This window comes from Plectropomus leopardus, chromosome 6 (genome assembly GCF_008729295.1).
Source record: "Plectropomus leopardus isolate mb chromosome 6, YSFRI_Pleo_2.0, whole genome shotgun sequence".
Lineage (NCBI taxonomy): Eukaryota > Metazoa > Chordata > Actinopteri > Perciformes > Serranidae > Plectropomus > Plectropomus leopardus.
The window spans coordinates 14014671-14134314 of NC_056468.1; the positions used below are offsets into that span (position 1 = coordinate 14014671).

At 39.5% G+C, this 119644-nt stretch overlaps 8 protein-coding genes across 11 annotated transcripts; 3 read left to right on the forward strand and 5 right to left on the reverse strand.

Annotated features, from left to right (window-relative positions):
* Positions 1–2134: 2134 nt before the first annotated feature.
* nkx3-1 (NK3 homeobox 1) lies at positions 2135–3079 on the forward strand. Of its 2 annotated transcripts, none has more exons than XM_042489050.1 (2): positions 2135–2380; positions 2639–3079. In XM_042489050.1, exons 1-2 carry the CDS (start codon positions 2188–2190, stop codon positions 3022–3024), a joined length of 579 nt encoding a protein of 192 aa, XP_042344984.1. In that variant the 5' UTR covers positions 2135–2187; the 3' UTR covers positions 3025–3079. The 2 variants fall into 2 exon arrangements, with proteins under 2 accessions (XP_042344984.1, XP_042344985.1); XM_042489051.1 differs by having other exon boundaries at positions 2135–2272.
* An 8890-nt stretch (positions 3080–11969) lies between these two features.
* Positions 11970–21949, reverse strand: slc25a37 (solute carrier family 25 member 37). Of its 2 annotated transcripts, none has more exons than XM_042489002.1 (4): positions 21694–21949; positions 16490–16718; positions 16086–16142; positions 11970–15008 (listed from the first exon to the last, which is right to left on the reverse strand). In XM_042489002.1, the coding sequence occupies exons 1-4, from the start codon at positions 21886–21888 to the stop codon at positions 14479–14481; spliced, it is 1011 nt and encodes a 336-aa protein (XP_042344936.1). In that variant the 5' UTR covers positions 21889–21949; the 3' UTR covers positions 11970–14478. The 2 variants fall into 2 exon arrangements, with proteins under 2 accessions (XP_042344936.1, XP_042344937.1); XM_042489003.1 differs by lacking the exon at positions 21694–21949 and adding an exon at positions 18927–19001.
* Positions 21950–25604: 3655 nt separating this feature from the next.
* Positions 25605–33323, reverse strand: entpd4 (ectonucleoside triphosphate diphosphohydrolase 4). Of its 2 annotated transcripts, none has more exons than XM_042488648.1 (13): positions 33206–33323; positions 32684–32813; positions 32052–32249; positions 31760–31965; positions 31400–31550; positions 31126–31229; positions 30759–30818; positions 30506–30636; positions 29673–29839; positions 29246–29570; positions 28996–29081; positions 28706–28867; positions 25605–26809 (listed from the first exon to the last, which is right to left on the reverse strand). In XM_042488648.1, exons 2-13 carry the CDS (start codon positions 32689–32691, stop codon positions 26575–26577), a joined length of 1833 nt encoding a protein of 610 aa, XP_042344582.1. In that variant the 5' UTR covers positions 32692–32813; positions 33206–33323; the 3' UTR covers positions 25605–26574. The 2 variants fall into 2 exon arrangements, with proteins under 2 accessions (XP_042344582.1, XP_042344581.1); XM_042488647.1 differs by having other exon boundaries at positions 30482–30636.
* Positions 33324–34894: 1571 nt separating this feature from the next.
* si:ch211-214j8.12 (uncharacterized protein LOC100000539 homolog) lies at positions 34895–41680 on the reverse strand. The gene is made up of 5 exons (XM_042488551.1): positions 41555–41680; positions 40009–40320; positions 38598–38764; positions 36578–37794; positions 34895–35723 (listed from the first exon to the last, which is right to left on the reverse strand). The coding sequence occupies exons 2-5, from the start codon at positions 40250–40252 to the stop codon at positions 35327–35329; spliced, it is 2025 nt and encodes a 674-aa protein (XP_042344485.1). The 5' UTR covers positions 40253–40320; positions 41555–41680; the 3' UTR covers positions 34895–35326.
* Positions 41681–44266: 2586 nt separating this feature from the next.
* Positions 44267–53311, reverse strand: gda (guanine deaminase). Its single transcript, XM_042488411.1, has 14 exons — positions 53109–53311; positions 52326–52414; positions 52052–52223; positions 51639–51726; positions 47861–47966; positions 47263–47290; positions 47047–47154; positions 46702–46809; positions 46463–46560; positions 46196–46263; positions 45095–45241; positions 44754–44872; positions 44620–44647; positions 44267–44523 (listed from the first exon to the last, which is right to left on the reverse strand). Exons 1-14 carry the CDS (start codon positions 53235–53237, stop codon positions 44447–44449), a joined length of 1365 nt encoding a protein of 454 aa, XP_042344345.1. The 5' UTR covers positions 53238–53311; the 3' UTR covers positions 44267–44446.
* A 2751-nt stretch (positions 53312–56062) lies between these two features.
* c6h9orf85 (chromosome 6 C9orf85 homolog) lies at positions 56063–58879 on the reverse strand. Its single transcript, XM_042488494.1, has 4 exons — positions 58711–58879; positions 58295–58401; positions 57188–57301; positions 56063–56618 (listed from the first exon to the last, which is right to left on the reverse strand). The coding sequence occupies exons 1-4, from the start codon at positions 58810–58812 to the stop codon at positions 56384–56386; spliced, it is 558 nt and encodes a 185-aa protein (XP_042344428.1). The 5' UTR covers positions 58813–58879; the 3' UTR covers positions 56063–56383.
* Positions 58880–59310: 431 nt separating this feature from the next.
* Positions 59311–78257, forward strand: abhd17b (abhydrolase domain containing 17B, depalmitoylase). Its single transcript, XM_042488371.1, has 4 exons — positions 59311–59822; positions 61955–62431; positions 74143–74322; positions 74770–78257. The coding sequence occupies exons 2-4, from the start codon at positions 61965–61967 to the stop codon at positions 74987–74989; spliced, it is 867 nt and encodes a 288-aa protein (XP_042344305.1). The 5' UTR covers positions 59311–59822; positions 61955–61964; the 3' UTR covers positions 74990–78257.
* A 3368-nt stretch (positions 78258–81625) lies between these two features.
* On the forward strand, positions 81626–112513 carry cemip2 (cell migration inducing hyaluronidase 2). Its single transcript, XM_042488029.1, has 24 exons — positions 81626–81847; positions 87095–87446; positions 87601–87741; positions 87902–88469; positions 91772–91941; positions 92921–93112; positions 94993–95162; positions 96565–96777; positions 97749–97954; positions 100254–100323; positions 100954–101082; positions 102562–102650; positions 104115–104246; positions 104371–104406; positions 104743–104898; positions 106591–106768; positions 108520–108735; positions 108827–109038; positions 109355–109537; positions 109771–109990; positions 110062–110163; positions 110283–110428; positions 111064–111170; positions 111283–112513. The coding sequence occupies exons 2-24, from the start codon at positions 87113–87115 to the stop codon at positions 111480–111482; spliced, it is 4170 nt and encodes a 1389-aa protein (XP_042343963.1). The 5' UTR covers positions 81626–81847; positions 87095–87112; the 3' UTR covers positions 111483–112513.
* Positions 112514–119644: the final 7131 nt, after the last annotated feature.

The window sequence follows — 119644 nt, forward strand, 5'->3', positions numbered from 1 at the left end:
AATTAAATTAATAATTTCCTTTTCCAATTTTTTACAAATATACAATAATGATTGCTGGATATGTGTGTTGATGTTGTCCAATGTCAAGTCTCTATGTGATCATGTAATAAGACGATATGGTATATGGTAGCTAGTTTAAAGTGTGTGTGTGTGTGTGTGTGTGCGCAACTTATCCTCATACATTATTTTGTATGATATAAAACATAACGGCATCACATTACGTACTTACTTAATGTTAGTTAACTATCTTAGGTGAGGTTTAGGAAAAGAAACACGGTGACGATGTACCTTAAATTTACTCAAAGTTCATTTGGTTTCAAATGTGACACTTTCACCAGTCTCTTGGGGGAATATTCAGTGTTTATTTGACCCAACAACTACCCCAAACTGCCTCATTACACGGATTTAAGCTACTACTTCCTTATTTACTCCCATTAGGACATTGGTCACATGAATGCAGCTCTCCTCAAGGTTATATATGAATTTTGGTGCATTATTCTACTGAGGTGTAACTGAAGATGGTAACGTTCGTTTTATATTTTATTCCATATTTAGGACTGTATGATCAAAAACTGCACATGGGGCTTTGTTGAAATTGAAAGAAAAGCTGTGCCTAGACAGGAGGATGAACGTTTTCTGTGCTTACAGTTCGACATAGTTTCACAGACAGACGGTTGCAGACAAAGAATTCAAGGTGAAACATATCTGATGATCTTAATACTGTGTTGACAAGACAGCAGCTAATGCTTAAGAGGAACCTCAGTATACTTAAAACAGATGGCTTCTATAAATGATGATTCACAGAACAGGTCAGGCTCAACTTTACATCAGGTGGTGTGCATGATGTATTTATTCATGATGCATAAGAATGAAATATAACTATAGAAGGTGTAATTGTTGCATTGTCAGTAAATTGAAGTGGCGATAAGCACTCATCAATGTGACACTGTGGTGTTGGTGACTGCTTGGTGTGTGGCTGGTGCCAAAGAAGCTGGAGGAGTCAGCGGGGCCAGGGGCCACGTAGAGGATCATGTTTATCATACCAACATTCATGCATTTCCAAATGAAGCATGAACTCCCAGAGGAACACAGACACTGTGTGTAAACGTCTCAATCTCGTGGAGAAAGTCATTCTGGACCACGGAGAACAACAGATAAACAGCCACCGAGGAATGACTGTGTCTGTTTCAGGAGCCGGCCTAAATGTGCCAAAGTCATTAGTGCTGCAGTAGGTACGACCACCCACTCTGACCCCCCTCTACCTCCAGAGACACTACAGCTGCACACTAGGTGCATGGAGCTCAAGACATAAACCCATTTATCTATGACATAAGTAAGAAGTACAATTATTTTCTATAGGATCGCTATAGTTTATTAGATCATATTGTATGTTATAAAGATAATTCAGCCTTGGTATTGTCTAAGAAGATCATACAGTGTACAAAAATAGACCTAAACTACAATATACATATACTTGTGATTTTTCATTATACAGATAGAAATTTCTCATATTTGATCTATTTATCTCATTTATGTAAAGGATAGACTAAATATGAGAGATACCACTCTGTATAATGCAGTATAATGAGTCCATTTATATGTTTTGTCAGTATAACAAAACCACAAACTACAGCCTCTGTTATGACCCTGAATTTGAGTTAATTCCAGAGCTGTGTGATCAGACTTTATTGGTTTTGGTGCACTTATTCAACTAAAAACTAAGTGTATAGTATCGGATGTAATCTGTATGAAAATAGTCTATATCACATATAATAAATAATATAAATGCCTATAAGTTATGGGTAATAAGTACATAAACTCTGCCTTTTACAACAAATGTGAGTGTTTTTGTTTTCATGAGCATGTCATATACAAGAGATATTAAAATGATTTAAACATATCACATGAAAAAGCATGCTTGTTTTTGATTAGATATTATCAGTGTTTGACCTCAGAAATTCCTATAAAGATGATTTGAGGAGGCAAACAAATGAAAGTCACTGAAGGTAGAGGTAGAGTTGGCTCTACTTGACCCGCCTCCTTCACTTGCCGGGGCAGTCGGAGTAAACACGCCCCTGCTCTTGTATAAATTCACACTGTGTGAGTGTGTGAAGGCACACTGCTTCAACCACATTCCCCTGCTGTAGCTTTCTGCCACTGAGAGGCCTCTGACTTGTGGATTACTGGATGGAAATGTCCGAGTCAGTCAAACCTCTGACCTCCTTCCTCATAGAGGACATCCTCTCCATTACGGACGGCACAAGATTTAAAGGCAAGTGCTCTTCACAGAAGATGGAAAGATGTTCACAGTGGATAGAAGGAACTGAAAAGTTGTCAGAGAAACTCTGCCCTCAGGAAACAGCATTCGGAGTGCAGACAGGTGAGCTCCTGCAAGCTCTCAATAGCAAGGATGTAAAGGATAGATGCACGTATTTAACTTTGCAAGAATAATGTTTTAGAAAATAGAACAACATTTTCTAAGTATTTTTTATTCATAGTGGTGGTTATTGACCTTATGATAATGATGAACCTCTTTCTAAACCACCATGTCACAGACTGTCATGCAGACTACACCATACTAACTGTTACAGGTCATAGTTTTTCCATTTATTGACTTGATCACATCTGTACTTTACAGAGTCTCTGGACCCATCCTGTCCAAGCACCTCAGAGTCCAGCAGGTTTTCCTCCACAGGGAAGCAGAAGCGCTCTAGAGCTGCATTTACACACCTCCAGGTGCTCGAACTGGAGAAGAAATTTAACCACCAGAAATACCTGACGGCCCCAGAGAGGGCTCACCTGGCCAGCACCTTAAGACTAACCGAGACCCAAGTGAAAATCTGGTTTCAGAACCGGAGGTACAAGACGAAACGGAAACAGCAAACATCAGAATACAAAGCAGAGGGACTGGGCCTGAGAGACGAGCTGGTCCAGTCATCACTGATCACCTCCTTCTGCAAAGCTTACCAATGCAGACCCTACCTGTGGGACTATAGTGGCCCCTGGGGGCCAACGTTATGGTGAAAATGAAATGATGTATGAAGCTATGATTTTTAATTATAAAACTATGTTTTACATCCCTGGTATTTAGGCTCTTTATTCATTATTAAAGTTTTTTCTGTTTGTTTTGTTGGCATTGATTTTGAACACGTCTTACATTTACCAGTGTGGCATCTAAGATCATTTTTAACATTCTGTAATTTTGTATGTTTTAAGGAAAAAGATGTTACACAAAATCATTCATATCTGCACAATGAAACATTTGATCAATGATGTCAGCATGGCTGTTAAATTCATTATTAAATTAACATTGATACATTTTACTTTAAATTTCTGTTTAAAACAAACACATTCCCTGATGTTTTTGGGAACATGGTGCCTTAAGCGTTGAACTTTAGTCATACTTTCAGCTTATTTTCAGCAAACTTTCAGCAAATTTTTACATGAAGCTCAGTTTGACTCAAATTGTGAAATGATAATGTCAATGATCTTTTGGATATAGAACAACCTATGTATGTACAATTATTTGCAGTTAATTGTGAAGCAGCTAGTTGGGCATAAACTACACCATATGACTAACACTACAATTTGAATGTTTTATTGTGCAGACATTTAAACTATCTGCATAGAGTTCAACTCTGATAATACAGTAAAACTACAGGAGAAGATAAGACCAGACAGAGATGACTTTGATACAGTAAATGAGGGCCAAAGAATGAGATCTGATTTCTTTAAAGAGCCCCTGACCTGATTACATGGAGATAAACTTCTCTTCTCAGCTTTCTGGAGGTGACTTCATGATGAAAGCTACTGTATGAAACCAGGAAACGGTTTATCAGACATTTTTGGAGACTGTGGCTTATAAAACTCAGTGTGGCAATCAAACAAAAATTACAAAAAATTTTTTTTAAAAAAAGGACAAAACCTGATCCTAATGGAAACGCTGGGAAAGCGGTAAAAAGTAACAGAGAAAAACAATCTGATATACATGACATACAGTATAAAGGAGTATACTGTATACAGAAAGTAAGCAGTACTCTTATTAGAGTAAACCCACTTCAGCATTTACATGGTCATACATCTTGACATTAAATGTATGTTTCATGTCTCTAAAAGTGCTTTTAAATCAAACTCAGTCTGTGTTGGCTCACGCATCGAGTTCAATCAGAGGATGTCAGTTTTGTTTGTGCCACTGTGGCATGAAGCAGTGAAGCTGATTGTTCAGTGATTATTGTTGTAACAAAACCTGTTTGTTAACATTATTATCACTGCGGGACACAGAAAGGGTAAAAGGAGATGATTGGAATACTAAACCAGAATGCCACCTGACACCGTAGTAAAAGGCTCAGAGCTCTGTGTTGGTTAGTTGTGAAAATAACATTGTAATAAAATTTGTGGATTATAAAAAATACATATGTTCACCAAATATATTTTACAACACAAATTTAACACTTTGACCATTATTTCAGTGGTTACATGTCAATGATTACATTGTTTAAAAAAAAAAAACATTTTACTGTGACTGTCTTAATACATACTCAAATGTCTGCCACTTAATGTGTGCTGCAAGATATCTGCTAAAACCACCAAAATGACGAGCTAATGTGATTAAATTCCAAACAATGAAACTGAACTACACTTATTTATCCAGATTGACAGTTTTTCACATATAATTCTGAACACAAGATGTAAAGAAGTCACCAGTTTTAAATAATATAGAGACAATATGCAGAGGATCTAAGCTAAAATCCCCACAACAAACATGTTGTGTCCATCACCAGCATCCTGCCAATTAATTGATGTAAACTGATTTAGGTAAACATGTCAGTTTTTTGCATTAACCCTTTGAAACCTAAGCAAATTGGCCTGATTTCTTTCAAGAACAAAAGAAAAAGGCATTGAGCAGCTTGATAAGAAATTAATAAAAGTTACAAGATAATTTCCTGATAACTAGAACACAAAAAAGTATATATATGAATAAAAAAGTAAACACGGTAAGGACCTGAAAAAAGCTAAAAATGAATAACTAAATGAATATATAATTACAATATTTAGTTTTCTGTACATTCTTCCTATTTTTTCTCTTTTTTTGTTATTTTTCTAGTAATACTAGTAATACTAGTAATACAGTCTTGTTCCAGTTATTTTTCTTGTCACCCTTTTTATCTCTTTTGCAATTTGCAGGACATTTTTTGTCAGTTGCTCATTGCTTTTTTCCAGGTTTTCAAAAGAAATCCAACCAATTTGATCAGGTGCCAAAGATCTTAAATGCTTGTGAAAGGCATCTGAACGCAGCACAAGAAAGAGGTTTCAAAGGGTTAATTTAAATTCTGATTCAGCTTGTTATACAGTTTGTTGACTTGGGCTTTTTAATATTGTTTCATTGAACACATTTTTTAAAAAAAAGCAAACTCATGGTGTCAGAGTTGCAATATATATAGTTTACCAAAGTGTTGGTGTACGTAGCTTTAAAGGCATGTGCATGTATGACAGGGTATGACCTTGAGCTGCCCTGCCACACACAGGTAGATACTCATGCTCAGATAGATACACTGTTATCTGTGAGTATACTGATATTATCCATGCCCAGACTGTTGTGTCCTTTTGTTATCGCATGGCCCCCTGTAAGTATGTTGCCCTTCACAGCTGAGGTCCTGACATCCTACATCACGTAGCTGAACCTTCCATCTAAATGGAGTTTGGTTGTGTCTGGGCTGTAAGTGTGTGTATCTGTTACGTGAGTTATATTCCTCATAAACCCCGTTTGTCTGAATAATAGTAATAACTACGCTGCAGTTAGTGGTAGCTTGGATACTTGTAAGGGCTGGGCCTGTCCCGTTACATCTGTTGATTGGCGGTCTAAAATCATGAGCTCCAGCCTTTGTTTGGACCCCATAGAAGATACATTTTTCACATTTGAAGCATTGCAGGTCGTGGGACATTTTTAACGAGACACTTCACCTCTTCGCAGTATATCCAATAAATGGAGTGAATCATTGAATCATTGACTTCACAACTGTCAAGTGTGTGAAGAATTTCCTTAAAGAGATACTTCACTCCCGAAAGAAAATGATGACGATTATATGTATTAGTTACTTAGTGCATTGTGAATAAAACACAATTGTTTTTTTTTTTTTGCTGGATTGAAAAAAAATGGGGGGTGACTTGGCAACAGCAAAACTTTATCAAAACAACTGTTTACAAACTCTGACACTTGTGCAATATAATCCAAACACAACATTAAACATTTCTGCATAAACATTGTCACGCACACAAGTAGTCAGCTGAGCAACATGTGCATTTGAACTCTGCTTGTGCATTTCATGGAAATCCCGCCTCTCAGCTCGTTCATTGGCCAGGAGTTCTGCTGTCATCTGTCACTTATCCACACCTGTGACTTCCTGGCCAATGAGAAAGCAGAGAATGCACAAGCAAAGTTCAAATGCATGTGTTTCTTGTGCTGGTGCGCTACTCAGCGGTGCATGAGACTGTTTGTGCAAAAGTGTTTGAAATCGGAAAGTTTGAGTGAAAATGCACGTGTTTGCAAAGTACTGAGAATACGACTGGACAAATGAGACTTTAATTAAACTGCACAAGTTGTGTGAGTGTTTGTAAATGGATTAACTCGGCTGAAACTTACTTCAATTCATCCAGCATTTTCTCCGTTTTTTTACTGCATGGGAGAAAAACCTTTTCACAAATTTAAAGTTATGGGGTGAGGATTTGTATACAAATGGTCATTTTGGGGTTTTAGAAATTTTTTTTCTAATTTCTAAAATTTCCTCAAATGAGAAAAGGAGAGCTCTCTTCTCTCATTTATGAGTTGTCTAGAACCATCAAAATAAAAAAATGTATCCTAAGAGGTGAGCATAGCTTCATGCAGGTTGCTGACTCAGCACAGTACCTTACAGTGCTGATAAGATGGCATGCAGGATTTAGGGCTTTTTGTATTTAAGGAGGGTAAGTTTGTAGTAAAACGAGTGAAGTGTGAGCAGAGGACTGATGGAACTGATAGCGGGAGACATGAGAGCTCTCACGCCAGGAATCTGTCTGACTTTGTGAAGTAGCTGCCCTCATGGGGATTTGTTTAACAGCTATGGCAACAAGTGTCAGTAGATTATCATGATCTTATTTTTCTTCTTCCTTAAAGTGTGTCTCTACTCCACATTCTTTTATTTTTAACCTCCATAAAAGAAGAAACATCCGCTGGACATAGTTTTGTATTTTTATGAATTCTAAGCTTATTCTCTCAGTCAGAATCAAGTGTTGTACATCATATGATGCAGAGGAACCTTCCCTTTTTTCTGGTGCAGTGTAAAGTCTGCTTTATGCATTATGTGGGTAGACCATTTTGACATGAAAAAAAGAAACACCAGGTGAAAAAAAAACTTGCATAGAGAACATTTTGCTATGAGCACTCCAGCTGCAATACAGCGGTCTGCAACTGAACACAACTGTGGGCCAGGTAAGGTAGAAAGATGGCCAATGGCCCTTTACCTATGTCCTAACCTTAGCATCATGAATCCGCTCGGATTCCTGTAAGGGCACCATTCAAATTGTCTGGGAAACCTGGGAATCTCACGCATCAGTCACAATTTTAACCTTCTGACACCTGCATAGACATCAGTTTCTTGTGTTACATTCAGACGCCTTTCACAAGCATTTAAACCTTTGACCTTTGAGCAAATTGATTTGATTTTTTCTGAAAACATGGCTAAAAAGGCAACAAGCACCTTGGCAAGAGACGTCTCGCAAATCGCAAGAAATTAGGAACTGAAAATTAGTACAAAAAAAGAAAAAACAAAGAGAAAGATGCAGAGGGTAAAACATTAGAAAATAATTATTTAATTATGTTTTTATATTTAAAGTTAATAACATACACAATTTTAGCACTTTTTTTCAAGCCATTTCCTCGTTTTTGTTGTATCTTTTTCTTGTGTGCTAATTTTCAGGTATTTTCTTGTAACTTTTTCTAATTACTTGCTGATTTTGGGTAGTTTCTTTTGAAGTTGCTCATTACTTTATCCTGTTTGCTCAGCTGTCAAGGGGTCAACGTTAGTCTCAAGTTATTTAATGTTTAATGTTTTTTTTTGTGCTAATAGTCTCCAGCGGCCTATATGCTCCTGTGGGGACATTTCATCAACTCAGATTGTCGTATCTAGAGATTTATATGAGCCATCCTATTCAGAAGACATACTTTAGAATGTAAAAGCTAGAAAAAAATGAATCAAATATGAATCTTAAATCTTACCGATTTCCTTAAACTAAAGTGAGCTCTTATCAACAGCACCATTTATCCTAGGCCCTTGGAGTAAACAGGTAATTAGACATGAAGAGGGCAGATAGCATCTGTTTTGACGGCATTTGAAATCTGACAGTATCTCTCAGCGTCTCAGGTCACACACGAGCACGCTCATCAGATAAAGGAGCTTGTTGAAGGGTGAAGTTGAAGGTTAGGAGAACTATTATTTTTGCACTTGCCATTGTAATACCTGCACTTCCGCAGGCTCAAAGAGACACGGTTCGTTGATTCAAAAGACTTAAAAACATCCTCTTGTGTGTTTACCTCTCTGGCTCTTGGGGAGTGTCTCTAAATCTGTCTCCGCACCACCTGGATTAACTGGATTTGGTGAGTAAATGATGGAAAGCAGTGATGAGGAGTCTATAGAATTACTGCCTTATCTCCTCTATACTTGGATCATGGATTTTGTCTATGGCTACATAAAGATTTGTTGGGATATAAAAATGAAGCTGGCAAATGCAGAGAAACGCTGTGCTAAGTCTCTATCTTCTTTGTCTATATACTTAGGGATCTGATTTTGAGACGCAGTGTGGTCGTGGAGCCGTCGTCGTGCTCCTCAAGGTGGCCAATGATGCTTTGAAAAACAAGATCTTCATAACAGATGAGGAGAAAAACCAAACCCCAACCACAAAGACAGCCTTTGTCGGTGCTCCAATATGCCGTGACTGTCTGACAAATTTGTTGGGAGTCGATAAGGAAGTTTAAAACAGCCCTGATCTTTTCACATGGGAACACTCGTAAACTTCCTTGGACAGTGTAACTGGATCCCTCATGTTACGGTACCAGTAGAGCAGCTGCCTTTCTTCTCCCATCAGCAGATACACTGCTGCTTATCCGATGGTTAACATTGATTCTGTGGCTGCAAACTCTAGCTGCACACACACACACAAACACACACACACACACACACACACACACTGTGTGTGTGTGTGTGTAAGGGAGAGGAACAGGCAGACAGAGAGAGAAGAGTAATTTTCCAGTTTTCTTATCTGTGGGATAAAGATATAAAGTAGTGGGACAGTTTACTTCAGATGAAAATGATTAGAGAACAGCATGACAAGGACATGGGCCAAGGGAGCCGCTCATTGTGCGTTTCAGATAAACAACCTGCTCAAGGACAAGGGCGAAAACTAAACACATCAGGGACAACAGCCTTACAGCACAAGTGTACGTGTCCTGAGGCATGCTGGTTTGGAATAAAGCTCTGCGCTGTCTGCATCTCAATAAAAAATCTGAGTGATCTTATTTTTCTGTCGTTACAAACTGTATTATGTGGGAGATACAGATTTGAAGAACAGTATTCAACTTCATATAACCAGTAAAATAAATACAACTCAGGAACAAACGTTTGGAATTATCATATGGATCACTGTAACCAATATAAAGTCAATGAGGTCATGCAAAAACGTTTTTACAAAAAAGTAAAAAAAAACAAAACTTTTGGTAGACGTGTTTATCTAATCTTGTTCTTTTAATTAAATCTTGAAGTGATATTCACATGAGTATTGTCTGACCACAAGTAATAATACTACGGGGCATATTGTTCCATAGTGCATATAATCAATTATCCAATTTGCAGCTAAACTATATGTACATATTCAACTAAAATATTATATATTTTTCTGTATTTTTTTGATTTTTTTCACTTTTTTCCCCCTATAATTCAATATCAAAGTTCAAGACTTAAAGGTGGCTCTTCATTGTTCATGGACTTGAACTGAGACAACAGAGCCAGCAGTGCTGGACTGATGATGATGTCATCAGCATGTGGATCCAAACAGTGACATTACATTTTAACATCTCCGCTGCCTTTTGGGATTGATCCTTATGTATGCATGGACAACCTTCAAGGACTGACACCACACCACCCTCTACTGGAGCTGTATAACTCCTACAGGAGTTACACTGTCAACGCTTGAATCACACAAATATCAAATAAACCCAAACATATTTCCTCACTCAGGCCTACTATTGGTATTTAGCTATGTAGATAGTCTTGGTTGAAGAGGCAATGATCTAATGTGATGTCTGTGTCCACTGGAAGAATATTAAGGTGAATGGATTTTGGTTTGTGGTGCTCACAGCACTGAAAATTACATTAAACTTCTCTTTCCCATAGACTATATATGTGTAAGACTAGGTAAAATACATATCTTCGTGACGTGAAAGGAAAAGACCATATGGAATCTGTTAAAGGAACAACTTGCCCCTTTTTAAAAATGCATGTTTTTCTTCTTACCTGATAGTTATAGATCTAGATTGTTGTGTTGTGAGTTGCTAAGTGTTGGAGATATTGGCCGTAGAGATGTCTGCCTTCTCTCAAATGTAATGGAACTAGATGTCACTTGGCTCGTGGTGTTTAAAGCACCAAAAAAAAAAGAAAAACTCAACAGCAATGTCTTTTTCCAGAAATAATGACCTGGTTACTCATGATAATCCACAAACCTTGTTGTGAGCAGTTTCATGTAGGAGCTATTTTCTTTCAACTGAATTACACCTCACCAACCATATCACTGCCCAAAAGGAAACAATGAGCCAGCTAACATTACACCTCAGCTGAGGAGGATGTCATTAATGTTAATATCTTGCAGTGTCACAGTGTGAGTCTCTCGTTCATGAGTAGATGCACCCGTCCTTCTGTGCAGTGGTACATTTGGCGTGTGTAGTTTGATAGAAGAAAATAGTTCCTGCATGAGACAGCACACAGCAAGGTTTGTCAGTTGAGCAATTTGGTCATGATTTCTGGAAAGAGACAGCGTTGTTGAGTATTTTTTATTTATTTTTTTTTTTTTGGCACTTTGAGCACCACAAGCTGAGTGTCATCTAGGTGCATAATATTCAAGAGAAGGCAGACATCTCTACGGCCGATATCTGCAACACTCTGCAACTCACACCAGAATAATCTAGATTAATAAAAAGCACTACAAGTAAGAAGAAATATATGTGTTTTTTAATTTGGGGCTGAACTGTGCCTTTATTGGTTCTATGGAGTAACAGAGAAAGTGATTTTGGAAAAACCGGTCATTCAAGTTTTCGGACACTTAATCCTGTAAAACAGTCAGTCGGCCATTTTGCCTGCGAGGTAAATTAGCTTGAAATATTCCTGATTTTCTTTACAAGTGCAATAAATATGAACCTCAACTAATTTGTCACAAATTGATGTGACATGGAAGAGTGACAGGCAAAATGAAAGTACCAAATTAGTGTTTTATTAGAGATAAACGAGAATTACTAGATGAAAACAGTGTGCAAAGAGTGATTGCATAAGTTGCGGGTGGAATGTATGAATGAGTGACGCACTTGTGTGTGTATTGTGTTGGTGAAGGCCTGAACAGGTGCTACGAGTTGATGGGTGTAGACAGAAAAGGAGCGGTCATTACTACATTCACATTAAAGGCCTTCACTCTTTGTAAATAAATAGCACTTATCCCAGCTGAAATAATAAAGACTTATTTTAGGTTTATCTTGTTCTGGCAGAATTGTTAAAGTTGCACTGGAAAGATGGGAATTTCAAATTAAAGCCCTATTAATTGTGAAAATCTCAGTGGTTGTATTTTAATGCTGAACGATAAAAAACAACCAACATCTTTCCCAACATCTTAAAGACAGACTGCAAGCAAATACTGCTTTCGCTCAGAGACAAAACACACAAAAACACCACTCCTCACTTGCATGTTTATTTCAGCTCCAGTGTTACATACTGTAGCAGCATTATCACAATCATTTCATATTTGCATGGTCATACTTCCAAGCTTTCCTGTTCTGGAGATGGCACTCTCTCAAAAATCCTCCCATCTCCCTATTCATTCATTTGTGCGTATTTAGCATTGAACTATTTACAGTGTGGAGGTCCCCACATAAAATAAATCAGCTCTCCTTGTAAGCATCTATTAGAAACACGACTTTGACATGTTGAAGTACTTGGACACAGATGGTGCAACACAGTTTGGGAACTATGATTCACTAATATGAATCAACAGCTCAAAGGAATGATGTGGTACCGTAGGACTGCAAGTATATTGACATTTTAAAAAAAGGTTATCTGCTTGGCTTCATTTTACTTTTGTTTATAATAAGTGGAGAGGTGTTTTGTCATTGGATCCAACTGAAAAAAAACTTACATAATGTGGCAACAGACTGACCTAACTGTGATTATACTCAGATTAGAATAAAACATCATCAATCAGATAATTGCACCATTTATTCATATTCATGTGAGATCTTTATCACATGTTCAACTATATTCAACACGTTTATATAGTCTAAAAAGCCTGACTACTTCATAAAAATTAGGTCATCGTGTAATTTTCCAAATATATTGAACATTTTCCATAATATTTTATTTTTATAACATACAATTTTCACTTTTTACTACTTTTTATCAAGTACTTAATGAAACTTATTGGAGTGGAAAATATGAATGCTGCGTCAGAAAATACTTCTCAGACGCCCATACAGACAAATAAGCCTCTAGCAAAGATTGAGCAATTTAACACTACTCTGGGTGGAAACTATGGGGCAAAAACACGGCATGGCAATTAACAGCAGGCAGGCAAATAGCATCATAACTACAGGTTAAAAGTAAGATGCAAAGAATGCGATGTGTGTCTTTGGTATATTAATCACTCCACTGTACAAGTAAAATGAATCTGTTGCTGCAGGGTTTGTAAGACAGCTGGAATCTGATGAACTCACTGAACTTTACCAAAGAGGGGAAAAAAAACCCTTCATAATTAAAAACAAATAAATCTGGCTGCTTGTTGGATTACATCAATATGAGGAGGAATGTCTCGACTACTGAATGGAAAATAGTCCAGAGGTTGGATCGAGCAGTGAGCACACAGGAAATGTGAAACTACAACAGGATGAGTGAAAATAAATGAAATTGCATTGCCTGCTCACCAGCTGATTTTGGTCAGGCTTTTAGTGGTCTCTTAGTAACAGAGTGCCCCCACTTTCAAGGTAAAATAAAGGTTATGATGTTACATTTTGGATCACAGAACGTTTGCACTTAAAGTTTCAACTCAAACTAAATAACAATCTACAACCCTCAGGGTCAAGGTCAAGGTCAATATGACACACACACATACACACACACACACACAACTCAAAAGCTAAACATCACACCAGGACAAATGCATGTGAAGGTGAGGTGTTACATGGCCACCTCCCATGTAACAGCCTTATTTGATCCACATTTGGATCTGCATAATGACATTTCTCAGAAATAGTCACCCTCAACAAATATATTCATGTATTAGAATACACATAAACAAGCTGCCTTCTTTCTGCAGGACGATTCTTTATATCAGACTATTATTGTGCGTGATTTAGTAGCACTGTTTACTTTAATATCTGAAACATTAGAGCCTATACATCTTGATACTGAGAGAGAAAGAAAGTCTCTCACAAGGAAATGCTATTTTGCAAAAAATATATATATATTGCTCCATACTGGCATTTGACCATTTGGTGCAGAAAAAAAAAAAAAGAAAAAAAAAAAAAATCAGCAAAGCATTCAGTTACACTAGTTAAGCTTGACCATTTCTGACACAGAGCCACTATAAGATTGAATCTTATAACAGGGTAATATGCGAGAACTTGAACTAAAGAAGAAAAAGGGTTTAATATTTATGAGGCACTTGAAAAGCGCGGCTGTTCCGTTCGCTGTGGAAAGAAGATGAGGAATGTGTTGTAATGTTTTTTTCTTATAAATACACAATGAAATAAAACAAACAGCACTGTGTGTCTTCCACATCCGTAAAATACAAGCCTCTGAAAGCTAACAAAATAAATAAAAAAAAGTTCCAATATCAAGAACTATAAACATCATTCAAGAAAACGTAATTATTCGGTCTACACGTGTAGAAAAGAGTGTTTGGAGGGTTGCGGAGTGGAGGAGGAAGAAGATGATGATGTCATCATGTGTCTGTCCTTTTATAAATAGTTATCTCTGTTGCATATCCTGGTTGTGCAACATTTTCTTAAAGTAAAAAACACACGCAGATTTCGGTAAGTGAGCCACACGGGGAGCCGTTCTCTGGCACTCCTTCACCATGACGACTTCCCTGTGAGACAATAACCGGTGTTAATTCCTCGAACAGCAAACCAACTCGCACTCAGGTTGGAGTCGTCTTTCATCAGTTCAAGATGCGGTTTGCTCCAACACGTTTCCATTAAATTGGTCCAGGTCCAGCCTCCTGTTTCAGCTGCTGCTTCGTCAGGAAGTACTTGAAGAACTCGTACACTGACCAGGCAATGGCAGTGGAGGGCATCTGGTATATAATCCGAGCTTGGGCCCCTTTAAAGAAGGCCGCCAGACCACCGAGCCGGTACACTGTCCTGAAGGCGTTAGCCATTCCCGATAAGTGGCCGCTGATGTTCACCGAGCTAAGCGCTACATTCTCTTGTGTGTTGAGTAGAGTTTTACAAACGTCAAGTGGAGTAGTTATTGCTGCGGAAACGGCGCCTGCTGCTGCTCCTGACACTATGTGGGTGCCAGGGTGGTAATGTCTCTGAGGGTTCAACTGTTCTTGCATCAGCTCGTAGGTGATGAAGTGAACAGCCTGGAAAGGGATGTTCATGGTCAGCTGTGTGCTGTAGCTGCGGTAGAACGCTCTCACGCCCTCAGTGCGCGTTACTGTTTGAAGACAGTCCCAAAGTCCTCGATACGGCGAGTTGTACATTTGCATCCTCTGCTTTATCACTGAGTCATGGAAAGACACAAGTAATCGTGTTGGCATGTTTATCATATATATTCTATATGCATTGCTTCTATATGCTTTGCACTTGAGATAAAAATGTCTTAAATAGCATGGAAAGGACAGGCGTTTGAAAGACAATTAGGTGATTTATCTAGCTAAAAAATAATTTTTATGCTTCAAATGGGTTTTGAATATGAACATGCAAGCCAGAAAGTTATCATCACAACAAAGTTGTGTGTTAAAAAAAAAAAATAATAAGGTCATATGTCCACATTTTGTGAGCCCTGGCATCTTTTCACAAACGTTCTCAATAAACGTGCAATCAGCGTATTTTCAGGGTACGGCTTCTTTGTGCGGCCACTCCGAGCACTTCTACATAAAAACTTTTCAGAAAGACACGGCTGTCATCACTGTCACTCCGTGTCTGTCTGCCTCCAATTGTATAATGATATATGTCAGAAACAATCATGACAAAGACAGAATAGCCCATTTGTGGTGGTGCTGGTAAATGTTTTTATCACCATGCCATTGTAAGCTTATTGTAATCTCTATAGTCAGCCTGCTGTAGACGCAGCTTCATGTTAGCTATGTAGCTGACATTAATGTCAAAATATTGTCGTCACAGAAAAAAAAACAAAAACAAATGTGCAGTGCATCATGAATAAGGCACTAGGAGTGCTTTTTTATTTTTAAAAAATTAAGCACTGGGATGAAGCACCCTGCCACCACTTTCACTGCATGTAGGTACTGCAGTTTGTTTGTTTGTTTGTTTTAAACCAAATTTACTCAAACAGGACCAAATATTGAACGTGCAATAGAAAATTTTCAGCTGCAGATGAATGCACATTTGGTACACGAGTAAGTATTTACTGCAGCAGGACGGTGTATTAAGCTACCATTCCCATGTTTATTGTAATGTGGGAACGTTTCACTGTGTGCAATGGTATGGTTAATTGACTGGTTTCTTTTTTTAAGGCACAGAGGAATAAAGTCTATTTTTATTATTGCAAAAGGGATATCATAAAATATCAATGCCATCCTTTAAAGGACAGGAATAATCTCAGGGTTTTTTTTCTTACCTTCAGCTGGGTTCATGACTGCATCATGGAGAACAGTGGCCACGCTACCTGCAATACCTGTCACAACATCAACAGATCTTGTCAAGTTGAAATAAATGTTGAAATAAATGACTGTTTACAGAATTTTAACATCAAATTAATCTGTTACAGGAATCGGCCTTATTTTTGCAGTGGTTTGGGGTGAACTACCAGTTTTTCCTGCTGAAAAAACTGGTTTGTTCCGACACATCTCAGATAGCATGTTTGGATTTTTCATGTTTGGAATATGGCTTCATCTTTTCCATTGTAAACAGGATATGGCATTAAAATGACTTATCCTAACTACACTGCTCCAGGCCTTGTTGCTCAGGCCAGTGTGAAAGCCGTGAGTCAAGTGAACTGCGTTGAGACGTGGGAACTCGTACCATTGGCTAAATGGCTGTTTCCTCCACTCTGAATGACGTCACTCAGTGAGCGTTTGACCCGCTCATAGCAGGCGAAGTAGAGCGCATGTGCAGGTCCAGCTCCCATCATGGTGATGTTGAGGCCCCTCAGCGGTCTGAAGATCCCCTCTGTCTGGATGATCCTTTTCAGAGCCTGATACACACTCCTGTACTGTGCATTTGGGTCTGGCTGCAGGCTCTGCATCCTTGTCTATAAAAATAAAGACAGATATTTAAACCACTGTCTATTATTTATTTGTGAATGATTTTATTTTATTTTTATTCTATATATTTTTTGTATTGTTTTTAAACCATTTGCTTAAGTGCTAAAGCTAAATGTATGTGACTCTGAGTGGCTTCAAAGGGGGCACCTGTTTTATGCCAAATCATGATTTCTAGCTGCATTGTTCCCTGTAACGCTGTCACATTGTTCTGACAGTAAGAGTACTTGGCAGCAGCGAGGTCCTGACTGAGTGATGTGTGTCTCTCTCAAGGCTGGTGTGGGCGGCTGTGGCAGCTCTTTGTTTTACATAACCATGCCAAGTTATCTGGACACCACAAAGCATGTTTTTATTTGCAAAGAGATCTGGGGCTGGCTCAGGAGATAGGCCGAGTCTATCTTCCTCAGCATGTTCCCATGTGTTTCCTTCCTTTGGCTTAACAATAAAATATCAATTACATTTCCGTTTGATACAGATTTGGGAACTTGGGGGCACACAGTTTACGTTTTAAGTTTGCGTGACTGAGTTTATGCATTACAAATCACATTGTTCTGTTGAAGACTGAGACAAATGTGTGATTTATTTTTATATTTCTGCTAATGGACAGATAAAAATGAGTCAGCTCTATAAAATAGGCAAGTCTTCAGTAATCAAAAGCCTAATATTCACACCAGTTTATAGCAATGAACAGATGGTTAAGATATAGGAAATGTTGCACCTCTGAAATTTGGTCAAGGTTGGGAAGAGAGTGTGGTTATGGTTTTAAAAAAGCCAACACACACACACGCACACACAACACACTCACTGCATAACTGGCATGTTGCTTCTCACACTGACACTGAATACTAGAGAGTAGTGACAAATTAATTTTTCAACCATACAACAACTACTGGCCCAATAGTTATCAAACTTGAACTCTTAAATACTGATAACAAAATACTGATACTGATAACAATATCAGCCTTATCAGTTGGGCTTTATTAACAATGCCCAAAGACTAGTGTGTCAAATGCAGCAGGTATCTATGTGTGTGTACAATATATAACATATTTTTGTCAATTTATGATTGTGGGAAAGAAAACAAAAGAAACGTAGAATAAAAAGGTTGAATGACACAAAATGCCTCTGGGATTATTAAGGCATAAAATGATGACTGCAGAACAAGCTTGCAGATTAGATCATCATTAGGTTCTTACAGAAACTGTTTATGTATTATTGTTTATTGTATTTATTATTAATATGCAAAGAAACATTTCAGGTAGTTTTCTACAGGATTCATGATGTTAAATTGCTTGAACTTGAATATATTTTACTTTGGACATGAATTTTTAAAAAAGAAAAAATCAAATACTATGTATATGTAAAAAGCAAAACAAAAGGGCTTCAACATTAATTAATTTTTTCACTTCCCCAGTCAGGCAAAATTAAGCAAGTTGCTCCTATGAAATTGCTTTCTATATTAGCAGTTATCAAATACCAACTTTTTAAAAACAGCCTACTTTTGTCTGCCTTGCTTTCAAACTTGCGGCAAACTTTACAATACATAGCTGGAGTTCTGCACACATCTGCTCTGGCGACCCGTAGGCTCTTATATCGGTACATTTTTATATATAAGGCAATTCTTGGTCTGCTCCCGCTCTATCTTTCTGTTTTTATCACGCAGAAAAGTACCGGACAGTAGTCACTGCATTCTCAGGACTTCTTTATGCTCTCGGTCCAAAAAGCTCGGACAGAAATTGGGAAAAGGGCTATTTTTTTGATATTGCCATTTATTATGTCTTGCTTGATAATAAACAGCTACTAACAGACATAAGAGCTGTCTGTATAAAGACGTTATTAAGATCACCATCAAACTGTGGTAAAAAAAAAATCATCAAAGCATACGAAAAAAGGAAAACACCCCTATTGACTATTGCATTACACTGTCTTCAGCAGTCCAGGCTCTGTGGCGGTTTACTAATCAACACTGCAGAAGAGCGACTGCATACACACACCCTTTGCTGCGCAAGGCTGATTCCAAATGTGCATGACAGCGATAAGATCCCCCTCCTTGCATTAGGACAGGCTACTCCCGCAGTCCTAGCTGTGTCTCGCTCTTTACTAGGAGGTTGAAACATACAGGGCGACAGGCTCAGTGGATTGTAATGACTATCCACAAAACCAAGTCTTATTAAAAACACACATTCTGCTAAACTCACCAATTCATCAAACTACATCAAACACATACTGGAAATAAATGCATTGGACTGTGTTTTTGATGTCTTGCGATGCTCTGTTTTATGGTGAATTGTATCTGTCAAAATAAATAAGATAAAATAGGAACCGTGCAAATTTCTTTCATCAGAAATTTCAGAACAGCTTCTTTGTCAACTTCAAACACTCGCTGATCAAACTGAATGAGCATCTAGAGCTGGAGCGTGCTTGTGTAAGCTTTGAAACCTCAAGAGGAAATGGCAGCAGTGGTTTGTGTAATGACGGCACACTGGTTCATTTGGAAAGACTGTGACTCTGAAAAAAAAAAGAGGATATATGTTTTTTCTTGCAGTATGTTACTGAAGTTGTCTGCGCCACATCAAGATTATTGTTAAGGCAGCATGCCAAATTAACAAAACAAGACTGCATTGTTAGAAAACAATAGCTGAGCAGAAGAGGAGGATTGCAGGGGCAAAGTTCACATTCAAAGCAACACTTTGCAATTCGCTCTGCAGAAACAAGCCAATTTTTAACAAGCTTAAAACTAGCCGATAATGTCATTCAGTTACTGAGTATAAACTTCAACATTAAGCTTCAACTTCAAGATGGCACTGAATGAACTCATTTGTTTTTTGATTTGTTGAGCGCTAGTCATACAAAGAGCTGACGTTGAGAGGGATTTGTCTGTTCATGTACTCCCGCAAAGCACTTGGGCTGGTCCTGCTACGGGCAAATCATTTATCTCCATACCCGTGTGAAAGGTGTCACATATAACTCCAGGGCATCACCGCGGTAACTTGAGGCAACCTGTGTAACTGTATGAATTTATCAATTACATCAAAACAGTTTTTAGCTTGTTTCAAGAAGAAGGAGCTCCTCGATAATAAATAAAAAACTCAATTATTTTCATTACTGATTATTCTGCGGACTATTTTGTTCAGTTATTGTATAAGCTCAGAAGTTAAAATACACTCATCTCAATTTTCAAAAGGAGAAGGTGACATCTCCAAATGTCTTGTTTTGTCCTACCAATAGTCCAAATACAAAACACAATTAAAGTTTTAATGCAAACAACCATGTTTAAACTTAATTCATGCACATTTGTTTCTGATCCACGCATAAGTGCCTTAAGTTTGTTTTTTACTCCCACGTGCTGACCGTTCTTCAAGCACGCCTGCATTTTTTTTTTTGAGTTTCATATGATAAAGACAATCCTTGAGCACAACACTGCCTTGCTCTAGCAAATGTCTGTCTCTCACTTTTATTGTGTAATGCATCGGTTGCTTTCAGAGAAGTACTCATTGCCAATATTGTACATTTTCTGAAGTGGCCTTTGTTTATTTTGTGCATGATACAGTTACAAACCTTTTGACAATCACCACCCTATTTGGTTTAGTGGTCATTTTGTTCATTCATTGATTCATATCCACAAGAGTTTACTTATTTTTGATGTGTCTCGTCAGATACTAAACTGCATTTTCTTGTACTGACACCTACCCTGAGCAATGACAAAGAGGTCAATCAAATAAGAACAACAAAAGTTTTGATCATATTAGTGAATAGAAAGAGACAATTTAAATATAGTGCTGATTTAACCCTTTGAAACCTCCAGCGACATCACTCTTCTTGTGCTGCTTTCAGATGCTTTTCACAAGTATTTAAACCTGATCCTGACCAAATTGGTGCAGCTTTTTTCAAAAACATGGGGGAAAGCCAACAAGCAACTTGGTAAGAAATGTTCTACACATTGCAAGAAATTGGTAAATTTAGTACTTTTTTTTAAGATAGGGAAAAATGTCTAGGAAAAAAAGAAAAACAAAATACCCAAATATAATAATTACATGGTTAAAATGATGTTACTGAATTATTTTTGCTTTTTCAGGTAATTTCATTATTCTTTTTTATAATTAAGTTCTCTGTATAAAAACACTAATTATTTATTTTCACGCAATTTTCCTGTACTTTTTATTAATGTCTTACTATTTACTGGCTCACTTCTTTTGTTGCTCATTGCCTTTTTCCAGTGCTTTTGCTAAAAATCAACCAATTTGCTTAGGTTTCAGGGGACATTTCCACAGGTAGGCATTCAACTTTCGTTTATTGTCAAATGCATCTATGAGTGGCCGCAAAAGTAAACTTTGTGACTGCAGTACAGAGTTTAGTAACGCTGTTAGAGGTTACTGTTTACCCTCTCAGATTGAAGGTAAATTTCAGGGCAGTTTGACATATTTTACAGCCAAGCCAGGCACTTGACCTTCACTTACCCTAATAGTCTGTTCAACTCATTCGTTTTGCTATGTTTAAACTCCCCGTGAGTGAGAAAAAACCCTATGATAACGTGTTTAGACACAGCAAAACGAGCTCATGTATAAAAAGACGAGAAGTTTATGCTAACCTTGACAGTAACTTGAGTGAATTAAAGTGACACTGTACGTCCAGTAAGCTTGCTATGTTAGCAAAGTTACCACTTAGACCGAGAGAGAGGCGAAACGCTGTTAAACTGTTACTTCTTAGCTCAGCTTAGCTAACACATGGTAGTTTTATTTTTATTTAATTCGTGCTAGCCTGCTAAACTAGTTTGTTCGGTTGGAGCGGACAGGCTGATAAATTAGCTAACACTGAGGCTAACTCAGGATGGGCAGCTTCTACATTTCATAGCTAACGATCGTTAGCAAGCGATAGCAAGCTGTCTGTGCAGTTAGCAGCGCTTTGTAGCTAGTTAGTGAATGAGCCGTGATGGCAAAACAAGTGCTGCTAAGCTGTGTCTGTTACCTTGACAGAGTCCACGGGGTACATCACGGTGTGCTCCAGTATGCCAGCCACGGCTCCTGCTGTCATGTGGGTCGTCACTGAGACATGAGGTGGCAAGCTCTCGTAGTCTCCGTCAACACCAAAAGGCTCATCGTCTTTGCTTTTGATCTGCGACATCTCCAGTGTTGCCACCACCGAGTCCGAGCTCAACTCCATGCGTGGATAGCTCTCCACGTTGGTCTTCTGCACAGATAACAGTCAGAGAGGTGTCGGCGGCATGGATAACCACAACATCATCACTACTTACTGGAGTTCCAGCGCCCGTGTGACGTCCACAGCTAGGGGCGTGGCTCTGATGAATGTGGACCAATCATTTGCCGGATTCTCAACAGTAGGGCGGGCTCTTGGTTTGGCGCGGCCAATGAAAAGTTTCCGTGGTAGATCCCTCTGACACTTCACTGCGCTGCTGTGCGTCCCCTGCCTGTCTCTGTTTTTGAATGGGTTTGACAAAAGTGTAATCTCTCAGTCCTGCTTGAATAGATAAATAGGTTTGGTCTCCTTATCAGGCCAGCATCTGTTGGTTACTGCTGTAGAGAAATCTTTCTACCCTCCTTTCTCACTATATATATATATGTAAATATATATATATATACAGTAAATATATATGTATATATATATATATACATACACAATATTTTGCATTTAAAAAACAGTTATGAAGTCCATATTGACAAAGTAAAGCGAGTCTTACCAGATTGTCTTGATTAGGAATCAAATGACAGCAAAAAAACTGCATAGGACTAACATAAGGTGAGCATGTCTGTAAAGGGGAGACTCATGGGTACATAAAACCTATTTTCATTGAGATATCTTGAGGTCAGAGGTCAAGGGACAACACAAATTAAAAAAAAAAAAATTACAAATTATTACCTCACATTATATTACCTTAATTGCATCACGATCAACGTATTATTTAATTATTTAATCTAAAATATTGCATTGTATTTTATTCACTGATCATATGTATAGAACATAAAATGTCAAACTAAAGGATGAACGTAGTGCCATAGAAATATATTGTGGCAATAGCTGAAATACGGAAGTAAAGTACAGTTGCTAAAATGTACAGTACATGAGCCCCAAACATGAACAAAAAGGACAATTTAACTTTTGAATAATTCTTTCATGGTTATTTCTCTGTAGAAACACTTTTTCATTTGCAGTTAAAGTAGTTTTTGATGGTTTGCTTATAATCTGCGATAAAAAGGCCCATATCAAGATTCAAATCAATGCAAAAATGTCTAACTGTTACTGTGATAACATGGATGGATTACTTAACAGGCCTACCAAGCACAGGCACAGGGGCCTTAAGTGTCAGGGCCACCCTTAATATGTACTGACCAGGAAGAGACTCAAAATGATCACAAAGAAATGCAAAGGATCTGCAAAAAGACACAAAGTAATTCACCAAAGGTGCAAAACAACCACAAAACAATCAGAAAAGAGACAAAATTTTGCCAGACAGATGCAAAATGACTACAAATACATGCAAAAAAAACCAAAAAAGAGGCAAAAACCATCAGAAGTCTGTCTGTCTTGCTCCAGTGTAGAAGAGGTGTTGGAGCCTTGTGTATATCTGTGCTCAGGGGTCTTTGGTCTAATAGTCCACCCATGTGTGAAAGTACTGGTAAATTGTTGTGACATGTTCTCTTTGGTCTTATGGAGTGAAGAATTATCAAATAATTTACAAGAAAATTCGTCAGAGATAACTTCTTTAACATGGCAAAGTAGGAACCACAGAGGTTCATTAAAGCATTTGGTGTTACAACGAAAGAAGTCCCTAAATGACAAAGGAAGTAGATTTAAGAAGTAAAAAGATTAAATACACAGAGTGGGCAAAAACAATAACCTCACACTGCCCTCGCACCTGTAACCTTGTTGAATTTACTGATCTGCAGACATCATCCCTACTTCAGATCATGTGAACAGTCATATGAAATAGCCCAGAGTGAATACAGAAGCCTCTTAACAATGGGGGTGCACAACATCCGCACTGAAGCTTCAGCTCCTGAATAACAAGCATGACTTTATTACACTTTTAAACTTGTACATTAACTGATGCTACCTGTTCAAAGTAATAACTTATTCAATTAAATTAGTTCAAGAAGCCTCTTAGAGACCAACCATCTTGATGAGTCTAAACTGACGGTGAAACATGTTTCTCATCACAGCTCTTATTCTTAATAATTTATATGTTTGGTTTTTGGCTGTGTCATCCTGTCTCCTGTTGCGGGCCAGAAGTTTGAATTTCACCTTGACATCCAACTTGATGCCAGTTTGTGTTGTTTGTGTTCAGCTGATTCGACTGAATGTACTAAAGACTCGGCTGTTCAATCCACTCTCCTTTTTTTACACAGCAGAGAAAGATCTGAACCTTTGTTTCTTCCAATTTTGTAAGCCATCTTTTGGTCAAAATATTCTATTTGTAAATCATATTATTCTATGAGAGAAAACACAGTATTAATTGCCTTTACAGCAAATGAGGTGGACCTGTGTCACTCGCTATTGGCTAAAACATAAGCTCTGTAAACAAAGCACACTGCAGTGTCACTGTGGGTGTGTCTATTAAGCAGTGTGACAACAATGAGTCAGCATTATAGGAGCCTGGCATCTTAAAGAGCCACTTGTTCCAGCAGCGTTGTTATCATTCACATGTTCAGTAAGGAAATCTACTGTCAACGCTGTAAGACTGAAGATCTGCGATCCCAGGACTCTACAAGGCCTTTAATTGGACTATGTATTAGTCAAAATTATGATTGCATAGCAGTTAACCCAAATTTGTATTATAATTAATGTGAACATCTTCACAATAATAATATCCAATATGCCAACCTGTACGTGCAATAATATACTGACTTATATTGGACCAAAGTTATTTTACTGTGCAAGTTGCAGTGAATTAAGGCTACTAATACCACCTGGCTGAATTATTATATTTTTGTATTTTTCATTATATTTTATTCTTATTTCATTTTTTTTTTTCGTTTTAAATTCAGTTTAGTTTGTTAGTCTCAAGATCGGGTTTACTCATTTTAGTTCAGTTTTTATTAGTTTAAGTATTTTAACATTGATTGTATTATTCAATTTCACTGCAATTGTACCATGTACTATTTCCATGTGACCATTGATTGATTGATTGTCAGGGCGAGATTTGAGATCAGGTTTCTGAGTTCAGAATGGGTTTTATAATACAAACAAAATGCTTTCAAATGGAAATAGACTCACAGTCATGTAGACAGCCCAGGCTCAATAAACATACTGTATGCACTTGTGCCTCGTCCTGCTTGTTTTGTGGACAAATTTAACCAAACTGACAAAGGCTAAAATACATTAACACTGTTTTATTTTAGTTATTTTTGTAAGTACAGCAGTATATTGTTTATTTCCTTTTTTTTCTCTGATGTTTTTATTTTTTTATTTCAGTTAACTAGAATGTTTTTTTCGACTTTGTTTTAGTTTTTCATTTTAGTTTACAAAAATAACCATGCCAGATGGATGGTCAGGAGGGTCTGGTGTGACCCCCATGCAGAGTGCATCAAGTACTAACTCTTTGCTGACGGTCAGGTCTAACTACACTCTTCTCTTCTTAAATGCCTCTGCTGCTCGGCTCTAACACACCATCAAATTTTCTACGGCACATGTGGTGAGCTCATGTGATCATTAGTGACTGCATGCAGATTATTACGATAAACTGATGTTCTCACGCAGCACCTCTAAAAATCTGTTGTCGACCGGGATAAACTTTCCTTTTCAGTCACAGAAACTTTTATGTTTACACTTTACTTCTAGAACAACCAGCAATTTCAGATTCCCTGCAAGGAAACAGACAATTTGTTTAGTCTGATCTGCTCCTCATGAATAAACAGCAAGACAAGTGTACCACAAAACCTTTATTATTACTCAGCTGCAATGTGACAACATTAACTCCGCATTCATCTGTGCAAACATTTCACTATAGACCATTATCATATAAATAATGGGGCATGTGCTCTCATTTGCAATCCCCCTCACAGCAGTGATATGACAGCTTCTGAAAATGAAGCCCAACGTAAATATATGCAATAGTTCCCAACTTCAAAGTCAGACAACCCAACACAAGAATTTCAGCAGGGATTTAAGAGAGACTGATAATCTCGACAAAAGAGAAGAAGTGTTTTGGAGAGTTTCCCCAACAGTGACAAGACATGTATTGCACTAGTATAGCTATTCAAGGCTACTTGTCTTGTTGAGGCAGAACAATGTGGAAAAGACACACACACACACACACACAAAAAGACCATTCTAGCTGGGAGGTGCATCTCAACCGCATTACAAAGTGCTCCTTCCATCAGTTGTAAATCATATTGCATTTGAGGTTCCTGTAGAAATGATGAGTGCTTGTACCATTTAACAACTATAAAAACAAAGAAAAAAAGATGTGATCATACACAGAAGAGGCATAAAGAAAGGCAAAAGTCCAAAATGTCCAACTTTGTGAAACTCAAAGTGGTACAGGAAATTAGCTAGTGAGCAAAGTACCGCTGTGTTTGTATCTATTTATTTATTTTTTAAATAAAATAGAAGACACCTGGAGGCAAAAATGTGATTCTGAAAAAAGACATGTCATAATTAAACAAAATAACTTAAACACAAATATGTTCATGGCTCAGGTAAGCCTGAAGACTCACTTAAGATCTTCCTCATATTCCTCAATTCTCACCACCGCCTCTGTTTCAACTCGCAGAAGGGTTTTCAGGGGAGCAGACTTCAACAGCTCACTGAACAAGCAGATGGCCTCAGAGAGAAAATGAGATCGGCTTCGGAGCGCCAGACATGATGTCAAGACTTTACGCTCTAGAAAGTTTAGAGGTTGATAGGGAGTGTGGGTGAGCCGAGGCCCTCCTCCAACCACGGTACAGAGGAAGGGCTGCAGCGCTGCGCCGTCAGCCGATGGATGCGGCGGAGTCGCAGTAAGTACAGCATAATAGACAACAACACAATGAAAAAACAAGCCAGGAATAAGTAGTGGTTGTTAACAAAGGAGAAGCTGTGCCGCCAGTGAGAGTGCACTCCTTTCAGACTTTCCTGCTGGATGTCCCTGGAAGAAGCAAAAGAAACGCATGTTAGAATCTGCTGCCAGCAAAGAGATACTTATAGACACATACGTTCACTTCAGGGCCCTCGTCATTATTTGTTGTAACCAAAGTGAGTTTGACTTGCTAGATTCTTGGAAGTATGCTTCAAATGCTGAGTAGAGAGGCAGAATTTCTTGTCTGAGCAACATGTGATTAAAGCTGCTAAACTGAAGTCTTCATGTAAGGAAGATCAAAACCAACTAATCCATTTATAGAACACAGAAAATCTACTACAACATAAATGCAAGAGTCAGGATTCCTATTTTATTAAACACCACAGCAACCTCATTTTGATGTTATGGCAAGAAGGGCAGTTTAAGGTACCACTAGATGCTGTGTTGTAGTGTGGCCATATATGTCAATGTTTAGGTTCCCGGTGCAAATTGTAATGCAATATGGCACAACTTTATTATTATCAAAATCTCAAAGAAAAATCTTGCAAATCTCTGAAAATTATCCTTTTTCTTTCACTGTCATTTTTGTGTGAGTGAGTGTTTATTGTTTTTTCTTTAAAATTAACAACTGTTAAATTCTCTTTTTTTGTTGCTGTTTGTTTCTTGTTTTTTTTTTATTATTTGCACCATGGGGGGCTGAGTGGCTGTGGAGGGTAGGGTTTGAGTTGGCATTGAGAAGTTGGTACAGTTGTGTAATGAACTTTCATCTGTCATCTTTGTGAAACTAAATAAAATGCCTACAAAAAAAGATCTTGAGATTGAAACAGGTTTTGTTGGATAATCACTTTAATTGTTTTTGTCATTCATTTTTATTTCTTGATAATTTGTCATTATATAGAGGCTTTGACAGAGTTTCGTTTTATAGTTAGGATATGTTTGAGATCAGTATCTATTTCCTCACCTTCAGTTAACCTTCTGCTGCTAAATGCAGTAAAAAGTCGTTGCTACTGAATGCCTTATTGCTCTGTCCATTGCCAGCCAATCCTCAATACTGATCATTGTTTCAATTCTCTGCTAATGTTCACAATAAGGGTGAGCCGTTATCAAAGATAGTTCTGAAGATTAACCGATCATTCCTCCACTTACACTAAAGACTAGAGTAAAGACGATCATTATCCCTGTCTAACACTGCATAAAAGCAGAATGGTTTTGTCAGGTGTGGTGCCCCTCCTCCCCAGCTCAATAGCTCCCCTTAGATGAGTGCTTATGATCTCCCACCTGAGCCGTGCTCAGCTCCGACAAAACGAATCAAAAGTTTATTTAAACAAAAACAGTGATTTGTCGAACATCCTGTTGTGTTTCACAAGCGCACTTTTTCATTCCGATGGTTTAATCCAATTCAATTCAAAGGGCTTTATAAAAATGGGAAAACATGTTTACATTGGCAAAGCAAAGTGGGAGAAATAAACAAAAAATGTACAATTAATAATAAGTTGAGATGCCCTTGACATTTATTAGTAGGTGATACGTGTTGCAGCTGATTGGGTAACATCTCTCACACACAAATTGAGAGAAACCGTGCCTCACAGCCTGCTGCACACTGTTTCTAGGTGAGATGTTGTTCAATCCAAAAACCGTAGCAAAACGGTGCACACAGTTTTGAGATTGAACGTGCCCCTGATCACTATGTTTTTATAAAGTCCCGGCCTCAAATCCTGACTGTTGTTACTGGCTGGGGTCTACACACCACTGCCCAAAGTTTAATGCCCCAAAATGTGCTCATCGCAGCAAAATAAGGAAATACAGGCAGAGTGCAAAGACTCTGCAGATACAGACACCAGAGTCACACACCTCTAATGGGTCATGAGTGATGAGTAAGAGGGATTACTTCTGTCATTCTGCCTTCAAGGCTTGATCAGTAAAGTGACTAATATCAGGGCACATGGAAGAGAAAATATTACTTACCTCAACGGCAGAAACCGTGTTCTGTAGAGAATCGCTCCAAGAGTCCACTGAACCTCCTTGTCATAGACCAGTAGGGCAGTCTTCAGGTTTTTATAATTGGTTGGGAAAGAGAAGCCTGAGTGCAAAACTTCATACATCCATGCTGATTTAAAACATTGGTACCTGCAGACATAAACATAAAGCCACTGATTAATATTCTTGTCCAAACTGGCAGGCCTCAGTCAGGGTGGAATGTGACCTACTGGTTAGTCGACTTTTAGGAGTGGTTTTTATAAACCTGTGTGACTTACTTCAGTCTGTGAAGATCAGCATGTGAAGCATACAAGCCAGAGTCAAAGCGTTCTCTCAGAGTCTTCCACTGGGTCGAACAGTAACTCTGTAAATATTAAATGACAACATCAGGACAGTTTTTATCGGTGAGACATCAATAAATTGCACGCTATCCTCCATTGCTCCCAATAGTGAACACTAAGTTACAGTTTGAGGCTGTATCTGGCATGCCTAATGAGAGAAGATGTGATCTTTCCATGCAGCTTTTACCTTGGCAGCCTGGGCATATTTGGAGGCGTTATAATCCCCACCCATGCGCAGCACGTCCTCTGTGCAGTAGTAGAATTCAGAGAAGCCGTAGAACTGACTGTTGCTGTAGTCGATGGTGGGCTGGTAGACGCCACTGAGGGAGGTTAGGGTCTCATTGGTGCGGTTGAGAAACGGCAGGAGAATCTGCCTACAAAGGTCAAAGTCTCCTGTGCCTCGCAGATAGAGCTTCTGTGTGGACGGACCGATTTCATCCTGCAGGTCTGCGGGTAGACAAGGGTCCAGGAGAGGAGAGTCTGCCGTCTCACCATTATGCTGACCAAACAGCCTGGAAAAAATCAGCAATACAGTGTAAATACATGCAATAATGTGTAACGAATAGCATAAGAACCATTTACAATAAGAAATGCGATGCGGCTGTGGATCTCACTTGTTTCGAGTGGCAGTATTTCTGATGATGCTCTCCTCATATCTTTGGCGTGCTGCATTTCCTCCAAAACCCAGGAAGGTAGAAACATAAACACGATAAACATGCTCTGTGCGATGTGCGTCACAGCCTAAGTTGAACTCTGCAAGTAGGTTCTTGGCAACTTCCTCCTAAGGAACAAATAAAAATTAGCCTTGGGGTGACGACATCCTAATAATACATCAATGCATATCCATATCTGTTTAACATTTAAAGATGACAGTGGTGCTCACATGCAACACATGAATTGATTATAATAGCAGGTCGCCTGTGTTTGAGGCCACATTTAGTAAAAAAAGAGGATAAATTTAATAAAAAATAACTACTGTTATGTTTAGTTTATTGCATCTAAAAACATGTAAGAACAGAAGCTGAAACTATCTAATGAGACTGCAGTGAAAATTCAATAGAGGATCAAGTGGTGTAAAGGAAAAATGAGAACAAAAAGGAAAAGCAGTGTATGCCAAACTTGTCAATGTGCATAAATCACTACAACACAAACAAAAAATCTTGACATGGACAATTTCCATTACATTCAACAATTTCTACATAAATGACTTAATGTCTACTAATCCTGCTATGAAGTCATGCAGCAGGCTTACAGTATGCCTTCAATAGTGATGAATGGAGAGCAGATCATCTCCAAGGGACAAAAATGGTGCATACAGGGTTTAACCAGGGAATGACAGAGGTAGGAAGGAGGGAGAAGAACAAAGAGTGAGTGACAAAAAACCAAAGACAGCACAAAAACAGAATTGGTCGTGGATAATAACCTGCTGTGGAGAAGCAAAGCTTACAGTTTTGGGCACTTCGTATGCGATCTGTGTGGAGACCCCGCCCATGTCCAGGACACCGGCAGTCCTTTTCCTCACCAGCGCCTCCTGCTGATCGCTGCCGGGGACATTTACCTCCACTACAGCTTCGCCATCTTTCAAGAATGATAGGAAAAAAGTGAGTCAGACAGGGAGGGTAGTTTACTCTGTTACTACATATTTGTTTGGGTGGTAGACAAAAGAAAACTTTTGAGATACGGCTTGCTTGCGTACGTACCATTGTGCACATGGTTAAACCTTCCAAGGACAAAGTTTATCCCAATCCATGCATAGACACCTGAAGCCAATGATGAAAAAAACTGTTAATGTATAAACTTCTACTAGCATCTTCAATCTTGCACAACTTTTAAATTGGTATATACAGAACACTGTAGAATCTCAGAAAAAAAGCTAATTTGTTCCCTATGTTTATTTGTCATGTATGACAAGTGTTGGGAAACTTCAAAACCAATAAAGTGGTGAGTCAGAACTATGGCATTGTATTGCATATAACATGACCAAAATGTAGTGCTGCAACTGAAATAAATTTTAACTGAGCATAGTGATTTACATTCATTTCTACTCTTATTATTCCTGTTATTTACCTTCCTGTTTTCCAGATATCACTTCCACATGGGAATCAGAGAAGAGGAAGTTGAAGTGGACTGGGATGTCTGTTCGTAGATCCTCGAGAAGTGCCTCCTGTTGACTGAAATTTAAAAAAAAAAAAAAGAAAAATTTCAGACACAAACATAATTTCTATTATGTTTTCAGTGTAAATTGGTGTTTGTTTAAACCTGAACATTTCTTGCAGCTATATTTCCATCTGAAGAAGCGCAGGGTGTATTGGAAGATGATGCTCATTAAACCTGAAGGTACCTTTCAGGAAGGATTCTCATTCCAGCTGTGCACAGGATGTACAGGGGTGTTTCTTGGTGCTTATTTTTGGGAATGTGTAGGGCTGCAAAGCTCAGCAGTGGATAGATATAATCACTGGCTTTCTCTGGTGTTTTAGCCAATTCAGAGATACCTACAAGGAAAAATGAAGACGTAAAATGGATTTTATAGCGGGTTAAAAACAAGCCAACATATAGTGGTTTATCTTAAATCTTTATTATGTGAGTTTAATAATTGAGTGTAGTCAAACACATTGTGCTAATTGGTGAATATCTCATTCTTACATAATCTTGTTTAAATACTGTTTTGATTAACAAGAAGTATAATATTGATATATCTTACCCGGTTTGATCTTCATAACCACTGGCTTGCGGTGTTGATCTCTCATTTGCCGAATATCCAGCAGTTCATGGGGATTACCATTATGCCGGGGCCAGCAATACACAAACACCCTGGAGCCGCTGCTGCCACAGTCCACCACCAGGCCGTAATTCAGGTTGGGGTTGCTTGTATCTGTTGCGTCCACATCAGTCACCCTTGCCAAGTGCCTGTAGGACGACAAAGTATTACTAAGACACTATTGGCTGTGTTCGTCATCATAACACTAACACAAAGCAGCTTTTAAGCAGTTTACCTGTGGAAGTGATTTTCCTCTCTGATCCAGCTGGCATGCCCTTTTCCAGTGACAAGCAGCAGGTAAAGCAGTCCTATGAGGCAGAGCACCAGTCCGATGAAGAGCAGCTGTCTGAGGGAAGGTATCAGGAGCCGGGGAAGAACCTGGGAGGACAGGCTGAAATGCCACGGGGCTGGGAAAAGGCACGAAAAGCTGATCCTGTCAACAAAGAGGAAAGGTATGCCTAAAAATGTCACAGATGTAAGATTTCTTTTTTTATAGACACATTTCCAATTCTTAGCGATTTTGAATGGGTTGCTACATGACAGGTAAATACAACAGGTGAGACATTCCATTGGTGACAATAAAAATAAAATGGCTACAGAAACAAGATAAGATAATCAATTATTAGTCCCACAGTTCCCACAGTGGGGAAATTCACAATGTTATATATATATATATGTACGTATGTATGAAAATATGCATACTAATTGCACATGGAGATAATTGGACTTTTTGTATAAGTCAAAAAAAGGAGATCCACACAAGAGAGGGAACAACAAAAATCATAATCTCCCCCCAAAACAGATTAATAATAGAAAATAAAAATAGACAAATAAAATCAAAATAGCAGGTTGACACAGATGACCGACCTTCCCATGATGCCGATTGTCTCCTACTTGTTGGTGTGCTTGATTTATTATTCAGGAATCAGTCTGCTGAAGATGGCAGCTTTGGCTTGTTCCACGACCCCATCCCGTTTTGTTCACCTGTCATCGTGACCTTTAGGAGGAAATGTTGAAAAAATTAAAATCTGAAAGGCAACTTCTGAGGTTTTGCGTGAAAGGCCTCGCGTTGTGTGAAATGGTACGACTGTAGTGAACATGACAGCATGTCCTCGCCTCGATGGGATGTACCGATGCTGTAATTGGCGATTAAACGTATTAAAATTGTAAACAGAAATCAGACAAAATGCAGAGACACCACTGTTGTTAAAAGTAAAAGACGTAACGTAAGCTAATGTAACGTTTCAGACGTCTGTAGAGAGTGAATATCGTTACATGTCTGTCTATAGGAGCGAGCTAAAAGACCTACGTTTGACATATTTTTACAAACCGTCAGTGTCAACACCGTAAAGTAATATGTCCGCGGTCTTTGGATTATTTCGTACTTACTAATAAAAGTGAGAAAGTCCCCCTTTTTCTGGAAAAACGGACATTTCTGGGCAGCCAGATGCTAACCGCTGGCTAACGCTTAGCGAGTATGTGGCAGGTCCCCGGTGAGTGACGTGTTTCACAACCACGGTGCGTTTGATTTTTCTCTCAGCGCTGCCCGCAGCAAAAACACACCGCCCAACATTTCCCTCTTCGCCTCTATCTTCTTTGCCATTTTATAACAGGGAGTAGCCGGGCGGTTAAGGTGCCTTACCGCCACCTACTTGCTGGAATGTGAAAAAAACATGATATGGAGTTTCAGCCAGGCTATTAGAAACTGCTCCAGGGACTGTTAGTTATGCAATGATCGGGGCGGGGTTGGTACAAAATGGGAGAGGCACTTCAAATAACCTTTAAGCACTGGAGAGGGTTATGTTTTTTGATTTAGCTTGGGGGAGGGACATTCCACTTTAAATGGTCGTTGCTGGAGCTATTTGTAGTATTTAGTTGATTGCTAAATGTAATAATATGTAATATTGTTTTGATTATTTTAGATGTTTGCATTATTTGGATTATATTTTGAAAGTTATTCCCATTTCGCTTGTTATTTGTTAAGTTAGTTAAGTTAGTTGTTGTTATTATTTTGTTTAGCTTTTTTAGTTTTTGCATAATTAGTATTTTTTTTTAGGTAGGTAGGCAGGTAGGATTCAGGTAGGTTTTATTTTTACCAGAGCAAGAGAGGCAGCAGGGGCCATGATTCCTTTGTTCCTTTGTTTGCTTGCTTGTTTTTGGCTAAATAAATAAAAAAGAACCACAATTACTTTGAATGGGCCTTTTTGGTCTGCGTACATTAAATGCCCATGGTGTGTCAGTGGCCCTTTTATTGTTTGATTTAGGTTTAATTTTGATTTTGCTGCAGTCGTATTACATATTTATTTTAAATACCCTAGGAACCCTCAAACTCACTAGCATGTTTTCTCTAAAAATGTCCATCACATCATTTGTCAGAGCCAGGAAAATGTGAAATATATTTATTTAGTCACTCAGTTTTTTTTTCTCACATTTTAGTTTATAATAGTAATCAAACCTTTAGGTTGTTGTTTTTTTTTTTTTTTTTAGCAGCAAACACTTTTCTTGTAATCTGGTGATTGTTTAATGCGCTGACTGTTCATCAGTTTTTGGTGTAAATGTCTTAAATTTTGGTAAAATAAAAGTCATCTGCTTCTTTTGTGTCTTTATTTGTGGGGGGACAAAAGCACATTATAAATATTGATGGGTGACCCCCCACCACCAAATCTCCACCCTTGGTATTGCTGCTGCATAGTGTATAGTGAATAATGTGCATATCATTTCTTGTCTTTTTTCTCTTTAACTCTTTTTTCAATTCATTATTTTCTTTAACTTTACAGATGCTTTACAGATGACTTACATCATAAATCATCAACATGCCAAGAAAGCAGATTTTGATTTGGATGCTTGCCTTTTAGATACAGTTTTATTCCAACTGGTATGCGCCAATGTTAATCATGTTATGATTTGATCCTATTTGGTGTTTCTCCTACTAGTCCCCTCCAACAAAAGGAACAATAACTGTTGAGGAAATAATACAGCATTTCAATAAGTAGCAATGTCTGGGTACCTTCTGTTGATTCTATCTCAAATTTTAAATCAAAACACTGGAAACAAAAAAAAAAGTCAGATGTATCTTCTTAATTTCTTAAGTGATTTATACTGATAGTGCACAGAGAAGATATAATACAACAGTGTTTTCCTCATTCATAAGTTGCATGTTGCCAGTTCATTTCACCATTGCCTTAGGAAAACATTATAGTCAAAAGATTTACTCTAATGTGGTACAGAAGATGCTGTGTATTATCAATTCAAGGCACTATAGGAATAATATGATTTTATATGATACAAGCATGAGGTACATATTGCAACGTGTCAGTAAAAAGCAGTTTGTAAAATCATTCTGTGTCTTTTGGACTTTACTTACAAAAGTGAGTTGTAGTTATACAAGCTAAGATATAGATTTAACGGACACTATAAAAAGTGTGTATTGGATTTTATCTGGATGATTTTAAGCATTATTCATCCACCTTTAACGGCACTGCTCCCGCACTGGAAGCTGTTAATTTTTCCCTACGACCAGACAACTTGGACGTTTCTGAGCGTCTTGCAGTCAAACCACTGGGACTGTGTGATTTGCCAGCAGTACGTCAAATCAATAAACTTCAGTCTCCCGCATTGTTGCTGAATGATTCTCACTGTTGTCACCGTCACATCCGTCCGTGTCAGGTCAATCCGTTGCACCTGAGTGAGCGGCCGGGGTGGTGGTGAGCCTATGCGATATACACCTAAATGCAGGTCAAAATTTACTCTGCACAGTACATCCAGTAAAATGCAGTCCAGAGGGCAGGGCAGGGAGACCAGAGAGAGCTTCTTCAGTAAGGGAGAACCAATCAGGAGACACCTGAGTACCCTCTTCAGGGACATCCAGGACATGACGGGCCTCATTTGGCTGTGCTCGTAGGAGAAACTTCAGAGAAAGAGGAGACACAGAGAAGATGGGTAACAAGAAGAGGTTTACTTTAACAGAAAGTAGTAATAGGTAGTTTTGATCTAAATGCCTTTATTATGTTATGATCAGTGAGGCAGATGCTTGATTTAAGATCTCTCTTATTTTCATTTTACTCAGATCAGTATAATGGATGTGTATGAGGTCTATGAGAAACACCATTAGTTCCCTTGCAAGACACATCATAGCTGAGTTAAAGACTTGATTACATGTGTAGTCTGTATCAAGGAAAATATAGAAGAAAAAAGGTTATGATGTTAGTGACAGTGTTTGTTTGCAGGAGCCAGAGTTTGGTATCAGTTCCATTGGAGTCAAAGGGGCGGGCACGGCAAATGACACTATCACCCATTATGTCTTTGTTGTTTCAACTTTGACAAAACTGGATTATAAAACACACATTGTGTAATGGTCACTGGCATTTTTTAAATTTAAATGTGCATGTTTGTTTTCCAGCTAACCACAGGTAGCATTAGCTATCTTCGATATAAAAGAAGCTATAAAAGGAGACCAATAGCAAGGAATATGAACTCACAGATTTAGATTTAAAAAAATATCAGTAAGCATAACGTAATGTAGGTTTTATTTAATCTGGTGGAAGAATTTTTCAGTCAAAGGTGAAACAACAAAGATATAATGGGCTGCAGTGTAATTTGCCATGCCCGCCCCACTGACCACAACAGAACTGATACAAAGTCTGGCTCCTTGAACACTGTCACTGACGTCATGACCTTTCCCTCTTTTACATTTTTCTTAATCTGTATCAGGAACAAACAAGGGTCAGTAGTTCTTATATTGCACCCCAATAGTAACCTTACTTGAGTGAGAGAGAGCAGAGGTTCGGCAGCTTTGGAAGATCCTGATCATCCTGCTGCTCCTCCTCATTTTGTTCTTCCAGCAGGTAGTTGGGAGGCTCAGCAGATATGAGCAGCTCTCTGAGTCTGGGACAAGCCCTGATGACCTCCAGTAGAGGAGAGTGAGGGCTAGTTTTCACTCCCTCCAGGGTGAGAGAGGCCAAGGAGGAGCCTGCAACTTGTAAGGCAGGCAGGAGATCCACCACAGGGCCTGGGTAGTGTAGTGAGAGGCTCCGCAGCTGGCCCGACCACGCCTGGAGGCCTGTGGCCAACACAGACCCATGGATTCTTCCTCTAGTGTTTTCGTAACCATCAACGTTCACAGATACAGAGTAGATGTTTGGACACGAGCGACTGAAACAGTCCAGAGAGTCACACGATAAGCCTTTGACCTCTTTAAGGCGCAGGATGAAGCATTCATCACCTGACAGAGCTCTCTCTCTGCTTTTTTCCTCTGCTTGGCTCTGGGAGCAGCTTTGCCCTTCATCTCTACTTGCATCTTCCTCACTCTCGCTACCATACCCCTCCCACAACATCTTCTCCTCCTCCTCTTCATCCTCATCGTCACCTGCTGCTGCTGCTGCTTCTTCCCTCCTTTCCCTCCAGCTGTCCCTGCCCTGCCTGTGCCTCCACTCACTCCACACCTCCTTCAGACGGGGAACTCCCTCTCTGTCAGTGAACTCATCTGTCTGACTGAACTGTCTCTGCTGGATGAGACAGCAGGCCTGCACGAGGCCCTCCATGGCCACTGTCTCCAGGCAGGGCAGGGAGAGGAGGAGGTACGCTGCCGCCGCCACTGGGTCTCCCTCTTGTTCCCCAAACCCAATATCCAGAGCCAGCAGACTGCAGAGGGGGAGAGGAGACAGAGGTGCGGAGCAAGAAGAGGAAATAGAGGATTGGGATGTAGAGGAGCAACGTGGGGACGTAGAAGGACAGCAAGAGGATGAAGAGGAGGTTCCGCTTCCAAGGAGAAGCAGTGCAGCAGGGGAGAGCAAATGACAGCGGGATATGTCCAGATGGCGCAGCAAACGACAGCGGTGGGCAATCGTCCTGATGACGCATCTGTCACAAGGTGTACCAGCCAGGGAGAGCGAGCGCAGGGCAGGCAGACTGCAGAGGGTCTCAGACAGGACCTTTGAGGGCAGCTGCTGGGCCCCAGATAGATCCAGACTGCACAGACCCTGAGACAAAAAAGGAGGAAATATTTAAACATTATATACAAATTCTTAAATTGTGTCAACTTCTGTTGACAGTGACTCTGGGTCATGAACCCAGACAGGAAACCGCTTAGTTTTTTATTTTCTGTTCCTGTTTTTGTTTTTTTGTCTACAGATCAAACAGTCTATATGAATACTAGAGTACTTCTGCTTTTCATGAACTTTGCTGATCCAGGCAAATCCAGGCAAATGCCATTATCTCTTAATATTCTCTATATGTATCAGGGCAGGGCTGCACAATATGCAAAAAAGTCATACTGTGATAATTTTTAACAGAAAATATAACAAAAAATACAAAAAAATAGGATGATATGATTTTTGCTGGGACAAGTGTTTTCCCTCATGTCTTGAATACAATTCATCCAAGGCGTCTCTGTAGCACCAAAATGCTTCATTTATAATGGTTTGATGTGACAGATTTAACCTTTATCAAAAAAAATTGCAGCTCCTGCAATTTCCACATTGCACTCTCCCATAATGCCATTTTTGACAATATTTAATTTAATTGTGCAGCCCTATACTATTCCAGAGTGAATTTTAAAGCTTAGATGCACACAGGGGTAGACTCAATCAACATCAGGGAAATGTCCGTAATATATTTGGACATTGACACATACTTTACAAAAGCTAAAGTCTCATATTTAGTATATCCTCAGCTGGAGTAATCTGCCAAACTGTGGGAAACACTTACAAAATTTAGTGAACAATGTAAGCGCTAGACATATTTCTCTCTTAAAATAACTGACCCAGCGTCAGTGCAATCTGACCTGGCAACGCGCAGCAATGTGAGCACAGAGCGCAGAGGTGACCAGACCTGGACACCTTTCCAGAGACAAGTCACGGAGTTGTGGGACCAGCAGGAGGTGGAGGGCCGCCCTGGACATCTGCTTTTTGGAGCACAGCAGCTGTATCAGCTCCTTGACCAGCTCACCTGCTACACAGAGAGAAACAGATAGAGACAGGGAGGCAGTTAGAGGCAGACGTGTGACTTACATCACAGGGATTTTGCTGATACATTGGGGCGAATGCAAGAAACGATATACGAACAAATTATCTCTTATTTTTGCTAGTATCCAGGATTTGTTCTTATTTTGTTAGCACCGATTGTTTTTTTGTGATTCACCAATGTTTTCTTAGTTTTGCTCTTCTCCTTAGTAGGAGAGAATTTTAAATGTGGTCGAGAGCACCCGTACCAGGAAAAGAGAAAAACATCGTTTTCACAGGCTGCGAATTGTTGCTCAATGCAAGGAAAAATAAGTTTTACATTTGAGGAATATTTTTTTTGAAAAATGCATGAATATTATATAATCACATTTAGATTATTTTTTAGAGAAATTAAAATGACTGGATTACATTCTAGAGCTAAGAAATACTATATTTGGTGCACTGATACCAATTATAGCAATTTCAGTTACTGTGAGTCTCTCTGCTGATGTAACTAAGAACAATTACACAAGTACTGTGCTGTTGTAAAAATCGGAGGAACTTTTACGTCACTTGAGTATTTTAATATTTTATATTATATTTTAATATTTAATCTCAAGCCAAACTCAGTTTCAACTACAATTCAGAGGGAAATAAAAAATATATAAATATATAAAATGTCATGGTCCCAGCTTCTCATATATACTGTATGTATAAGGACTTGCTGCTTTTTCTTTGAATTATTTTGGTCTCTTAAATTTATTTAGAGCTTTTTGCATGCATACTTTTACTTTTATTACATTTGCCTGAAATGACAAATACTGTAAGTTTATGTAACAGTAGACCTACGACAATTTCAGTACTTAAGTTCTTCTTCTTAAAGCCTTTTTTAGCACCGCGTCTCCATTCTTGGCCATGCGCCAGAGTCTTTGCACACTGCACAAAATCTGCCTTATATGTCTTTTTAGGGGTGTTACCTATGCTAATAGGTGACTTGTAAGTGGCATTTAGCATTGATCACACCTGGCTAAGAGCAGATTTTTGTTGGTTATAAATGTTTGGTGAATCTGGAGTTGACTTCTCTTATATTTTCTCTTTCTACAGAATTAAGAGAAAATATGAGAGAAATTTAAGATAATGTTGCTGCAAGAAGACCACTGAATCTAATGCAGTATTGCTCAATTCCACATGGTTGAAGGACAAAAGACCTGTAGGAGAGGGACTTCTCTGTTAAATAAGCGCTCACACACTCACGCAGTACGTTGAAAGGCCCCATGATGTATCTGAATGAATATTGATCCAGATAGTTATCAGCATAGTCCTTCACCCACACCTCCTTCATGTTGTCTGCAAGGCTCAGCAGAGACAGCCGTGCCAACGAAAGCACAGAGCCATCTTTATCTGTCTTCTTGCTGCTCGCCCTCCACTTCCTCCCTCTCCTCCGCCCGGGGTGAGCCTTCGCCCCACCACTTTCACCCGAAGCCCGAAACAGAGGCATTGCCAGATGGGAAGTGGATGTTAAATCTGGGTGATGGGGAGGCGTCTCCTTGCTGCTGGAGGGCTGAGCTGATTAACAGGATAGAAAAGATGAAAACATATTTATGATGCCAAAAGTTGTGTTTTGATTTTCAGATTTTCTTCTACAGCTCTCTATTTTGTCTTACAAATTACAGACGTATTCTTATCTCTGATCTCCTTAGGATAAAATAAAGAATGAAAACAGTTCTGCAAACAGTTCTGGGGGATCAAAGGTAGACATTCCTCTATTTTAGAGAGACTAAAGCCCAAAAGTTTGGGAATTACTAGGTTAGCCTATAAAAAATATTCTGTAATTTATATGCTGTTAACAGTTCTGGTTATCGTCTTAAAAAATGTCATACAAAGTAAATTCTCACAAAAAAAAGATGCTCAGTACAAATAGTGTTGCAAGAAGGAAAACAGAGAGGACCCCCCACATAAATCTGCCTCTCATGTGATCACTGTTGACATACAAACAAGTAAATCCTATTTGCTTTTTATTTAAATATTGTCCAATTTAAGAGGAGGCATTGTGATACAGTAGAATGCAATCCTGCGTATGCATGCTGTTTATCAGTGGCGGGAAGTAACTAAGCACATTAACTCAAGTGCTGCACTTAAACACAATGTTAAGGTACTTGTACTTCACTTGAATATTTTCAATTTTTGCTACTTTATACTTTGTCGACACAGCACCTAACTGGGAATTGTTTACTCCACTTCGTTAGTTCTATTATACTGTAGATTTAGATTAATAGTTCAACATTTAATAATGAGCAAATAAATTAAGATTTTATTGTGTCAATAAGTCTTTATAAATCACCAGGGGGAATTAACTCACTATCAACAGTTTAAAGTAGCCTAACTGAAATGAGCTCCTCATTACCAGCTGCAACATTAAAGTGATGAACAGATTAATGCATCACTAATCATAATACAATAATATTGCCTTATACATAGGCTCTTATTCTGAAAGGGGCCATAATGCACGAATGCTGTCACTCTAGGTATCCTATATGTCAATGCCAATACTTTGTTTACTTTTACTTAAGTGACTTTTTAAGGCAGGGCTTTGACTTGTAACAAAGTATTTCTTCACTGTGGTAGACTATTACTACTTCTACTAAAGTTAAATAGGGTAATAGTTAAGTAGGCTTCTTCCTCCTCCCTTACTATTGTATAACTACTCAACTCAGCTAAGAAACCGAAACAGAGAGAGATATATAATGTATAATGTGTACAGTGTCCAATAAATAAGAATTTCTACAGCACTGAAACCTACCTGCCGAATAACTTATGTGTTTTACGTCCAATAGTCTACTATAAAAGAAGCCAGGGACGTAAAACTAAAGTATGTGCAACAACCTTTGATCCGCGACACGATTCACAGCAACACTTCCTGACTGGAATTCTTGCGATATTTTATCCCGAGTTTTGTCTCTCAGGAACAGCTTCCTCTCAGGCTGTGCGGAATATGTTTGTGGGCTGTTGCCAGTTGTTCAAGAGACAGCCTTGAACCTCAACCATAATGCCAATCCTAAATCAACAGCACATGACCAATTTATACATATCGATTGCTGAAGTGGTAATGCACAATCAGATGACTACTGTCTTCCTGAATTACAAAGTCAGGGCATCTAAACCCTCATGCGTAATATGCAGTTTTAAAACCTTTCATATACAGGCTAAACAAGTTGTTTAATTATACATAAGCACTCCTTTTTCATGTAACTTTGCAAACAATGGTTGAATAAATGCCATTCAAAGTAGAGACTAGTAGTGTGAGAGTCTCCTCAGTGCACATATTGTCATGACATGAGGCCTTGTTGTCAGTGGGACATGACAAAAGCTATCTTCATGTCTCACCTTCTCAGCTGTCTGGCACACATGGTGAAGAGCTTCTATTAAAGAAGCCGTAGACAGGTCTGTCAGTGGGCTGAAAGCTTCAATGGGCAATTTGTTGATCCAAACTTTTTACCTACATCCTGGGTCCTTCAGCAGCTGTTTGTTAAATAAGTGCTCACAAAAATCCCAACATGACTTGTTATTCTTTATTTCGCACTTCCATGATATGACATAGCAAAAAGTATAAAGAGTACCTCTAACACATAAACTCTGGTGTCATTCTGTAGAGCGTAGATATGTTATGATAAAATTGACTACAATAAAGTATAAAAGTTAACTCGTCTTAAATACATTCTTATTCATCAGGACAGACATGTATTCAGCAATCCGTTGGTTTGATTTCCCTTAATTTTCGAACATTTATAAGATAGTTTGAAATGATAATATAAAAACATATGCACATTAAAATTAGGCAGCACCTTGAATCAGCAATCTCAGTTGCAAAATTTTGACTGATGAATAAATCAGAGGTTAATATGGCAGACCTATATCAAAATAATTAGGATAATAAGGCACCAGGTTGAGTGTAATATCACTTTACTCTGAGTAAAATGAGGGCGTAGATTTTGAGGTAAAATGTTAGCACTGCTAAATGTTCAAATAAACAATAAAAATAGAGAACAGTCCTCCAACTGGTATGGTAACTTTGTATCATGAGTTTCACCATATTGGCTGAGTCATACAGAAATTAAGGGAAAACTATGAAACACGTCTGTACTTTTGTCATTTTCAGCACCTGAGTGGAGTGTACAGTGTAAAAATTGAATGACTAGTGACTATAACTCAAGTCAGTCCCAGTCTCCTGATCACAAGGCATCTTCCAGCCACACAAGCATGAAAATCAGATCACCAAGCAACTGAAGATAATCAGGTCAGGCACTGCGGCAATACTGAGCACTGCAGTTACACGTCACCAGAGAAAAGTCCTATGTCAGCATAATTAATAATGATAATAATAATTGTCCAGATTAAATTTCTTGAGGGAACACAATGTGATATCAATGCAATGGAAAATATGTTATAGTAAACACACCATCACCGCTGCTTGTATATCTAGTAGTTTAAAGGAGACCTACTATGCCTTTCCTTATTTTCTGTGTTAAATATAATGTTACAGTGTTGGTTGAGCATATTGAAGGTGACCAAAGTTTCAAATGATGAGGTGAAAGTACATCAAAGTATTCCCTGTGTGCAAAACCCTCAGACTTCAAACCGTTCTGAAGACTGTTTCCAACACTTTTTCTCCCTTCGTGACAAGCTGACATCAGCATCTTCATGGTAATCTGTGATGGGCACGCTACTGCAAGTGTTCACATAACAGATAGGCTAAAGTGCCACATGTATTTATAAACTTACCCAAAGTTGGGGAAACATATAATCTTGGTTTCCAATGTTGCAACATTTAAACTTTTTGGACCTAAAACTTAAATAAGGGCTTTTTAAGTGTTAATGGGTCGTTGATGTACCTTGAAAAAAAATAATCCACCAATATATCTCTTTCAGGGTGTTAGTCTATGGGAAAAAGGCTTTCAGGCCCCACAGCATCACGTGACGGACCCCCAGGTTGGTACACTGTGTCAAATTGGCTTCAAAGCCCAGTTGCGTTCGTGGGGGCTTTAGAGATGCCGAAAGCGCAGAGAAATACTGACCAATCAGAGCAGACTTTTTTTTTTTCGGGAAGGGGGCTTAAAGAGACAGGTGCTCAAATGACACTTTTCCGGGTGAATACAGGTATATTCAGGCAGATAGTATGAGGAAAGTGAAGCGTTTTTGGAACACTGGAGAATTCAAAGTATAAAAGTATGAACTAAGTATGAAACTGAAAGTCATCATAATAGGTCCCCTTTAAGTAAGCAGTTTAGGTTAATATAACAAAACATCTACGGCAATGAGCACATGAATATAAAAAATGACTTAATCAGCAAAAGACTGTGAGCAAAAAGTAAAATGTTCACAGCACTCAACAAATCCCTTATTTCCTATTTTAAATCCCAGTAATTGCCCATGAAGGCTTAAAAAACAGACTGAATGTGAGCTCAGTTGATCACAGGCATGCATGACCCTTACTGAACCTCAGAAATCACATGTTGCCTATTCTGTCCTCTGGATTTAACAGTAAATGTTTACAGTGACAATTAATTTTCTACTTATTTGTCCTAGTAGCCCTGGAGAATTGTGCAGCAGTGCAGTTCCTGACACAGTGGGGCGCTTCATGCTGATTATTCCTTGGGCTGCACATAATGTGTCTCAGATGTACGTGTATTTTGGTTTACTCTGTTGTTTGCTCTGTGAATGGTACCACCCTCCTCCCAGCCACAAACACCTCTACTATGTTACGATCATCACCTGTCAAACAAGTAAAAGAGACAAACATAAAGTAAATGATGAGTGGCATACAAGATTCTGGAGAGTTTGGACTAGTCAATGGAAACTGACACTCACCCAAATTCATGAACTTTTCCAGAATAATCTGAAATTGAAGTGATGATAAATTAGTGTTACACTGAAATCAAAGTTTTCTGCTTTTATTTATTTGTTTACAAATGTGTATGAATAGATTAAGATCCAGTACCAACCTTTGGCTCCTCACACTGTATGAGGTCGATAGGTCCACCAGGAGCGGCAACATTCACCCTCAGGGCATCAAAGTCTTTGCCCACCTCAAAGTTCCCTGTCTGGTCATCCAGGGACAAAGCTACAAATAAAACACATAATAAAAGAAAGTATTGTTTTTGGAACCCTCCTGTAAAATTGCAATCAGTCATCATCAAAAATATCTCGTTCCCACAGCCACATGCGTGTTGAATCAGGTATTTCTGGTACAGAGTGACTTGGAGAGGACAGCAAGACCGTTGATGAAAAACATGACTGGCAATTCCATCTTTGTTTTTAAATAGCAGCTGGTTTTATGTCTTACCTTGGCTGCCTCCCAGTGTGGCCAGTCTGAACACTTCCTCAAAGGTGAGTGTGTCGTACTCTGGGTTCTGAATGGTCAACATTTTGGATGTGTCCAGAGCTTTCCTCATAGCATCAAACATAGAGGCCGAGTAGCCCCCTGCCACATCTGACATCACAAACACAGAAGAGACGGGTTGGAGGAATACAAGTATGCATGCAGACACAAGGACTCAAAAACAAGTATTGAAGATATGAAAATGCATTTTCAAATTTCTGCTGTTTCAAAGCCTGAAGTTAAAGGACCAACTCCATATGCTGTTTTTTTAAACATTTAGTTTCTCAGCTTTCAACTGTTAGTTAAAAAAACCCCGAAGTAACCAGTGTAAACCAGCACAATCAAAACAAAGTGATCAGCTGGTGGACAGCTGACCTGCGAGCCAAATCTCTCTGCTATACTCATTAAAGGGATACTTTGCCGATTTTCAACCGGTTTTGTATCATTACAATGTGAACAGTATGTGCAAGTGCTCAGATTTCCCAGCCGATTTCTCATCTCATATCTAATCCACAGATTATATTTCCTTATTTTTGAATGCTTCCTGCTACCACAGATACAAAAAGTATAGAAACGGATAGAGAAAAGTCAGAACAAACTATCATCTCTAACAGAGATTGTTTCACACTATTGTCTATTTTTTTTTTTTTTTTTGCCTAAAATGTTTTCAGAAAAATATTTGAGTGCACTGTTTAGCTTTAATATGAGAGTTTGTGGACAGGAAGTGAACACCATACGGTTTCTTGTATTGTGAATAAGGGAGGCTGAAAAAAAACGAGATCAAACCGTAAAACTAGGCAGCGGCCCTTACGAAGACAAGCGGTTGCAGACAGCCCAGTTTTATGAATTGACCAACTTTTCCAGCAGTGAAATCTTTCTTTAATACACTAAAATGATCGATCACTGTAAAACCTGATATAACAATGTCCTTGTGTATATCTCTCTGCTGAAAGCCAGATCATAGACAACACGATTTCACCACTTATGTGGGTGTAATAAACATGATCAAACGTTGCCTGGCTTTACTAGAGAGTTACAATGTGCACATACTAGCTCTGCACTCACCTGTTCCCAGCCCCAGCTTTACTTTGTGTTTCAGGACATTGCGGACATCCAACAATCCACTGCACAACCTGGGCAAACAATGAGAGAGACAGAGAGCAGGTAAAGTTTCATCTGTTGCATATCTGTTGCATTCAGGCATATACAATGTTATGTTTTACTGTATTGCTTAAGTGCTATTTTATTGTAAAACGTGTCATGCAAATCTTTATGGCACTTTGTTAACGGCATTAGGTCACATAGAGTCTTGAGAAACTTTCAGAGACTTACGAAATGTTGGAGTTGGGACAGTGAGACAAAGAGGCTCCTGTCTCTCTGAACAGAGCCAACTCTTCATCGCTGAGGTAGCAGCCATGGGCCATCACTGTCTGTATATTATCATTGTCATCGTCATCATCATCATCATCATCATCATCATCATCATCATCATGTTTAGTATTTTTTTTTGATCAGCATTTATATTTTTCTACTAAATAGAAAAAAGCATGTGACGGTGACTGTGTCCTCACCTTGTCAGTGAGCAGGTTGTGTTTGTGATAGACATCTGTGTAAGACTCTGAATCAGGAAACAGCTCCTTTACAAGCTTGATTTCCTCAGTGTTTTCACTAATATGGCTCTGGAAGTAAACACATGTCATTAAACAGTTGCTTTGAGATAAACTGAGGTGACAAAAGCTTGACAAAAGCTGAAGCAATGATTTATATATAGCCTTGAATGTGGCAGTGCAATCACAGGATAACTAATGCCAAATCTTATTCTGTTGTTGTTCAAACCCCCAACAGGTCCAATACTAAACAGTCTCTAAGACAACAGTCCCCAGTGGACTTTGCCTGGTTTGGTTGCCACAGCTTACTTGAATGTGCAGGTTGTTATTCTTAGCGATTGCTCCCAGCTGTCCCAGCAAGGCTCCTGAGCAGGACAGAGCGAAGCGGGGAGTCACCACTGGCCTCACTAGAGGGTACTATCAGAAAAACAACAGTGGATTTATATATGTTTCTTATTAAACACAGGCCAACCTTGATTTTTTGTCTTACATCCTTGAGTTATACTGTTTATTGCATTTCCTTACCTTTTTGTTCAAGAGCTCTGCAATGAACCTTGAGGGAACAAAACAATGACTGTAACTCAAAGTCAACAGTTGAGAGTCAAAAGAAAGGAAATGTTATATTACCATTAAAAATGCAGTTGTGGTGACATTTGCCACACTCAGAGAGATATATTGGACTCCTTGTACATGAACGGTTACAAATAGTATACAATAGCAATGTACATCTCAACTATCTTTGACATATCAGTCTCTATCTGTTATATTCTATTAGATTATTGTAGTAGCTTCAAGTGCTAAACTGAAAGCCGCATCTTCTCTAACACTCATTGAAGAAAATCATTGTAACTAAATTTGTAGCCTCGCTCAAATGAATGAATACTTCCACACTCTGTTTATTCTCACCAAAGTAAAATCCTCAGCATTACGCTGTTGAATGAACTATTGTCTGTGTTAAATAATGTTTTAAAAGGGCACCTATTGGCTACTGTAAGACTAATATACATCACTGTTTGACACAGTTTAGAATACCTTTGACCTCTATGTCATTTCACTACGCTGTACAGCTTGAGTCAACACATGCCTGAACTCCTTCGCACTGTATAAAACAGTTGGTACCCACCGACAAGTTTCCTCTTGAGACTCCTGATTTGTCTCTTTGTAATGTTTCACAGAATTGTTCCTGTCCATACACACTTTGCCCACCAACGCACGCTGTCCAAAGTCATCTGTAAAAAACACGTTTGTTGAGTAAGTTTGTTGAGTAATGAGACCATGAGTAAACATTAATCCGTAAAGTGTTGCCTGCAGCATATCATAGCATTCCAGGTCCTTCACATGTTAGAGTCAATCCCTGCTGTCACTCGCTAAGCCCTTGTCTTCTTCTATAGTATGAATGCACAAACTTGCCGCACACATACCATACATACATGCATCACGTACGGATACATACATACACAACCCACAAGTACACATGCACACACATAGGTCATGCACATCAACAGTTACCATCTAAGCTATCGTCCTAGCCCTGTCTTTCATGTCCCATCTTTTTAAAAAGGGACCATGTACAGTTTAAACACAAATGTCACCCTTTGATGCACTGTATCAGTAGTTTGCCAATTTGTACTTTGCAATATCAACTACTTTTTAACATGTTTCTTTTAAGTTCAGATTTGGATCCAATATCAGACCAAGATATTTAAAATCACAGACCAAGTCGATTCTCTCAGCTTAGATAAGAATATATGCATCAGGAGGACTCAGACATGACTGACCCACAGTGCGATCCTTTCACGCCCAGTTGTTAGTTTGGCATCTGCTAACTCAATTGTTTTTGCATGTGTGTATACAACAGTGTCATCTGCATACATGTGCAGTTCTACATCATGACACTGTGGAGGGAGATCATTTATATATAGGATGAATAGCAGGGAGCCTAACACTAAACCTTGTAGAACACCCACTGTGCACTTCATATTACTGGACAGTGCATCACAAACTTTAACACTTTGCATCCTGAGAGGTCAATTCGAAGACATCCATGCCAGTGCTCTTGATGAAAAGTTACGTTTCTATATTAAAACATCATTGGCCTAATTGATTGTATTAAATGTGTTACAGAGATTTTAAAATAATACAGCACCAAACCACTCCTTCTTTGCTGAGCTTTGATTTATTTGCTTTATTTAGTGCAAGGTAGTAGAGTTGGTGAAAGGATTTGCTTTGAAACCAAACTGCATACGATGTAAACCAAAAATGCTTGTGTTGAGAAATGTTGTCAGTTCTTCAATGACAACTTTATCTGCAACTAGTGTAGTCAAATTTTCTTCTGGTCCTGCTTTGAGATTTCAAAATATCTGCTCAGAAAAAGAGGAACATCTCCGCCATCATGTCAAATGACAATGATGTGTTCTTTGTATCAATAAGAAAATGTATGGAGTTCTGCGTGAAAATTATGTCACATGCCTACTGTCTATGCCAACTGAACATGTGACAAAACATTTAACTATAACTATAGTTGTGTCATCTTGTTGCACTTCCTGTCATTTGACTTTTGTTCTGCACACCACAGACTGTATGGGCTGTAGCTTCTGCAGTTGTTGGCCAATCACACATAGCATTAAATCCAAGAATGCTTGCCGTGACTGGCTGCAGACAAAACCTTCTACCATAAAAATAATATATTTTTTCTAGATCTGGGTACAAAAAAGATTGGACTGGTTCCACTGGTTATTTCAGTCAGTACATTAAAAGTATACAGTATCAATACATAACCCTTGTCACAGCACAATTTTTCATCCATGAATTTGGATGTGCCAAACATACGGCCTCTATAGAGATTCTAAAGGACTTGCACACTTATGGTAAACCTCACACAGGTGATTTCATGGAAGATGATAAGAGCTCTTGGGAGTGTGAACTTTGTTTCGTTTGAAACAAATCACACGCATATCATTTTTATTGGTATATTTCCAGAACAGTTCAACCCAACCTTAGCCTGAGGAGATGCGTGATAGACCTGTTTTCAATGCAAACATTTTGGCATGTCATAGCAGGAAATTAATTAAATTAATAAAATGATTGCATAACATTTAGGGGAGCTAGCTTCGGGCACCTGAGATTTGCACGCTGGCTAACTGACACTGGGTGTGCAGTGCCTATACTATAAATTATCTACTAGAACCAGGGAACGTATAAGTGGCCGATGATTTTTGTAACCACACAGCTGCACCACTTGGTTATGGCCAATGGTGGGATGTTAACTAATGATTACGTAGTTGATGTTTGTACTTTTTAATAACAGTTCATAGTGTTGATGAATCATACTTATATTAATGACACACAGTGCGGGTGTTATGTGGTTTGGGAGAGAGGGCATACAAGAGGTGATACCCACTCATGTTAAGTTTAAAGTTTTACTTCAACGAGTTTAGTTTTACAGATACTGTACATAATCATCAGGTCACTCAGGGACTGTGGGAGAGCTTTGTGCTACTGTGACTGAACATTTGCTGTCAAATCAGGCAGAAAATTAGCATATATATCAGATTTCTCTGGGACCATGAACATTGGACCTTACAAGAGTCTTGCCTGAGAAAATATAGCACATTGGATTTTGTATGTGTGTATCATTTTTCTTCCTTACATAACATTTATAAAAAAATTAACTAATAAAGAAGAAATTAAGAATACATTTTAAATATGTGATGGGAATTCTACAAAAAAAGCACATACATTCATATGCATGCTTAGGTTAAAAGAACAACAAAATGAAGCAGCTGCTCTGAACAGGACAAAGTTGAAGGTTCAATGACCCTGATAACACAGAATGACTGTGTAAAGCTGCCAAAGCCAGGGATCAATTCAGTATGGCTGTTTCATTACACATTCAAGTGTGTGTGTGTGTGTGTGTGTGTGTGTGTGTGTGTGTGTGTGTGTGTGTGTGTGTGTGTGTGTGTGCTCAGTATTACATAAGATGACACCATGATGATAAGCACAAGGCGTAAAGGTGAACAAAATAAGTGTGTTTCAGTTGAGGCTACTGAGGTAAACAGGACCATTTTGACTTTGATGAGTTTAGAAAAACAAATCAGCGCTTTGAAGCAGTGTCAGATATACTGTAATGAAAGATATGAATTACAGTTACTGAGCTCAATCTGAAAGCATAAACTGTCGATCTATTCTCGCATAGTAAGCTGCTGCTCTGCTTACACAAATGATACAGCTTGAATATGTCAGACAGTGATTGACCATCTCTTTCTTTATGCACCGCATTACTATGAATATAACCTGGCTGTGTTAACAGACTTGCAATACTTGTGTTTTCCCATTTTTTCCCTTTTTTAGCATCTGCCTCCAAATTTGCCATTAGGGACAGAGCCTATGCATGTATAACCTCCCAACCACCCACAGAGGTGATCAATTTAAACTATAGGGGTTAAATATTTTTGCAGTATTATGGCCAAGACCAGGAGTGCCCAAACTCTTCCCATGGAGGGCCAAAAGTGACACTTTATGGAGAGCTATGGGCCTGATGCAAACACCTACTGTACTGTATTGCATTGCTTTCTGGTGTATTGTTAAGGTGCATAATGGAACAAGGATCCCATTTCCCTGAGTTGTACATATGCCAATGTTTCTGCCTCACCATTTTTTTTTGTTACCTCTCTTGCGCCAAACTGGCTATTATTGCAAAGTGTCACATGTCATGCTCAGATGATAAAAATAATCAATAATAATTAGGAATCCTACATATTTAAAGACCATTTTAAATAAAAAAAAAACAAAAACAACCTGAACAAAAATGTTTGTTATGTTTCTAACTTCCCAGGCCACGATCCATATGAGAGATTGTGTCATATTAGAGTGTGTGTGTGTGTGTGTGTGAGGCATTTTACTTGCAATCTGGCCCAACAAGAGTGAGGCATCTGTATGTATGGTAGCAAAGTAACATGCAGTGGTTGTTCCATTCCTCAGGGTCCTTTTCTGTAAAGTGCAGGGATCATATTACAGGATTAAGAAAACATTCAAATATTTTCCCTCTTTTCTATAAATTGTTAGGCCACTAAACTGTTCACACCCTTCTCAGATGATAAGCTGTGACAAGAGAGGAAACCTCATCGAATGTCTGCACTTTTGTAACTGGCTAATTGCAATGATGTTAAACTTACATGTGGTAAATATATGTGGTAATGTGGTACAAAGCTCAGTTGTGGCTCCCTGCCTGTTTAATTCACATGGCACCCGTGAGTGATGCAAAGCTTATGTACACATTTTAACTGACACTTAATTCATGATGCAGGAAACTCACCACTATTTGGGAGTAGACACTGTGGGCAAACTCCAAATCCTTGAAGCGTGACTCCACAGGAAAGGTGTAGGTATTGAGCCACTGCAGTAAGGGCATGTCCAGAGCTGTGCCAGCATAGCTGTACTGGGATGCATGGATGTGAGTGTCCACCAGTCCTGGCATGAAGAACTCACTGCAGCGCATCAAGCCATGAAAATGTTTTATGACATATTTAGGAACTGAGTTGTTATTGATATACTATTGCAAAATTCAGTAATTAATTTACTCGACTTACTGTTGTTGCAATTGAGTGACTTCACATGGACTGAATCCAAAAGTCTGAGAAAGTCTGTCTAGCTCTGTGCCATTCCCAATGAAAGCAATCTGATGGCAGAATGAAATCGAGTTGATTATTACAAAAATGGGAGAAGACCCTAAGTGCGAGTAGGACTACATATTTACCATTTATCTTGTATATTCATCAGCAGCTTCTATGTCATACAGGTGCTCTGTGAGATATTCTGTAAAAAGCATCCCTTCTGTGTACATGTCTTTTCATTACACAGTTCGCCCATATCTGCGATCCACCTCCTTAATAACTGTATGACCTCCACAATGTCCACATATTGTATTTCCTTGTTGATAACAACAGGGTATGGACGATTTTATGCATACTTCAGGTGGTTTAAGGGTATCCTATGAATTTTAATCCCACTTGTTTTTTAAGATGGTACTTAAGAATGTCATTGAGCCTTTAGTTTCATCAGCTTCGTGTGGACAACATTGTAAAAGTTGCTCAGCAACAACAGCTGACTATGAGAGACAATTAAGGTTTTGTGTAACATTTGCTTTATCCGTTTGTAAAAGGACAATATCAAATGTGCCTAATTGTGCCTCTGCGCACAGAGTAGTATGAGTTTTATATATATATATATATGTATATATGTATATATATAAAATTATAGATGTCAGCCAAACACTCCTGCCATGTTTAAAAAAACAGAAATAGTTTTTGAAAAACTGCTTACTTCAGAAATCAGTCCAAAAGCAGTTTTAGATATTGTAGAGTTCGACAAACCTTTCCATCTGAATCCACTCCCAGGAGCTCATCCTCCAGGATCTGCAGCACTGCTTGCTGCGTTGAGTGAATAAATGTTCCCCTGAAGACCCGAGCAATTTCGGTGGCGGATTTTTTAGAGTTTGCCATCTTTCCTATAGATCAGTCGGAGTGGAGCAGTAAGACACCTGCAGCAGCAACAGCGCACCGGCGTTTTGTCCTCGGAGAGCTCCGATCACCACGACGCACCAAGAGGACGCGCGGCTCCACCTGATTATAAAGACACTCTGCAGCCAATGAGAAGATAGGGTGTGTGTCTGTATATGTGTGCGTGTGTTGGGGTTTGTCTGATCGTCACGTCTTTATGGTACAACTTATCACCGGTCACAGAGTCCCCGAGACTAAGTGATAAGCTAACGCTCCTAGTTTTGCTTTTGTTTTACAGATGTTATTATACAGATGCAGCAACGAAGCGCCTTTGAGCTGTGCGCGTTATTTCAGCACACTTAACAGCCCAAACAATTTATGAGTTACCAGATGCTGCTGTCATACAGGACACGTAGCTCACATGCACCACGTAGGCCAGATGCAGGAAAAAATTACACGACTGCAATACTCTGTTGTGCAAAATATATGTAATCATCATCTTTTTGTGCAAGATGACATAAAATCCTACTCCACTTTTTTTAAACCCAAAGAATGAGTGAAGAGTGTCAGTGCCATTAAAATAAATGAAACAAACAGCTCAGCTGCTCAGTCTCTGCAGAATCACTCCTGTTTAATATTTAGGCAGTCTGACCTTTAAGCCTCATAAATACCTGCATGGTCATCTCTGAGGACAATACTTCAGTCAGGTTGACAATAAAACTCTCATTCACAATGTCTTATCTATGTTCAGAGTAGGTTCAGGTGGACCTGTGAGTTCTCAAGGGTGCACCAAATTATTATTAATACAAGTTTTTAATTTCTGTAAGTCTCCTCAACTGCATTTTGCAGAGCGAGGTGGCTATATATAGACAAATACAAGAGGACATTCTGTACCGTCTGTCTAGTGTTACAGCAACAGGTCTATGACCATATACACAGTATACACACAAAATAATATAATAATATGCAACTCTTACTCCTGAACTTAGTTGAATTTTAAACTAACTTAAATATTGCAGACACTGTAATTATTTTGGGCATGCCCATTGTGTGTAATGTCTTGGGTGGTCTTGTTCTTCTGCCTTTTACCCATGTTTGACAAACAGGTTCTCGTGGTATTTGAAATAACATTTTAGAGTCTTCATAATAACAAGGAAATGATGGTGTGATTATTGCTAATAAAAGGGTAATAATAAGAAGGGTAAAGAGATAATAGCCATGTAATATTTTGCTACTTACAGTGAGAATATGTTGCTAATGATAGGGATTTTTTTTTGTAATGACAGCAGAAACATTTTAAGGTCACAACTGGGCAGAAAGTGTAGCAATAGAGTGGTAATGATGGGCCCATTCGCAGTATAATCGGGTAATAAAAAAAGTGCTTTAGTAATTCTAAAACATTTACATCCACAACTTAAATCCCTTTGCTTGCCAGTCCAAACATTTCTTTATTAAAGCTAACAAATCATCATTTTTATCTTTTAAATACAGAGTAACTTCTGGTTCAGTAAACCTGTTAGTTGGAACAGATCCAGAGTCAACATTAGGTCCAAATGTTGAACTACAGTCATGAGTGTATAAGCAGAAAAGAGCCATGTGAGAAACACATCAGGCGGCATCCATGAACAGCATCCCATGAGGTCACTGATTATCCATCCATCCCTTCACGCCACATTCATAATGAGGAAGCGAGGTTTAACATGTTGCCACATTCTTTTAAATTTATCAACCCCTCATGATGAATGACCACACACTAGCTTAAGATGTGTTTCTACAGGTTATGAAGTCACAGTTAGTGTAAAGGGCAGCTGAAAATAGTAGAAAAAAATGAGAACTTAAGCATAACCATTTCCTGCCAGGAGAGTGAATGAGTGCACTCCATTACAGCGCCCGAAACAGCAGCATCTCAACTGTACTGAAATGAGCAAACACGTCAAGAAAACAATACTTGTGAAGGTTACATTCAGGGTTGCAAGTAACAATTATTTTCATTGCCAGTTGGTCTGTGGTTTATTGTTTGCTCTATAAAATGTCGGAGAATGGCTAAAAATGTTGATCACTTTTTCCAAAAGCCAAAGATGACACCCTCAAATGTCTTGTTTTGTCCACAACCAAAAGACCTTCTGGCTTTTTTTTCAGAATTAAGAAGCTAAAAATATTACTCAAACCAAATTAGTTGGCAAATTGAAAATGACTGGATGATTGGTGAAGTTCTATTACAGATGGTATACATTTTTTATGATGTTTAAAAGTTTGAAAGGCACTGGGTATTGTAGTGCAAACTGCACATGTAAAACTATTTGAGTCACCCTTGGGGAGATCTATTTGATTTTTTTTTTTAATTAAATACTTAATATTCTACAGAGGATTATAGAAAGTCTAGCTGTGGGACAAGCTCAAAACAGCAATATTCATGCACTTTTAACACATTAAAACCCTTAAAACTATAGAATATCTTTTTTGCAATTATACTAAGATGTCTGGAATATTTAGCGTTATAAATGCAGTGTACAAAATATTAGAAACACTTCTCATTATAATACACTGTAATTCAACAGCAACACAAACTACAGCCTCTATTGTTGTGATAGAGTTGAATCAGCACCTCTCTAAAAAGTTTACTGAACATTATAACCTTCATAAGGGTAGGATTTATTGCAGGGCTGCTGTTTTGACTTTTTTCACCTTTTTGTGACTCTTTTTGTGACACGGTCAATATGTCAGAGTCAGTTCCCGATGTTTTCTACTTCTGCTTTTAGTGCTGTGACACTTCAAGGCTTCTATAAGTTCAGTTATTGTGTGAAGAATTGGTAGCTTGGATGCAGAAATTTTAAGTGAATATACACCATGTACAGGTTTTTATTGTATATATTCAAATGTACAGTATATATTTAGCTAACATTGTTTGTAAATGTACAGTACATTGTCTGTTCATCCTAATTTATAGCACTTAATGTTCTTTGTATAAAAAAAATGATGAAACTGTCTGAAATATTCCTGAATCATCTGGTAGATTTTGTGCACCCAACTGCCCCAGATTTGACATTAACTCATCTTCCAGGTTCTGCATCAAGCATTTGTTGATTTGAGTATGAGCATGTCTCAAACCTCATGTGAAAACAAAGAGGTGTCGTTGGTAGACACTGTCTTTAGTCTTTAATATTGACTCTGGATACATCTGGGAGTGCATCAGATTTTGTCTTTGTCTTCTTTGATTCTGAGTCACTATCTAAATCATTATCATCTTCAAGGTCACTTAAGTCATCCTCATCATAATCGTCCTCACTGTCCAAGTCGTCCAAGTCCTTCCTCCTTTGTCCACATCCTTTCTTTCTCTGATCGACAACCTCTTCTTCCTCTTTCTTGTCCCCTTGTGAGTTTATTCTACATAGTGAGAGAAAAACAAATTGAGGTAATGTCCACTGCTTTTATGTTAACTTCTACTGGAGCAAATGCCTTAGTTTTAATGAATTTATGATGAATTTATCACAAAAAAAATATAAAATAAAACATGTGAATAAGCTGATACCAAAATGTTGAATGAAAACTATTTGTGTGAATAGTATTGAATAGAGATGGAGCTAAAATGCTTTCAGTGAGTTAAATTATTCTGAAGAATCAGTTGTAATGTATCTCATTGTTCACAAGGTGGCAGACTTGCAGTAGAATTTCTTTGAGGGGATCCCACAAAGATGAAAAATAGGTTGTCTTTATAAATGTGATTTAATACTGCCTACAGATAAGTAGCAAATGTACAAAATTTAATTCAATCGACATGTGCAACATGAAGAAAGAAAAACCTAAACTTATTGGGGGCATTTTTCCTCAATAGGTAACAGAAACATTGATTATTTTGGTAAATAAACACAAAATGACTTCATAGTACTTAATGCTTTGTCCGTAGGAATCTGCACACATAAATGCACACACTTTAATAATACGGGAGCACTTACGGAACAACGATCTCCTCTTTCTTCCCACACTTGCAGCAAATCTCAAACTGAAGAGAACAGGGCTTACAAATGATGTGATACGCATCCTTAACGGTCTTCTGAGAACACTTAACACTGCAAGAAGAACACATGCATGTTCAAATGTCACACATTTTAACATTGGAACCAACTGCAAGTGAATAACAAATCCAAAACACAACACTTTACTGCACATATACAATAGTGTGACACCTAAAAAGACTGTTTGAGTCTGACTGTAGAATCCCTGAACTCAGCTGACAAAGCAGTGGTTTGCCATGCTAGCAGGAGACAACTGGACATCTGCTGGACATCAGCAGTGTTCCTGAGAGCCAGCTGAATTAAGCACAAGTGTGTTTAGCAACACCAAAACAAAATGTCTTGGGCATTTTTGTAGTCCTACTTTTGAGATTAGGTGAGATTTAGAGTCAAAATCTGCTTTATTGGCCAAGTATGCGCACACATACAAGGAATCTGACCCTGATTCATTATACTTACAATGCACTGCCAAATGGTTTGCCACAAGCATGTGCTTTCATCCTGTCTCCTTTAAATTTCCAGTGGCTCCTTTTAACTTCAATGTTAAGACATCACTTTTGCTCAAAATAATGCCGAAACATTTCTTAAGTTCCCTAACAAGATCCTTCTTCATGTGAGGAAGTGTTTTGGTTCATCAATAAATACACTGATTAACTGATAAGTATAATCAGTGGTGTAGTAGTAGTTGATATGGTTTATGTACTACTAGGAAGATGGGTAAGTTAACAAGGAGGAAGTGGGTAAATGCTTATATATATTCCAATGGTTTTTCGGCGGATTGGTGGATTAAACACTAGCAATAACAAATGCATTATTATTATCATTACACCTACAGTTTTACTGTAAATGTCCAGAAAAAGAGGAAGGCATATCTATGTATACTCTCCCATACACCACCTAGTCTAATCCATATTGTACATGTTTATTTTCTGTAACAGATCTTTCTTTTTTTTTGGTAACCGATCAGTTGAGACGTGTGCAGTCATGAGTGCTTGTAACAGCGCAGATAGTTTTCTATAGTGAATGTCTGCAGTATCAAAGTGTACTTACCATTTTTTGGGTTGTGTCAGTGTCTTGTATTTGTTGAACTTCACTTTCCACTCAAGAACACCCTTACAATGTTGACAGAGCCCATCGTGGATTTTTGAATTTGCCTTCTATAATTGAGATCACATACACACAGACATGGTGAGGAAAATGTTGTAGTATTGATGCTATAACATGTTAGACATGACAGCTTCAATAATGCATTATTCTTGACAGAAATTACAGGAGAAAACGTCCATTGCTAGAAGAATAAAGACAAACAACAGTACCAAAATATCGTTTAAGGATGGCTACAGACAGACAAAAGTTAACTTATAGCATATTTCTCAATCTATACTGAGGCTAATTCAAAACTTTAAGGTGTCTTTAGTTGAGCTCAGTATCTAGCTAGTTTTGGGTTAGCTAAACGCGGCACACACCTTTACTTGTACAGTCGCTCCATACTTGTCGTTTCTGAAGGCTGTGCTGTTTTGGTGCTTCTGGGCTCGTGACCGAGATACGTTACCTTTCTGCGAACTCATCTTATTTTACAATTTTTTTGTTACACATGTCATGTGGATAACAAATACGGAACCCACGCCGAGTAGGAAAAATAACCCGGAAGAAGTATAAGTACGTCATGAAACGTCATGGAGGTCAAAACCTCCACTTTTCTCAAAGGTGGTTGAAATATATAAAACAAAATTCAGTTTTATGTGCACAAAAATAAATGAAAGAAAGAAAATCCTATTTTTTACGTTAGTAATAAAATAGTTAAAAGTCGATGACATCAACTGATTATGCGTTAGAAACACCTCGCTCGGTGCTGATTGGACAGCGCCTGGCAATAGTAATCTCTGGTTGGTTCTTCTAAACGTCAATCAAAACATGAGGTCACTACTCTGCGGCGTTCGAAAGGGACGGCCTATAAATCCATACCGTTATGCCACTGGTCGGCTTGTTTCACCAGCCTCTTTCCTATTGGCCCACTGAGCTGTCAATCACATCCTCTTTCCTTACAAGCCAAGAAAACAAGCAGAGTGATATTCACAACGAAGGCGGTGATGTTTCGGAGGCAAGTGATACTGCTGTGAACTGATTGACCAACCACTGCGGACGTGTGACAAGAATTAAGTTCATTTCAGACCTTTTTGAATTCACCCATGTCGCTGTTGAGCTGTACGGACTTGAACGTTTTGAATGAATCGGCCTCGTTATCATTCAGGACCACATGTATGTGAGAAAACCGAGCGGAGAGAGAGAAAAAAGAAACGACAGTTTCGGAGACTGTCTGAATCCGGAGGACGAAGCTGCTAGCTAATAGTAACTCACAGCTGTGGTGCCAGGAAGGATATACACACTCAAAGTGACATCGCCAACAAATAGGACACGGAGCAGAGGATAATCTGGTCGAGGATAAGATTGTCAATCTGCTGGCGTCGAGAAGAAGATAAGTTAGTTGGTTTGGTGCGAAGGTAACACCTGACTACGGCGACGTTGGCCAATACTGTCGCCTCAAAACTGAAAGAGAAACACCACAGCCGCCGTCCAGGTAATGTTGTCATACTTTCTCCGATCCGTGTTAATAAGAAACACACTTGCATTTTAGCGTTAGTTGCAAATTGGCCCATCACACTCGGCAATAATTGTGTCCAGCCACTGGAAACTAAACGTCCACAAATAGCCTAAAATAATTGTAATGTCTTTTGAACACATTGCTGCCTTCACCACCATTTTACAGTAAATCGCTGCGGGGCTCCATTCTGTCCTCGCGGATGGTAGATTATGGACTATTTTGGGGAATATGGGAAGAAAATAGCCTCCACTATGTATTTTGCTGCTGCGTGCTCCTTTTGAATATCACGGCATCTTGCAGAAGTATCATTCATAGAGCACAAGTGGCTGTGAACAGTATTCACCCTCAATCATCGACAGCCAATCGTTTGTAGAGGTGGCACACAGGTGATTAAGTGGAGCTGAAGTTACCTGTGTGTAATCAAGATGAGACGAGAGATTTTTAACACACGTGTGTCTGAAAGGTCCGAAAGCTTGGTTAGACCACTTTCTTGCTCTTGCAGATCAATAAAATGAGGACAGACGACCATTAAAAACAAATCCATTGCAGTTTTATTGATACACAAGACAATTCTCAAGGCTCTTAAAGGGGACTTACACCAATTTTCAAAATTTCTACGTCATTCTGGTCTAAGACAGTCCAAAGATATTGATAAACATGAACAATTTTCTTCCAAATTAAAAAACTAGTGTGCTAAAACTTAAATTTGTAATCAAGTATGAAATCTGGAGCTGCTCTATAGACAGTGAATGCTATATAATGTTGTGGATGAAACTGAAAGGTGGATGTTCTCAGTATATGGCTACATTTTCTGTTTTGGAATAAAGCTCATTTCAGGAATAAAAAGGAAAACAAAACCTCTGTGGGTTCACAAACTTACTTACACTTGATGACAACCTAAGTTTAAGACTTACTTCTCAGGTTTCTGGCTTTGAGAGAGAGTATCTCGTGGTCACTCGATTGATCTTTCCTCGGCTATGGAAATAACTTATTAGAATTATTCATATAGGTGGCATTCCCCTTTAATATCCCTCAGAGTAAAATACGTACAATTGTAAAATAACAAACACTGTTAATCTGCTGAATGCGGTTCAGAAGATTAAGTATGCAAGAAGATTGGGATGTGTTTCATAATTTATAGTTTTAACAGGAGTACACACAGTTGCATTACTTTATGCTGCCAGGATGCTTCTCTGCAGCAGATCTGCAAAACCCATAGAGGCTACAGTAAAAGAAGTTAGCAACATGCTGGTGTATTCTGGCAAAAAAAGCAGCTGCAGGCTGTTTGAGAATTGCATATTTGCATAGACTCAAGCATATAATTGCTAAGATGTAATAGCAGGGTGTTACCTCTTACTTCAAGCATCATCATTGGAAATTCAATCCACAACACACTGTCATAACCTGACAGTGATGTGTTTCAGGCCTATTCCTAAGGACATGTGTAGTTATGCAGAGTCAAATTTCTTACTTGTACAAGGCATTCCTTGAGGATACTTTGTCAGGTTGGCCAGCTTTGGTGTCACCAAAATGAGCTCTAGTGCTGGCCAGCTGCTGTGATTCAAAAGTATTGTGAATATCTAAAAAGGTAGCCTTAGGTGGGGGTCCAGGTGCAGGTTGAAAAAAAAAAAAGCAAGCCTTTTAAGTCGATACTGTCTGAGTGGTTGTGGAGCCTCGAGGTGGACTGAGACAAACCCTGAAACACAGTCACTATATCTTTTTTTATAATCCTCGATAAAGAGAGCCATGCATTCAGTACAGGGGAATTGATGGTGTATAAAAAGAGAGGGCAGCAGCCTGGCTTTAGCCCCCAGTCCCAAAAACCCCGTGCCTTTCCACTTAATAAAGACAAAGTGTTATTATGTTTTTGGAGAGAGCCCCATTCAAGACTTTTGTGGTGAATTGCTCTTGTGGTGTTTTCCTTGTGATCATTCTGCAGGGGATGCAGAGGCAAATTCAGTTGTTTGAGAGAGCCCAGATGCTCTTGTTTGATGAGATTACATCCTTTTTCTCTCTTATTCTTTGTTGTCAAAGGCAGTTCTTACATTTTAATCAATGGATGACGTGTATCTGTTTCTATTTTAACCATCCTTACTCCACTGTCACAGTGTTTTGAGGATGAACCACTTATCCATCAGCGAGCTATGTTGCCTGTTCTGCTGTCCACCGTGCCCCAGCAAGATTGCCTCAAAGCTGGCCTTCCTGCCTCCAGAGCCCACTTACAGCCTCATGTCCGATGACAGTGGCAGCAGATGGACACTGCATCTCTCTGACCGAGCCGACTGGCAGTACTCGTCCCGCGAGAAGGACGCCATAGAGTGTTTCATGACTCGCACCTCAAGAGGGAACCGCATTGCCTGCATGTTTGTCCGTTGCTCACCCAGCGCCCGATACACTCTATTATTCTCCCATGGAAACGCAGTAGACTTGGGTCAGATGAGCAGCTTCTACATCGGCTTGGGTTCACGGATCAACTGCAACGTCTTCTCCTACGACTACTCAGGTTACGGGGCAAGTTCTGGAAAACCCTCGGAGAAGAACCTGTACGCTGATGTTGATGCTGCCTGGCAGGCGCTCCGGTCACGGTAAGGAGAGATGATGATGGTTGCAATACACAGATGTTTACACAGCTTGTATAGAAAGGATTCAGTGATCGATAAGACGAGTGCATTGATATTAGAGGGATTGAATTGCAGACACAAAGTGTTGCTCCTCTGTCCCTAGCACAAATTCCTACAAGTGAATTAACATTTTAAATACATTGCATCAAATTATGTCACAACCCAGATCTCAGTGGGAGGGGTAGTAGCATAGCACACTGTAAATCATTTCTCTACACATTGCAAGTCTCAAATGAAGCTGACAGCTGTGTAAACTGTGAGGAAAGAGTCATATTAATAGCAGCTTCCTGGTCATGTCCTTCCCATTGACAGCTTTGCATTAGTAGTTAGAGATATTGTTGTGAATTACAACAATGGAAACCTTTCTTGGTGTCCTTATGCTGTGAATGTCTACAACTATGAGGAAGTTTGATAGAGCAAATGGGGACTCACTGAAATAGAAGCTGATGTTAAATAAAATCAGAGGAAACTGGGCTGATGTACATTGATAGGAAGAATTATAAAGGCAAGAAGAAATGTAAGAGTGAGAGCTGAAGTTTATAGAGTCGACAGAAGGAGCTGGGTGGAGGGATGATTAGACTGGACATGATAAAGAAATGGGTGGAGATGATAAGGAATGGTTCAGTTGGGATGACATGATGTTCCTGTAGGAGGTAATAAGGAGCGTGTTTTCTGTGATTATGTTGACCAGCCATATGTAGGTGTGAGTGGGTGCTGTGCTGCATCTTTTTGCTCTGCAGGCTATGAATAGACTGATATTTATTGGCCGATATTCGACTTCTACTGATTTTTCAGTTGATAAAACTTACTTATTGAGTGCCTCTTGTTGATGATGTCCACATTAATCTGTATCATAGCTGTATAATGACCACGAAACAAGAAACTCTTTGGTTTCACATTGCAGATGTCCTGGAGGAATTTGATACTAAGTCATGTAACAAGTAATCTCCTGGAACATTTTTCTCAATTTCATCACGTTTTCTCCACTTTTTACTCTATTTTCACGATTTGCAAAACTTAAACTCTAAATTAAATGACAGCAGAAAATACATTGTATCTGGATAGATACAGCTTAATTAAATTCTGAATAATTGTCCAGAATCCCATCTGATCTGTCACTGCTTACTGTCCGCATTGACGCTTCTCCCCAAATAAGGCTTTTCTACCCGAGCAGTGTTTGTCAGACTGTCTGATTAACCTCATGTCCCTCACTTCCTTCCATCCCTTTTTTTTCCCGTTTTACCCTTCAGTCATCTCCTTCTTTTGCCCTTTTTATGACGTAATCAGCATTGTACTACATGTTTTTGGGGCTGGTTTGCCAAGACAGCCACACAACTTTCAAAACATGAAGGGCATGAATGTAGAGCAGAAACAATTATTTTCATAAATAATTGGTTTAATAAATATATGTATTCAAAAATAAAATGATTATAATGTAATATAAAATATAATAAATAAGTTAAATAAATCATTTGGCAGAAAATTTATCATTAGCTATTTAGGTAATAAAATGTTTGTTTGACTCATTTTTCAAGCAAAAATAGCCAATTGTTTCTGGTTTCATTTGCTTAAATATTTTGCACGATTGCAAACTAAATATCTTTGGAGCAACTTGAAGAGGGCACCTTTAGGTTCTGGGATATTGTGGACATTTTTCACATTTCTCTTGACATTTTAGAGACAATTGATGGGTTTAATCAAGATAATAGTTGGCAGATAAATTGATAATAAAAATCTGTTAATTGCAGCCCTGTACACTTTTACAAGGCATCTTTCTCTGCATAAACAAGAGAGCACACGGCCACTCGCCTGTTCTGACAGAGAACAGGATGTGTTGGAGGAGTGTACAGTGTTTATCCGAGTGAAAGTAATGTGTCCATCATATTTGTGCCTTTTTGTTTACGTGGATGAGGGGGAAATAAAAGTTCACCCAGTTGGCCTGGTTGTTTTTGTATACTTCCTGCTGGAAGACAAACAAATGACTAAGAGAGGAGAGATGGGGAACACTGGCTCAGAGAAACTAAAGGCAGGAAGAGAAGAATCAAAGCAGTATAAATCAAGCACAAAGAGCAAAGCTAGGCCAGTGTGGAGTGCCACTCCTGTGTCAGTGCTTATGTGGGTGTATGTTCTTTCTGTGGTAAATGAAGGTTTTGGCACTGCGGAGATTTTAAAGTGCTGATGGATAGCAGTGGTAGGGTCACTGGCAACAAAGTGCTACTGTTTCTTAGCTACTGACTTTTGCTGTGAAGCTCTCTCATCACTTTTTACGTTTTACACAATCCTGCATTTCACTGAGTGGTCTTTTGTAAATAAGGCCCTTTAAATAAGGAAGCTGGCAAGTTAAACAGGAAACTCTTGATCATAAAGGTTGTGCATACAGGAAATAGGCCACTGCTGTGAAGAAGAACCCGCTTTTCTGGTGGCCAGACACTCTGTGCTATCTTGAGTGTGTGGGAACAAATGCATTCCCTTTGTTTTAAAGTTGAAAACTTTCTGTCACTTGTGTTTTCAATTAAGCATGCTTCACTGAATGCCACACAGACAGTTTTACCAAAGCTTTAATTACGATGCTGAATGTGATGGAAAGGAAGAGAGATGCAGACACAACAAAGGCCCTGTGGACAGTCAGTCTTTCTATGTACAGCACTAGATTACTCAGAAGAAAAGGAGCACTTAATGCTGCTTTGTTGTTCTGCTTTTTCATTTCTCTTCTTTTTTCTAACTTACTTGTTTTTGTTGATACACAGAGGAATCTCCTACTCCCACACATAGTCGTGACCGGTACTGAAATTTGCTTTGAAATTTCATTTAATGTGAGTGAAGCTGAACAGATGCTTCAAATGTGATCAAATCTCGCTTTTTGTTTTTGTGTGTGGGGCAAGAGGTGGTCACAACAAGTCTTCAAATCAATTCAAAACCCGCTGACTAATCTTTTTTTTTCTTTCAAATTTGTATTGTTAAAAAAGAATTACAGTACCAGTACCCTTAAAGTGATACGCTTATCAATAGAGTACTTGATTTTATACATTTTTCCTACTTCATTCTAGGGCTGCAACTTACTATAATTTCTATTGTTGATTATATTCTTGATTAACTGTTGGGTCTATAAAATGTCAGAAAAAGGTGGAAAAGACAAAGATGGCATCCTCAGATGTCTTATTTTGTCCCCAGTCCAAAGATATTCTGGTTATTGTCATAGATGAGGAAATAAACCAGAAAATATTCACATTTAAGCACTTGGAATCAGAGAATTTTTACTTTTTTTGTTAAAAATTGCTTAAATAGATTAATAAATTTATCAAATTAGTTGGAGCTAAATTCAATATATATAATTATTAATCATTGCAGTTCTACTCAATTTGATTCCCATCATGTGAATTAAATCATTAAGTTGCCTAAAATGCTACCAAACGCCACAGGCATTGTAGTATAGGTATAATTCAGTAGCATTGCGTCAGGCTGAACTGCGGCTCCACCACTTCACCACACCACTCCACAGACTGTTTGGGTTGTCGCTGCTGCTGTAGTGGGTCAGCTGAACACTTGTGGTGATTGTCTATAAGCAATACCAAACAAAAAACATTATTTTTTTAGATCTCAGTCTAGAAAAGATCAAATGCGGATTTTGTTTAACTGGAAACATTTTCATACCACTCGTTACTGGCCTGATTCAGCTTTTTAAAGGTATCAAGTATGCTCTATCAGTTATATACTGTAGCTTAGATATAGATTTGCATGGTGTAACTTAGCTTCCCCTGACTGTCTTGTCTACACTCTGTGGCCCAGGCTCTGTCTTCACCGTCTGAAGAAAGGCATGATGTTGAAATGTTTTACCAATAACTGATCATTTCTGTCGTCTTACATTTTATTGTTGTACTAAACATCTGGTTTCCACTGGTGGAGCTATATGCGCAGAGTGATTCATATTGTAACTGTAATGATATGTCGATATCTAAGTATTGCTTTAGCTATTTTTATGTATGATGAACTCGAGTCATAATGTGATTCTCAGTGTGACGTGCATATGATCACATATGACTCAAGTGATAAAAATACTGGCTGATTGTCTGAAGAAGTTAAAGTTGTCCTTGAGTAACAGCACTGCCTTCATATCCAAATCCATATTTGCATGCCTTAATTTGCCTAGACCAACTAAACTGGTAGTCTGCTTATTAGTGTTACTGGTTGTGATAGCTGTAAAAAGTGTGTTTCTGTACGTGAGATGAAACTGTATAAAAAAAAGTTGTTAAAGTGTGCTTAGAAAATGTCCAAAAAGTACTGATGCATACACTGAATTAATTTCACAATTTTTATATGGCAGACCACAATTACAATTAGCAGACTTTGAACTGTTTGCATGGTGTGTTTGCTTTGAATTACTTGCTCAGGTGTTTATGTCGCTGTAGATTAGGACCAGAGACCAGTAGCATCACTGGGTTTGCCTGCTGCACGCCCACTCTGTAAACAAGGGAACAGCAAAACAAACCCACGTTGCATGCTGCACCAGCGCACCTGTGTGTGAGATGGTTGGTGCTGGACTATATTTACTGTGAGTTTTTCGAGGTACTGTAATCAAAAATGATTTTATGATAATTAACTTTTCAAAAGACAATAGTAGCCTTTAGGAGTTACATGGTGCTTTATCATGAAACCAGTAACAGTTTCATCCCTATTCTGTAGTCAGTGGTAATCGGCTGTTTTTAAAAAAAGGGTATAACAGGTATTGACCCAACATAAACCTCAGACATTGTTATCACATGACTTTGTAGGTTAATCAGGAAAAGACGGCTCTTCAAGATCAGATGAGACGCTTTCAGGGACAAGGAAATGACAACAGAATCAGGAAACCTCGACTTGCTTCTTCACTGGAAGGCACTCTTAAAAGTCACTTTGCAAGTCTAAATGCCAGCTTGTTGTGACATTTCTTTTCGGGATGTCCACTACTTGAAATACACCACAGTAAGAGGGCCTTAAACAAAAGATGTTCGTCTGAATAATGGCATACAGAAATCTCATCTGTTTTCATTTGTATAAAATGCAAATGCCACATTTAATCAGGAGATAAAAATAAGGCTTGATGTAAAAGCATAACTTTTAAAGAATCATTTTGGACCTAATTAAGACTAAAAAAATGGGAACTCTGAAGGAATTGGACTGACAGACTGTCAAGGGGTTAAAAAAGGAAAGCATCCTTATGTAATGTGGTATTATTAAGGCACACAGCGGCACTTGTTATGATAGGGTTGGGCATGAAGACATCCGGCTTGTGACATTCTACTCTGTTTCTATTTATAACCAAAAATCAACAGTTACCTACCCAAGTTCATTTTGCATATTTTACTTGGCTTAACCAAATGATGAGCGTCAATGTAAAATGTGTGGTTGGGATACCTGATCACTGGCAGCAATCTCCTCTTCCTTTATTGGCTTGTCAGTGTCACTCTTTCTCTCTGTGAGAGCTCTCCTGCCTCTCCAGTTACAGTATGTTAATGGTCCCACTGTTAGACTGCTGATGCTGCCACGCATCAGACTTTTTCGGACGGTGAAATTCTGCTAAAACCTCCAACCCCCGAGCGTTTCATCAGCTCAACAGGCACTTCAGTTTAACATTAATACTGTACTACATCTTTGCCATTTTCTAACAAGAATGAAGTGATGACAGTTTTTAAGGATTTTTCACAATCACTCCTGAGAGCTAATTTCTAGCTAATAACTAGAATTATTAAATATGGGACTTCATGTCTTACTCGTGGGCACAAATGACACGTTTAGAGGGATTTATTAACAAAAAATAAGATAACTATTTTTGGCCATGTATTTGTTTCTGCTTTTGATTCTGCATAACCTCTTAAGTGTAGAATCTTGAAGGCTTATTGTTAATAAGGCCCCTAGTATCATGTATTATCTGCCTTTTGACTCAGCTGTCTGTGTCTGATGGTTTGAGGGCTGTGCCAGATTCATAATTTACTGCCTGTGTGATAGAAAGACTGTACAGCCCAGCCTTTTGACCCTGCCAAGCATGAATCAACTAGATTGTGTTTATCACATCAAAAGGTCTCTCTGCACGGCCTCACATTGGTTGGCTGCCTACTTCCCTCGTGCACGTCTCTCATGTTTGATCAGACGCGCAGCCCGGAGAAGGGAGCAGCTCTTCTATCTCTCTCACGTTCTTTGCATGTTGCACTGTGGCAGCATCTTTCTTTTCCTGATTATTTTGCATTTTGAACAGAGCCTGTCTCGATCTGCTTCTGTTTTGGCTTTCTGCGTCATCCAATCCTTTTCTCCGTATTATTTAGCAGTCAGCAAATTTGCTCTCTCTTGAGTGTTGACACACTTGTGTAGGCTGCTTTCTCTAAACTCTGCAGTCATATGACAGAGGGCAGCCACCTGTCACTTCGCAACAGTCGAACCACGACTGCTCAGCCAGGCAGACACGACACTCAACTCCTCCTGCGCCCTTTTGTTCAGCTATGCAGGGTGAGGCACTCCCTTCACCTGAGCAGGGAGTGGATCAGATGATTCAGCAATCGTATGAGTCAGTATGTTTACACACTCACACGGCCTCCATTATCATACTAATGATTGCACATAGTAATAGAAGAATGAGTCAGGTGGTGGTGTTCTGCATTAGAAGAAGTTGGGCATGAGAAGAGGAGAGTTTATTGACACAAGAGTTACCAAACTGAAAGCCATCAACCCACTTCCTTTTTTAGACCTTTACTTTGTGTGTGTGTGTTTGTTTTTATGTGTTTGTGTTTGTGTTTGTGTGTGTGTGTGTGTGTGTGTGTGTGTGTGTGTGTGTGTGTGTGTGTGTTATTGTGTGTGTTCCACTACAGAATGGCACTGTATCATTTTCTTTTCCCTCTGAGATGGAGGCGGGCCAGCAGTCAATCCTACTAGTCTAATATTGAGCGGTAGCCTAGCAACCCATTTCCAATGAGCTTTCAGACGTATGTCTTACCGCACTATGGCCAATAAAAACAAACCGGGAAAACTCACTTCCTGGTCAGTCATCATATTGATCCAAATCAAAACTCCATCCGTCTTCTCAGACGTTCAGTAGTCGGGAGAGACTCACAAACATTTACACAGAACAGCAGCCCATCATGTCTAGGCATTGTTTGCTTGAACTATCAGTTAAGCTGATGGTAGACAAAGGCGGCTGTGTCTGTTAAGTCAGCTGGGTGGAGAGCAATCGCTCACCTGACAGGAGCAACAGGACCAGAGCTTAGTGATGATACTTGCTGATTACATAATTATTATGCTCACATCTTGATATTTCATTAACTCTCAGTGACTATGTTTACATGCACATTAATATTCCACTATATTATAGAGTATATATATATATATATATATATGTGTAGAGAGAGTGTTATAGAGCTTGGGAAGAGCTGCATGGCAAATAGAAAAGCCCACATTTCTGGTCTGAAGGAGAAACACACCTACTTTTAAACAAAATGAAATATTTGGGTGTCAGCAGCTTTTTGGTTATGTGCAAATATCACAGCACTGACTTCTTCAAGAAGGTGGTTGAAGGAATGAAAGCGGGATGCTGTGTTCACATGGTCGAACTAGTCCGCCACCGGTGGGAAACTGAAAGCATCCTATTTTGATGCAAAGAAGCAAAATGGCACAAGCAGCTCCATCTGTTCTACTTCTCCTATTCTGACATGATGAACGACATGTTAGGGCATGTTAATCAGAGTATACACCGTTGCATGTAAATGGAAACTTAGTAAAGCATGAAAATGTCGTCAGTTACTTTTCTGTGTGGGCATTGAGCCACAATCAGAGATTTTAATATCTATTTATTTTTGAGAAAAATCTGAATAAGCGATTAAAGAATGGAAGTAAATGGGGAAAAAAGAGGTGCTAAGCATGATAACTGATCATTTGAGTGCCTCAGTGAAGGATCCCCCTGCTATAGTACAGATGGTACATTAATCTGTTAAAAATTCCTGTACATATGCTCAGGATATCCTTAAATATCTACTACTTGTGTTTTTAGTCTTCAGGGAGCAAGAGGTGGGCAGCCAAGAGGGAGCGAGAGACAGAATTGGGGAACGAAGGAGAATGTGATGCATAATAGATTGGATTTGTGTCAGGAGACTAAATTGATGAAGGTTTGGGGGAGGGGCGTCTCCATGGAGCATGGCTGGCAGTGGCTTGGTGAGGTCTATTCAAGCTGAAATGCATTGGAGTAAATTGCAGGCTTGTGTTGGCCGGTCTGGGAGGGGGGGCTGCATCTTGTGTGGAACTGGGCTGGTCAAAGCCTGTCATGGTGTCATCTTAACAAGACTGCAGCTGCAGATCTGCACTGCAATTGTCCTCCTCTTTCCTGAGCGTGTGAGCAGAAGACACAGCAGTCCATCTAATAGTGCCAAGAAAGCAGGGTGGGTTAGTGGTTAGGGTGACCTTGTTGTAAGTGGAAGGTCACAGGTTCAAACCTTGAATTATTCATTGTGTTTAGATGTGTGTCCTCGAGCGAAGCACTCCCACTTGCACAATGTTGGTTCAGTGTAAAGATGTAAACAAAGCATGCCAAGTTAGGTTTGGGGAAAGCTTTGCTGCAGTATCCTTCATCCCTTCACCTGATGACCAGGCTGTCCAACGGTTTCAATTTACCCTCTCTGTATTTGCATTGCACAAGCTTTACATTGTAGTGGCATCCATGTGGTGAGTGTTTGTGTGTGTTAAGATTGGCCAGGCTTTAGTGGCCTGATGTGGCAAAGAACATTGACTAGATAAGCAAAAACACAAGGAGATAAGCATGAGTAAAAGGTAACAGATAAAGTTCTCCATGAGGGCTACACTGATAAAGCTACACAAGGCCGCAAACAAATAAGAGACTGTTGTGACAAGAAAGCCAAATCTTTGGTGAACAGGTCACACCCATAGACTGTATATAAAGATGGACAACATGACAGCTCCCCCAGTGTGTGGCTTTTCAGTCTTGATTGCCTCCTGGTGTCTGTCACAGTATAGGTCATAAAGCCCGCCCCTCCATGTTAGTGAATGGACGTAGGCCAAATTAAAAACTCAAAGTACACACCAGATGATTTTGTCCCAAAAATGGTTTCTGTCACTGAAGGTAGTTCTCATTGCCCTGATATTTGTTCAAGTGTTTGTTTTTAAATAACAAGTTTGTTTTTAATGAGTTATGAAATTATACAAAAGGTGGATTTTCCACCATGATTGACAGCTGTGATAGCCAATCCGTGTGCTCACATTCAATGGAGCAGCTTACGATTGGTCAAGTGGGTGTTTTGGTGGGAACTCCCACACCATGGACATCGCTACTGCGCAGAATCTGGATCTCAATAACATCACCATCGCAAGATGGCAACGCCCGTATCTCGGATATTTTAACCTCACTTAAGCATAGGGGGGGCGTGTTGTCCATCTTTCTATACAGTCTATGATCATACTTATAGGCCGTTCTGTTTACTCTTAAGCATTACATTGGAGTTATGAGGTCAAATTAAATGCAATCATCCAGAATTTCTTATGATCAGATGCTGCTTGTAAACAGTTGTGAGTAAGGAAAATAAATAACCAAATAAGCCCCTTATACCGAGCATTTTACTTAAATTTTTTCAAAGAGGAGCTAATATTGAACATCTATTGCTAAATCACCCAAGTGGCAATAATTTAGCAGATTCTTGACATCTTCTGTTATTTGTCTGTCTTCCTTTTAAGATGGAGGTCACTGCTCCTGACAGAAGAGAGGCTTTGATTGTATTGCCCTCAAGCTCTGTTATTACCAGCCTTACATATTGCTGTCTGTTAGCTCATCTTAAAGAAACAGTTCACAGTTAAGTAAAGTGGGGCTCTAACTTGTATTCTCATCATTGGGACTGAAGGTTATTGTTGGGCCTCCTGCAAAGATTTTCTAAATTATGCTTTCAGTGATGTTTCTTTTCTTTATTTTTATTTTTTTTTAAAGAGATGATCATTATTTAAAAAAAAACAAAAAACAATTTCAAACCCATGAGGCTTTCAAGGATCTGAGAAAAGGTCTCTCCACATCTGAACCGGATCAAAGCGTATTCTCGTTACCAGCGATTAAGCTTTTTTATTTTGATGACAAATCACTACGATTTGCACTGACTGTGGCAGGTTATAAAAGCATGATGGCACTCACTTGCAAATGGTAAAACGAAGCTGTTTGTGGCGTATTTTTCAGAAGCTGTTGCTCTCTAATCCGACACATCAGAGAGGGCAGTGCTGTCTTTGATACAGTTTGTAAAAAGACTTGAGATTTTGGTCTCCTCCTCATTATCCCTCACCTCCTTTAAACAGCCACATTATGTTGTACGATTGAGAAAAGCTTTAATTCAATGAATTGTGTGTATTGTCATCAGCCAACCTTGAGAGTTAATGGTGCTGTTAACACCACAGCACCCAACAGTGTACAGTAACACTTTCACATGCCGTGCCAATATTTTCACCCCTATTTATACTCTGTGAAGGCCAGCTGACACACCAAGGGTAAACTGTTCATAGATTACTGCTAATGACTGTCCGTATATGCACATTTCCATGTCCTGTCTGAAGTGGATGTGCCTGCGCTTTAAGTCTGTTGCGCCTTTGTTGCAGTAGCACTACATCACTGCAGACTGGTGCTTTGCAAAAGGCTGTGTTAGCCTTGTGTTTGTGGAGCTCCTAATTATAATAATCCATCACAACAGTGTGGAGCGGTGTCAGACTTTGGTGTACATGTATTGTTCATCACTGTGTATTATAGGACTGCAGTGGCAGAGGCTTTACTGTTAAGCTTGTAATGTTAGTGTTCCTAATTTTAATAATAGAGTATCGCGGTGATTTTGTCAGCCTGGTTGTGACAGTGTACTATGCACTATCCAGCAGTGCAGCAGTACGGACAGTGATGCAGTGTTCTCAGCCGAGGTTTCAGGTTGTCAGCTGACTGCTCGCTTGCTAGAGTGGGTCACGTTCTCCGTAATCAGCTGTGGAATGTCTTTTCTGTTTTTTCCCTCCCGCTCCCAGTTTCTCCCTCACCCTCAGTCCAGTATCAGTACCCTTTTTTTGCTCCCTTTCTGCATGTTTTGCTCTTTATTCCCCCTCCTTCCATCTGAACCACGAGACTACAGTGGTGGTCCTCTGTGTTCAGCTGCTTCGAAAAGCAGCAGACAGCCACTGAACCATGGCTGTGTCCCATCTTTGTGCGCTTGTTTTAGGAGGTCATGCAATCACTGAGTCACTGTGGCATGACGTTTCAGCCGATAATAGAGTATGAGTAAGTCTCAGTTAGTGCACAGGTGTGTGTTTGCTTATGTAGCAGTATGTGGGGGAAATGAGAGAACAATGGGAGACTAATTGGCAGTGTGAGTATATTTTCTGTGTAATGGGTAAAAAACAAAAAAAAGCAGACCTTATGCAGACAATCTTAATTGCAAAAAGTTTTTACCTTGACAAGCACTTAAAGAAAATCTACTTCATCCCATTGGTTGATTCCAAAATACAGCATTTGCTTTTCTGTTTTTGCCAGCCAAGCTGGTTTCTATAATTAACAAAAGGCCAAACTGGACGTCTGCCAGAGTCTGGTAAAGCACACAAGATTTACTCAAATATGTCTGGCCACTAGTAGTGTAAATATCCTGTTCATGATCAGCGAAAGCGTGATACTCAGATATTCTGTGTCCTTCTCACAGGTATGGCATCCGGCCAGAGAGCGTGATCGTGTACGGCCAGAGCATTGGCACCGTGCCCTCTGTGGACCTGGCCTCTCGCTATGAGAGCGCTGCAGTCATCCTCCACTCCCCACTCACCTCTGGCATGCGAGTGGCCTTCCCTGACACCAAGAAGACCTACTGCTTTGACGCCTTCCCAAAGTGAGATCACTATATAGGACAGATGGCATGCATGAGAGCCAGGCTAAATGCATCGCAAACATGCTCAGACAGGCACACACCCTCCCTGCACAAATAAGCAAATGACATAAGCACACATGCATTTAATAATATAGCAGTGCATGAATGATTTTGCTTCAGGAAAAAATACACACACAAGCGAATTTGGACTTATGAATTTAGATGTTGCAAATAAATCCAGGGAGCCTTCTTAAAAAGTCAGTGCTTAAAAAAATCTTTAGTGCCCTCTGGTGGACAGTTTGAAGACTAACTGCTGATTTGCCTTTTTTGAATTTTCAACATCTATTTGAACTTTTTCTAGGGTTAATGATGACAATAACTCAACCCAGGTCTGTGTTGTCTGATCGTTTTTATGTCTGCATTTCACATCCTCACCTCACTGTGCTTTCTTATCCTCTCACTCCAAAGCATCGACAAGATTTCGAAGGTGACGTCACCAGTGCTGGTGATCCACGGTACGGAGGATGAGGTCATCGATTTCTCCCACGGCTTGGCGCTGTATGAACGCTGTCAGCGCCCCGTGGAGCCGCTCTGGGTGGAAGGGGCAGGACACAATGACGTGGAGCTCTATGGACAATACCTGGAGAGACTCAAACAGTTTGTTGCACACGAGCTGGTCAACTTGTAGAGGAGCTGGAAAAAAAGGGTGAGAGGGAGAGGGAAGAGGAGAAGAAAGCAGTGGTTTTCAGGAGAGGTTGGATGGTGAAGGGATACAACTTTTCCTGTTTTTTGTGAAGTGATGCAGGTGGAAGTGGTGTTTGTCTGTGTAGTACTGAAGTTTTGTTGGCAGTCTTCTCTCATCATCGAGCACCTCTCCCCCCGCGGAGCTCCAGTCAGTACCATCCACTCCACGTGCTGCAGCTGTGAACCTACAAGTACTCATCATTTTGTTTTGCTTTTAGATTTTCTTTTTATTAAGTTAAAAATTGCACATCGTGAAAGTGCGTGAATGAAAAGAGGAAGTTGACATGTGCATAGACAAGATACCATGTGTGCATGCAGTATACAAGAGAGGGGAAGAGAGTGTGTGTGTGTGTGTGTGTGTGTGTGTGTTTGTGTGTGTGTGTGTGAGTGTGAGAGAGAGAGAGAGAGAGAGAGTCACATTTTAATGCCTTTTGAGATGGTCCACTGTTCTTAATGGAGAGATTCTCGAGACTTTTGAGGTTTTGAGAAGCAGCCTTGCTACAGACTGCACTAGAAGTGGACCAGACTCTCTAATCCAACTGAACTCCATCCGACTGTGAGGTCAGGTTCAATCTTACACTCTACAGTCACCATTAATTTTTTTTTTTTTTTGAGTACTGTTTATTATATATTTTTTTATATTAAACATGATATTTGCACGTATCAGCTGTCACTGAAGAACTGTACAAGACAAACTGACGTCATATAGCTGTGCCAGTGTTGCCAAATGTTTAGTATGATATATAGCAGGGGTTAGACACACAAAGAATTTTGTACAAAAACAATCTAGAAACCTCTCCAAAGCTTTGTTTGCTGTATTCAGTCTCTACTTCTTAGTTTAATCTAAAAATGGTACAATTTATTGTTACAATCTACAGGAATATAATGCAAGATGGGGCTCAGTCAGTAGCTCATTTAGCCAGTTAAAAGGCTGGGGCTGTTAAATCACTGACCTATAAAGCGTGGGTTATTTCCTCACGCTCTGGCTTTTGAAAACATCTTACAGTTCTGACTTAAAGGCAAACTCAGAAGCACTGTCGCTGTAAGATCAATACATTGTAGTTAATGAACTGGATGTTTTCAGAAAAATGAAATGCTGGACAGTTTTGTGGACAAAATATCTGACCCGTCCTCTGGGGAAAAAAAAAGTGTTGGCCTTGATATAGTAATTGTTATGAAACCGAGTGTTGACAGTGTTTTTTCTGTCTTTGGGTCTGCAGATATCAAGATGAGGTGCAGTCAGCGATTCTAACACTATACACTTTTTCTAAAATTTAGTGATAACTCCTCACGGTCTGCTAGCTGGAAAAAAAATAATCCGGCATTCATACACAGCCCTGGCTCTGTACGTGGAAAAGAAAGTAGCTTTGACCGAGCCAATCAACAACAGGAGGTGTTCATGCTCACGGATTTATCAAGAGAAAGGGCGTGGTCACACATGAGCGTATGCATGCGAGTTACTATTGACCGCTGAGACGATATTTGTGCTGCATTTGAGCAGTGCCAGATATGATGGACATGGCAAGCTAGCTGGCTAGCCAGCTACTGTTAGCTAGCTTGCTAATAAATACTGAAAAATATGTTATGGGTACATTTTACATTTTTTTTACGTTCCATGCCTGTCCCCTGACTCACTGCCAGCCAGGCAGCATCTCTCATGTGAGCAGTATGTATTTTTCATGGCCATATCATGCAATATTGACTGGTTAAACAGACACCGTCTCCTCCACATGTACCTCTTGCTTTTGGTTGAGTTTGCAAATTTGCCGGTCAAAGTACACCAAAATTGAACTCTACACAGAAATGCGAATTTGTGAATCTGCTTTGCCACCTGAGGCAAATGTTTTATTTGCCCCTTTGCTCGCTCTGAGTAAACATGAATGGGAGGCGAGTGTTCGCCGGTGTTAATGTCGCTCACGGGCAGGAGTAACGAGAGGGATCCTTTTCAAGGAGCACTGGCGGCTGGGGTGTATTCGTTTGGATGTTAAGTTCAAATAACAATCTCCAGAATCGCCGACTCCACCTTTTAAATGTATGTAGTTATTACAGATCTCGCTCATGTACCTGAATCAGATCTTTCTAGATGTGTCTTTTTATATGACAATTTAACTACTGTGACAGCAGCTAACTGTCTGTGCTCTGATCAAGACTTATACCACTAATGCCATTCAGGACTGAATGGTGAGCGTTAATAACACAGCTAGTGTCTTCTTCCTTTTCAGTTCTGAAATTTGTTAAAAATGAAAATGTGTTAAGTTATTCAAAAATTTACATCAGTACATTTGAGCTTAAACGTGAAAGGACAATGGGTCATATCAGCAAAAGTGGCTCAGCATTAAAGGCCTCCATCATGGACAGCATGTTTTGTTTTTGTCTTAACTTTTATCTTTTTGTCTGCATGGTATTTCCAGATCCATTGTTGTCTGCTGCTTTGCCCTTTATTGCTGAGCAAGGCAAAGCAAAGCGTCAGCCAGCTGATGACTCCATTAAGGCACTGATAAATGTCAAAGTGCTCCTGCATGCCATCAGTGGCTCATTTCTCTTATGTTATTGGCCTGTATAACAAACTGCGAATTACATAAGAAATCTCAATGAATAATGTTCTTATGGGTATATTTAATACCTGTATTATGCTTGAGCCTGCGTTCTCAAAAGGGGTCAAATACTGTTGTTATGTGACAATTAACCAATAAGCCAATAGGTGCTACTGTAAACTTTCAGGTCTGATTACTTACAGGTTGAGAAGAAGCAAAGATTAATAACATAATGTTCAGATTGACCAAGATCTAGATCAGGGTTGGTAACTGTTTTTCAGGTGACGGTCTGTTGTTATGAAAACTTTTTTTTTTCCACAGCTCATTTGTCTTATGGACAAGGTTTCTTTCATTTTCACTTTGTAAATAATGTTTGTACTGGACATGTCTTTTTTTTAATTTTTCTTTCACAAGCTTTTTGTCATCATCTCTCAACTATAGTTCTTATTACTTGTCCAAATCTTGATATGACAACAATTAGACCAAGGTAGGCCATCATTTTGGCTTTTCAGAGGACCTTTGTACTGGTCACTTCGACTAATGTCATCTCTGATTTGATTTGATTAATTTTGTATAGCATATTTCAATACAGAAGGAACTTATATGTAATAACAATATTAATAAAGTAATTCTAACATGGATAGAGCAAATAAAATGGTATTTGAGAAGCAACCCAATTTGTGGCTGTTGATTTGGGGGAATACTTTTTATGTTTCATAATGCCAGGTATTTGGGTGTATTGTAGAGGTGATTCTTGTGCTGTGATGCCAAGCAATCTCGGAATCCATCAGCTTTTTGACATTACAGATTGCATACATATGCAAAATCTAGTTTTGGATAAGACGGTAAGTTATCTCATTTATGTCTTGCATGGGGCAACACAGTGCAAGAGTGGCTGCACCACAACAAAGCAGGTGGATATTTACTATCAACAACGCAATGTGCAATCAGTCTTTCAGGATCAGTGTCACCAAGACATTTTCAACAACAAATTTCACAGGGATTACAATGTGTTTGAGGTGTCATGCTTTTGGAAAACTTTGAATTTTCTGGTCATTTGGATATCTTCATATGTAAAAGCTGTTTTAATGTCTTATTTTTAAATAGAGCCTGTGAGGATAATATAGCTACATAACTTTGAATTGTGAGACTCTAGACTATCCAGATATTGCCATTTGTGGGTTGGAGGCAGGTAACATTTAACACGCTGTTGGTGCTCTACCGAGGTCAAATAGGAGAGATGACGTTTCAAAGTGGAGAAAGTATAAACTGGACACTACTTGAGGTCAAGAGGTCAGCTCTGCTACTTGTACTCAGGGACAGCAAGGGTATATGGATGAGGAGATAATTGGTCTAGGGCAGAGATAACTCAATTTGTGGCCCACAGGCCAAATCTGGCCCCTGATAGGATGCCAGCTGGCCTGCAACCATTCTCTAATTCACAATAAGAATAAATTGATTCACACTGGGAATTGTTTTTGTATTTTTAGTATGCATAAGGTGCCAGAGTGCATTAAAAAAGAGCTTATTTATCAAAAAAAGTGCCACCGGAGGATCCCCCGCTCCTTCCAACAGAGGACCTCACTATGCCCTTTGTCTTAAAATCCTAGAAATGTCCTCAAATCCTGGAGATGTCTTTAAATCCTATAAACATGCATGGGGCTACTTTGGCTGGCCCCTGGCCTCCTGTAATTATGCTAAAGTGGCCCCAAAGAAAGGCAAGTTAAGTATCTTTGAACTAGTCAAGGGTTACTGGATAAGGATGTGGCAGAAATCCTGTAGGGTGACCGCAATGAAAATGAGAGATTTAAAGGCTATAAGCTTATGTTGATTTCTCTGACACAGCAAACACTTACTGTATTTGTGTTTTTATCAGTGTTGAATATTGTAGAATTCATCATTTGGAGCATCAGGATAAAGGTTTTGTCCCTGGTCAGTCTTGTCTGACTCCAGCATGGGTTTGAGATTACGGAGTATTTTCTCTTTGATACCAGCAGGCGGCGGTGTGGCTCTGGCTGAAGCCCCTCCCATCACTTCATGCCGCTCAAGTGCCCCTGGTGAGCCGTTCAATGACTCCTTGGAAACCTCCATTGCCTTTCAATATGTCGTAAGAGTAGGACCTATCCCACCTCTAGATACCTTAGGTTGTGTATATACACACAGACCACAAATACAACTTTTATATTTCTTTGTCATATGAGTCAACAATAAAACAGCTATTGGTACTTTAGCTGCAAAATTACAAGTGTGCTTGTGTCGCAATATACTTTCCGCTTTCACAACTGTTGATTTAACAATGTTTTCTAGTTAATGGGTCCTGTAAACAGGGTATTGTTAGCTCACTACAGCAGATATAAATTACTGTCATCTATAAATATAGATAACTTGATAACTTAACCATTTGCTTTGTACTAGCAATTGTCACAGCACATTGGCAACTTAAGCAGTACTATCTGGTGGTGGACTGATTTGTGAAGTACTGAGACTCCATTTCATTATCTTTTGCCAGGATAATATTAATGATTTAGTCATGCTGTTCTTCTTTTATACACATCAATATACTATTCTAGCCATCACTACTAATAAAAATGATAACCATTAGGATAATATTACTGCTGCACAACTTCTACTACAAAAGCTGTAGTTTGTAAGATGTTGAGATCATGTCCTTGGTGTTGTTTTCTCTGAATATGTGTGTTTTAGCAACCAGGAGAAAGTTGCCCCTCATAATTAAAAAGCCCTGAAAACAAGATGATTGCAGTGTTCTTCTTACACTCAATGAAGGCTTATCGGGGTGTCTCACATTCTCACATCTCACATTTCTAAATTTACTTGAAATCACAAGTTAATTTATATTTTTCATTGACTCTGTGACAAAACTATTAATTAATGAAAGGTTACTCATAATTCACCAGGCTACTGTTAGTCCAAATAAAAGACAGCAAATAAAACAGTTTATTAACCTGAATGAAATTATCATGTCAATTATCATGTATTTCATTATCAGAAATACAAATGCTAAATAAAAATAAGCCAGAATTGCATTGTGGAGGATACTTTAAAACAATATCAAAACCCTCATGGAGGTATATTAATATGTACAGAAGATAGAACTGCAATACAAGTGACCAATGTAAAAAAAACCCCAAATAACACAAAATAAGACAACGGGGAAAACTAGGCTCTAACAAAATGAAACAGTAGGTAGTTGACTTCACTGAGTATAAATTAATTAATTAAATAAATAAATAACAAAAGACAAGAAATGGAAAGAAAAAAAAGCAAATAGTTTAATTTTCATTGCAAGATCCAAAAATGAAAAAGATGCAATTTTTAGTTTTTGGGGTCAGAAATGGAATATACAGAATATAAATGCCACTTCATTTTCTATTTCTCCTATAAAAAAAAAAAAAAAAAAAAATGAAAAAACACACCTTTAAAAAAAAAAATGTCTGGAACCTTAAGTTGTTTTGGGTTTAAAAAAAATAAATTAAAAAAAATAATTAGATAAATAAATAAAGAAATTTCTGTAGATGAATATGGTTTCAAGTCAATACAGGTCTAATAATAACCAATACTAACAATAGGTTCAGTCCTCACTCTTTACTTCTCTTGCAAACATTTTGAGGCCTATGCGTTGAACGTTGTTTTTTTGTTTGTTTGTTTTTTAAACCCCAGGACAACTTCTGGATTCTGAAAAATGAAAATGGCTTTTTTTTTAATTCTCCATTTTTTGTTTTCTTTGTATTTTATTTTATTTTTTGATAGGAGAAAAACAAAATGACGTGGCATTTCATTTCTATTCCATGTGTTCCGTTTCGGACTCTATTTTTTGCCTTTAGATTTTAAAAATAAAAATCAAATAAGTATTTAATTTCTTTCTGTTTTCTGAAAGGAAAATGCAGAGACCAAAAACAACAGTGACCTACTGACCCTTTATTATTTGAGCTCTGTAGCGATACATCTCTTGTATCTCCTCGGTTGTTCTTGGTTGTCCGACAGAGATTAAACGCATCATCACTTCCTCTCTCCCAAGCCGCGCCTGCTTTCCTCTCGGTGGGACAGGGGGCTGACCGACGGACGGACGACAGCCCATCAGCAGAAAAAATACCATGTGAAGAAAAAGTATATAAAAAGGGACACGGGCAGCGAACTTGCGAGGGTGAGAGCTAATTCCTCCGTCTCACCAGCAGCAGCACCGGGTCAGCGTCTCTAACGGCTCGGCGGAGAGCGAATGGACAGAGCGGGAGAGGACAGTCTCACCAACGGTACGAGCTCTCCGTCCGTCCGTCCGACCGTTTACATTGTGTCTGTGTGTGTCCGTCAACCGCGGGGGGTGGTGGAGGATTCACCGGGTCAAACTTTGAATTGAGGCTTGTTTTCTAGTGAGAGGGTTAATAAGGTAGTAACACGTGACAGCTGTTTGTGCCTTTTCTGTGTCTGGGCTAAAAAGTTGTAGTGTGTTGCTAACGTTACGTGTCGCATCCGTAAACTACCTTAGCTTAACCTAACCTGTCATAGTGGAGAAACGCCACTGCTATCAAAACTAAAGTCTGTTTAGTTCCCCCCCCCCCCCCCCCCCTACCTCAACTGACACTAAACCGCAACTTCTGCCATGTGTTACAGTATAGCCTCTGCCTTTGTGGTGATACTAACGTTACTCATAAACAGATGGGCTACCCTTTAAAAAAAGAGCCGCCTAGTTTCTTTACCGCAAAGCAAGGTGGCGTGTGGACTGAGTCATAAATCAACAAAAGTCATGAAATCATCCCTTTTAACACCTTATTTAATCTCATTATCAATGCACATACACACTGTGTTGCTGTAAGTGTTGTGGGTAGAAGCAGAAGTTGTGACAGCAACTCTTTGGTTGTTGTGTTGAAGTCTGTATTCCTGTCAATATGTGTTTCTCCCTCCCAAAACCTGACCAAACCCTCTAGGGACTGTACTTTATTTATCAGAGGAGGGGGTGGCTGCGGCGTGACTCTTTATTTTATTTTTGTTTATCTTGACACTCCCTGAAGCTATAAATGTTATTATTTCCTAATCACTCGCCCTCCCTCCACCATAAATGACTTATTTTTTTGTATTCACACAAAAATGTGGGTAGTATTGGAGCCAATGCAACTAGCACACAGCATAGTTATCACCAAAACAATCATCTAGTTCTTAAGTAAAATGTAAATCCTTCTTATATATGATGCGTTAAAAGAGCATCCGGAATTTTGTTTTTCTGTATTTACAGTTCCTGGCTGTGATAAAAGCTGTGATTTTGCAAATTATTAAAGAAAACATAAGGGATGCAGGATATTGGATTTTTTAAAATTTATTTTAAACATTTTTTGCTGATATCCAATATGCCAGTATATATCAACTCATTTGGCAGATAATCAATACTGATATTGACATAGCCACTTTTTTGGAAAATAATGCAACTTTTTTCCCTGAAGAAATACTCAAAAAATTGAATATACCTTTTCATCTATATGCCTGTACTCTGGTTTATCTTTATATTTATATGTAGTTTCATTTATTTACTTATTTACTTAACCATCTGTTTTATTTTTTGTCATTTATTTTCTTCATACATAGTTTCAGATATATTGTTTTGTTGCCTGTGCTGTATCATTTACCTGATGTTTTGTACATATTCACTTTTCAATTAAACAAAAGGGGCGGGGGTCGCATTAGCAGAAATCAGCATGTTGGCCAATTCAAATATTTTATTTTAAAGCCAATATTGGCCGATACCGATAATGTACTAATATTATCATTCATCCCTAACAAACATGCCTTTCAAACCTGCTTTCAGGGTTTGGGGTTCTGAGGTTACTTGAAATAAATACAAAATACTACAATTTAAAGCTGTATGTCCCTCACCTAAACCAAAAGAAAAAAAACACAAGTCCCTCCCCAGTGCTTAATAAAAAAAAAAATAATAATGAACAGTCCCTAACCCTAACCACAGAGGGAGGTGCTTGCATTAACAGGTGGGAAACTCTGTTCTATGAGGGAACACATTTAGACACAACACAGGCTAACAGTTTAGGGTTAATAAAGGTAACACCAGGCTTAATGTTTGTTACACTGCCAGTGCCTATTCCCAAAGTACAAGATGACTTTACAGCCGAGGAATGTGTGATCGTCTGTCCCGCTTCAACTCCAGTGTTTCCCCCACATCTGTTTGATATTCAGTAGCTCTGAAATCAGGAAAATATGAGCATTAGGGAGACAATGAGTGAGTCCCTGGTTATAAAAGAAATACATGACAAGCAGTGCAGCCTTGTGATGAGTGTCTTCTCCAAAAGTTGAACAGCCCCAAGGTGAGAAAGTACGCAACTCTTTCTGCTCTGACAGGTCAGTTAGTGGCAGGGGAGCAGGAGCAACTTGGCCCTTTTTATGGTGAGGAATGTGAATAAAAACATGGCCTGAGAAAGGGTTATAAAGGCTGATGCCTTGGGTAGTGTCCCATCACAGGGCTCCCACTGAGTCAGTCTGATGACACAGACTGTGAGAATATCTAGAAAAAAGTGTAATGGACATGCCTTTCTTGATGACATACCAGTTCAGACAGAGACGTATCAGCGTAAGTCCTCTGAGGAATGAGACAGACACTGTAATGGGATGATTCAAGCTGAAGTGGGTGAAACAGCTGCTGTTGGGCCTAGCTTATATTGCGGCCTACGTAAATGACTGAGCCCTTGTTGAGCAGCCCTTGATTGTACATTGCTTTGTTTATGAGTTGAAGAGGTTTGTTGTGCTCTGGGCTAAATGGTGACTAATTGGCTTGGCAAGACAATGGTTGGTTGTGCGTGTGGGTTGGCACAGGAGTGCGTGTGCTCACGTATTAGTGTGTGTATGTGCGGCACTGATACAGAGTCGGATGACTTAAAGCCTGAAAGTCATCGCTTTCGGGGTGTCCTTGGTAGGGCTGCCCCCTGAGTTGAAGATTCAAATCACCAGTTGGAGACCCCTCGGTCGATTGAGATTGCCAGCAGTTTTGTTTGTTTGTTTTTTTGCTAGTCAGAGTGCTGTGCATTGTACTATTGGGGATATATTGATTTTCAGATTTGCTGAGCAAAAGCAAATAAAAAAGAGTGAGCACTCTTGATTTTAATGCTACTCTTTGGTACAGGGAGCTGCAGACATGCAGGTGACGGCACAGAGAGGGAGAGCTCTGCACTGTAAGGCTCTGACATGACATTATTCTCTCCTCTGCTTAGAAGTGGTAAATTTACAGCTCACAGTAACTTAATATGATACAGCCTCTGGCTTTTGTTTGTTACCCAGGCAAAAAATGGTGTTACTGCAATTAGCTTGTTAAATTAAGTCAAGTCAAGTCAATTTTATTTATAGAGCCCATTATCACAAAACATGGTTTGCCTCAGAGGGCCTTACAGTGTACGACATCCCTCTGCTCTTAGACCCTCACATCACCCACGGAAAAACTCCCGAAAAAGAACCCCTGTAACGGGGGGAAAAAAAAAGGAAGAAACCTCAGGAAGAGCGGCAGAGGATGATGAGGGATCCCTCTTCCAGGACGGACAAACGTGCAATAGATGTCGTAAATAACAAATGAGTTACAACATTAACTACATTTCGTGAGTGGTGCTGTCACACTGAATGTCCTGTTGAGCCCAAACTTTAAAACTTTATATGGAAAAACAAAACAAAACAGAAGAAACCCTGAATCATCGAATATTTGTATTGAACAACAAAATCTGATTCAAATGACATTTGAGCCCAAGACTGTGGTTTAGAAGAGCCTGTTTTGGGCAGATGTTGCAGTTTTACATTTTTAACAACCTCTTAAAAAGACTTTTTAAGGCCAGAATCCGACATGTGAAAGCTTGAACTAGCTGACTTTTTCTTCATGAATACCTATAGTAGCAAGCTGTAGTGTGATTACAGTGGTACAGGGTGTTTGTGTTAAAGAAAAGTGCCATTTAAGCTTTTTTTTCTGCAGTGTCATTTCCTCTACCCCTGCATGTTTGTGTGTGCAGGTGTGTGTCCATATGACCTTGTGTGTGTGTGTGTGTGTGTGTCAACGACTTCAGATCACTTTGTACTACCTCCTACAGTTGTGTGAAATAAAGTGAGTGCAGACTCAAGCTGGCGCACTCTCCTCCTTCCCTACTGTAATTGATGCCATCTGTTTTGGCTGTGCTAACATAGTCTGAGGAATGTTGCGATCCATTATTTGCAACCTCCTTCGCTGCTGTGGACAAGAGCAGCCAATGTCACTGTCTGAGCCAAATTAGCCAGAGGATAAGCTGGCTGTTTTTGAGTAGCCTAATAGATTAATAGTCTTTTTAAGACATACAACCAGGATCTTTGCCAGAAGGTACACAAGTGAGATGCTCTGAGGGTTACGGCCTGTTTCCTCAGAGTCAGCCCTTTTTCTTCCTACTTTTACCTCCTACTGTTTTTACACCCATTTTATGTGCTCTTTTAGTATCTTCTTCCCTTTTCTTGACCTCCTTTGTCTGACCTCTTTTTTATTCACTCCTTTTTCATCTCATCTCTCAACACTTCAAATCAAGATAATATCCCAAATCACAACATTGCCTCGGGGCTTTTACAATCCGCGCAGAAGACGACACCCTTTGTACTTTTGACCCTTAGTTCTGATAAGAGAAAACTTTCAGCAACAAACGCTTTAACCAGGGAAGAAGTTAAAGATGCCATCATCTTACTGTTTCACCAGCTTCTGCCTTATGGTACCTTTGTGCTTACATTAATGCTTTAAAAATGTGTTTTTCAAATAAGTTTGCAGAAAAAATAAACCAATGACTTCACTTTGAAAAGTATTTATTTTCAGGCAGTCACTGAAGTAACATTTTGTTTTTTAAAAGGTCCAGTGTGTTGGATTTAGGGGGATTTAACAGGAGAAATGGAAAATAATATAATACGTTTTTTTTTTTTTTTTAAGGGAAAAATTACCGGAGATTAATGGGGACTTTTTTTTATTTGGAACCTTAGAATGAGCTGTTCTTATCTACATAGAGAGCGGGTCCTTTTTCACATAGTACATGTTGCACCGCTATCTTTCTACAGTAGCACAGAAAAGTCAAACAAAACACTGACTCAAGATAGGGCCATTTGGGTCTTATGCATTCTTGCATTGGCCATGGCAGTAAGCAGTCTCTCTGCATTGAGCTGAATAGCATCACAAAAACATAGACTTTTAACGTAAAACTGCTTCATGCTGTGGTTTTCCAGTTTAGGCTCCTAGTAAAAAACCTCCTGATCAATGAACACTGGAGGATTTCTAAGCAGAAGTTCACATTTGGCACATGGGAGAAATTTCATCTGGTTGCAATCTGCAATCTGCACCGTTAGATGTCGTTAATCCAACACACTGCTCCTTTAAGGTAACACAAAATTGAATGTGACAAATATTGCAAAAGTAGCTCTGTTTATAGTTAGTCTTGACAATGGTTCCAAACATTTCTGACTGAATGCCACCAAAAAACATCCTCAATGAATCCACATTGTTATTTTTCCCCTCTCAGGTAGCAGACACATATACCATGCCGACGAGTGATGGCCCCAGTCGCTTCCCGGTCTTTGTGGCTCCGCCCCACGGCAACCACCAGAGGTCTCCAGGTTATGTCCCCGGGCGGGTGGCTCCAGTCCGCTCACCACCACCTGCCAAAGCTCCACCACCTCCACCGATAAAACCTCACGGCCCCCCGCCAGAGCGACGAGCCACTTTCAATGTGTCAGAGGAGAACCAGCGGAGGGAGCGTGCTCAGAGTCTCCAGCAGAGAAAAAACACATTTATCTGTTGTGGAGTGTCGATCGGGGCTTTCTTCATCACCCTCATCCTTGTCCTTAGTCTCTCAAGTGGAGATGTGTTAGACGGTCAGTATTACAAATTACTGATTCGAAGGTTTATGGTTTTTGAATGAATATCTCTTGATGTCTGTTTATACCATCTTTGAATGTTTTTGGATATCCCTGTCAGGTGAGGTGTGTGAGGTTTCTCTAATTTGTCACTGATTTGTTATGTTTGCAGAGAATTGTCCGGACCACAACCCATCCCTTAGCAGCTGGAACCCAGGTCACCAACCAGAGAAGGCTGTCATTGTTAGGAGGGGACATTTGTTCAGATTGGATGCTTCCGCTACCTTCCACACACTAACCATCCAGTCAGGAGGTAAGCACGTCAAGGTGCAAGATTTCTAAAGTTGCATTTTGAGTTGTAACATGGATGGACTTGCATTTATAAAATATGAGAAGTGACATTGTTCAGCTTATGGATGTGTGGATGTATTATACACTACAAACTGAGATGTATTTTCACTGCCTCTTTACAGGTCAGGTAGTTTTTGCAGACAACACTGATGGCTCCAAAAACATAACCTTGAGAACACGTCACATCCTTATAGAAGAGGGTGGAGCCCTTCACATCGGTGCTCCCAAATGTCGCTATCGTTCTCGCGCCACCATTGCCCTTGTGGGCCGCTCTGACAACAAGGCAGTCCCTGAAGTGCCTGGCATGGGCCGCAAGTTCATCAGTGTCATGAGCGGTGGGACTCTGGAGCTACATGGTACTGAGAGAGTGTCCTGGTCTCTGCTGACCCGAAGTGTCCCGGCCTCCGGTCTGGCCACAGGGGGTTATGCCTTCCAGCGGAACTTCAGCAGAGGCATCAACTTGCGCGTAGTGGACCAAGACACAGCTGCTGTGCTTTTCTCTGAACGCTACGACACGCATGAGTCACGTAATGACAGTCGGCGGCTCACCCAGCTGTTGCGGAACCTGCCGGTGGGCCGCATTGTCACACTCGCTGTTGGAGACTCAGCTGTCAAAAGTCTTCTGGATGAAACTAAGAAAGCCATTGAAGAGAAGCTCGGCAGCAGCTTTGTCTATGATCTCAAATACAGGTAAATAATGCCAATTTATAAATATGGGAAGTGTTGTAAAGACTTATAAAGTATTTCATTTTTAAAATCGAATTATGAAAAAACATACAAGGTCTGTTTATAGACGTTGCCCTGGCGAGTGTGTCTGCTGTCAGACTATAAAAAAATATGTGTGTGGGTTTGTGTCTCAGCTACAGAATGTGCCAGCTCTTGTGGAGTTTGTGTTGCTTCTCCATGGTGTGTTTTTTATGCAAGTCCTTGGGAGTGTTTTGTTTATTCTTGGTCTCCTGGGGCTGATAAAAACGATTAATGTGTTTTTGTTTAAGCACTAAAGTGAGACCCCTCACTTACTTGGACTGACAATATCAGTACTTTGTTCCATTTTCATCCTCCTTGGAAAATATCCTCTTTCATGTATCTTTCTTTTCATTTTCAGTGTTCCCCTGAATTGGAGAGTTATTCCTTTTCCTTTTCCCCGTGTTTCCACTTTATCATGCTCTGCCAGAAAAGGAAGTGTGTACAGGATAATGGGTCAGAGAGTTTCCAGGATTTGTGCAAAATGTTGCGAATCATGAGATTTTATGTCAGTCATGCAAAAGGACAAATTTTTGAGGTTTTTAATGTCATCCTGTCCATGAGGATTTATGCTTTCTTTAAGCCCATAAAGTGAAAGAATTGGATTTTAACTAAACATGACATTAGATTTTCTGTTACTGCCACTCAAACACATGAACGCACACGTAAGCTTCTTTTAACGGAAAGTCGAAGTGTAGCATTTCACTCCAGGTTATTTGTAGCTCAGCCTGGTTTGGTCCTTGGTTGACTGAAAAGCCAAGTGCTACGCTAGATTCTCCAGTGTCACATTTCACCTATGGGGGTGGATGCCAAGTCCTCAAACAAATCCCTTTAAAATCCAAAGCACAGTGGTTTAAATGGATCAGACGATATAGCCCTGCGTGTGTTTAGAGCTGCTTGTGTGTGTGCACCGATAAGTTAGTGGTGTGCACTCTCTTCTAATCCTGTCTCCATTTATTGGGGCAAGGATTTTGTATCTTAGCTTTCTGAGGCTTTGCTTTTGGAAGGAGGAAACACATAGCACATATTTATGAGAGAGCATGCAGTTTAATGTCTCGTTAAAGTCACATAATGTTTGGCTGAGTGACTTTAGGCTCAGAGTTGCGTGGCAAAGGCTTATGACCTGTAAGAATGAGCATAATGATGAAGTGTTGATCAGTTTATGACCTGTTATGGTGTGTTGCACACAAACAGCAGGCCATGTAGCTGGAACAATTCAAATTGTGGTGCTTGTTTTTTGTTATTTTGCATCAGTGACACCATGTATACTTAGATGCCCAAAGGCATGTTTCATGGACTTCTTTAGTAGTTTGCAATCTCCAGCTTATGCTTGATTTAAAAACAAAACAATTAGAAACTGGCACATTACCCAAAAAGCCTTTGAAATTATATAGGTTGATCTCAGGCGTCAACCGTCCTTCCTCCCGCAGATACATGAATGCGTTGGCTCCTGCCTCGTGCCTGTTGACCCCTCTGTCTTTAATCTTTGTCTCTCATGAGAGCACTTAAACACACGCTCATGCAGGTCTGCAGTGAATTCACCTCTTGCCGCCACTCATTCACTATTTCCCCTCAAACAATGAGGTTGTTAAAACACTGATGAACATTAAATCAAGGATGTCACAAAAGGAAACAACCACTCTCTCTGAGAGCAGAAAGCCACACACTGAGGCCGTAATAACAGAACAGAGTGGATCCCCAGATGGATCCTGTTTGTGTATCAGCAGGGTGTGTGGTGACATAACACAGCGTGTCTTTCATCTACAAGAAGAGGTGTTTAGGTTGTGATTGTGCCATTATTATTATTATGAACAGAGACAGATATTAATACCGGGGCACGGTGAATTTGGGATTGTTTACTGTTACGTGGATCAGACCAAGCACTGCCTCGGTGGAAACAAGAGGCTTCTGCTGAGGCTACTTTCCTCTTGTCTATCATAATGTACAACTGCCTGCCCAATTGGGATTCCATAGGGTTAAAAATAGGCTATTGAATGGTTAAATTATTTGAAAAGGTCATTTGGTCGGGGTCAGTTTGTATTTAATGGTCATGCCATAGTGTAGAATAATGGTCTTTAAATGTTATTACGTCCATGAATAGCAAAAAGGCTGTAAGATTGGTCAGACTCATTTAACTAATGCTGGACAAAGAAGCAAGAGGCTGTTCTTTAAAATCTAAGGACATGACATTTGAGCCATCCAAGGCTTCATGTCTCAGTACACTGCCTTTGTTTAGGTCATACGCCCTCAAAAGCACGCCCAATCCCTTTCGCCATCCACACCCAAGCTCCTTCACTCAAATGATTTCAGTCTCTCTTTCTTATTTAATCACTATAATCTCATTTAAAAAATAATTTGGCATTCCTGCTTCATAACATAGTGTGCAATCAAGTGAGAAGGGAGGATTTGGATCTCAAATAAAAAGTTGGATTTGAATGAAGTTTGGGATATGGCAGGTACGCCCATTATTCCTCCGAGTCATATCAACGCCCTTCCTGATATCCTCTGTCCTCCTTTTAATAGTCCCTTGACTTCTCTGATATATTTTATTTAGAGCTACCTTTCTTTGACTTTTTATTATGGATATTCAGTTGCCTCCTCCTATCCTGTTTCAGGCTCGTCACTGACATTTGCTCTGCCTGCAGGGCATTAAACTTGCGGCTAGTTTAATCTCTTTTTCAGATGACCTGCTTATGTCTCTTAAGTGTCTGTTATCATCTGTAGTCTCAGTGAAAGAGGTTAGTGTGTGTGAGCAACAAATCATTGTCCTGATGCCTGACACACACACTCAAACACAGATGAAGTCTATTATGCAATTCAGGTCACACCCTTTATCTGACAAGCTGTCACATCTGTAAGATATTATGTAAAAATTCCCTTGTTGCGTCTCGCTACTGCAGCCACCATCACCTCTCAGTGTCTTAACATGATGGTTGGGTTTGTCTGCCACTAACACTGGGCCATGTTTGTTGCATAGTTATCTTCTCATTTACGGTATTTGACATAAAACTGCAAGACTATGATTAGATAGGCTATATGAAGCACCATTAACTTCTTAGTGAGCCTCATCTCAGAGAATAAATTCCAAAAAGAGTCTGGAAAACTAAGGCCCAGAAGTCAGTCATTTGTTGTTCACTGATACAGATGTGTGAAACTACTCTGTGTACTGTAATGTCTGAAAATGACTCCCTCTCCTCTCGGTGTCTCTCCCACCGTCTCTCTCCTCTTCATCCCTCTGGTGTCTCCAGACAGGCGTGGGCTTTGGTCTCAGTTGTAGGTGGTGGTAATGTGTCATGCTCAGAGGACGTTAGGGAGCATGAAAACCACGACACAGGAGGGAGAGCTCTGGCAAGACGGAACTTTAGCACTGTGGACGGAGTGGGCTTCTCAGTCACCGCCTACAGCGAGTGGAAGAATGGTGAGAAACAGCTTGTTATGTTATCCATTTCAAAACCAGTTTGAACATACATGATTCAATTTTGACAGCAATTGGAGATTTTATAGCCATCAGTCTTTAGGCTTAGTTTGAGCCTTCTGTCATTTTGTGTTGGTTGTTTAAGTTTGATGCTATTTGTCTGTAGTTATTAACAGTAACAGGCCTCAGTATCATGGAGGCTGTTCAGGTGAAATGGGCAGGGTTCTTTAGCTTTGGGGTGGTAAAGGATTTGGAGGAAGGTGACAGGGTCAAGAATGAGGTTTACCATGCACCAAATACCTAACAGATCAATCATCTCAACATGAAAGACATTCTTGTGCCCTGAATAGGTGACAGTGGTTTTGTGACCATGCTGTTAGGACAAGTACCAGGACTAAGGGCAGTTGAAAATGTGTGTTGGGTGTGTGTGTGTGTTTGTTTTGGGTGAGGCACGAGCACACCCGTCTTTATTTATTACGGCGGTGCACGTCTGCCTCTCGTAAAATATATTTTGACAGTGAATCGATTTTACTGTTGAACATAAAGTGAAAAATGATAGTTTCCATTCTTTAGATAATCATGTTTGATGCATATTGCTCACAAGGGGACAATATTAACAGCTGCTGTTCACAAACATTTAATTTCTTTTCTTTGCTTGTCTCGGTGGTTTAAAGCTATCTAGAAGCTGGAATACTGTATACTGCAGAAAAACATACAAATTGCTATTTATTTTAAATCTTGTGGTCTCTGTTATCCTTATGTCTGTCCACACCCCATTAATTTGCTACCATGGTTATGGAAACTTTTAAGTCCGCGTAAGGAGATTTGTTTCTTTCTCGCTTGAAGAGCCTCTGTTAGATCCTTAATCCTCCGTATAATACATATATACTTAAGATCGTAAAATGCATCAGAAGTTTGATCTTTACAGTTTAAGTTTCCCGTCCTTTGTGTTTTAAATGAAGTGCTATGTTGTCCCCCTCAGGTTTCCCCATCTCAGGCTTTCAGGTGGATGCTGTGGACCAGGTGGTGCTGAACCTGCAGGATGAAGTGAAGAAGACCTGGCAACCCGGGGATCAGATTGTAGTCGCCAGTACAGACTACTCCATGCACCAGGCTGAAGAGTTTACCTTGTTGCCCTGCTCTCACTGCAGCAGCAGGCAGGTCAGGATACAAGGTGAGAGCAAGGCCACTGGTGTGTGTGTGTGTGTGTGTGTGTGTGTGTGTGTGTGTGTGTGTGTGTGTGTGTGTGTGTGTGTGTGTGTGTGTGTGTGTGTGTGTGTGTGTGTGTGTGTTCGTGTGTTTTCCAAATGCTGCTTCCAACTGGTAGCTAGATCTGCTTCAATCACCAGTCAGAAAAACAGGGGTTATCAGTTGTAGTGTTTTCCATTAATAACCTACAAGTAGACTACGGCAGGTTGCCGTAGTCTACTTGTCCCGCCATAGTCTCAATGAATGGAGCTTGACTGTTAATTAGGAGTGGTATTATAATATATACACCCTTGGGTTATTTATAGTGCAGGAGTGGCAGAGAGTAGCAGCAGAACATCAGGTGCATTAAAAGTGAAACTTAACCATTGACTCTGCTGGGCCTAAAATTCTCTTACACTTACAAAAATCTGCAAATGTCTTTTGTCATCCATCGATTTGATCAGTTGTGAACGTATCAACAGATCAATTATCCACGACTAGTCAACTGCAAAGGAGAAATAAAGAACTCCACCTGCACCTACACTTGCACTGGCAGTCTGTGGGAAACACTGAATTGAGAGGCTGGAAGGTTTTTGAATCCACCAGCCACAGTGGCAGGTGGGCAGAAAATGAAATCTCCAACCCTGGTGTGTGTGTACATTGAGTGAATAGATCTGGTTGCCCCGGCTGCAAACTAAAACAGTCTTTGTCTGTGTCAGTGTTTGTCCTCTGAGGGCCCATTCCATTCATGTGTGCGGCTTGTAGTTGGACTCCAGTTTTGCTCTGCAGGTACCCTGTAGCCACAGCTGCTGTAAAATATGTTGAAGGACAGATAGAAAAAGGAAGATATGGACAATACAGTGCAGTCATATTTCATATCAGAAAGCCTATGAGAAGACTCACAGGCACTGATGTGAAAGATCTTATACCTCTTCATTATAGTCAATAAATATAATTTGTAGATGTGCTACTAATTCTGAAGTCCAGAGAGATCTAATTTCCTGTTCAGCTGTTACGGTGATGTAAGACTATTGGGGGAGGCTAAAAAGAGATTGCCAGCTTATGTTTTCATAGTAACCTCATCTTATAATAACCACAGTGGTTGTATGGATTTACATACATTGCCTCTGCTTCACACACTTCCACTTTCTTCTGCTCGTCTAATGTCTTTCTCTATCAATCTGTTTTTGTTCATCTCTCTATCTCTCATGTTTCCTGATCTCATTCCTCTGTTGTAAACAAACACCAACTCCCTTCCTGAAGAGAAGAGTGTATTAGTGGGTGTGTATGCTTAGTGTTTGTGTTGCTGCCGTGAGGAAGGGCTGAGCAGCTGGAGTACTGCTGTGCGTTATCATTGGCAGCTGCACCCTGTGGGCATGGATAGTTTCTGCATCATTGAAGAGCTGATCATTTTGTGTTTCATATGTATTTGATTACTTTTGCTTTTACATGTCTGTTAATTTGGTTGGTTGGTTTTGGGGCGTGGGAAGTTGTTTATATTCCAGTACGCGCTGCAAAGCGCACTTCCTGTGGTTGACAGTTGGAAGCCCACCATGTCCAGAAACAAAATGCCTCTGTAGTGCCACTTCCTTTTTGTGTCAGCTTTATATTATACTAAACGTTTGAGTCTGAAAACGACTTGTGAAACCGGAGATGTTCCACCATAATTAGAAGCTAAATAGTGTCGTTATTCAGCAAAATGTGTTTCCTCTAGTGTCCTTTTTTTTGGATCAGATGGATTGACATTTGTAGTCATACAGAGTAATGACTGTAACTTTTCCAGGTTATATCCAATTTTGCACCAGATTTTTCTTCAAAAATATCATAGCAAAAACAACTAGAAATCTACCTGTTTGTTCTGCACAGGGAAGCCTCAGTACAACCATGTCGGAGAGATCATAGATGGAATTGACATGCGTGCTGAAGTTGCCTTGCTCTCCAGAAACATTCTCATCTACGGAGAAATGGAAAACTCGTGCTATGGAAACAACAAGTGCCAGTTCTACAGCCATGACACCTTTGGAGGCCACATCAAGGTGGGTTTTATGTGTGTGTGCTTGAGTTTACAGGACAAGCCTTTGTTTAAACTGTGCTTTTTGCTGATGTATACGTTTACATGTTTTAGCATGACTTTACATTCTTATCAAATGTCTCTGTGGCTGCAGTAATCTGTGTGACAGTTTCCATACTGCAGAACTAAAATGGTTATACATTCACCATTGATATACCCTCCTAAATGAGAGGGGTTATTTCAACCTTTAAAACAGATTAGGGTCAAACACGGCCATAACTGAACCATCATATCCTCACTGACCTACATGGCTCTCACATATAGGCAATGAGTTCACTGCAGTGATGGTCCGATTTCATTCACTTTTGTGGCAAATACACAATAACATTCCTAAGCCTCTATGTAACTGACCCCCCTTGTGCTAAACAAAATAAACACTCTTTTCTTTTTCTCTTTCCATTAGTTTTTTACCACATTAATCGTCTCCAACAAAAACATTCCCTTATACTGTATTACACAGTCTGCCTCTAAAATGATTGACCTCGCCACCCCCAAACTAGCAAACCTCTACAACAGAGCCATCACACACATAGCACTCACCACTGCATAATTTCTCAATCCGTTTATCACGCAACTCCCATCTGGACATTGTATGAATATGTATGTACATACATGCATGCAAGGACTCATGCGTGTCTTTGTGTGCATGTATGTAAAGCAGATATTTATGTCTTGAGGCATCATGTGCAGCATATATATTGCTGAAAAGATTAGTTTGTTATCTAAGTTTAAGTGTGTGTGTGTGTGTGTGTGTGTGTGTGTGTGTGTGTGTGTGTGTGTGTGTGTGTGTGTGTGTGTGTGGGGTGAGTTACAGTTAGCTGGAAGGATTGGCCAATACCTCCTTAACAGGAACCAGACTGTGTGGATTATGCCATAGCCACAAAAAGACCTCCTAGAGAGCATTGTACAGCATATTTGGATTATTTATTGATTCGTGTTTAACTGTATTTGCTCCCCAGTCCTTTTGTGTTTTGCATTTGTGCATCCCTGTGAGTGTGTTTCTTTTAATTCTTCTGTAACTCACATCTCTTATTCATCAAGAGGAACATCAGTGGTTTTAGTGAAGTTTGACTCACTGGAGCACGCTGCCAACTGAGCTATGGTTCATATCCCAGTGGGATCATAGGCAAACAGAGATTCTTACTGTAGACCTAAACCTTTAATTGGACCAGAGTGGGTAGACAGTTAGCCTACTTTTTTGGGGCATAATATGAACCTTGTGTTACCCTCCACAAGGCCAGTGTAATTTGCTTTAGCGGTGTATAATAGCTGATTGTTCTTGCTTGACCGACTTTAAAAATCACCCTGTCTTTTGTGACATATTCTCCACTCTGGCCTTTCTTTGTTTCCCCCTCACACATGGACAGATCTTCGGTAACTTCTCATCCGTGCATCTGTCCCATGTGGAGCTGAAGAACATGGGCCAGCAGGGCGAGAATGGCCGCTACCCCCTCCACTTCCACATGTGCGGAGATGTGGACCAGAGGGGAGGCTACAGGGAGCCCACCTATGTGGACGGACTCTCCATACACCACTCCTTCTCCCGCTGCCTCTCCATTCACGCCACCAACGGTTTGCTGGTCAGTAAAGTGTGTGTGATGAGTAAGTGTTTGAATAATGTGAGGACAAAGGAAAGACAATTGTAGACACATGAAATCATCTGTGTATCTGGGCGATGTAAAAGACAGATCTCACTAATGAGTACCATGTGATGTGCTGTTGAATACTCATCAATTACAGCCTCCATCACTGGATTTCTGAAATGGCTTGTTTCCTCTTTCCTTTTTTCTTCCTCTCCCGCTTTTCCTTAAACTCTCCTGTCTTGAATTTTTTTTCTCCATTATTAGAATGATCTGTCTTGAAGTGTCCTTGGAAAGAGATACAGTAGTTTGCAAAACGTCCCTTTCTTTGGGCAAACTGTACATGTTTTTATATACTTAATAGATAAATGAAGTCATATGGCATGCCTGTCAACTGCTAAATCCCAAGGTCTGTATGCTGTTGTTGTGCTACCTCTTGACGTCAAACGGGAATGGTTTAACTTTTGTCCTTGAGACAATAGAATTGAAAGCGTTCTTCCTATCTCCATTGAGGAAATGGAATTCACAAAAGTTTGGATGACATTGTTAGACTCTGCTGTTTTTCCTGTTTTCCTCCTGGCACAGTGACCGTGTGAATATTCCTCTGTTGTGTGAAAGCTCTCTTGATACCATCATTCTATGCTCTGCTTCAGACAGGTTTAATAAAAAAATGCTCCTAGTCAGAAATTATTTCAGGTATTTTAAGTATTTAGGAAGTATTTAGGAGTCAGGGACATCCGTGTGGGAATGTACTGTATTTTCCTGTGGGTTGATGATGGTTCCAAGATGGACTAACTGAATGTTGTCTTAGCCCTCTTGTTTACCAGGATTTTTTTCTACGTATTTCCATTAGGTGTAAACCTCCTTTTCTTTTGGAAAGCTAAAGTTTTCCATGAATGTGATGCAACACTATATTTATTTTCCTCTCTTCTCAAGAACTCTAAAAATTCTCATTTTGCTCTTTGACCCAGGTGAAGAACACTGTAGGCTATGATACCTTGGGTCACTGTTTCTTCCTTGAGGATGGGATCGAGCAGCGCAACACTTTCTACCACAACCTTGGCCTGCTAACTCGACCTGGGACTCTGCTGCCTACTGACCGCAACGAGACCCTCTGCACCAGCATTAAGGACAAAGTCTACAAGGGCTACACTCCCTCACCCAGCACAGAGTGCAAGTAAGAGATTTGGATCATGACTTTGTGTTTCTCTGGTTGGAGATTTGAGTGCAGAGCAAACTGTAAAAAGACAACATGAAAGAGAATCTTTATTAATAGCTACAATGGATGGCTCAACAACTGTGGCAAAATAAGAACTTAGGAAAAGATCTTTAGCTTTTTTGCTTTACAATACAATACTGTTAGATCATTGAGGTGATCAAAGTATGGATACAACTATCAATTATCTACCAGTATATATACTGTATATACTTTCACACACCCATCAGAGAGAATTTGTCAGTCTTGACAGTTTTTAACATTTTCGCAGATCCATAACTGCTCTGTAAGTACAGACACGGGTTTAAAATGATGCATCAATACAGGGTTCCTGCAGAATGTGGAAAAATATGGAATTTGATTATATTCATTTCCAGGTCTGGATAAGTATGGGAAAAAAAGAAAAGAGAGTATGGAAAGATATTTGTGCTTCCAGTCTCTATTTCCACAGTTCTGTTCTCGAACATATAAAATTCAGAATTTCTAAAAATACATTGATGACCAGAGTGGGACCAGAGTGTTTTCCATGGGGTTTGAAGCAGGCAGCCAACACAGCTAAAATGTTTACCACTGAGAGAGAGTGTGGGCCAGAGCAAGTTGGATGTTATTGAAAGCAAGCAAGAAAAATTGCATGCAACTGAACGCTTCTGTTTCTCAGTCGGCAAGACAGCTCTCCCTCACGTGTCTGATAACTCAAGCAAATCCAGACATCCAGAACCAAATTAGTTTGAAAGAAAATGCTGCAATATATTTTGAATTGCATATGTACATAGCATCACATACTTGTCTGAACATTGAGTTGTGCAGTGATGAAGTCATCAGAAAAGTAGACAGGCATCAGGCAAATCATACCTGTATGGCTGTGCTTATCATTTTTTCTATGGACACAGTGGAAAGATAAGGCTGCACATATGCTTTGAAAATTTAATTATTAACTTTGTCAACTTAATTTTTGTTCTTATTTATTAAAATGACCAAATATGGGGGGAACAATAGCACAGTGTTATTTATTGAAAATATTAGGGAAAAATGATACAAGTATTGTTAACATCAGTTAGCATACTTGCTCTTTGGTCAGAGATGTTAAACAGTGGAAAGTAGTCCAACTTTCTGCTAATGAGTGTGTGGACTGAACAGCCACAATGGGTAAATGGAAGTTTTCCAAAGGCTGGCTGTTTGCACTGAGCTGTCAGATATGGTCTGAAAAATCGACCAAGAAGTTATGGAAATTTGAGTCTGGAATTTTGAAATGGAAAATATGTAGGAAACCTGTCAACACATTCACTTACATTTTAGAGGGTTTTTTTCGTACTTTGTCATAAGTTAACCGATTGACATATTGAAATAGGTAGTTTCGACTTTTTGAACCACTATCATGTTCACATAGAGGTTCATTTTCATCTAAAGCACTGAAGAGAAAGATGCCATTTCTTAGTATTTTTTAATATAGAAGGTCAGAACCATTCACCAGCAGCAGCTGAAATTCAGAGTCCCTGGGATCTTGCTAAGCATAAGTCTGAGGATAATTGTAATAACAGATAATAGCAGGGACACTGCAAAAGGACCTTGCCAAGCCCTAAGATCTGTGAATGAACCAGCATCTTGACTGTGAAGCAGCTTGATATTTAGGGAAGGAAATATGATGGGCACTGCACAACTGTCTTATCTTTGGAACCACACCAGTTCCCATTCAACTCAAATGACTTTTAAATCTCCCACACTGACATTAAAGTGTTTGACTCTCAGTTGAGTGTTTGTGTGTGGAAACCTGGAGATAGCGCAGACACACTCTGAGAGGAGACAGAGGGTCCATGTCCATGTGAAAGAGATACTGTAGTTAGTATTAGTGTGTGCGAGAGATATTGGCAGGGGAGTTTTATCCAAGCAATAACAACCTCTCCTCTCCACGGGATGTTTTTCTGTCGTAGCAAGAACAAGAAAAGTGCCTCTGTGAGAGAAGCAACAAGGCCTGTTTCCACTGGTCCTAGTGTGTGTGTGTGTATGTGTCTGTGTGTGTGTGTGTTGGCAGAGCTGTCCCTGTTCAGGGTTTATGTTGGAGAGGTGGGTTATTGAGGGAATTTGAGAGATCACATGATTCTTTGATCTCTGTCTTCTGCTTATTAGTCATAGTCTTTGTCATGCCAAGGTACTGCCCTTTAATATCTCTTTCTGCATGCTCTGTGTGTGTGCGTGTGCGTGTGCGTGTGCTCGCCCGTGTATGTGTGTGTCTGTCTGTGTTTGTGGTGGGTGTGTTTTCCAGGGCAGTTTCAACATTCTGGATCGCCAACCCCAACAACAATCTCATCAGCAATGCAGCTGCTGGTTCTCAGGTAATAACATCAGAGTTATGTAGGAAAACAACTTTTTACAAGTGATTAATAAAAATGAATGACTAAAGGAGAAGAACATCTTACTGATATATGAGTATAAGCTGAGCAGGCTTTGGTGTTCCTGAACTTTAGACAATGAAAATGGAAGATTTTCATGCTCATAACAAATTGATCCATCAATATAATAGGATTTAACAGGGCTGATAGAGGGGTGCAATAACAATAGAGAGAGGAGGGAGAAATATAAGATGAGGATCCCTCATCACGTCTCTTTTTCATTTTGGCACAAACAGCGTGGAGGTCCTCTGGGGAGGCCTGTGTACTAAATATTGGTAGGGGGTATGCTTGTGATATTTAGGATGGCCATCTATATCTATTCAACTGTAAACTTTAATCAAGTGTTGAGCTCATATAAACTCCTAGAGCTGGTTTATTCTCTCTGTGGGGCTTGATCCACATCAAGTATGACATCCTGCCTCCAGTTCTGCACATTGGTTTTGTATGTTTCTTCAGCACTCCACCTACGGATGTTGAGTGTATGAGTCCAGATAATGAAATTCCTGCTGTTGCCTGGTTGTACCATGAACGTGATTTATCATCTCATCTCTCCTCTCGTCCTTCCTGTTCCAGGATGCTGGCATATGGTTTGTGTTCCACAGCTCTTCCACCGGAGACTCCCATGGGCTGGTACCAGAGACCAAGGCAGAGCTCACCCCCCTGGGGATTTTTTACAACAACCGTGTACACTCCAACTTTAAGGTATTATTACTGTAGCTTATCTTTTATTGTTATTATTATTAGGGATGTCCCAATTGGATCGGTATTGGCCCCCATCAATGCATTTTTTAATCGATCGGGATCAATGTCGTAAATAGAGAGCACAGTTTGAAGCAGATATGAAGGTTTTATTGTAATGCCGCTACTCCAATAATTAGAAACTGGTTATTTTTCATGTTGAACTTAAGCTGCCACACCACCTTAAGTGGAAATGAAATTTCTGTTATTCATTTTTAGTGAACTAGTTTTACTATAGTTCACGTGCAACATAAATTTGAAGTAGCATTGTGATTATATTATTCATTTATAGTGTTATACCTTTATCACAGTGCTACACTAAGTAGTTTTGAGAGCAATATTTGAAGACACATTTTAGTTTATTTACTTTTATTATTAAAAAAGACAAACATGCCACACTAAATGGATTTGTGATAACAGCCATATAAAATATTTTTAGATTGTTTACTTTGTTATCATGTAAAAATAAAATAAAAAACTCTTAGGAACTGTTTGGATGCAGGCATTTTTTTCTTGTATTGCTTTGCAGAGCTATTAAACTTCAAGCATATACACAAGTATCGCACCAGGACTCAGTATCAGCAGATACTCAATATTAAATGACTTGGATCAGGATCAGGGGCAAAAAAAAAACTTAATCGGGACATCCCTAATTATTATGGGTGTAGCTTCTTCAAGTCGGTGTGTTCTTTCTCACTCATATACGGGGCAGCATATCAGGCTGTGCCAAACCTGCCAGTGTAGTCTCTGCCTGCCTCTGTGTTTTATAGAGACAAGAGAAATACAGTATTTATAAGCTTTAAAAAAACAATGCACCTAATTCTCTGCTTATTCACTTGGTTCTTGAACATTCTCACACACACACACACACACACACACACACACACACACACACACACAAGTCTACTCTACAATAGTGCTCTGTTGTGTAATGACAGAAGTCGGGCAGGTGAACTGTAAGGTCTTTGTTCAGTCTGACCACAGCAGCCTCTCTTATAGAGGAAGGAGCCCAGAGGTTTAAGACTATACCTCTCTTATACTTCGCCTCGGGCCAACCCAGAGCACAGGTTTCCATATACACACAGAAATATAACATTTTCCCTTCATTTACTTTATAATTCATTTTCTAAACATACAAAACTAATCCATATGTTATGTAAATATACATTTGGTGTTCACACACATTATAAATTATTCACAGGAATTCAGTTCGCCGTCTGTCTTACTTTCCGCTGTATCCTGTACAGCATCGACTCTATAACTCTGTTGGCCCAGGATTTAAATTTAGTACGTTTATTATTGCCTCAGGTCCTGCACTGTAAAATATACTGGTAGTCGTGTTTATGTCAATCCAGCAGAAATAGATTTGTGGTCCGGCTTGGATCTCTTGCTATGGTTCTCGAGAGTATTTTGCATTTGACTATAATCATACTTTTTTCTTAGGCAGGTCTGTTCATTGATAAAGGAGTGAAGACCGTCAATGCTAGTGCTGCTGACCCCCGGGAATACCTGTGTCTAGATAACAGTGCCAGGTACGTTTGTGTTTGTGCAGTAGCATTTTACATTTTGAGAAAGTATACAGATTGTTATTTAAACTGTAGAAAGAGATATTAATTACTCTCTCAGATATTTTGGATATCTCTAGTATTTTAATTTGAGTGTATGTAAATAGAGTGTGACATACAACTGGCTAGTACACTATACTGCAGTCTATACTGTACATGTGTTTGCACAAAGTCTACAACTATGCACTATCACAGGGTCTATAGCGGGTGATCATATGCATCACAGTGTACAGTTACACTGTGTAAATATTATGGTATTTCTGGTTTACTAATGTGTTTGTTCAGTGCCACTGTCAATAAAAGGTTTGTGAATTAAGTTATTTATAGCCCCCCGCTGTATATCTACTAGGATTAACCATTGACTGGGATAGATAGATGGCCTTACACTCTGTTACTGCATTTTAGTGGAGGGTCTGTCAGGTTTGTGTTGACAGAGAAAACAAGGCTTCACAGATAGAGTTTCCACTCTCCCTACCCAAATACAGCCCTCAACTAGACGGAAAAACTCTTGCGTGTCCACTGAGACTACTGGCCACGCTCTGTGCGTGTGTGAGTGTATGCATGTGTGCTGAGGTATGAGGGGGAGGATTTTAAATGTTAAAATGTGGACTAAGTACAAATATTCCATGAGAGAGGGAGTTTCCAAAGAATGATTCTCTACAATTTATGTAATCCTCTGACCTTTCCTCCTTTTACCACATTCAGGCTAGCATTTCTCCTTGACCAACACTTTTGTCTATTACAAAATATTTCAAAAACCAACAGCCAGATTTTCATCACATTTGTGGATATTCATTGCATTTAAAGCATAAATACTCATGTTAGAGGAGAGCTTTGGTTTGAGTTGAGTGCTACCATCAGGCTAAAAAAACGAGATTGATCCTTGTCCATTTTTAAAGATTACATATCTCCTTTTCAGTTTCTGCACAAGATATTTCCTAGTCTAATGGGCAGATGGCCATAGACTTTTCCAGGCACATTTTTGCACCCTAGGGGTATAAACCCTTTGTATTTAATGACACCATGTCCTTTTCTGCAATACCACCCGCAGTGTGCATTGTGGGAGGCAATGAGCATTGAAGTCTGCAGTCTCTAGAGCTCAGCAGTGGGGCTTTAGACTTTTAGCCGACTTATAAATTATGTCTTCATATATTTATTGTATGATAATGGCGTTATGATTAATGATGATCAGGTCCATTTGTCACTCAGAAGTCTCCAAAAGTTAAATTGGTTAAATCTATCTTGTGTGTATATGTGTGTGCGTGCGTTGTCTTGTGCATTGGTCTTCATGAGGACCACATGTGCAGAAAAAATAGGAAAAAATAGGTTTGACTTTGTGGTAAGCTTGAAAGCTTAAAATGCAATGAATGTGGTCAATGTAAAGTCAAGGATAATAATAAAAATGTGCGCGTTTACTTGTGTGTTTGTCAGATTCCGACCACACCAGAATGCTGACCCTAGCCGTCCACGGGTGGCGGCAGTCATTGACACTCTGATCTCCTACAAGAACAACGACTTAGGAGCGTGGATACGGGGAGGCGACATCATCATCCAGGACTCTGGGTGAGACGACTCATAGGCCGCAGTGTGATTCGTTTACTGTAATGTCTTTTTAAAGAATGAGGATGTTTCTGATGAAAAGATGATGCATAGATAACAGATATTTCCTTTCTCTTTCTCTAAACAGATTTGCAGACAATGGAGTGGGATTGTCCTTTGCTAGGTGTGCACTTCTAAATCACTCCGTTCCGAGCAGGGTCATGATTTCCTTCAGTCCTGTTTGCTTTTCATCTCTCCCTGCCAGATGAACTTGCCAAAATCCAAGTGTGATTGATAAATACTGAGCAAAGAGCACTTTAAATTTCCCGTCACAAGCATTTCACACTGATTAACATAGTGACATGCACCTTTTTCTCCTCATCTGTCATACCTAAATACAAAAAGGCAGAAACTTTCACAAGCACGTGTACTATATTCCTTTTTGTTGTCAAATGTAAACTTATGTATATGATACGAATTTTTAATTTCTATATGCCCTTATTCCCTTCTTGCTTCGCAGTGATGGCAGCTACCCTAAGGATGAAGGCTCCAGCCAGGAGGTGACACAGTCTCTGTTTGTGGGTGAAAGCCGCAATCGAGGAACCAACGGAGGACAGAATAAATACTGGGGCTTAGGAGGGGCTGATGCAAAGATGAGAACACTGCCTAGAAACAGGTGAGGAAGAGTGGATAGGGAGAGGGATAAGCTGTTGAAAGAAGAGGGAAGGAGAGATATATGTGAGGAATTAGGAGGGGAATCCAAATCAAACTGTGTTTTCTCAGGAATTGCAGGGGATGGCGTTGGAGGAGTTGGCAAAGAAAAATATATCGGGAAAAACAAACAAGGAAGAGAGAGCCAGCAAGGCAATCAGGTAGTTGGACAGATGGACAGCTGCTTTAAGCAGAAGGTAGATGTCTGAAAGGAAGTTCTGTTTTGACTGACTTCCTCCCTGTGATATTTTAGGCAGTTTATGAAAAAGTGTGGTGGCAACACTTGCATGATTTTTTAGAAAAAGATTACTCATTGTAGCATTTGATTACTTAAGAGCAAGGAGAGGCTGTTTTGACACAGAGCTTCCATTAATTTCAGCTGGATTTCACAGTTCCCCTCCTTTGTTTATATTGTTTCTTTTTGATCATCTTTGGAAGGGAATATAGAAGATTTTAACTAATAGTGCCTTCGTCAACAGGTAAACCAAATAATGTTTGACAAGACAAAAAATGTGTTGCACTGACAATGTTGTAGATTGGACTTCCATTATGAGGAAGTTTATGGAGTGTTTTTGTGCTGTGATGCCATGTCGGACTAAGTGGACAGCCCCAATTAGACCAGAGTTATGAGCTTTATATCCCTTCAGGGTCTCCTCACAGTTCTTTCTTTCTCTTTCATTATAGAAATTGTTATACAACGAGGAGAGCAACATAAACAAAAGACTGGCAAATAGCTGTCTTTTTTTAGGCTCAAGAACTGGGTTAATGTCAGTTTGTGACCACTGTGTACTACTTTACAGCCTTTTTACAGGCCTTCTGACCGCACTTTGACATCTGGCTCAGTCAGCTTGTCTGCCGTCATAGTGGTTACCGCTAGACACTGCTGACACTGCTGACACTTTTTTTTTTTTTGTCTTGCCAGAGAGAAGATAATTCCACTAAATGTATGAATAATTCGATCCTTTAATTAAAGTTCTGTACTGTTTCATTAATAGCAATGACAGACGACTTAGATCCTTGTCTGAGGGCAAGTAAAAACTAAAAAAACACAGTGATGTAGGGAAAATTTGTATTTTTTTCCCAACATGGGGTGCACATATAGTTATTATCTAAGATCTTATTAACTTTGCCGACCTAACTTTTTCCATACATATACAGTAATTGTTATTGGTGCGACACACTATTAGCACTGGAAAAAGGATCATTTTCAACGATGTTTTTCTTTATTAAGACTATGTGGTCTGTCCTTTATAAGCATATGTTAATATAAAAATTAACCACTGTTTTATATTGTCTATACTGTCTATATTACTAATGCTAACATAGTTGAAGTCATTTTAAGGAGAAAGCCTAAGGAGAAATTGACTCAAGGCCCATATGACGGAGAATTATGGAGCATGTCATGTGTGAGGCAGTTGATATCCTGATCCCTCGTGAGCTCATGGCCTGGCTGAAATGTGGAAGTTTTTACTGACATGTTCCTCTGAAACTCCGTAAAATTTCACGGGCTTTAGCTGGTCCATGACTAAAACCTGTGGTCATCCATTTGATAGTCCTTTACTGTGTTTAGTGCTTCATCTGTATTTACTCCCATTTATTTATTGATGTCAATTGACTTGACTGATCACGTATTATTGCCTCTCCATCACCAATGCAGGACGTTTCCAATCCGAGGTTTCCAGATCTATGACGGTCCGGTGCGGCTTACGCAGAGTACATTTCGGGGATTCATCCCCACACCAGAGCGTTACACCAGTGCAGTGGGATTCAACCTGAAGAACACTTGGCAGCTCAACCCACGGAACAACCTGTCCCAGCTCAACTTCCACTCCACTGTGAGTAAACGTCAATTATTGATGCATCTAGATACGCTGTACAGTCACTGTGTTGATATCAGAATTGCACAGACAAATTAATATGCAGTTGAAATACAACTGTTAACACTCAGACTGAGGGTCAGCATAGTGCTGTTTATAGAAAGCCGTCCAACCCTACGCTTGCATACATTTTATTTACAGTATTATAGCATATTGTGTCTTATAGTATAGCTTTGTTGAAATCTTGTTGAAATGACCGTGTTCTATGTTCTGTTATTTCTGAATAGCAGACTGCTGCTATAGATAACTGACCATTGTTTTGGACACAGTAAAGTAATTTTAAAATCAAGAAACTCTTTGTCAAAGAAATAGTTTCTATCACATAATTGACTTATTTATAAGTGACCATGTAATAAGCAAAACTCTCCCCTTCAGAGTGAGTTAAGACCCCCCGCTTTTCCTCAGGGTCCTGTGTCAGCCTGTTAAGGGTTCATTTTGCAATAATGACTCATTCACTGTAAATTTTTCCCCTACATGTTGTATTTGTGATCTGTCTTTAATAATTTTATAATAGCTCATAAAAGCCAATGACTGACACTTTAATAACAAGTTTCACCATCAGCTTGTTGTGTTTGACCTTATCTTGAGGTCATGTGAAATTTTAGGTTAAATCCTCCAATGTGACTGTTTTGGTCCAGTTTTCAAAATTTGTTTTTAGGTCAGCTCTTTTCCTTGGTCTCTCTTCCTTCCTCTTTATATATGTGTCTGATTTATTGTGTTTTTAATGGTTTGCAGATTCGCTGCTGTTAGGAATGCAATAGTTGTGAACACTCCTTGGATTGGCTTTTTTTTTTTAATTTATCTTAGTGTTTACTCTCTCTCTTTCTCTCTACCTCACTTTATGTGTCCATCTTTGTGGTACAATGGGTCTGACTGTTTCCTCTTTAGCATTTTGCTCCTATTTGTTCTCCCCCCCCATAACCATCCCCTTAAATTGTTTTGATTATAACTGAGATCAGATTCAAGCAAGTATTTGAATTAAGTGTTAATTAGGAAAGAAAGGAGAAGGAAAGGAGACCCCTCTCACAGTCAGACCCGTGCAGAAACTTGTAAATCACTGGCTCCATCTTGTGGTTGTATAGTACAATGCACTGCCTTTGCTTGAATATGATGTTTAAAACTCGTTTTTTCTCTGAATTTATTTGTGTCCATAAAATCTAATCTCTTTAACCACAACGTCATTGCTATAGTCCTCGTAAAGATACAGTTATACTTTTCAGTTCCCTAAGTACAATCCCTACAGACTGTAGCTCCCAAACTCTTACAACTGGTAGTTGTAATCAGATTTCTACCTGGCAAACCATTTAGAAATGATAGTTGAGAGATGGATGAAATGACCGGTGTAAGAGGGACCATTTTAAAATAAGAACCTCTGTAAAAAGCCAGCCATCTCAGACTAATGCCTTGTTCTTCTGCAGCGCTTTTAAAATCCATTGTATGTCAGAAATTTAAAGACAAAAATCAGGCTTTTATATCCCTGTTTCCCAAAGGAAAAATATCTCATTATAGAATTCATAGAAAGCCTATCGTTACATTATGCTGATAAAAAATAATTACTGGGTAAACAGCAGCTGCTTTGAGAGCGTACTCACCAAACAAACATTCCCCAGAGGTGACGCTGAAGCAAAGCAATAATACCCTGAAATAATACATAGTGCTAAAGCATTCATGCAGGCATTCACAGCAGTCTTTGCAAATGACATCCTCAGGTGGATCTGCGGACGTTCTTTGGTCGCCCGGGGCAGTGGTTTGAAGAGAACGACCTGGACGGTGACCGAAACTCTATCTTTCATGATGTGGACGGGTCCGTCACAGGCTATACAGACACTTACGTTGGCAGAGCAGACAATTTCCTCATCCAACATCCTGGCTGCGTGAACATGTCCCAGTGGAATGGAGTTATCTGCAGCGGCCGCTACTCTCAGGTACATCATGTCAGGTTCTCCACCCCATTCTAACAGCTCTGTTCTGCTAATGTGAAACATGCACTCTACCATGTCGTCTTCTCCTCTTCAGGTGTACATCCAGACCCAGGGAGCCCCCAGCCTTAGTTTATCTATTTGCAGAGATGAGTACCCTGAAGCTCCTCTGGTGCTGAGGGGGATTAACAGCCAGGGGGCGCCATCTCAGCAGTACCAGCCTGTTCTGATGATGGAAAAGAGCTACACTCTGCACTGGAGCGGACCTGCACCCAGAGAGGTTGTCCTCTCTCTCATCAACTTTGACAGGTGAGTAACAACAGCAGTCAGCAGTGTGCGTGTGCATGCATGAGTGTGCGCTTATGGTAGCAAAAACAGGTGTGTGTGTGTGTGTGTGTGTGTGTGTGTGTGTGTGTGTGTGTGTGTGTGTGTGTGTGTGTGTGTGTTTTAACAGGAAAATGAGGGTATATTTTGAGATGACAACACCGTTGCTGCATTAAATGAGCAGTTTTTATGGATTGTGTTGATCACATTTATTAAGTGTCCTAACATTTTTTTACTAGTTTTAAATGGTCTTGGGGTAAGCCCTGTATCATCTCTCTCACTTCCTCTTTCTCCCACTCAGAGATGACTGGGTCCTGGTGGGACTCTGCTATCCATCCGACACTACCTTTCAGATCATGGCCGATATCAACGACAGACAAAGCAACACCTTTGATGACCTCACAGACTATGGCACTGTGTCATCCCTCACAGAGCTGGAGAGGAGACCGATGGAGAGGAAGTACTTCTTTGACAGAACTGTTGGGTGAGAGAGCAAAATTCAGTCTTCTACGTTGCAGTTTGCTCAAAAACAAGTATGTTAAGCCTTAAAAGTTTGATTTGATTTTCTGTTCCTGCCTTGCAATGACCTACGATTGTCAGCCTTCTCACATTGACGGCTGAGCAGGCTGAAATGGATCATTCCTTTTTGTCTCTCTGAGGCGCTCTGGTTTCCAGAACTTTATTAAACTCTGGTTATTTCTCCTGTTCTCCACCCAGGTTGTTGTGGCTGTACCTTCGGGCTCGGCATGGTCGCGATGGTCACAGCTACTGTTCTGCAAAAGGCTGCGAAAGAGTGAAAGTCATGGCCACCACGTCGTCCAAACAAATCTGTAACTGTACCACCAAGGCCTACCCCAAGTACTCCAAGAAACCCTCAGCAGTGGTGCCTATGCCGACCCTCAATGCACAACACTGCAAAGGTTGTGGTGCTAAACAGGTATGTTTCTCTAAATTTATGATGACTTTCGTCACAAGCCACCACTGTTGACAAATGTGTCCGTGTTTCAGCTTGTGTTTTCCAGTGAGCCATGGACGTCCTACCTCCAGACACAAGTCAAATCTCTCAGCAGCAAAGAGCAGCAGAGAGGAGATAACAGCTCCTTTATCACTGTGAGCACGACAAGCCTCAAGTTCAACAACACATTCAAGCACATTACCTTATGTATATGACTGAAGCTTGATATTAAAGGTTGATTTGACCTATTTATGTCTTGTTATCTTTGATACAGGTGAATGAGGTGCCCATGGCCTTCTCTCAGCCTGGGTACTTCCTGGTCTCAGTGGATGCCTGCTCCGGGAAGGTCACGAAGAAAACCTCATTTGCCAAGATGGACACCAAAATGGAACAGTACCTAAAAACTGGAATACCAAAGAGGTGAGCCAGGGAAAATAAGATAAGACCACTACATTTGCATATCTGACATGGACCTACAGTGGTATCGAAGACTAATGCTGGGTTCACACTGGATGCAGAAGTGCTGTAACATGTTAATCATAGCCGAGAAGTGCATTTCTCTGCACTGGTCAGCAAGAGAGTCTGCTCCTCTGCTCTTTTCTAATCATATGTAGAGCTCTGTATCTGCTTGTGTCTCTGTCTGTGTGTGTATGGGGGTGCATATTTATCATTTATTGTAATCACATAATTTATGTCACATCTAGTATAGCCTTTACATCGTTTATAACAGATTATTAGTTCATTTTCCTGCCAGATTCGTTAGCAGCTCACTGAGAAAAAGACCAGAAACTGAAATTATTACTGCAGATAGTGTGCCTGCTGCAGAGCTCAGGGCTGTGGTGCCTCCAGTGTAAACAGTCCAGTTACTCAACACAAGTGCTGAAAGGAAGTGGTCAGCACTCCGTGGAAAATCAGCACACTTTGCGGTACTTTGACATCCGGTATGAACCAGGCGTAAGATAAACTGTCCTATTTAGTATAAATAGACAGGAGCCCAGGTTAGCAGAATTCAGCACATCTCTCTTAATTTACAGATGTGTTTGTTTCTCTAACAGGTCAATAGTGCTCATGGCAACACGAGGTCAACCGGACGGCCTGGTTGGTATAGCACCATATCTGGTCTCCTTAGGTATGGCCAAAGCTGCTGACCTGCACTCTAAAGGTTAGTAAAATACGAAAAAATATTCCTCCTTCTTTATCTGTCTGTTTAGTCACTTTATTTCGGGGCAAAGTCTGTCCTTCTCATGCACTTTTATTACTACCTCTCACTGCAGAGAGTCTGGCACTTTGGGGTTTCCAGGGTGGTTCTTCAACCCCTCCGTGGGTCTCGCTACAAGCCGGGCAGGGGGATGAGTTCCTGGGGCTGCAGGAGCGCTACTTGCCTCTGGGTTTGGAGGCATACGGCTGTACGCCACCTGCAGCTCAAACGCGCAAAGACCTGGAGCTACTCAAAATAGCAACAGGACTACAATGACCCATGTGAACTATACAACTTAACTACCCAGAACACTTGCACACAGATACACAAACACACACAACCAGCTGATGAATGTGAACTGCTGAACCTTTTAATTTATTAACAATGGCAAAAGATGTTTACCAATTTCAAGTGGAGAGAAGGTATTTTATTATATACGGGGTGAGTATTTTAGTGATTTTTGTGTATGTGTGTGCGTGTGTGTAAGTATGCCTTGGGGCCGTTGAGTCAATGCACTTTCCTTTTAAAGACACAACTTGCCTTATCAGCCAAAGTGATCAAATGGAGCATTGCAATAACTCAGTTGTTTATCTTGAAACAGAAACAAAAACAAAAAAAACCTTTAAAATCTACCTACCAGTCTCTTATTTATTATGTAGTAAATGAAAACAGAATGGATTGGATTGAGTCTGAAAACAGAACACAATGCATTAGATACACGACGGCCAGAAGGAAATTAGGAAAATAAATTGCATTGTCCCTGAAATGAGACCGTGTTCGATTGGAACAGAAAACGAAACAAGGTGGATTAGACAAGCTCAGGTCAAAGGGAAGTGATGAAAATAAATGCCATTGTATCTTAGAATTAAGCAGCAATATTAAGCCAAAAATGAACATTTAGTGCGAAACAGCCAGTGGGTTAGGTGTGTTAGCTATTTTCATTATTTGATGCAAAACACCTCTATTTTTTTAAACAAAGTCACAACAAGCCATATTAAAATTTAAATGGTCAAATATACATATGGTAGTTTGATGTAAAATAAATCTAGCTATCTTGTAGGACTGGGCATTTTATTTATATTATATCAATATCATGATATGAGACTAGATATCTTATATTTTGGATGTTGTTATATTGTAAGTGTTGTCTTTTCCTTGTTTTAAAGGCTAATTTACAGTACGGTGATGTCATTTTCTGAACTTACCAAACTGGTCTAGCTGTTATTTCCCCTTACCCACTTAGTCATTATATCTGCATTACTGATAATTATTTACCCAAAATCCCCTTTGTGTAAATATTTTGTCAAAGCACCAATAGTCAACCCTACAATACTGTGGCAATATTGATATTGAGGTATTTGGTCCAAAATATCATGATATTTGGTTTTCTCCATGTTGCCCAGCTTTACTGTCTTACTGTCTTTCTTTAAATAGATAAGTTACTAACATGTAGGCCATTACTCTCTTTCACCACTCCTTACACACATCCTTTAGCTTTTTAGCTGATGTCTGTAACAACTGAATCTGTAACTGGAAAACCTCCTCTGATCATCGTGCAGCTGTACAACATAAGACTTTAAGCACCTTTTTTTATGGATTCCTACATGGACTTACTGGATCTTGTATTTCAGATTTTTATTTATCTCTTCGCAGTGACGGTGTCTCAAGTGCTGGCCACATGTCCTGCACAAATACTTTTGTTGAATGTTTTACCTTTCATCTGCCTCAGTCATGATCTTTTTATGTGCATTATTGCCAAAACCGTGTTTAGATAGAATACAGGGTGCCTTTTTTTAGTGTTGGTAGCCTGACTGTACAGTAATGAGCAGCAAAATGCATACAGATCATATACCAGCTGTAAGGCGGAAGGCTTTATGTTGTGACTTACAGTATATTATCTTTTAAAGGGTGTTTGGATGTGAGCAGGGCTCCCCCACTGAGCAATGATAAATACCTATCTGTGACTGTGTGTTTGTGTGTGTGGGACTGTGTGAGTATGTGACTGACCGTGTGATACGGAGAGAGATCCTCTGGAGGACAATGACCTTGTTGCCTTTTAACCACTCTACTGTTAAAAAGAGCAAATGAACAAGTAAGAAATGTTTCCAGCCCCTTGCCTTTTGTTCAACTGATGCTTTGAAGATGCACAACCAGAGTTCTTAATGTTTTAAATAGAAGTGAGCTTTGTAAATACGGTGTTTAATGTTATAACTCAAACTGTATATGTAATGGAAATGTCAAATAGGTTGTCTATTGTGTGTGTATTTACTGCATTTTTTGTTCATTAGAAAGAAATTAAGCTGATTTGTTCAACATGGACACTCAGCATTTGTTATGAAATTTGCCAATTAAATAAACATGTATGCTTTGTGATAAAATCCGATTTTTATAATTTCCTCCCCCAAGTTATAGACATGTGACAAGCACATATATTCAACATATTTGAATTTTTTAGCTTCAGTTATATACCTCCACCGCTTGGGGGCACCCTAGTATTCTTTAGGAAATCCACTTTAGAATACATCTTGGTACAAATTCACATTTTTCGTATCTGAGATGCTGGAATGAAGTCGGTATTGTAATTGTATACAGTCTATAAGAAATGTATGTAAGACTTAGAAATGTTTGTAACTTCTGGAATGATAGTATTAATTTCAACACACCAGCTGCCAACACAGAGACTTGCCGGAGGAAGTTTTAATGAGCCAAAGTAAACATCATCTGTTACACAAATAAAACTATTAGATTAACAGTAAGGAAAAAAAAGGATATGGCAAGATGGTTTACAGCTTTTGCTACTAAACATTATGGAACAAATTAAAGTTAGAAATGTATGAATTTATCATCCACTAGACACAGTTGATCCCTTAAGTCAACAGTTAGGGCAAAAAACCAGCAGCAACATATGCAAAGTCGCACAGGTTTCACCAACCTGCTTCATCAAACCAGACAAACACAGCTGCCGATATCCCTGTGAGACTGAATTTGCGTGTGTGCTGGTGTGTGAAGATCTTTGAAAAGAAAAAGATATAAAACCTGTCACTGTCTAAAGAAATATGGTGCAGTCCTAACAGACCACAGCCCACCATATGGCTCAGATAGTGATTTTACTTGTCCATAAAATGTTCTCTGACCATGAAGACTGAGTGCTCCCACACACTTCACACCATTCTGGAAATGAGCGAGGACAGACTGGTGTGACACACTTTGCAGGCAAAACGATGCACGGGAGGACAGCAGCTCCCTGTGACACCAAGGCATCTGCCATTAGGAAAAAAGAAAAACAAACATCCTTCTCATTGTTTCACACCGATTGTCTCTGCAGAATCCCGTGTTGCAGGTCGGCCAGGACATATTTAAACATTCACATTATAGGTGCAGATAGTGAGAATATTTCCAACAGCTCTGCCATAGCTGCAGCATATTTCTAAAAGTTTGTGTAGGGTTATATTTGTGGCTCTTTTTTTTTTTTTAATCCTTTGATGATGATGATGTTTCTATATCACATGGATGGGCCGTGCGCTCTTCACAGCTGAGTTTAAATTATGTAATACTCAGGCTTTTGAACTGTGCAAATACAATTAGAGAAATGCCACGGCTAAAAATATGACACTGTAGAGGCTCGTGTGTGTGTATGAACTGGAGAGTGGGCGGTAGCCCTTAGCGTTATATTGTATATTGTTTTCATGAGAAGGGTATAGCTATAGCAACAATTACATGTACTCCACTTTGTGGATTTCCTCAATAGATGCTTTAATGTTTTTTATTTATATATTTTTAATTTTCTTACATGTGAATAGGATGTTATGCCTTCATTTCATGTCTTCACACTGATTTATTGTTTTGCAGCAAAACCAAACCACAGATTAACAACATGACATACTAAGATTAGTCTTAAAATCTGAATATGAGGGGGGTAAACACTTCAAACTATACAGTCCTGAGGGTAAATTGTCTTGCAGGCACGTAAAAAACATTGAACACATAGAAATGTAGGAAAACAGAACAAAAAATATAAAAAAATCCTGAATACAATATCAGGTTTAGCTTCTCATTTCCTGTTTTATTGATGCCCTTAAAACCAATATAATAAATTAATAATTATTCAGTTACAATTGAAAACACCTCTGGAGTCAAAAGCTGAGATGGCAGTCAATGCAATTTTGTTAAGCTAGGCTAGTTTTAGCAGAACAGAGTGCTCCAGGGATGATTTTTTTCTGTAGGCCGAAGCAGAGGATAGCATTGTCTCAGTTATCTTGTGGAATTTTTCTGTTGAATTTTGGATTATTTCAGAAAATGAGCTCTGTGGCAAACAAAGGTTTATGATATTTACACATTTTGTTCAATAAGATAATCTTCACAAACATGCAACACTTTCAGAGACTAAATGTTATCATCAGAAGTATCATCTACTATTTGTGTGGATAACAAGTTAAAGTATCACAGATTTGTTAATCGTTGCTGATTTATATCAACTACAAGAAACAGCTTGGGGTGGAAAATAGGCTAAATAAATTAAAGCTAGCCAGGGGGACGACTGTATGTTCCCAGGGGCCTATGTCTCTTGATATAAACTAAGATTGTAAGCGTTTGGTAAGAGTTAGCTTTGCAGTTTAAACTGCAAAAGAATGAAAGGATATGGATGTTTTTCTGTATGTTACATTATAGGCAACTGGATTTGCTGGAGTATCTTCACCTCTGACCCCAGTAGCTTCATCTGTTCTAACAGATTGGTCAGGAGTCACCGGCTTTCAGACCTTGTGTGGGTGTCAACCCAGAGTCGTTCAGGTCACATGTGAAATCTGAGTTTTTGAGTGGTTGAGGTCACATGTGAGTCATTGACCCACCCTGCCATCATGTGGGCTGTTAAGGTCGATGACCCATACGGTGAAGAGCTCACATGTGACCTCAACGACTCTGTAAGGGTTTACACCCACACAGGGTTTAAAGCCTGCAACTCCCAACTAGTGTGAGGTGAAATGCCTGCAAGAAAGTCAAGCAAGTCCAGTTGCCTACAATTTAGCACCTAGAATTACCATGATCTGGGTGACTGAGAATCTTCGCCAAGATATGGATGTTTCAAGTGCAGTTTGAATGGTAAAATACTTTCAGGGGCTGTGGCAGTATCAATTTTTAAAGGCAAGAAAAATGTCTTGCCCACAAATTTGAGGCTGTAGGTTTCAAGTAGCATAAGATCAGTAGGCTATAAGCTGTAGGTGGGCCATTTCAACATACATTGAACATTTGACCTGTGGGGTAAAACATTGCTGAGAACATAAATCCCTTTGAAGGGGTCTCATTAATGAGTCATAAAAAGAGGATATTGAGCTGGGGAACATAGACCCTGGGAACATAGATACACCCCCCCTAGCTGGCCCGTGGCTATCTCACCAGCGAGCTTTAACCTGGTTTGACCTGCTTACTTTGACTGGTTTGATTTGTTGCGTTTTTTGTACTAACTGTAACCTTACACATGCTGTTTTCTTTGAAATTATACATTCATAGATCACGAAAAAAACATTTAAACAAATGTCAACAAGTCAGATTTTGGTGTTAAGTGAATTTTAAGCAATATACTGTGCACCTGTCTCAAAAGCTGACATGACCACTGGCTGATGTTTGAAAGAAAAGCGTCCTGTCTTCCTGCCTTAGATTAGTGGATTACTGGTGTGAGCTGTTCATGTTTGCATATAAATGAAATGTGTGTTCAGAGCAGCAAATACTCATTAGCTGAGTTCACCCAGGGGCTTTGTAGTCCCACAGTTAAGTACTGTATATTCAAGGTAAGTTTATCTGGATTCCCCAACTCGCCACTTGGTATAATTTTTTAATCTCACCATTCAGTCGGTTCAGCGGTTCCAGTTGATTCCCCGCTGATGCTCGGTGATGGTGGTCCTGAATAATTAAACAATTCTGACAGCCATGTAGGGGTCCGTTTCCATGACAACCCCTCTCCCGGTGTCCTTGCTGCCCTGAGGAGTAATGTAAATCTCCTGTCTGCTTAATGTCACAGTAACAGCAGCAAAGTGGCACACAAAGACACACAGGGGTGTCAGTGGGAGCTTTTGATTACGTGTCCGACCTCAGTTTCCTCTCTGCTAGGTGTTGACAGGCAGGGAAGGTGTGGTGGACCACCTGTGACCACACAAGGACGGGGTTCCTGTGTTGTCAGTAGTCATGAGAATGTTTTTCAGTGGCCAGGTGGGACAAAATATAGAACAATCATGCTTGACTTTGTGTTTATAGTACAGCTGAAGGAAGCAAAACTTGTTTTTTTGGCTTCTCTTAACATTTCTGCATATGCAACTAAGGCAAAATGGCCACAAACTGCTTCTTTATGAACTGATGAGTCCGCGCCAAGGTGGGTGGGATCACTTTAAGGTCACAGAGGAAATATTTTAATGATCACCATAATCTTTTCTGACAGTATGCTGACACACACACACACACACACAAAGTCTCCTAATCTCCTCTCACACACAAGTCAGAGATAGTCAATTACCCTTTACATCAAATGGTTCATCAGCTCGAAGGCCCATTAGTCAGTAAATTAACCTTATACCTGTAGATGAAGAGGTATGGGTGTGATGGTTATAGGCTTGAACCAGTCAGAGCTGTTATGAGAAAATATGCCTTGTACTTTCCACGCAGCACGACACGAGCTAATCAGGCCCAGAGAAATGCAATAAAAAAGGGATTATGATGCAGTTATTTATTGTCAAAAGGCTTATTCTTGCATTTTAAGCATTCACTCTATTAATATGTGGCTACGTGTTGTGTGTTGGGGACTCGAAGGGGCTGTGAGATGTTAAAATGCTAAAACCCAGCATGGGATTTTTAAAGCCAAACTTCACGTGAGTCTCGGCTGATTTGTGCGCTGCTGTGTTTCAACGTGACCCAGAGGATAATTCAGAGAACTGCAAATGACATTGCGCCATGTGTGCAACAAACATTAAAAGATGCTTTAATTTGGTCATTTCAATTTTGTTCAGCTGTAAAGGGACGTTGTGGAGGCTGAATGCATTGCTTTGATCAGAACCACAGTTTTGTGTCATTGCTGATGACTTTCCGAAAGCTTTTGCTGATGTTCATCTGTTTGAACAAAATCTGCTCTTATGAGGCCACGGAAATGTTGATGGAATTACAAGGCAGTTAGTGATGGTAATCAGGATAGTGCTGATGACTATGAAAATGATGATGATGGTGGCAATGGCGCCCGACGCTGCCAGCCTCAATCTCCAACTAAACTAATTCTCGCTGTGAAACCAGTTGGCTGTTGATACAATTCAAGTTGAGACATGAAGTGTGGTTACCAAATCAACATTATCATCATTCCCTGGAGAAAGATTTGTGTCCGCTGTGACTGACCAAACATCAGGGCTTGCTGCTCCGCAGAGAGCTACTGCTCCAGGCTGTCACTGATACATCTGATCCTGCAACAGAGCTAAAACCAACATTTGTCAGCCCCTGAGAGAGCAGGATTTACCTTGTGAGTGATCACGGGGTAAATCCTCTGAGACGCTCACTCAGTATTTAGCCAGAAGACATATGTACAGTTAGTTACCAGAGACCTACTTACCCTGAGAACCTTATCAAATGACTGGCTCAATAATGCAATTGCTCAATATTTGCGATGCAGTTTTTCTGTTTTGTGATCTCTGTGTTGTGGAGGGCAGTCTGTGCCCTAAGGCGCCACCATACTTACTGATTAGATATAGATTTTGTGTGTCCGTATGTGAAAATAAGAAAAAGGCTTTAATATTTTCTGCTTTTGCACAGTATTGATCGATTGTATATAACGCCCTTTCCCTTCAATCACATATGAGAGCTAAAGACCTAAAGCTGCCTTGTGTGGAGATATGGAGCATGTATATACATATGAGGGTACAGTTTCTACTGCAGTTCAGTGTAGTGCCCTTTACTTTTCCATGCTCTTTTAGAGTTGGTCATTACCTGCACAGCTAGTATGACTTGAAATGGCTTTTTGTCTTTTGCATTGCTTTTAGTGACATTTTTTCCCATCAAAGTTAACATTTTTGTCCATCTTTAAACTAACATAAAACATAAAATACCTCGTTTTACAACTTAAGGTCACAAGCTTTTTATGTCCTCTTCATTTCATCTTCTTTTCTGTCCCTGTGGTATGTCCTCACCCTTCCACCTCCTCCTTATTATCCAACTCTTTTTTCCACAGTTATTGTCTCTTCTTATTTGTGCCCTTCATGGAGAATTTGTAATAACAAGTTTGCAAAAGAGAACCACCTACTCACTGCCACCCACAGTCAGGTAATTGATTACTAATTGCCACGCTGTTGTGTGGAGCTATTGTCTAAGATGCTACGCCTCTCCTAATTACTTTATCTTGTTCTTGCTCTCTTTTCTTAAACTTGTCTCTTCCCTCTGATTTGAGCATGTTTTCAAGGTTTTATTTAACAGTG

What these genes read in the sequence shown, in the direction of transcription:
- c6h9orf85 (XM_042488494.1), bottom strand. Translation starts at nt 58,812, where the DNA reads ATGAGTTCGCAGAAAGGTAACGTATCTCGGTCACGAGCCCAGAAGCAC. An exon ending in GAGCGACTGTACAAGTAAAG is followed by an intron (nt 58,402 to 58,710) that starts GTGTGTGCCGCG and finishes TCTCAATTATAG; the next exon opens with AAGGCAAATTCAAAAATCCA. An exon ending in CTGACACAACCCAAAAAATG is followed by an intron (nt 57,302 to 58,294) that starts GTAAGTACACTT and finishes TTCTTCTTGCAG; the next exon opens with TGTTAAGTGTTCTCAGAAGA.
- entpd4 (XM_042488647.1), bottom strand. An exon ending in GTTTAACCATGTGCACAATG is followed by an intron (nt 30,637 to 30,758) that starts GTACGTACGCAA and finishes CATTCTTGAAAG; the next exon opens with ATGGCGAAGCTGTAGTGGAG. An exon ending in GCTTTGCTTCTCCACAGCAG is followed by an intron (nt 29,840 to 30,481) that starts GTTATTATCCAC and finishes TTTGTTCCTTAG; the next exon opens with GAGGAAGTTGCCAAGAACCT.
- abhd17b (XM_042488371.1), top strand. Translation starts at nt 61,965, where the DNA reads ATGAACCACTTATCCATCAGCGAGCTATGTTGCCTGTTCTGCTGTCCA. An exon ending in TGGCAGGCGCTCCGGTCACG is followed by an intron (nt 62,432 to 74,142) that starts GTAAGGAGAGAT and finishes TCCTTCTCACAG; the next exon opens with GTATGGCATCCGGCCAGAGA. An exon ending in TGCTTTGACGCCTTCCCAAA is followed by an intron (nt 74,323 to 74,769) that starts GTGAGATCACTA and finishes CTCACTCCAAAG; the next exon opens with CATCGACAAGATTTCGAAGG.
- nkx3-1 (XM_042489050.1), top strand. Translation starts at nt 2,188, where the DNA reads ATGGAAATGTCCGAGTCAGTCAAACCTCTGACCTCCTTCCTCATAGAG. An exon ending in AGCATTCGGAGTGCAGACAG is followed by an intron (nt 2,381 to 2,638) that starts GTGAGCTCCTGC and finishes TGTACTTTACAG; the next exon opens with AGTCTCTGGACCCATCCTGT.
- slc25a37 (XM_042489002.1), bottom strand. Translation starts at nt 21,888, where the DNA reads ATGGAGTTGAGCTCGGACTCGGTGGTGGCAACACTGGAGATGTCGCAG. An exon ending in ACCCCGTGGACTCTGTCAAG is followed by an intron (nt 16,719 to 21,693) that starts GTAACAGACACA and finishes TTATTTTTATAG; the next exon opens with ACAAGGATGCAGAGCCTGCA. An exon ending in AAACAGCCATTTAGCCAATG is followed by an intron (nt 16,143 to 16,489) that starts GTACGAGTTCCC and finishes ATGTTGTGACAG; the next exon opens with GTATTGCAGGTAGCGTGGCC.
- cemip2 (XM_042488029.1), top strand. Translation starts at nt 87,113, where the DNA reads ATGCCGACGAGTGATGGCCCCAGTCGCTTCCCGGTCTTTGTGGCTCCG. An exon ending in GTGTACACTCCAACTTTAAG is followed by an intron (nt 101,083 to 102,561) that starts GTATTATTACTG and finishes CTTTTTTCTTAG; the next exon opens with GCAGGTCTGTTCATTGATAA. An exon ending in AAAACTGGAATACCAAAGAG is followed by an intron (nt 110,429 to 111,063) that starts GTGAGCCAGGGA and finishes TTTCTCTAACAG; the next exon opens with GTCAATAGTGCTCATGGCAA.
- gda (XM_042488411.1), bottom strand. Translation starts at nt 53,237, where the DNA reads ATGGCAAACTCTAAAAAATCCGCCACCGAAATTGCTCGGGTCTTCAGG. An exon ending in ACAACCTGCTCACTGACAAG is followed by an intron (nt 46,561 to 46,701) that starts GTGAGGACACAG and finishes GATAATATACAG; the next exon opens with ACAGTGATGGCCCATGGCTG. An exon ending in TACAGTGTGAGGAGCCAAAG is followed by an intron (nt 44,648 to 44,753) that starts GTTGGTACTGGA and finishes CTTCAATTTCAG; the next exon opens with ATTATTCTGGAAAAGTTCAT.
- si:ch211-214j8.12 (XM_042488551.1), bottom strand. Translation starts at nt 40,252, where the DNA reads ATGCCTCTGTTTCGGGCTTCGGGTGAAAGTGGTGGGGCGAAGGCTCAC. An exon ending in ACATTGCTGCGCGTTGCCAG is followed by an intron (nt 37,795 to 38,597) that starts GTCAGATTGCAC and finishes TTTTTGTCTCAG; the next exon opens with GGTCTGTGCAGTCTGGATCT. An exon ending in CTCTGCTCTCTCTCACTCAA is followed by an intron (nt 35,724 to 36,577) that starts GTAAGGTTACTA and finishes CTTTCTCTGAAG; the next exon opens with TTTCTCCTACGAGCACAGCC.